The sequence below is a fragment of the Sparus aurata genome, chromosome 13 (assembly GCF_900880675.1).
Source record: "Sparus aurata chromosome 13, fSpaAur1.1, whole genome shotgun sequence".
Lineage (NCBI taxonomy): Eukaryota > Metazoa > Chordata > Actinopteri > Spariformes > Sparidae > Sparus > Sparus aurata.
The window spans coordinates 25,556,003-25,687,570 of record NC_044199.1 but is presented as its reverse complement, the minus strand read 5'-3'; the positions used below and the strand labels follow the sequence as shown (position 1 = coordinate 25,687,570).

General features: G+C 39.7%; 8 protein-coding genes, 1 long non-coding RNA gene and 1 pseudogene across 12 annotated transcripts; 6 read left to right on the top strand and 4 right to left on the bottom strand.

The window, feature by feature from the left end:
• Nucleotides 1–9,959: 9,959 nt before the first annotated feature.
• On the bottom strand, nucleotides 9,960–12,730 carry LOC115594293 (uncharacterized). The gene is made up of 3 exons (XR_003986450.1): nucleotides 11,972–12,730; nucleotides 11,293–11,429; nucleotides 9,960–10,504 (listed from the first exon to the last, which is right to left on the bottom strand). It is a non-coding gene; the product is annotated as an uncharacterized LOC115594293 (long non-coding RNA).
• Nucleotides 12,731–14,027: 1,297 nt separating this feature from the next.
• LOC115593820 (uncharacterized) lies at nucleotides 14,028–15,942 on the top strand (annotated as a pseudogene).
• A 5,535-nt stretch (nucleotides 15,943–21,477) lies between these two features.
• LOC115594837 (uncharacterized protein K02A2.6-like) lies at nucleotides 21,478–25,192 on the bottom strand. The gene has a single exon (XM_030439095.1). The coding sequence runs from the start codon at nucleotides 24,377–24,379 to the stop codon at nucleotides 21,947–21,949; it is 2,433 nt and encodes an 810-aa protein (XP_030294955.1). The 5' UTR covers nucleotides 24,380–25,192; the 3' UTR covers nucleotides 21,478–21,946.
• A 668-nt stretch (nucleotides 25,193–25,860) lies between these two features.
• On the top strand, nucleotides 25,861–29,972 carry LOC115594838 (GTPase IMAP family member 9-like). The gene is made up of 4 exons (XM_030439097.1): nucleotides 25,861–27,025; nucleotides 27,295–27,336; nucleotides 28,352–28,456; nucleotides 28,651–29,972. The coding sequence occupies exons 1-4, from the start codon at nucleotides 27,016–27,018 to the stop codon at nucleotides 29,412–29,414; spliced, it is 921 nt and encodes a 306-aa protein (XP_030294957.1). The 5' UTR covers nucleotides 25,861–27,015; the 3' UTR covers nucleotides 29,415–29,972.
• A 1,221-nt stretch (nucleotides 29,973–31,193) lies between these two features.
• Nucleotides 31,194–35,780, bottom strand: LOC115594839 (uncharacterized). The gene is made up of 5 exons (XM_030439098.1): nucleotides 35,664–35,780; nucleotides 33,246–33,536; nucleotides 31,923–32,069; nucleotides 31,733–31,831; nucleotides 31,194–31,649 (listed from the first exon to the last, which is right to left on the bottom strand). Exons 1-5 carry the CDS (start codon nucleotides 35,728–35,730, stop codon nucleotides 31,570–31,572), a joined length of 684 nt encoding a protein of 227 aa, XP_030294958.1. The 5' UTR covers nucleotides 35,731–35,780; the 3' UTR covers nucleotides 31,194–31,569.
• A 6,045-nt stretch (nucleotides 35,781–41,825) lies between these two features.
• Nucleotides 41,826–68,104, top strand: LOC115593487 (A disintegrin and metalloproteinase with thrombospondin motifs 2-like). 2 transcript variants are annotated; one of them, XM_030437008.1, is made up of 25 exons: nucleotides 41,826–41,981; nucleotides 43,832–44,322; nucleotides 47,790–47,991; nucleotides 51,203–51,309; nucleotides 51,398–51,481; nucleotides 51,616–51,699; nucleotides 53,933–54,086; nucleotides 54,605–54,710; nucleotides 55,544–55,687; nucleotides 55,833–55,965; nucleotides 56,664–56,777; nucleotides 58,814–58,959; nucleotides 59,597–59,686; nucleotides 60,228–60,310; nucleotides 60,826–60,959; nucleotides 61,545–61,668; nucleotides 61,958–62,038; nucleotides 62,131–62,294; nucleotides 62,398–62,557; nucleotides 62,659–62,791; nucleotides 63,105–63,324; nucleotides 64,688–64,817; nucleotides 64,919–64,993; nucleotides 66,339–66,504; nucleotides 66,669–68,104. In XM_030437008.1, the coding sequence occupies exons 1-25, from the start codon at nucleotides 41,894–41,896 to the stop codon at nucleotides 67,486–67,488; spliced, it is 4,233 nt and encodes a 1,410-aa protein (XP_030292868.1). In that variant the 5' UTR covers nucleotides 41,826–41,893; the 3' UTR covers nucleotides 67,489–68,104. The 2 variants fall into 2 exon arrangements, with proteins under 2 accessions (XP_030292868.1, XP_030292867.1); XM_030437007.1 differs by having other exon boundaries at nucleotides 66,339–66,510.
• Nucleotides 68,105–69,891: 1,787 nt separating this feature from the next.
• ndufa2 (NADH:ubiquinone oxidoreductase subunit A2) lies at nucleotides 69,892–71,670 on the top strand. Its single transcript, XM_030437217.1, has 3 exons — nucleotides 69,892–70,053; nucleotides 70,770–70,876; nucleotides 71,466–71,670. The coding sequence occupies exons 1-3, from the start codon at nucleotides 69,950–69,952 to the stop codon at nucleotides 71,555–71,557; spliced, it is 303 nt and encodes a 100-aa protein (XP_030293077.1). The 5' UTR covers nucleotides 69,892–69,949; the 3' UTR covers nucleotides 71,558–71,670.
• Nucleotides 71,671–73,758: 2,088 nt separating this feature from the next.
• ik (IK cytokine) lies at nucleotides 73,759–82,813 on the top strand. The gene is made up of 20 exons (XM_030438884.1): nucleotides 73,759–73,930; nucleotides 74,876–74,942; nucleotides 75,051–75,143; nucleotides 75,254–75,313; nucleotides 75,515–75,682; nucleotides 75,774–75,888; nucleotides 76,162–76,232; nucleotides 76,744–76,790; nucleotides 76,888–77,051; nucleotides 77,271–77,379; nucleotides 78,841–78,880; nucleotides 78,976–79,147; nucleotides 79,261–79,279; nucleotides 79,383–79,467; nucleotides 79,577–79,657; nucleotides 80,617–80,674; nucleotides 81,271–81,359; nucleotides 81,530–81,638; nucleotides 82,040–82,074; nucleotides 82,248–82,813. Exons 1-20 carry the CDS (start codon nucleotides 73,921–73,923, stop codon nucleotides 82,273–82,275), a joined length of 1,620 nt encoding a protein of 539 aa, XP_030294744.1. The 5' UTR covers nucleotides 73,759–73,920; the 3' UTR covers nucleotides 82,276–82,813.
• Nucleotides 82,814–84,632: 1,819 nt separating this feature from the next.
• Nucleotides 84,633–109,754, bottom strand: LOC115594352 (dachshund homolog 2-like). Of its 3 annotated transcripts, none has more exons than XR_003986462.1 (12): nucleotides 109,065–109,754; nucleotides 97,418–97,527; nucleotides 92,059–92,220; nucleotides 91,841–91,975; nucleotides 91,569–91,723; nucleotides 90,804–90,948; nucleotides 90,556–90,609; nucleotides 89,748–89,905; nucleotides 89,135–89,282; nucleotides 88,715–88,803; nucleotides 88,444–88,503; nucleotides 84,633–87,203 (listed from the first exon to the last, which is right to left on the bottom strand). XR_003986462.1 is itself a non-coding variant. In XM_030438388.1 (12 exons), the coding sequence occupies exons 1-12, from the start codon at nucleotides 109,562–109,564 to the stop codon at nucleotides 87,166–87,168; spliced, it is 1,791 nt and encodes a 596-aa protein (XP_030294248.1). In that variant the 5' UTR covers nucleotides 109,565–109,754; the 3' UTR covers nucleotides 84,633–87,165. The 3 variants fall into 3 exon arrangements, 2 of the variants coding, with proteins under 2 accessions (XP_030294248.1, XP_030294249.1); XM_030438388.1 differs by having other exon boundaries at nucleotides 88,678–88,803; XM_030438389.1 differs by having other exon boundaries at nucleotides 88,678–88,803; nucleotides 92,059–92,196.
• Nucleotides 109,755–114,203: 4,449 nt separating this feature from the next.
• Nucleotides 114,204–129,409, top strand: chm (CHM Rab escort protein). The gene is made up of 18 exons (XM_030438387.1): nucleotides 114,204–114,260; nucleotides 115,487–115,586; nucleotides 117,580–117,646; nucleotides 117,823–117,895; nucleotides 118,070–118,200; nucleotides 118,399–118,514; nucleotides 118,634–118,698; nucleotides 118,871–119,017; nucleotides 119,135–119,251; nucleotides 119,755–119,866; nucleotides 119,992–120,214; nucleotides 121,390–121,467; nucleotides 123,856–123,963; nucleotides 124,540–124,603; nucleotides 125,590–125,686; nucleotides 127,054–127,152; nucleotides 128,574–128,719; nucleotides 128,933–129,409. Exons 1-18 carry the CDS (start codon nucleotides 114,219–114,221, stop codon nucleotides 129,206–129,208), a joined length of 2,061 nt encoding a protein of 686 aa, XP_030294247.1. The 5' UTR covers nucleotides 114,204–114,218; the 3' UTR covers nucleotides 129,209–129,409.
• Nucleotides 129,410–131,568: the final 2,159 nt, after the last annotated feature.

Genomic DNA, 131,568 nt, shown 5'->3' with positions numbered 1-131,568 from the left:
TGTGCTTTGCCATAATTTTGGGGAATTTCTATTGGGAGAAATATTCAATAACACTAATATTAAGTGTGGTGTCACAAAAATCACCTAACCCTAACCCTACTTAACAAAAACTACTTTCTAATGTAACTTTAACTTGATTTTGGTATTAAAAAATGTTTTAATACACAATCCATGTCTTATTATAAATTAGGATGTTATGGTATCAGTCTGAAAGGTAAATCAACACATTTTACTCAGTGGCCTTTGTGCCCTGTCATGTGGCCTTGGTGGCCCTGAAAACAAAAGTGAAGGCCAAATGGACTTGCCCCTAAAATGACAAAATTCCCACCCTGACTGCATGCATTCCCACTAGTAAGCTACAGTTACTCTATGTAAGCTGAGTCCAAGTTGTCTCTAAGAGAGTCTCTAGAGTGTGAAATATTGCACATTGCCTCAGCCTGCAATAAAACGGTGGTCAATTCATGATACTTTCTCATCTCCTAATTTTTATACTTAATAATACAATGTCAATGTTGTGTTAAAAGAATCATTAATTAAATATATGAAAGTTACACAAGACAACAATATAGAAAAATTTATGGATTTGACGCTGTGATCGGTGATCGGCAATATCGAGATCGGCAGATACTGCTTTTGGTGATCGGTGATCGGTGATCGGCCCCAAAAATCCTGATCGGTGCATCCCTAGTCATAAGTATTCAGACCCTTTGCTCAGTATTGAGTAGAAGCACCCTTTTGAGCTAGTACAGCCATGAGTCTTCTTGGGAATGATGCAACAAGTTTTTCACACCTAGATTTGGGGATCCTCTGCCATTCTTCCTTGCAGATCCTCTCCAGTTCTGTCAGGTTGGATGGTGAACGTTGGTGGACAGCCATTTTCAGGTCTCTCCAGAGTAGAGATGCACCGATCAGGATTTTTGGGGCCGATCACCGATCGCCAAAAGCAGTATCTGCCGATCCCGATATTGCCAATCACCGATCACAGTGTCAAATCCATAAAGTCTTCTATATTGTTGTCTTGTGTAACTTTCATATATTTAATTAATGATTCTTCTTACACAACATTGACATTGTATTATTAAGTATAAAAATTAGGAGATGAGAAAGTATCATGAATTGACCACCGTTTTATTGCAGGCTGAGGCAATGTGCAATATTTCACACTCTAGAGACTCTCTTAGAGACAACTTGGACTCAGCTTACATAGAGTAACTGTAGCTTACTAGTGGGAATGCATGCAGTCAGGATGGGAATTTTGTTATTTTAGGGGCAAGTCCATTTGGCCTTCACTTTTTTTTTCAGGGGCACCAAGGCCACATGACAGGGCACAAAGACCACTAAGTAAAATTTGTTGATTTACCTTTCAGACTGATACCATAACATCCTAATTTATAATAAGATGGATTATGTATTAAAACATTTTTTTAATACCAAAATCAAGTTAAAGTTACATTGGAAAGTAGTTTTTGTTAAGTAGGGTTAGGGTGAGGTGATTTTTGTGACACCACACTGAATATTAGTGTTATTGAATATTTCTCCCAATAGAAATTCCCCAAAATTATGGCAAAGCACATTTTTTCCAAACCAAAAATTGTAGAATAACCAGCAGGAGACCATTGATGTGTGGAGTGATTTTGGTGGCACTACACTCTGAATAATAGTGAAGTTATTGAATTTTTTGTAGTTTCTCTTTTCGGTGTTGCACTTTGTAGACGGTCCCTGCGCCCTCGTCTCAAAGACGGCTGACCATACAGACCAGAGTTAATGTCCAGACGCTTGTTTTGATGAAAATACGGTTGTAGCTCGTTGTTTTCCTTACTACGGTAGGAAAGAGCTGTCGTTTGTGTTTTAACAAGGTTTCACTTATACGTTATTGATCCGGGAAGTTCGAATCTGTGAATATATTTCCAACTTTACCGGACTAAATCCTACCACATAAGTCATTACGTATCATGTCAAAACCGGCTGCGCTCGCTTTCGCACCTGTGCTGTAAGTTTCGTTCTTCTGTTTTGAGACGTTGCTGCTGCTGTTTGAGAGGCTTTCACGTGAGATCATCGTGATGATGAGACTCCACCTGCGCGAACCGCGGACTCACTGAAGTTACTGTGAGAGACTACTATGCACTCAGGTGGCTGTAATTAAAGGCAAGCTCGCTACGCTGTCCGGGCCAGGGGCACAGAGGCCACTGTGGCCGTACGATTAGTTTTTTTTTCGGCTGCATCAAGGCCAAAGTGCGGGGCAACAGCGGCCATGGCCACCGTGAAATTCCCAGCCTGCATGCAGTCAGTGCACTGTCTCTATATAGAAACGTCATCTGATCGGCCTGATTTGATCTATTTTGAGAACTCCGATCAAAACTGATAGGGGCATTATCGGCTGATTGCGATCGCTTGCCAATCGATCGTTGCATCTCTACTCCAGAGATGCTCAATTGGGTTTAGGTCAGGGCTCTGGCTGGGCCAGTCAAGAATGGTCACAGAGTTGTTTCGAAGCCACTCCTTTGTTATTTTAGCTGTGTGCTTAGGGTCATTGTCTTGTTGGAAGGTGAACCTTCGGCCCAGTCTGAGGTCCTGAGCACTCTGGAAGAGGTTTTCTTCCAGGATATCTCTGTACTTGGCCGCATTCATCTTTCCTTCAATTGCAACCAGTTGTACTGTCCCTGCAGCTGTAAAACACCCCCATAGCATGATGCTGCCACCACCATGTTTCACTGTTGAGATTGTATTGGGCAGGTGATGAGCAGTGCCTGGTTTTCTCCACACATACTGCTTAGAATTAACGCCAAAAAGTTCAATCTCGGTCTCATCAGACCAGAAAATCTTATTTCTCATAGTCTGGGAGTCCTTCATGTGTTTTTTGGCAAACTCTATGCGGGCTTTCATATGTCTTGCACTGAGGAGAGGCTTCCGTCGGGCCACTCTGCCATAAAGCCCCGACTGGTGGAGGGCTGCAGTGATAGTTGACTTTGTGGAACTTTCTCCCATCTCCCTACTGCATCTCTGGAGCTCAGCCACAGTGATCTTTGGGTTCTTCTTTACCTCTCTCACCAAGGCTTTTGTCCCACGATTGCTCAGTTTGGCTGGACGGCCAGGTCTAGGAAGAGTTCTGGTCATCCCAAACTTCTTCCATTTAAGGATTATGGAGGCCACTGTGCTCTTAGGAACCTTGAGTGCTGCAGAAATTCTTTTGTAACCTTGGCCAGATCTGTGCCTTGCCACAGTTCTGTCTCTGAGCTCCTTGGGCAGTTCCTTCGACCTCATGATTCTCATTTGCTCTGACATGCACTGTGAGCTGTAAGGTCTTATATAGACAGGTGTGTGCCTTTCCTAATCAAGTCCAGTCAGTTTAATTAAACACAGCTGGACTCCAATGAAGGAGCAGAACCATCTCAAGGAGGATCAGAAGAAATGGACAGCATTTGAGTTAAATATGAGTGTCACAGCAAAGGGTCTGAATACTTATGACCATGTGATATTTCAGTTTTTCTTTTTTAATAAATTTGCAAAAATTTCTACATTTCTGTTTTTTTCTGTCAAGATGGGGTGCTGAGTGTACATTAATGAGAAATAAAATGAACTTTTTTGATTTTAACAAATGGCTGCAATGAAACAAAGAGTGAAAATTTTAAAGGGGTCTGAATACTTTCCGTACCCACTGTATCTCCACTCACTGCAGCTGCACCATCTGAGTGGCGGCACACAAGGAACACCCTTCCAACATAGGAACACCCTTCACTAAATGAACACCATTCGTAAAAACAAATAGTTTTTTTTTGCTAATAGTTTTAAGCATCAGATCTTAACAGTATATACTCACTGTTGGAAAGCTGAGACTGTCGTGATTATTTTAAGCCCAAAAAAGTTATTTCCAGACCATGTAATAGCCTTCTAAACTCACCATGACACAACATTAGAAAAAGCCCTCTACCACAAGAAGCAAGAATGCCTACATACCTTCGGAGTGTTCCCTTTTTCCACAGCTACAACGCCATGCCACAATTTTTTTTTCATAGTTCGCCAAGAGTCCATAGAATGGGAATATCCATGTAATTTTACCCATAACTAGCTACAAGTGTTGAACAAGCAAGAAACCCCAGGGTCTTAGCTTTCATTTGAGACCAAGATTATGTTTCTAGGTAAAGGGGTTCTCAAGTTATAAGCCTTTGAATCTCAGTAGGTGCTCTTGGAAAGAAAGGACCCAAGCAAAACGCACAGACATGCCTTTTAAAAAATTGAGAAAAATAATTTTTTTAGTCTTTTGACTTCAAATTTTGAGTGTAGCAAGACCTGTGGCTATGGCCTAATTGTGTCTGCTGTGTCCATAGACATACCTGAGCCCTTTTATCTTAGTCAGTTTATTGACATTTGAATTGGACGGAAACCAAAACCTGTGTTCCAACCTCTGTAACTCTGTGTCAGTATGTCATAGAATCACACTTACACTTCTAGAAAACTTGAGGGTGTTACCTTTCCAATGGTACCAAGCCCATCCCTGAGTCTCAAACTATGTGGGAGCTGTCATGCTTTTAATTTTGGTAAGTCATTTTGGAAAAAGAACCTTAAAATGGGGGCGTTCATTAAGTGGTTAAAGGGATATTCTGGTGTAAGTTTAATCCATGGTCTAACACACCGTGACACCGATAAGATTCCCCCTCGTGAGATCAAGTTTGCAGACCGCTAGCTCATGTAGTTTTAGAAACCTTAGAAAAGACAGCACGATAACAATACACTGCAGTTTATGACTCCAAGAAGAAACCACCATCAAAAAGCCACAAATAATGCTCAGAACAGTGCTAAACTTCAGCAACAGTACAAATAGGGTCCCAGCGCATAGTTCGAGGCATCAAACAGCAGCTAGCTTAGCCGGATTTCAATTGTAAAGTCAACACAGCTCACTACTATCCTGCAGCAGCTTCCTGTTGTGGGGAAGCCCGACGAGTCGTTTACCGAGTGCAGTAGAGCTCTGCAGCTCAAGGATGAAAATGTATGATTATTACTCCATAGAAATGCAATCAAAGTGCATATGTGTCTTACCTACCAGTTATAACCGTTATTATTGAGAGCGGACAGGGAAAGGAACAGAATTGAGCATTTCTAACCGCACTCGACTCACAGGGCTTCCCCACAACAGGTAGCTGCTGCAGGAGAGTGGTGAGTTGTGTTCACTTTACAATAGAAATACGGCTAAGCTAGCTGCTGTTTGATGCCTCGAACTATGTGCTGTTCTGAGCATTATTTGTGGCTTTTTGATGGCGGTTTCTTATTTGAGGCACAGACTGCAAATGTATTGTTATCTTGTAGTCATTTCTGAGGTTGCTTATACAGCGTAAGCGAGCGGTCTGCAAACTCGATCTCTCGAGGGGCAGTCTTACTCTGTGTCACGGTGTGTTAGACCATGGAATACATTTTCACCGGAATATCCCTTTAAGAGGGAGACTAGAGGTGGACCCAGAAGCAGACACACAGGAGGAAGGATTGGGGGAAATAAGAGCAAGTTTTTTTTTAATCAAAGCTGAATACAAAAACCCATCAAAACCAGAAACGCCAAAAGGCAGTCACCAGGACTAAACAGAGTAATAACCAAGGCTAAAGCAAAGTACAAACAAACAGAGAAAGCCAAAAATGAAAATAAGAATCATTCCACACGGGACACAGGAGACACTGGAATAAACACGGGGTAAATCAAGGAGGACACCACAAAATGAACTGACAAGGAGTGCAGGGAGAACTATTCTGCTATTCTGCTTTAAAGCGAAACTCTCGCCGAAAAGCAACCAAGGCTTTATTTGGGATTGAATACGAGTCAAACCTTCGTGTAAAAGCATAATTATGACGAAAGAGGCACTTTTAAGATTTACCGTAGTTTCGGTTTTGGGCACGCTAATTTTGAACGGGAGTGCTAGGGGCAGGATACGCTAGCATCAAAATCGCTATTTTTAGAACACTAAGAAGGCTCGACACAACATGAAACTTTGCTCGTAGCATCACTAGGGTCTCTACTCATGAACACGAGCATTGAAAACATTGTTTGTGTACGCAGAGTTTATGAAAAAGAAGGTTTTTGAACTACTCATGTTAGCTGCTGCAACTCCTGCGCGTCGCTGTCATGGCAGACAAAAAGTGACGATACCTGAGTGCGACGTGACAGGCACGCTTGAGGAGCGGTTCACCATTACTCTCCTGCCTGTCAGGTCGCACTCGGGGATCAACACTTTTTGTCTGCCATGACGGCGACGCGCAGGAGATGCAGCAGTTAACATGAGTAATTCAAAAACCTTCTTTTTCAATTGTTTCAACCATGAACTTGGCGGAGCAGCTAAAGAAAAGGTGGTATGACGGAGCACACTTCTCAAATTGGTTAGGCGAGAAATTCACCTAACCTGTACTAGAGGAAATCTAATTTTCCAAATCTGTAAAAGTCTGCATGATGCAAATCTAAGTTTCCTATTTATATAATTTTTTTCAAGATGTTAATGAAAGTGACAGTGACAAGACGCCCATGTTGAGGACACCCAAACAGAGACTGAGATGGTTTCCATAACAGAAAGGACAGTAAAGACTCCAGCTGTGACACAGAAACAAATGGAGTCTGTACAAAGCTATGTCACCAGTACATTAAATGATGGAATGGAGAAGGAACAACAGTGCAAATCATGCAGTGATTTTTCATGCAGCTGTGTTCGTCCACTGGAATTACACAAACATCTGCGGGATCCAAGTATCCCTGACAGTGTTTTCCACTCTACCCAGGTAAACACCTGGAACAGCTGTGCCACCATGGACAGAGCAGTGCAGTGGGGAATGAGCCTGGAAGCACCTATCAGACCTTCAGGAAATCCAGGGTTTCCAATCAGCCTTCAACAGCACCCATTGGTATAGATACACACACTGCCACCAAACAAGTGAAACCCTTTTAATACAAATACATACAAGCAGGGTTTGAGATGTGTGGGAGCCAGTGGGAGTTCCCATAAGGTAGGGTATGAGCTCCCATTAAAACAGCAAAATCACGATGTGTGGGGTTCTCCAATACATTACCAACAACAGTTATTTCGATCACTATGTGCGTGCGTGCTTGTGTGCATTTTAGTGAAAGTCATGGATATGGATCACATAATGAACTGATGAGTGTCACCAGTAACAGCAATATCCAAGACTCACCAAACTGTCACCAAATTTGGTGAGTGCCATATTATGCATTGGGCTTTTTCCCAAACCAACTGACCAACCACTGGCTCCGAATCCTTGACCAAATATTTTTTACATAATCAAAATTCGATATGAACATATACTGAACCCCCTAGCCATTTTACAGGCATAGATGCTCATAATCAAATAGCAGAGAACAACCCAGTTTCTTTATGATCTCGTTAAACACTCTCATGGTAATGACAGTTGCTGCACAACTATCTATCTTACTTTAACCATGGTTTCCACAGAAATTAGGCTTGTTTGCTTAAGTCTTATCAAAGACCGCTACACTGAGCTGAGAGACACAGAATTAACTATGCACGCTCTCCTGCCCTATGTACAGAATTAGTGTAACAGAATAGGAGAAGGTTGCTAACTAAGAAGGAAAGTTTCTTCACACTAATTAGCATGACATCTACTTTTTTAAAATTGGTTTCAACCAATTGAGCTGCTTGAGCATAAAGAGTTTGAACCCGCCGAATAGTTATAATGCCACTTTATTGTTATGATTGTCATTGCTAATGCATAATAGTGTATAAGCTACATTTAAATGTTTCAAATCACTATTAAAGAGGCTTTATTATAGGCAGTATTAATGCATGTATGCATGATTGGCTGCCTCAAGTGTTTTCCAGCCATATCTCTATAATTATATGTATTACATTATTGTATATCATTGTCTTTTTCAGATCTGAGCTTTGACATTTGTCCATGAAAAAATACTGATAATCTGCTGAAATCATGTAGTCACAAACAGGGTGAAATTACTGACTTGAAAACCGTCACTGCTGCTGGAAAGTGTCCCTGCATGTGGTCTGCCCACTTCCACGTAGACCTGAAATGCTGTTGTCTAGTGGGAGTGACACAATCTTTTCAAAAGGAAAATTGTGTATTGTATAGTCTCCCACATCTGCATCTTGGTGACAAAATAATTTTAGACTACAAATGCCACTTAATTTAAGAATAATGCTTGGTGGATTATTAGAATGCTGAATTAACAGAATTTATAGATTCAGAAAATCTATTTCCTTTCAACCCATAATATTAAACTGACTGATTTATCAATACATGAAACAAAAACAAAATGAACCATATGAAGATCTTTGCACATTTTCCAATATTGAAAAGCCCTGAAAAGTCATAAGCCAACTGTATGATCATTTACACACACAAATATAAAAACAAAAATGACTGAAACTGATTCAATATATGATGAAAAGAAATGTGTTATTTGTGTAATTGGTTTTAAAGGCCTCTAAAAACTAATATCAATAATAAAGAAAAAAAACATCTTTTAGGTATATTTATCTTTTTCCTATGTTTTAAATGGATTTTTCGTTAAATGTTTAAAATAAAGTATCTGATGAATACATACTTAAAAGTCCTATATTGTGAAAAACTGACTTTTTTTGGTATTTGGGGTGTTATTTTGGGTCTATGGTGCTGCCACACGCCTAGAAACTTTGAAAAAAGACTATCCATGCTTTTTTGAGTGAGATACCGATTTCTAAAGGTGTCTTGCCTGCAGTTTCCAGATACACGAGTCAAATTTGGCTGCGGCTGCCGACGTCATCTGTCTGTCATTTCAATATGTCTACCCCACTACAGCGTTGCCTTCTCGGACATCCACCATTATGTTATGAAAGCACCATGTCGGAGCCCAGTGCTCTGTTTTTGGCTGTAAAGAGAGCACACAACACTCCATCGTGTCCCAGCCGCAGAGGACAGAAGACCAGCATGGATTTATTCATATTTGAAGGCAACGTCCCAGCTACAGTTAGCAAAAACTGTTTGTGTGTGCTAAACACTTCCAGACTGACTGTTTATCCAACCTCTGTCAGTACAAGGCAGGAGTAGTTGGGAGACTTTTTCTAACTTTGCGTGGAATACCTGCAAATGAGGGGCATTTAAGTTTACAAATAATTTGCTGTGTGTTTCTGTAGATAAGGGTGAACTCGTGCATGATGTGGTGTAGGGCTGTCACTTTTTATTCGAAATTCGAATATTCGTTCGAAAGTGGGGGGAAAAGTTCTTATTCAAATGTAATGACCTATTCGAATTCAAAATGTGCGCAACATATAAGCGCAACAGACCGTTTTAAGTAGTTCACCTTGTGATCCAACAGAGGGCGCTCTAAAACTTCACTATCAGCTTGACCTACACTGTAAAAAAAATCTAATTTAACAGAATTTTCCCTGTATTTTTAATTTACATAGAAATTTAGGTAAAGTTACAAAAATAAACATGTGATTTTACATGTCTAATGTAAAATAACACGAAAAAAATGTTACTGTGAAAAAACCACAACATTCCATTTATTTAAAGAAAATTACATTTTTTCCACATAAAAAGACTGTTAAAATACACTTGCAAGCGTCTCGTATTTTTACAAATATTTATTTTTCATTTAATAGATGAAACTGTTGAATTAAAGTTTAATACTGTAAAAATATTTCCAAACTTTGATAGAATTAGTGACAATTGACGGTAAAAGAATTGGTAAAAATACAAATATTTAATGTAATTTTACAGATACTTTTCTTATAAAGTTATGCAACACTCAAAATACAGATTCATACTGTACATACCTAATTAAAAGTTGGCAAATTAAATCAACGTAGAAATGTAAAAAAAAACAAAAAAAAAACTGTTATTTTACACAACTTTACTGTTCATTATCAGGTAGCTGTATAATAGTACTTTGCACAACAAAACCCCAAAGAGGTGTATGAACTCAAAGAAACCACTTAGCTTCTTAAGATTCAAGATTCAAGATTCAAGATGTTTTATTGTCATATACACATAGTTTACACCAGGCAATGAAATTCTTAATTTGCAAGTTTCCCGACACACTAAATATAAAAAACACAAAAATATAAAATATAAAATATACAATATACTTATAAGAAGATGTATAAGTGACAGGCATGTTTGCATGTGCAAAGTTCGCATTCAGCAGAGGCACTGAAAGACATAGAGATATATAGAATATATACATTGGAACAGTGCAAATATTGTTCACAGTATTGAGTATAGTGCAAACAGTGATTATAGTGTAAGTATACAGAGTTGTCATGAGACAGAGTCATTCAGCAGCCTGATGGCCTGTGGATAAAACTGTTTTTAAGGTAGCTCATATGGTGAGCATAAATAAGGCCAAACAAAATCAACAGTACAACTGTTCAAGATCTGTGAGATGGTTGAGTATGATTGACAAGTGGTGAGGTTCAAAGGGCATTCCTGCAGTTACTTGCTTCTCAATGAGCACTGCTACCAAAGCTACTGGACCTTCCTGGCATGCTTCCAAATCATCCTGAGAAGATAATACAGATTCATTGTGTTGGTGTAATTGTACTAAACATCAAGCTATTAGAAGCTAATGATGAAAAAAAATCACAAACACAAACACAAACACACACACACACACACACACACACACCTTTGCTTCCAAAAAGGTACAAATTGTGACATCAACCAAAGTCAATCCTGTAGTCAATAGGTTTCCCTTAATAATGTTATGGTGACCAAATTCTGGAGATAAGTTAGTCCAGGCCCTCTTGACAGACTAGCCCTCTCAGCCATCGGACTGAACAGAATCAAGCTTTTGTGGCAGGCGACCCCAAATTTCTGAGCAGTACTGTATATAACAGTGACATAAACTCTTTGAATGTGCAGTGCAGATTGTACTGTGACCAGCTGAGTGCAATCTACCATCCACAACCATGAATCTCAAAACTGGGCAAAGATGTTATCTGACAAGAACAGACATCATGTATCCACCCCCACTCCACCACCACCTCGTGCAAGTGAAATACTCTTCACTTTCTTACCGGTCCCTATATCCAAAAAGGCTGAGAGCACTTGATCTACAATATAACTGCCATTAATAAATAGACACTGAAGGCATGAGAAACCCTCAAGAAACACTGCCTTTTCAAGAGTGGATAGCATTAACACTTTCAACTCGATAGGACTTACCACAACTAAAAACTACAAGTGATTAATGATATTCCAGTATCTCTGTATCTGATGTAGTTTTTGACTTTTGTCACAAATGGAGAGAAAATGAAACACCAATGTGATGCATTAAAGCATCCTTACCTGTTGCTCATCTGCCATCAAAACTTCCAGCCTCCTTCTCTTTGTAGATATTTAGTGGCTGGGTTGTATCCTTGCTGGGTGAAGCAAAGGGGGAGAGGCACATTTTTATTGGTGATCCCCTGGAATTCCATGCAGAGCTGTGTAAAAAAAATAAAAACGAGGGAAAAAAAACACAGGTTCTAATGATTATATTAAACTGTAAGCCTTTAAAGATTTCCAAAACACACATACTGTAGATCCTTAAAACTTAAACCTGCATTAAATCGTTACTTTTTACTCACTTGGCCGCTCTGTGTCACAGCGAATGATAAGTAAGACAACTTCCACTTTGCCTTATTAAACCAATATTTATCATAAGTATACAGCAGTTTACTTACAACAGTTAACACTGAATCGACAAAGCAGAGAGATTATTTACATTTTCACAATTTGAAAATAAATACTATCTAAATTTAGTCTCAGGGATCATTATGTGGCTAGTTATCGCCAGGGGCCAGTTAGCCTAACGTAGTTGGTTAGCTAGCTATTTGTGGACGTTTGTTAGCTTTAGACAGCGTCAGTTAGCCAGTTAGCTAACTATCACCAGAAAAACCAGCAGTCAGGACCTATTGAACTTATGTTGCATAACTGATACATGGTTTGAAGCGAATACTATAGATCAATCTCAAATGAAACTTACCGTCTAAACTTCGCTGCGGAGCTTCTGTCTGCCCACGGGTTGGTGGCAAGTTGGCACTTGCGGATGTTTCTCTATTTATCTATCTTCAGCAGGCCAGTATCAGACTGAGTGCACGGAAAGCCTGCGAAGGTGGCGCATTAACTTCCCTTTTTTCGTTTCAAAATAAAATTCAAATTTCAAAATAAAATGTCATTGTTTTACATGTTAGCAGTAAACACACACCTCTGCAAGAAGGCGAAATACATACAAATGTGCAATGCTTATAAAGACAAATGCAAGCACAAAAGATACTGAAATAGAGTCATCAAATTACAGTCATCATATGGCAAACTGACTGACAGCAGCCAGGTCATTTTATTTAAAGCTAAATTACTATTAATTGTTCTTCTTGGTTGGCCATGGGCCGTGGGCAGGCCTTCACAAAATAAAGAAATAAAAATTAGATACACCTTGACCAAGGGACACTTTGTACATCAAGGGACAAACAAACAAAATGTGTACAGTCACAAGCACGTGCATCTTGTCCATGAGCACCATGTGCATTCACTTGTTTGTTAGTCGCTGAAAATCAAAATAACTCTCAACATAATCATTCACAGTTGGGTCTGTGGGTTATGCTGACTAGCTGTCATGATTTCAGGAAAGAGATCAAGTCATTGTGTTATATGCTTTCAGGCACATTACAAGACATCTTCAAACCTCATCAATCACCAATTTTCACCTTTCTAACGTCCTCCAGCCCTCTTACCCAACAGCTTTTCATCGGTTTCATTCCTTTTACACCTTTTTAAGCTCTTTCGCCCTTTGACTTTTTTACATTTTCATCCTTTTTTCACCTTTTTAACGTCTTCGAGCCCTCTTACTCTACAGATTTTCATATTCTTTTCACCTTTTTAACCTCCTCCAGCCCTCTTAATCTACAGATTTTCATATTCTTTTCACGTTTTTAACCTCTTCCAACCCTCTTACTCTGCATCTTTTTACTTTTTCATCCTTTTCTCACCTATTTGAGCTCTTTCACCCATAAACTTTTTTACCTTTTGATCCTTTTTTTCACCTTTTTAACCTCTTCCAGCCCTCTTACTCTACAGATTTTCATATTCTTTTCACCATTTTAACCTCTTCCAACCTTCTTACTCTACATCTTTTTACCTTTTCATCCTTTTCTCACCTATTTGAGCTCTTTCAACCTTAAACTTTTTTACCTTTTCATCCTTTTTTCACGTTTTTAACCACTTCCAGCCCTCTTAATCTACAGCTTTTCATATGTTTTCACCTTTTTAACCTCTTCCAGCCCTGCTACTCTACAGCTTTTTAGCCTTTTTAGATATTCATGTTTCTGCCTTTTCAACTCCTTCAAACATACAACTTCATGTTCAGCTAGAGAAACTGTTCAGCTATCAAAATGTTGAACTTTGTTAGCCCATTAAACCTATTGCTTTTAAGCCTTTCTGCCTTACCAGCTTTTGGAAAATTCTGCTTTTTCTGCAAAATCCCGACCATTCAGTCTATAGTCTTATGCATTTCCGGCAGTACGTTCAGCAGATTTCGCGTCAGTCTTCAGCATTCACACTGTATTTTCGTAGGAAATGCTAATTAGTGTGAATGCTGCAAGCAGAACACTAACTATTGTTCTTCTGGAGTTTATTATTATTCTTCCGTACGTTTTTTGGCACTTTTCAACTCCTTCAAACTTTGACCGATTCAAACCATTCAAATATCAAAATGTTCAGCTCTTTAAGGACATGATGGCTATTACTTTTGGCTTTTCTAACTGTTATACTTTCGGAAATATTCAGCTTTTAATGCAAAATTTTCCCCATTCATCCTTATGGGGATTTTTTCAAATTTCATTCTGCTATAACTTTAGCATACCTTCAGCTATTGAAACCATTCAAACATCAAAATGTTCAGCTTTTTCAGCGCTTTCGACCCTCTGCTTTTCAACTTTTCAACTTTTTCAGCTATTCAGCTTTTTCCAAAAATAATTTAACATTGATTTTTTACTCCCTGGTTTACTGACGAAACCCGAGATCTCAAGCAGGCCTGCAGGAAAATGGAACGAGCGTGGCGTAAATCCAAACTGGAGGTTTTTCATCTTGCCTGGCATGATAGTGTACTAAACTATAAGCGTGCTCTAAATACTGCTAGAACTGCATATTTCTCCAGCCTAATAAACAATAATAAACACAATCCTAGATTTCTCTTTAACACTGTGGCTAAACTTACTCAAAAACCAGAGTCGGTGAGCTGTGCACCCTTTAATGCAAATTATTTCTTAGATTTCTTTTGCAATAAAATTGATGAGATCAGAATTAAAATTAACTCATCATCTCTGGCTTCCTCGTCAAACCTTGTCAAAAATTGTCCTGCTGCCGATTCTGAGTTAGTCTCAGCTCTAAACACTTTTGAAAATATCTCCCTTCAGATACTGTCTAAAATTGTCTCATCCTCTAAACCAACTACCTGCGTCCTGGACCCCTTTCCGGCAAAACTGTTTAAAGAACTATGGCCAGCACTGGGACCTACAATGTTAAATATTGTTAACTCATCTCTCATGACTGGTGTTGTCCCTTCTAGTTCTAAGTCTGCTGTGGTTAAGCCTCTACTTAAGAAACCACACCTCGACCCAGGATCACTAAACAACTATCGACCAGTATCCAACCTTCCCTTCTTCTCGAAAGTCTTAGAAAGAGTCGTGTCCCAACAACTTTCAGGCTACCTACTCAATAATAATCTCCTGGAACCTTTTCAGTCAGCGTTCAGAGCCTGTCACTCCACCGAAACCGCCCTTACTAATGTGGTAAATGACATTCTACTTACCTTAGACTCTAACTCGACCTCAGTGCTCATATTACTGGATCTCAGCGCTGCATTTGATACTATAGATCATGGCATACTGTCAGACAGACTTGAAAGTCAATTTGGCATCTCTGGCCTGGCCCTAGCCTGGCTAAAATCGTACCTGTCCGAAAGAACACAATGTGTTTCCTACAATGGTACGTCATCAATTTTTACTGCTGTGAAGTATGGAGTTCCCCAGGGCTCTGTCTTGGGCCCTTTGCTCTTCTCTTTATATATTTCACCTCTCGGCCAAATTATTCGGAGCTATGGAATACATTTCCACTGCTATGCGGACGACACTCAGCTGTATGTGCCCTTAAAAGCTGATGACAAATCGCAAATCACGAAGCTAGAGGCCTGCCTATATGCAGTGAAGAAGTGGATGTCAGAAAACTTCCTGCTCCTAAATTCGGAAAAAACTGAGATGATGGTCATCGCCCCCGCCAGACAGAGACACCATGTTGACCAGGTGACCGTAACTCTCAACAACTTTGTTATTTCTCAAAGCTCAACCGTCAAGAATCTAGGTGTTACTTTTGATTCTACACTCTCCTTTGATCAGCACATCAAAGAAATTATCAAGATCGCCTTAAACCACCTGCGCAATATAGCTAAAATTAGGTCCTTCCTGTCCACCGCGGATGCAGAGATCCTGATTCATGCCTTTGTTTGGTCTAGGCTTGATTACTGCAATGCCTTATTTTCAGGTCTTCCGCGAGAGCACCAAAAGTCTTCAAATGGTTCAGAATGCTGCAGCCAGAGTCTTAACACGTACAAGAAAATTTGATCATATTACACCAATCTTAGCATCTCTGCACTGGCTCCCAGTGCATCTAAGATCCGACTTTAAGGTGCTGCTGATGACATACAAAACTGTACACGGCCTTGCCCCGTTGTACATGTCAGATCTCATTAAACCATATATTCCAACTCGGGCATTACGCTCTCAAAATTCAGGGCTCCTGATGGTTCCCAGGATCAAAAAGAAGTCAGCTGGCTGCAGGGCTTTTTCCTATCGGGCTCCTTTCCTCTGGAATAAGCTCCCAGCTGACATCAGACAATCTGTCTCTGTTGACGCCTTTAAATCTAAACTCAAAACTCACTTCTTCGATTTAGCCTTTAATTAGCCCTGATATCAACTGTAAGCTTCTTCAGTGGGTCGGTGTCAGTCTCAATGAGTTCCTATACTACTAGAGTTACACTGTGCTGCCGACGAGAAACAATCTGTTTATTCTGATAAATACTGCATTTCTCTAACCTTTGTTTTTGTTTTCTGTTCCCACAAGCTGCAAGCTGTGTCACTCTCTATAGCTTTCTCCTCCCCTCCTCTTCTCTCTCCTCCTTCTCTTTCTCCTCCTCCCCTCTTTCTTTCAGGCTCCCTTCTGATGGACCACGGGCCCCTGGGACCATCTACCATTTCCGGGCTCCTGCTGCCTTGAAATACTGACTGATCTGGATCGTCACACCCCGGGCTCTGCTGGATCATTGCTCTCCTCTGCTTCACTATCTCATATCTTTATTTCTGTAAATCTTGATGCCTCTCTCTGTCTATTACTAATTATGTTGTGTGGCCTGCCCTCTTCCAGGTCAACATGGTGGACAGGAGGTCGTCTGGCTCGGGCTCCACTTGGTGATGCCTCATCCTGCTCGGTCGTCTCCTGGTTCCACTAACATTGCATAACTTGTATCAGATCTTCTGTTGATGTAACTTGTAAACTGTGAATTGTTGCTCTTTTCTGTACACGCAACATCTATTGCATGTCTGTCCGTCCTGGAAGAGGCATCCCTCCTCTGTGGCTCTTCCTGAGGTTTCTTCCATTGTTTTTTTTACCCTGTTAAAAGGTTTTTTTTTTTCGATCAACATGTGAAGTTTTTCCTCACTCGAATCGAGGGTCTAAGGACAGAGGATGTTGTTCACTGTACAGATTGTAAAGCCCACTGAGGCAATGTGATTGTGATTTTGGGCTATATAAATAAAATTGATTTGATTTGATTGATTCAAATGGGAAAAGCTTCAAATCCTCTTCAAAACTCATCGACTTTCAACCTCTTCTTGTTCCTCATACGTTGAGCGAGAGACACCATTCAAACTTTAAAGGTCCCATATTATGAAAAACTGACTTTTTCTGGGATTTGGGGTGTTATTTTGGGTCTACGGTGCTGCCACACACCTAGAAACTTTGAAAAAAGACTATCCGTGCTTTTTTGAGTGAGATACAGATTTCTAAAGGGGTCCTGCCTGCAGTTTCCAGATACACCAGTCAAATTTGCTGCGGCTGTCGACGTCGACGGCCACTCATTTGCATATGGCTACCCCACTGCCCCTCCCTTCACCGCACGGTGTCTCCACCCACCAGGTACAGCTACCGTCTGGGAGATCCGCCATTACGCTATTGAAATCACCATGTCCCAGCTCAAGGAGAAGTGCGCTGTTGTTGGTTGCAAGGACCAGCACAAAACACTCCATCGTCTCCCAGCTGCAGAGGACAAAAGAGCTGCATGGACTGAATTTATTTTTGAGGCCAATGTCCCAGCTGAAGTTGGCAAAAAACTGTTGGTGTGTGTGAACCACTTTGACGCTGACTGTTTCACCAACTTGGGCCAGTACAAGGCAGGAGTAGTCGGCTAACGTCTACTCAAAGGAACACTTGCAGACCAAGGACATGTAAGTATACAAATAATGTGCTGTGTGTTCCTGTAGATAAGGCTGAACTCGTGCGTGATGTACTGTGTGTTTTACCAATGAGAACAAGGTATGGTTAGCGGCTAACCGCTAACGTTAGCTTCTCTGACCACACAAGTTAGTGCTACAGCAGAATCACTCTGTGTATTACATTTCTGATCTTGCACATTATGTAATGCGCGTCCTAGGTAAATGTCTGCATGTGCAAGTGTTTAGCTGTGTTTATTTAGCAATTTTACACGAACTAACCAAGCAGTGTCACATAGTACCAGCTAATGCTAACCGCGAGCTTCCAGGCTAATGCTAACCGCGAGCTTCTAGTTCGCGATCAACACGGTCTCCACATGCAAACCCAGAGACCCGGTCGGTCAAGGTACATACACACACCCTCCGCCGGGTCTAAGTTTTCAGGATTTTGTGAAATAATGCATTTGAAAACGTTTGCTAAGTTGGAATATGTTGGCATAGGCCAGGGCAAAACCAGTGTACTGCTGAATGCTACACAGCAGGCTGGACCGGGCCCTTGACCAAGTAATCGTGACTTTTTGTTTTTAATAGCTCAAAATAATGACCATATTTCCAGCTAGAAAACGCGCATCTCTCTCCTCCCTCCATTTTTGTGTTGCTGCGTGGTGTTACACGTGAGTTATCCTCATGGTAAAAACGTGACTTGAGACGTACGTGACATCACTACCAACACGCAAGAAGAAAGCAAGAATATATATTTTTACTGAGGAAAATGATAAAAATAATTGTAATGCACAGTGACTTGAATAAATCACTTTAATCTGATCACTGGTTTGGAAATGTTAGATCACTCGTTACAGAAATAAAGAGGTCAGGTTAGAGTAACGTAACGCAATGCAGCCTTTAGTGCTTGAATTATACTGTAACAGTGCTGTCATGTGTTACTCCTAACTGTGATCACTTGAGAACATTTGCCCATTTCTTGCAATTGTTTTATGTTTTATTGTCTTTTTACTGTTCAAGACTCTACCTGGCTGCACTGCATTACAGTGAGAAGGCTGATAGAGGACAAGCCACCACATCATCAGGAGATCCTCTTTTCAAACTGAGCTTTCCAAAGTCCAGGAAGGGAGAGTGCAGAGCCAAACCTGTGAAGACAGGCATGACATTCTGTAAGTTTTACAATCTTTTATTTGAACTTCTCAAATTAAAATAAACATGGACACACAGGCATCACACAAAAGGTTGAAAACAAACACAAGCACTAAGTAATTAAGTAATAAGAGAAACTTTACAACAGTACAGCACAAGGCTTTTTGGTTCTACTGCAATTTTCCTGTAAACATACATTTTTGTTTATTGCACTGCCGACTGCGGTGATGCACTGTTGGACCTGATCTCGAGAAGGTTCTCCAGGACCCTGACCCACATGTGAACGAGGTGCTGAAACTCATAATCCCTGAAGATCTCTCAGACCATGCAGACAGGCAGCACAACTCTCACTCTCCGCCCCTGAGAGCCCCAGCACCAGCTTACAAAGCTTCTGTAGGCTATATAGGCTGAACACAATTCAATATAAAGTCAGCACTGAATGTTTACACCCATGGCAACTAGATACTTTATTTGTTATTATTTTCTTATTGATATTGAAGTTAATATATAAAGTTAAACTGTTTCACTTCAGATATTTATTTTCTTCTTCTTGTTATTATTTCATTCATGTCAACACGTTTAAAAATGTTTCTTACAATAAAACATTTTTCCTAGCTGTTCTGTGTTTTCATTGATTGCTATGTAATTTTCATGGTAATAAGTAAAAGATAAACTATAAGCAATGTAAGATAGAGGAATTAGTTATGTACTTTTCATCATAACACTTTTGCGATAAATGAATAGTATTTATGTGACTAAAAGCTTACTGCACTATTCCCCTCGGACGTAAAGGTCCATAGTCTGCCCAATAAATGTTCAGTGCATTCTGCAGTGCAGATACATTCAGGCAGACAGGTTACAGGCCAGGAGGGTCTACCATGCATGATGGTGGCTCAGGAAGCTGCTGTAGTCTTCGTGTAACCTAGAAATTATGTAAGGTAAGTGAGTGACAATAGATGACAGAAAAGATAGACTGCAAAATAACAACCATGTTTGCCCAGTGTTCACACTTCATTGTGGTATTTCCATACAGCAGATATTCTCAGGTTATGTAGACATTTGTTCACAATTGCCACAGGAACACCTGCTTTTATGCAGAATTTTTATTATTCATTGTAAACTATAATCGCTAATCACGTCGCTTTGTTTCTTTGGTGATATATCTAAAGTTTATAAACCGTTGTAACTGGTTAAAAAACAATTGTACTGGTAGAGAGGTGATGGGGGGCAACTGGCTTACTGAAAACTACAGTTGAAAATTACTGGCAGTAGCTAATTACAGGTCGTCACTGCAAATAAGAACAGGTTCTCAATCAACTTACCTGGCTACATAAAGGTAAATAATAATATGGGGTTATGCTTTTGTCTTGTAACGGCTGTTGCTAAATTGCATCCGCGTTACAACAACTGGACAGCAGTAAACACCAGCCGAGGTTTGGCTAAGCTTTATGATGTCAGGGTTCTCCCCAGAAATTCTTAGTATAGCGGCGCACCGTCTGTCTGGGGGGGGGGGGGGGGTGCGCGACCGCTCGTCAATGTCAGTCCGGGGGGGGGAGACACGGACGTACGGACAGCCGGTCATCAACTCCGTCAGCCGGGGGACGGACGGACGCTCATCGCCGTCAGCAGGGAGCTCCTAGCCGTCAACCGGGGGACAGCGGACGGACGGACGCTCGACACTGTCACGCGCGGAGTATAGCGGCGCTGACCGAGCGGTAGAGCGGCGCAGCGCCGCTGTTCCACCGTCTGGGGAGAACCCTGGATGTAAACACTTGAGGCAGGAGAAGGGGGCTGTTATTTGAAACAACGCGGGGCAGACGGCCAGTAAGCCCGTAAAACTTTACTTAGTCTGCAGTAACATAAAAGTAATGTCGAGGTAACAAATTAACTACTAACCACTGAGAAACATCAATGTTAATTATTGGCTGCTTACTTTCTTCTGGAGCCTTTTTTTCTGGGTCGGACTGCAGTCTGTTGTCCAGCGGCCATTACTTCCTGAAACTCCGCCGTTGCCATGGTCACATGATGCCGTCCTCACGTCTTCCGCAGACAGGAAGAGATGGGCGGTACCGTGGGCGGCGCGCTGCAGCTCATTAGCATTTAAAGGGAAAGGCACTGAAACAGGCCACCTGGAGCAGGGCTGTGAAACTGGTGTTTCAAGAACCCTGCTGTGCTCAATCCTTCAGCTTTTTTCGACCAAAGCATGTTACTAACATTCCATTTAGACTTCAAGGAACCATGTTAAGATGCAGAAATGACCATAATATGGGACCTTTAAATGAATCACAAAACCTTGAACTATTGACCTTGTATTCAGTTTTTAAAAATCTTGTACAGTTTTGAAATGGTCGCAGTTTTAGTTTTAAGGATTTTAAGCCCGTCTTCTGAGTTTATAATGGGTGTGTATTGCGTCAGCTAGAGTGCGTGACATCATCAACTGCCGCACCCCAGAGTGAGGAGCAGCTCCGAAAACAGGATTTTTTTTTTGCTTAAGCTTTATTTGGATACCACATCTTGTACTTGACATAGACAATATAGGCATATAAATGTAGGAAATCTTGTTGGCTTTCAGCTAATGATCTCATTTCAGCTGTAGGACTTACAGTTTTGGATTTAGAAGCCCGGGAGCGACATGCACTCCTGAAAGTTCCCCATAAGCCGCAATGTAAATTTTGATCCAAAATTTCTGGAGGATCGCAGACGGTACATGTTTTGTCTCTCGCTCCTGTGCCCTGATTATGCACTCTACAGAAATAAAAATAACATGGGTGCGTTCAGCAATGTCTCCTGTTACTCAACATATAGCATGTTTTGGCAATAACTGTCATGTTATTCTAACAAAGAGGTTCGTACAACGACGTATTCGGAGTCTGTCTTTTATTAGCCACTCGGTTACTTACAGCCGAACCCACTCGTGTTCCTGAACAACCCCCATCTGCCCCCACAAACATAACAACATCCTTCCCCCTTATTTCAAAATAAAAGCATCCCTTAGTATTATAGCATAATACCACATCTCCCTTTCTCTGAGAACAAAGGGTGGACTACCTTTGTCTCTGCAGGTCTTAAGGGGTTTATTCTGCCCTTTCGCTGGAAGACCTGTCCCTGATCTGTCCCTGTGTCAAGCATGCAAAATAGAAATAAAAAAAATAACTTACACATTACCTTACTGTGAACTCTTACTTTAACAGGCTGTGTTTTTCAAAACGTAAACTCTTAGGTGTCTGACAAATGTAAACAGTACAGCGGGACAATTTCACAATCACATTGCACTCTCTCTCTTTCTTTTTTTTTTTTTTTTTTTTTTTTTTTTAAGAGAGCGCAGTAAATCACATATCAAGTCTCTGCGGCTTTCTAACCTCTCTCCCACACCTGGTCTGCACAGTCTCTGTGGTGGGGCCCTCTCTACTGGGTGACGTTGTCATCGGTGGAGCTGGGCTTGGTGTAGGTGAATCTTCTCCCACTGGTGGCTCATCAGCGTCGACTAGCCCGCTGTTGGTCGGCAGTGGTACCAAGTGATGTCGGTTCCTCCTCATCGTGCCCTGAGGCCCCTGGATGATATAAGAGCGAGGGGTGTTGTGTGTAGATAGCACTGTGCCCTGGACACGTGCATCAGTGATCCACACATCTTCCCCAGGTATGAGTGGCTCCAGGTTTCTCGCTCTGTGTCTCTTGTCAAAGGATCTCGCGTCGTTCCTCCTCTTCTCCCTTTCCTTGGCCTCCAGCACATCGTAGTCGGGCAGAACTGGATTCAGCAGGGTTGGAAGGGCAGGAACTGTAGTACGGAGACGGCGCCCCATCAGCAGCTCGGCTGGGCTATAGCCGTTTTGTAGAGGGGCTGCTCTGTAGGCCAGCAATGCAAGATACGGGTCTGATGCCTTTGTTAGCAGATTCTTCACGGTCTGCACCGCGCGCTCTGCCTCCCCATTGCTCTGAGGAAACTTGGGGCTGCTCGTGATGTGCACAAAGCCATACTCTGTTGCAAAGGCTTTAAAGTGGCTACCTGAGAACTGGGGGCCATTGTCACTTTTAAAGAACTCACAAATTCCATGACGAGAAAACATGGATTTCAGGTGCAACACCACATCTGTGGACCTTGTGGGTGACAGCAATGCAATTTCTACATACCTTGAGTAATAATCTACAACTAGTAGATAGGTCTTGCCTTTGAGCGTGAACAGGTCAGCTCCCAAGGTTTGCCACGGCCTGCCTGGCATCTCTGTTGGTATTAGCGGCTCTTTGACGTTTCTTCTCTCCTGAATGCAGGTTCTACAGTTCAGCACCATGTCATTCAGCTGGCTGCTGAGGCCTGGCCACCATACAGTTTGTTTGGCCCGGCCCCTGCACTTTGTCACCCCCAAATGTCCCTCATGCAGTTTCTGCAGCACATCACCTTGTAGTGCTGACGGGATGACGAGCCTTGTGCCCCGCAGCAGCAGACCATCGTGCACAGTCAGCAATGCTCTATCAGCCCAGTAATGTCTCAGCTCTCCCTGCAGTTGGCTTTTGTCTGGCCAGCCGTCTGTGCAGTACTGCATCAGTGCAGTGCATGTGCTGTCTGCCTTCAGGTGCTCGCGTAGGCTGTTCAGATAATCTCCACTGACAGGAATGTTGCTGATGACCGAATCTACATAGATGTTGGTGTCCTCTAGTAGGTTTGCATCTGTGTGTGTGGCTCTCAAAGGAGCACGAGATAAGGTGTCAGCTGTCCACAGGCTTTTGCCAGGGACATGCTGGACTGTATAGTCGTACCTCAGAAGTCTCATCCGAAACCTTTGGATTCTGGGTGGGAGGTCATCCAGAGCTTTCCCTCCCAGCAGACTCACCAACGGCTTATGATCCGTTTCAAGCTCGAATGGTCGTCCCAGGATGAAGCAGCTGAACCTCTCACAGGCCCAAGTTGCAGCCAATGCCTCCTTCTCTACTTGAGCATAGCGCTGCTCAGTTGGCGTCATTGACCGGGACGCATATGCCACAGGTGACCACCCAGCATCACTCTTCTGCAGCAGGACTGCCCCCAGGCCAAATGAAGAGGCATCAGCAGAGATTTTTAGTGCACTGTTTGGGTTGTATAGTGCAAGGACTGGTGTGGATGACAGCTCTGTTTTTAACTGATCAAAGGCGGCCCGCTGCTCTGTTCCCCAGTACCAGTGGTTCTTCTTGGACAGCAAGTCTCGCAAGACTTTATCTTTTTCAGCCAGTTTAGGCAAGAAACGGCCCAGCTGATTGACCATGCCAAGGAAACTCCTGAGTTCGCTGACATTTTTGGGTGCCTCCATGTCTTGAACAGCTCTCGTCTTCTCTGGATCTGGCCTCACACCATCTGCTGAAATCACATGACCAAGGAATCTGACTGTGTGACATGTGAGCTCACATTTGTCCATGTTAAGTGTAATGCCGGCCTTTTGTGTCCTCTCTAGCACCGCATGCAGCCGCTCATCATGCTCGTCCTGCGTCTGTCCCCAGACCAAGATGTCGTCCATGTGACACAGTACCCCATCCAGGCCACCGGTCACTTCTGTCATCATCATCCTTTGAAAGTGCTCTGGGGCCGAAGCTATGCCGAAGGGTAGTCGGTTAAAATAGTAGCGCCCGAAAGGCGTGATGAAGGTGGTGTACTTGGCAGACTCTTTTGTCAATGGTATTTGCCAAAAGCCCATATTAGCATCTAACTTGCTGAATACTGTTGCACCCGCTAGCATGCCCAGAGTGTGCTCGACAGAAGGCAGGATAAACTTTTCTCTGCATACTGATTCATTCATCTTTGTGAAATCCACACAAATGCGGACAGTACCTGCTTTTTTTCGGCACCACCACCATCCCGGCGCACCAGTCAGTCGGCTCCTCAATCTTAGAGATTACGCCTATCTTCTCCATACGCTCTATTTCCGCCTTCACTTTGCCCATAAGCGGCAGAGGGACTCTGCGTGGTGTGTGAAGAGAGAACGGCACAGCCTCTGGCTTTAATTTAATAGCGTAAGGCCGCTGAACACGACCCAGGCTGCTACACAGCTTCGGATACTGCTGTTTCACCAACTCCATGGTGATGCTGTCAACCCTGCTCACAAGCTGGAGTTGTTCTATGGCAGGCCTTCCCAGCAGTGCGGTGTGCAGATCTTTTACAACATAGATGTCCTCTGTGGCTGTCTTTTTGCCTCTGCGCAGCGTTTCTTTGGCTACACCTAGGACAGAGAGGACATTACCACCTGGCCCAAACAATGGGCGCGTTGACGCTGCCAGGCGCTTCACATCAGCCCCCCCAGTAATGTCATGGTACACCTCGGCTGGCAGGGCAGTCACATCGGCTCCAGTGTCTATTTTAAAGCACACTTTCTTTTGTCTCACTTGAAGCTGCACTGTCCATGGGTCTTTCCCAGCATCCATGGTTCCCAGGAAAAAACTCTCTTCTTCCTCCTCTGTAGTGACAGCATTAAGAGCTGTAGTACTGCTTCTGCACACTTTGCCATAATGTCCCTTTTTGCCACAGTTGTGGCACACAGCATCTGTAGCAGGGCATTCAAATTTTCCATGTGAGGGCACTTTTCCGCATCTATAGCAGGCTCTTGAACCGTGCTGTGGGCGTGCATTAGCTTTGTATTTGCCTGTTGTTTGTGTCTGAGGCTGAGGCTTGGAAGGAAATCTGGAGGTTTTGTAGCTTTTAGCATGCACAGCATCAACATTGGAGCATTTGTCGGCACCGCCATTTTCTCCTCTTAAATCAGACTGCTGTCGTCTAACTTCTTCAGACTGCCTTGTCTTGGCTATTGCAGTTTCAAGAGTTAGGTCCCCGTCGAGTTGTAGCTTTTCTGACAAAGCGATGTTTCTCAGCCCAACCACTAACCTGTCGCGAATCAGCTCGCTCTGTAACTGTCCATAATTGCAATGTTCGGCTAATCCATATAGCGCTGTGATGAAGGAATCCACCGTTTCTCCCGGCAGTTGCACACGCTGATTGAACTTGGCTCTTTCGTATATTATATTCTTTTTAGGCACAAAAAATGCATCAAAACCGTCCTTGACATCCTTGTAAGTCTTCCTGGCCTCTGCAGTTAGCGTTAGCCCCTTTAGTACATCTTCTGCTTCATCGCCCATGCAATACACTAAGGTGTTCACCTGGTTTTCTTCCGACGTTGCGTTTAAGTTGCTTGCAAGCTGAAAGCGGTCGAATCTCCTAATCCAACGCTCCCATTCTTGAGGCTTGGCAAAATCGAATGGCTCTGGAGGTTGTATAGTGAATGTAGCAGTTGGTGTAGGTTGCGCCATCTCTGTCGGCTCATCTACCATTCTCCGCCAAAACAGTACACTTTCCCCGTCTTTTTTGTTCACTTTCTCCGCTTAAAAAGTCGCCCGCTTCTGACACCATGTCATGTTATTCTAACAAAGAGGTTCGTACAACGACGTATTCGGAGTCTGTCTTTTATTAGCCACTCGGTTACTTACAGCCGAACCCACTCGTGTTCCTGAACAACCCCCATCTGCCCCCACAAACATAACAACATCCTTATTTCAAAATAAAAGCATCCCTTAGTATTATAGCATTATACCACAGTAGGCAGGTAAAGTTGGGGTGTCTCTGCAGTTTGTTTCCCTTTGTTTATACTTTGCACAGCAACGTAGTTTTGTGTGAGATGGCTGCTTTTGTGTTGGTCACGTTGTGATGTGTGGCCCTAATTAATACTTGTGCGCAGTAACTTTTGTGACCTTTTGGTTGTGGAACTGGACTCCACTTTTGTAGGGTCACTTGTGGTTGCAGCTTAAGAGTAAGCTTGCAACATTTGTGTAGTGGTGACTCAGTGTGATGCCTTTTGTGTGTGGTTGTTGCAGTCCACTTTTGGTTTGGTCACGTAGGTGTTGCTGCTTTAGTGGATTAATTAGTATGATTGGCATGGTGTCACTCCCCAGATCAATGGATCTGTTGCACTCCACTGTGTTGGGCACCTGTTGCTGTTTTTGGTGTGTCTCTGTTACCACAGTTGGTGCATTTGCTTTTTGTGTTCTCTCCTCATGGTGGTGGTGGCCATTTTGTTTGTAGGAGTGGCACCCACTAATAAGGTTTTGGGTCCTGTTTTTATGTAGATTGGTTTTAAGAGGGAACAGACTTGTGATTGCTCAACACCCGATTGCAATAACTTGAACATTTCTTTATGGGAGAAATGTTCAGTTTTAAGGGGGGAGGTGTTACAACCCTAGAGGTCGTGAATGTTTCTATTTGTCTGTTTTTTAATTTTTTCCTCTTTTACCTGAGTGAGAGTATGAGTGTGTGTGAGATTGGTTGCAGGTGTGTTTGATTGCAGGCTGTCCCTGGGAGCTGATTGGTTCCTGCCTGACAGACAAGGGTTTAAAGGCCAGCTCTTCCCAGTTCCTGAGGGCTCTCCTCTGCTGTCCCAGACTGCCAGCAATGCATAATTGTGAAAAATGTGTTTTCTTTTGAATAAACTATGTTAAAAATGCTTGCTGCTGGTGGTGTTTGGAGGATGGGAAGAGGGGAGTCTCTTTTTCTATTTTTGTAATTGTTAGTAATTTATTTTATTGCATCCATTATAACACTGGTTAGGTCTGTTGCTATTTTCTGCTTTTTATTGTGTTTTATTGTAATTTGAGTGTTTTATAAGTTACCCTCCTGTTGCTTAGTAAAGTGAATTAACAAAAGTACATTTCTTCTCTCCTTTCATAACAGCGCCACAGAGAAGAAGAAGAGACAGTAAAGATGAACCTCCAAGTGAGAAACCTTCCATCACTTCTAAGAAGTCATACACTATAAACACTTTTGGGTTACATTACATATTTAGGATTTTAGTGTTTTGTCACTAATAAGTGGGACAGCAATTTAAAATCTCCTGCTTGATTTGTATTATATAATGATTCTGTGTGGGGTGAGGGAGTTCAACCTGAGGTGTGGGGGTGAGGACGGAGGAGAGGTAATGCAGAGATGCAAACTCCTCACCTTTTCGGCAACATTTGCAGTTTTGTTTTCAAAATACGTCTCTTACAAGATTCGCATGATCCAAAAGTCGTCATGTTGTAAATTTGATATTTGGAAGTCTAATTCACTTGTCCTCGAATATAATACAAGCCCCATTTTCCAACATCATTTTAAGAAACAAAAAATTCTTCTTATATGTTGGGCAATATGGAATTAGCAGAAATTTCTTGAGTAATTTTTATATTTTGATATATATATATATGTATATATGTTATATAAATATATTTTATATATATTTAGCATTTTTATAGCGCTTTTCCAGTCTAACGACAGCTCAAAGCGCTGTACAATACATGCCACATTCACCCATTCATACACTGAAGATGGAGGCTGCCATGCAAGGCGCCAACTGCTCATCAGGAGCAATTTGGGGTTCAGTATCTTGCTCAAGGACACTTCGACATGCAACTAGGGGAGCCCTGACACTACAAATAAAACAGGTTTTTCTTAAAACAATGTTGATATCATTAAGATTTTACAGCTATTACAAGAGCAAATGCCATCATTTCAGTTCCATAGATCATGGTACGTCTGTCTTGGATGGCTATTGGATGACATTATGGCTTATAATTATCATCCTGTATTCAGAACATGACAGTGATTTTCACCTGTTGAACTTCACTGATACCTTCCAAAGTTTACTCCCTCTTGTAATACATCATCTTTGACTTCATGATCACTGGATACTTGACTTCACCACTGCAGCTGTACATTATCAGTGTTTTATACTTTTTTTGTTTTCCTCTGTCAGACTTAAGGCTGGTTCTTGTTGGGAAAACTGGAGCTGGAAAAAGCGCGACTGGAAACACCATACTGGGAAGAGACGCCTTTGGTGCAGCTGTCAGTCACTTCTCAGGTAACACCCTTAATCACACGCAAGGTGGATATTGGTCAATGGTTAAATTGCTTAACCTAAACAGGTCTGTGACAGAGGCACCTGATACTGACTTCTCTTACATGTTATTTGAACAGTTGTGTCTCTGTGTGATCATCTTCATCCTGTGTCGTTAAGTTGTTTCAGATTAAACATCCTGTGTGTTCTCTCCTCAGTGACCAGTGAGTGCTGTAAGCAGAGAGATGAGCTGTTCAACAGGCAGGTGACCGTCGTAGACACTCCCGGCCTCTTTGACACCTCGTTACCTGAGCGCACAGTAAAGAGAGAGATCTCAAAATGCATCAACATGTCGGCCCCAGGGCCCCACGCCATCCTGCTGGTCATCAAGCTAGGGACATTTACAGCAGAGGAAAGAAACGCTGTCAGGCAGGTGGAGGAGATTTTTGGAGAGGAAGCCTGGAAGTACACCATCATCCTCTTCACATATGGAGACAGAGTGAAGTCAGACTTTGAACAAATGGTAAACAGTGTTGGACCTGAGCTGCAGGAGATCCTCAGGAAGGCAGGAAACCGATATCATATCTTCAATAATCTCAAAGTCAATGATCGAGGACAGGTCCTTGGCCTGCTGGAGAAAGTGGAGAAAATGCTGGCTGACAACGGAGGACAGTTTTACTCCAACAAAACCTACATGGAGGTGGTGGAGATGTTGAATCAGAGAGAGGCAGAGCTCAGAGAGTTGTACCAGCAGAAACTGGCGGAGGAAATACAATCTGTGGAGTTAAAGCACAAGAAGATGCTGAGTGAAGTTCAAGAGGAGCATGAGAAGGTGGAGAAACGCCTTCAGTCCGAGCTGCAGGAAGTGAAGCGGTACTATCATGTTTTAGAGAGCGGAGTCCGTCATGTTGTAGAGCAGACGGTGCCGACTGACTCCATGGAAGACATCCTTAAGTTTCATGAGACCCTGAAGTTGAACTAAACCTCATAAACTCATAAACTCATAAACCTCATAAACTCTTTTTAGTGTCATTGTTCTCATATCTACATGGTATACTTTCAAGTGCAGTAGTAACTTACCCTGGTAATATCATGGGATCCTCGGTTTAGTTTAGCCAGCTTATGATGCATCACCTGTGGTGGTTTTACAGCACACTAAAATATGGGAAGTTCAACTGATCACTGACATGTATTGTAGTTCATGGTAAGATCTGACAATGTTACACCATTCATTCGTGCAAATACAGTAGCCCATGGGCAATCCATTAAGTTAGCATTCTAACAAACTGCCTAATACAGTCTCTGTGCTAAAGTATCACCTGTGCCTAGCAGCTACTTTTCACAACTGTCAATGTACTAAACTGCAAATGATACATGGCATCACTCAATTACCAACATTCATATTGTCATTCTTCATATTTCTTGAATAGTCTATAGTCTACAGTTGTTTATGCCATGTATACGAATTCTTCATAGTGTTGATTTTGCAAACTTTAAATCAGAGATGTATGTTTAATAAAACTTTTTAAACACCTTCAAATGTGTTATGATGATCAGCAGAATCTGTGTGTGGTTTGAGCTGCTGCCAGAGGGAGTTTCTTTTACTGCCAAGAATTTTAACAGATAAAGTCTCTGTCCTTCCTGGAGAGTGAAACATGTTTAATCAAGTCAGCAGTCAGTGAGCGCTACCAGGTTTCATGTTCTGCTGTAAAGGTTGACACCACTATCCACTCTGCCGGAGCCAATGTTGGCAGTGTAAACGGAGTTATGATTTCAGCTCTCAGGTAACTCATTTTAAAGCTGAGGTTGGTAAAATAGGGTGAGAACAAGCTAAATGGTGAAAGTATATCTACCTGAAAAACATCCCACTCCCATCCTGCTACACCTTTCTCCAGAGTTTTTTTTTGTTTGTTTGTTTTTTTCATCATGTGCCTTTGCTTGCTCTCAGCAGTTCTCATTGATTCCTAAGCTTTCATGAGTCTAAGCAGCGGCAAGTGTTTACATAACGAGGCTGATGAATTTGCAAGAATCCATCCTGCCAGGCTTCATGTTATTTTTATTTATTTATTTATTTTTTGTTGCTGTGTAACGTCCAGCCAGACAAGCGATTGTTTGTTTGCAAAAAACAAGTGTTGGCTCCTGAAGAGGTTAGCTTAGTTGTTATAACATCAATTATAACAGAACTGGAACGTTTATTTCATTAAAGAAGAACAAAGAAGGACTTTCTGGATGATTAACATGTTTTCGCTCTTCATTTGACTGACTTCGGACTGAGTTTGATTTACCACCTGGCTCAGCTGGTGGCAGAGCTCTCTTGCCTTTGATCTGATTGGTTGAAGTTACCCTGAGATAGCCCGTGATAGACCAGACGGGTTCGTTCAATCACCTGCCAAGTATTTTTTATTTTTTTTAAAGGGCCTGCCCCTTTTCAGACAGTTTCTGGTAATGCCTTTCCAGATTGTTCTGTGTAACACTTTCCAGATTGTTCTGTGTAACAAACCATCTGGCTAACAAAGTTTCACCTTTCATTGGGGTTTTTAAGTACAGACAGAAGCAGAGCTTTGACTGCTGAGTGGTGAGAGGACGGTCACCTTCAATGGGCCAGCAGCTCAGGAAGTTTCAACCTTTAAAAAGTGGAAGAAATGTGAACTGTAAATATGTATTTCTTTCTCCTTGTTCCTTGTTTATCTTTGTGGCCATTTCATGCTTTTTATACTGTTCCTGTGACACCTTCTGTATTAATCAACAACCAGAGACAAGATAGGCTTTGAGAGATGTCTGTTTTAATTAGAGCAGGACACTAATACAACAGCTGTTAAGAGTATGGTACTGTATTCAGCACAAAAGTTAGACACTGATTTAGATAGATAATAAATGTCAAACATTCAATAGCAAATAGAGTTGTTTTTTTATTATCTGAGTGGAGTTATAATTGTTTTTTATTCTCACTCCAAAAACAGAAATAACCAAATGAATCACAAATCCTATACACAAGTTTACTATGTTTTTTTATAAAAAAAAAAAGAAGAAGAAGAAGAACAGCACAACAGGTGAGACGCAGTGGACAGCACAATAAAGGTGTGCAGTCTACAGGCAAGGCACAGCACACTGCAGTCAAGGTGAGCTCTGATTGGTCGTCACACGTAAATGTCCTCTTCATCTACAGACATCTGTTGTGTGACTGGTGTTTTCATCGAAACGACACGATTACAGTCAACTGTAGAGAGAAGAAAAAGTTAAACAATTTAGTGGCTGATATATGAGTGTGTGTGTGTGTGTGTGTGTGTGTGTGCCTGTTACCATAATGAGAGTCCTCCTCTTTCTCCTCCTTCTCTGCATCTTTTGTCTCCTTGCCGTGGTTACCGTGCATCACCACATAAACATTTTCCTCCAGATGACCTGAAGCAGGAGAGCACATACAGTCCAATGATTTTATATTAAAGTGAATATGTTGAGATTTTCAGATTTTTTTTCTGATTGGCTGTGGTACCTGTGTTCGTCTTTGTCGTCTGGCTCCTCCTCCTCCTCCTCATGAGGATGAAGAAGATGATAGGGAACAGCAGCAGAAGGAGGCAGCAGATCAGCACAGGCACCACCACACTGCTACTGCTGCTGCTGCTGCTGCTGCTGCTGCCATCTGCTGACAGACAGACAGTGTTTCTGATTCTCAGCACTGTATGTGAAAGGTTTGATATCTTTCAAAAGCATCAGTGAGGAAACATCAGAGCTGAATCCAACTTTATTTGTAAAAAGCATCTTATATATTTATAGTATATAAAAGTGAAATACAACAACAATGTGGTTACTTTGGTAAACATTTGAACTGTTAACTAGTTGCTTACTAGCATGTTCATTGCTATGTCTGTTGGCTCTTTATTAGTCATTATAATGCACTTCTTGCCTTATTCGGCATGACCATATTCTACAACCACCAGGTTAATAACTTTGAATTACTTACTTCTAATTAATGGTAATGAAGTTGTTATACATAAATTACAATCTCAATATTCTTTGCTCAGTGTGGATATCATTATTGTAATTCGCGTTCAAAAACATCCATACTTACTATCAAGAAGCAGATAATTAGAAGGTTAGAGAGGAAAAATTCCCAGTTTAAGGAACAGTTCCCCCGAGGAGGCTAGCAAAGCTTGATTTTATGCTTCTGTGTTAAATCCAGCCGTACCTGCGACGTAACCTCTTCTCCACTAACCCTGACAAGTTTTTAGGTCCTTTTGTACTTAAGTAGTTCAAGTTTGAGTAGTTCGAGTAGCATTCATCCCCATGCCGATATAAAGTCAAGACAGGGCGCATAGTCCACAAGCCATTTCTGGAGCTTCAAAGCAAAACAGTATTGCAGCATTCTCCTAAACAACTGTAGCTTTCCAAGTTTCCCAAATTGATTTGAAAAGACATTATTTACATCCTTTATTGAGTTGAAATCTTCACTGCAGATGCTAAGCTAAAAAAGTTAGCATGCATGCACCCACTTCAGACGGCTACTTCAAGTTGTTCGGAAGAATGCTGAAAAACTGATTTGCTGTGAACATTTTATGGAAGACAGAACTTCCCCGGACTTTTAATAGGCATGACAGAGAGTAGTCAAGGAGAATGAGTGCTGTATCATGAATAATAAAGGTCCAATATGCTACTGATATACATGATAATAAGCAACTAGTTAGTGGTTTATATGTTCCCTCATCTAAAGTGTTAACACAGCCTGAAGCAATAGCAGAACTGTATGTAAAAACTATATTGTGGGAGAAAAATGGAAATGGGATGTGTGTGGGTTGATATTCCTCAGTCCTGGACTCACCCTCCACTCTGAGCTGGAAGACTTTCGTGCTTTGTAGAATACCACTTTTACTGAACACCTGCAGGCTGTAGTTTCCTGAGTCTGCAGGCTGAACTCGGCTTAACCTCAGTGAGCCATTTTTTAGCAGCTCGCAGTGTTTTTGGTGACATGTGACATCGTTCTTCTTAGAGACCAACAGGTGGGGGTGAGTCCACCTGAAGTCCTGTCCAGCCTCCAACTCAGTCTCCTGCAGGTCTGAGGACAGCAGGACGGCTTCACCGCTGCGTGCAGTGATGATCTTTGCAGAAGCAGCTGGGGTCAAAGGTCAGACAACAACAGATCAGCTCATTCATCACATGGCTGCACTAATGTCAAGTCAAAAATGTATTAAATGTATTCAAGATTGCCAAGCAGGCGGCGGCAATTTGACCAAAATGTAAAGCAGCAACATAAAGAAAAATTCGGTTTTAAGTTATCTGTGGTAGAAAATGTTCTTAACATTTATTCTGGCGATTGGGTTGCAAAAGCTAGTAGACTTTATCAAAACAGGAATTACTGAACAGTTAAGTGGTGAGTTGACTTTTTGCAATTATATGTAGGTATATTATATGTATATATGTAGGTTAAGAAGCGGTTTACTAATCGCAGTTTTTAACCTTTTCTTATTACTGGAAATGTATATAAAATTTTACTAAAACGCCTATCCTAGTCCAGCCAATAGTAAATTAAAAGCTGTTGTTGAACCATTTAAAGTACAGATATGATTTTGACTCTTCTGAAAGGTTCTAAGCTCAATTTTTCCCCAAGCAGTCTTAAGCTCTGAAAGTGCTTCTGGCATTGACCTATAGGAGTTTGAACACATGTATTTTTTTTTACTTTGATTGATTGATGTTGACATTTAAATGGCTCAGGAGAGAGGAGAAAGAAGAGAGACTGATCATGTCTACATGATCACTCATTGGCTGTTGTAGGCTCTAGGGTGGGCATAGACACTAATTTCTGTGCAAATAAGCTGTCAATCAAATGGCTGCTATCTCTGGATCTCAGGTGTAGAGGGATGATGGAGCAGATGATATAATGGAACTTTTTTCAACTGATAAAAGCATGAAGATACCATTTTGCCGCTATGTTTTCCAGGAATACCGTGTTTTGGACTAAACAAGTTACTGAAATGGATCTACCGGACATTTGGACATATGAGAAGACAGTTTTTTGTTGAGCTGAAAATTTGTACATGCTAGTTTGTTTCTTTTTAGTACCTTGTGGAGCCAGTTTTGTCTTCAAATGGTTTGCATGAACAGAATCACGAGAATGTATGCTTTTTATCCATGCATTGAGTGTACACTTACATTGAAGTGTTTGTCCTTTTTGCTGAGTTGTGTTTGTGGTTTGATGAACTAGCTGGTCTGACTATTGATAGGTTTAAGTGCTGGTTGCACAATGATAGCATCAAGTGACTCGTTAGATCACAGGAAGTTGTATAACTAGGAGGAGTTGTACTAAGACTTCCGCAGGTACAGGATCTGGGAAACAGCTGATCATTTGGGACCACGAGAAGTGAAATAAGGGTCTAAAGTCAGACGGCCACAGGAAGTGCCTGCCTCATGTGACTGACTCATTTTGTGGTGTGCATGTCTACCAGATCATGTGGTCAAGAACATGTGGTCGTCTGAGGGGGATTAGTTCCTGATACTGAGGTGCTACTGGCCTCACTTCCTGACTGGCATCCAGAAGAGCCGTCCAGCCCAGTACAGGCGATGCAAGTTATATAAAAGCGGCCTGTTTCTCATGATTTGATTGTGTCTGATAGATGTTACCTACTGTTCAGAATTACATAGTCAGGCTAGATTCCCAATACAGTCAGTCAGTGCGTTTATATGACACTCAAGAAAACTGAATTACAGGGTTAGTCCGACTATGATCGGATTTTTAAGATGCATGTATACACCTTAATCTGACTAAAATCGGACCGGATCGGATTTCTCATAGGCGAATTAAAACACCTAGATTATTTGATTGATTGTCGCATAACTCCTGCATGTATACGTTCTATCAGATCGGATCGGATTTTGCGTTCTGCGCAGGCGCGAGATTTGTTTCTCTGGGCCGTGTAGAGGGACAGCAGCGTCTTTCCTCCGAAATCACCGTAAGAAATAGCGCCGTTATTTACATATAGTTTTACCTTTGGTTAGACTGTTTGAATTCTCAAAAGTTCTCATTTACTAGTTCTCTTTCAGTTATTTTTAATTATCTATTTTAATAGTCGTAAACACAGACCCTATTCCTTTTGTATTTCAACTGTTCTATTTCAGACCATGACTTTTTTCTTTTTTTCATTTGTAAATCTGAGTTGTTTGACCAAATTATCCGATTAAATGTTTCTTCCCTGACTTGATTGCCAGAGAGACAACCTTAAAATCTCAGATAAAACCCACTGACCATAACTACTCCTCATCATCATCATCATCAGGCTTGATAACCAGACCAGAACCAACATGGCTGCCATTTGAGGTCGACGCAGGACTCTGATGGCTCTTCCCTGTCAGTTGTCAATCACTGTGAGGTGGAAACACACACACTTTCAGTGGTGGGCGTGTGGGTGTATGTTTGTGAGTCATGGGTCAGACCAAATAGCTGTCGTCGGTCTGTCTCTTCGTCTTCGTGTAGTAACAATTCACACACAGAGATGAAACAGTCTAAAAGTAAAAGCTCTGACAGCTGGTTCCAGCTTCCAACAAGGGTTGTTGGAAGCTGAGAGGGAAAATCATTAAAATGACTGAGTTCTACAAGAGCAACCAGAAAACTGCACTGACATGATGTTAGCCAGCTATCGTTAGCAATGTTAATGTTAGCTAGAGCAAAAAACTAGCAACCTATTGAGTGAGCAGATGATTTGAATCACAGCGGTGTTTTACGTAAAGTTGAGTTGAGTTACATGTATCTTAGTTTTTTCTTTACTTTACATGACATTTTCTACTTCTACTCCGCAACATCTCAGAGGGACATATTAAACGTTTTCTTTATGTACATCGACAGTTTTAAAGAGGATCTGTCAAACTGGGTTGTGGTAGAGCATAGTGCTTACTTTCTGTTAGCGGACTAATTTTTCACGTCACATGACAATCTGCTCACATGGCCAACAAAAAAGGGATAAACAAATAAATTGTTACATAGAGCCCCTTTAATTACAATATTTTATATGAAAACCTGATTGTAATACCATAAAATAATCCAACTGAAACAATATAAAATGAGTAAAATAAACTATTTTGGTGCTTCAGCTTTAATGCATCAATAATGATTATAGAATGTTGAATACAATGTAATTGAGTACTTTTAAACGGAAGCACATTTTGCTGATAATGCGTACATACTTTCACTTAAGGCTTTCAATGCAGGACTTTTACTTGTAACTAATTATTTTTAAATCTGAGTATATCTACTTTTACTTAAATTAAAAAAAATCTGAATTTGTCCATCTCAGATTAACTCAGAACTTAGATATATCATTTTTAAAAGAGGTTAATAAGTTTGGTCCCACCTGTCTGAGCGCTGAAGCCGACTCACACTGAAGCAGGAAACGAGATTAGAAACTTTGAACGCGACCTCAGACCACGCTGTGTTTGTTCACATGGAGCTAAATTAAGCGCAAAGACATTTATTCTGACTGACAGTCGATACAAAACAGAATCTTTTATTCAAATTCAGTCAAGCTTCACTGGAGTCACAAACATGGTGAACAATTGTACATCTCATTTACATTTCTTAGTTCCTTCGCAGTCTGACACCAAATTTCAATTCTAATTAATTATAACTGACCTCAGAGTTTAAGTACAAGATTTTTCTTAACACTTTCTCTTCTATCTGCGTGGCTAGTTTCAGTATTTCCTCTGCACTCTGTGCAGGTGTCTCACCATCCACAACAGTGAAATACATGAGACAATAAAGTAAGAGAAGGCCACACAAAAAAGAAATGTCATAAATGTCATAAAATATTAACCAGTTTAATTAATAAAGAAAATAAAACTAAATGTAAAAGAAGAGGAAGAGATCCACACCTGTGATTGTCGTCCTACATATTTTGACATATATGCCACATATATCATTATCAACATAAATGTACAAACTCTACATATATGCAGAGATTATTATTGATATGTACAGTGTATAAAGACTGCATCATATTTTCACAGGTATGGGTTTCTTATGGCAAAACATCATACAGAGAGTGATGAAGTCGGCCTGTAAAGACAGACTAGTGAGAAAATGATTCTCCCCATTCAGTGTGATGATGTTTAATGTCCGAAACAATGTCTTTCGTGTCATTTAACTGAAAAAAAGCCAAACGAGCTAATGGAAAATTATGGTTTTTGAAACGTGAGAACTGGATGTGCAAAAATGCAAACTGATTTCTAGGTCATAGGACCCCAGACTACACCACTCTGTACTAACAGGCCACAACTGTACCCACACAGGGAGGATGTCACCAACCTTGTGGATGACTCACGGTGTAAAAATGTTTTCAACCACATCAATAACTGTAATCTAAACAGGTAACATTTGTCAGGATTTATAACACATTTAAACATAATGAATGGTGTGAATGGAAGGAAACAAATAATTGTTTGTTCCCATTTGAATTGTGTCATGAATCACACGTATGATGTTTGCCAATTTATAAAAAAATGTTTAAATGTCGTAGTTTGTCATAAAACAAATGAAATAGTAAGACAGTGAAAATATGTAATTATAAAGACTACACAACCAACAGTTACGCTAGTGATGTCATCTCGATGAACAGTGACCAAAACCCTTAACTTAAACATTGTAGAGCCGGTTCTGTAAATTAGGAGCTTGCTGAACTGATAAACGACACTGTCACATGATTGCAGATTTATTGTGATTTTCACCACGGCCATGTTTGTGACAGGGACGTGCACATTATTATAGAGGGGCAGGGGCTCAAAGTCAGAAAAGGGCAGTATGTGCCCCAAGTTTTTTTCAGGACAAAGCAATGCCAAAATGCTTTGCCCTCTGCTCTATCAGAACTCCTATCAGCCTTTGCTCTCAGAAGATCTACCAAGTGCCACCCCCTGTTCTTCCTGTGAGGGCCTTTTTTAGAGTCCCTTCTCAAGGACACCCACTTCTTCTGATTGGTTCCCTTGCCAAATTATCCAGTGGACTAAAAGAGGAGTTTGACCTGTGTTAGGCATCTCTCACTATTTGGCATGCAGGTCAAACTTAGCTAAGCCCTTTATCGTCTGGCCCCTCACAGTTGGAAGCCAACTCCTGGACCTTCATTCACACAATGAAAATCAATTGGTCATGATTGAATTCAAACTAAGTAGATCAGTCATGACTGAATCTAACCTAAGTAGTACAGAATGTGTTGTCCTCCAGATACCTCATACGCAATTGCCATTTCTTTTGTGTCAGTAAATTATTGTCAACATGATTTTATTCACATTATAATAATGCTGAGGTTTGGAAGACATGCAGTTCAGCTGCAGTTCTTAAAAAGCAATACAACGCTGGTTTATTATCTGGCTATTTATAAGAGGGCAAGTGCAAACTAGAAATACATGCTATGCTACACATCTAAAAATGTGACAAACCCAAGAAATGACTTCTGTGAGTGTGACTGTAAGTAGGAACAGCAATGTTTACAACAGCAAAGTCACAGTAAACTGAATATCTGGAAGAAGTTTTAGATTGGAGGCAGATAAACAGCCAACACAGACAGCTGTAATATTTGATTATTCTTCTATCTCTCATTAACAAGCAATTAGCTTAACAAGCACAAATGGGTGCTTTTCTTAAATATGACTCATATTTAAGCACGTTGAATAAGTGGAAGGTGACTTGTTAGCCCCCACAAGGAAGTTATGTTAATGGATTTATAATTCACAAAGGTTCAAGTCGCTCCACTGTCACGTCTCATCTATGCATCACTATGCACAACAGAAATGTATTTATTCATTAAAAAAACCACACAAAAAGGGCACTTTTTAATACAAGGCAAAAAGGGCAGGGGCTCAAGCACTCAACGCTCACAAGTGTCCTTAATAACTCTGTAAGGACACTCACATGCAGGGTTTAAAAGCCTGCAACTTTTTACCAGTTAATTAGAACTAGAATTAGAAGGCCAGTTTGCTGTGATGCAGCACTTAGAATTACTATGACTTGGATGACTGAGAACCTTCATCAACATAATTGTTTATTTATTATCTTTATGATAAACAGTGACTTCATTGACTTGAAAAGTAATTGACAAACAGCATATCTGTGATTCATCACATTATGGAATTAAAGAAGTGATTTATCTCTCCTCTGTTGTATACTACACACATTTTTTCTGAAATTTGTCCCATGAGGTCCACCGGCCCTCTTGGATTTCCTGACATTTGCCATCGGTCAGTTTCCCTTTATTACACCTGCCTTTGTTTGTGTTTGTATTTGAGTCCCCTTCTTCTGTGTCCTGAATTCACCAATCATGACACTTTAAAGTGAGTTTCAAAAAAAAAAAAAAATGAACAGTGATAGACTTCAGCTTGCCACAGTTGCCAGAATTTTAACAAGAGTTTCTTAATGTGAAGGATTTGAATATTTCTCACTTCACTAACTGTAACTCAGGATTTTCTCCAGGCGGTGGTGCTGCTGCTGCATGCTTGAGTAGACCCCATCTACCCTGAGCCTGCAAACAGGATGTTAGCTTTGGAGAAGCATGGATGCATGTTGTTTATTCCTTTAATTAATGAATGAACTGGATATATATATGTTTTTTTCAGAGACAGGAAGAAGAAAGTCTAAACTTGGCTGTTAGTGAACAGCAACACAGCAGAGAAAAACAATGACAGATTCCATCATCAGACATCAGACTTTACAACAATATAAAAGTTTTAATAGCAACATTATGTTTCCGGCTGAGTTCTGCTATAATATAACAGTTCAACACAAAGACTGCAGTCGTGGCAGAAAACTCCCACATGGTCCACAAAAACATCCAGGTCTACTGCTGACCTGTCAGCGACTGGCTCCAGCTGAGGATCCAATCAATCAATATCAATCAAAGAAATTCAAGTCAAATGAATGAAATGTCAAACGAGTCAAAAGCAGACTGACAGTGTTCTGCTTACGTTGTCTGTAAAATGTGATTATAACTGAACTAAAATTAAGAAAACTGTAAAGTTGTTTTAAAAGATTTGTGTGACCTGACAGTTTCAGGCAGACAGACCACAACCGTGTTGAGCAGCAGCAACCATTTGCGGTCTTTTTCTGCTCTAAACAATATCTCAGTTGTATAATTAGACACTTAAACACATGTTTACATCTGCTGTCTGTTTACTGTGTTACTGACTTCAGCAATGCAAACAGAAGAAAACACTGAGCGCAGCAGGAAAAGCAGAGCGATGACGGTTACATTATTGTCCTGTGAAAAATCTGAAATTGTTTCGAGGCCAGAAGGGGAAAAAATGTAATCACCAAATGTTCAGGCTCAGAGGAGCTGGATAATGGAGGTTCAGGCCAGAGGAGCTTGACAATGAAGGTTCAGGCCCAGACAAACTATACGATAAAGTTTCAGGCTTAGACAAACTAGAAGATGAAATTTTCAGGCTCAGAGGAGCTGGACGATGAAGGTTCAGGCTCAGAGGAGCTGGACGATGAAGGTTCAGGCTCAGAGGAGCTGGACGATGAAGGTTCAGGCTCAGAGGAGCTGGATGATGAAGGTTCAGGCTCAGACAAACTGGATGATGAAGGTTCAGGCTCAGACAAACTGGACGATGAAGGTTCAGGCTCAGAGGAGCTGGTTGATGAAGGTTCAGGCTCAGAGAAACTGGTTGATGAAGGTTCAGGCTCAGACAAACTGGATGATGAAGGTTCAGGCTCAGAGGAGCTGGATGATGAAGGTTCAGGCTCAGAGGAGCTGGATGATGAAGGTTCAGGCTCAGAGGAGCTGGATGATGAAGGTTCAGGCTCAGAGGAGCTGGTTGATGAAGGTTCAGGCTCAGAGGAGCTGGTTGATGAAGGTTCAGGCTCAGAGGAGCTGGATGATGAAGGTTCAGGCTCAGACAAACTGGACGATGATGGATCAGGCTCAGACGAGGTTGACGATGAAGGTTCAGGCTCAGACGAATGCACGTTACTACTATTGCCATTACTGCTACCATTAGACTCATGACTGGAACAATTAGACTTTGTTGTCTGGTGATCAGATGTTGACCACAGCAGGTAAACTCACCTGGAGGTCAGGTGTGGTACAGTCGGGTTTAGAAACACAGACAGAAAACATTTGATTTAATATAATTTGCAACTCCATCTTGTGGACAATGAGAGATACTACAACTGAACCATGTGTTTGTGCACATGGCTGTGTTTGTTGCCTGTTCATTTGAAACAACTGACCGACAAATTAGAGTTGTGTTACTGCAGAGTACTTCTTTAGGCATACTACTGCAGTATTAATATACTGTTGCTAAGAAAGAGACAGGACAGTGAGTGGGTGGAGAGACAGACAAACACATGCAGGCAGACAGAGGGAGGAGATAATGAGACAGAGTGGAGGAGTGTCTGTTAGAGTGCTCAGTCTGCACACAGCAGCTCTCACTTAGTCCGTCTTGCTACCTTTCTGTCTCTGTATCTCTGTCGGTCAGCCTGTCTCTCTGGTCAAAATGGACCAGTTTCATTATGGATTAATGATCATTGTGTTTCTTCTGCCGATGAATGGTTTACACTCAGTTTACATCACTGACAACACAGGTGAGACACACTGCTGCTGCAACCACACAAATAACTACTGCAACTACTACTGATATTACCGATACCACAACTACTACTACTACTACTACTACTACTACTACTACTACCACTGATGCAGATACTGTTGGTAGCGCTGTTAATGCTGTAGTTAGTACCACAACTGTTACTGTTAGTAATACATCACTGATAACTCAATTGGGACACACTGCTGCTGCAATGTTACTACTAACTACTGCAACAATACTATTACTGCTGCTACTTGTACTACTACTGCTGTACTGCTACTGTTTTTACTACTAATACTTCTTCTACTACTAGCACTGGTATCATTACTACTACTACTACTACTACTACTACTATTACTACTACTACTACTGCCACTACTGTTGCTACTGCCACTACATTTACTCTGCTAAAAGTGAAAGTCACCCATATGAATAGTACTTGAGTAAAAATCTTTAAGTATCTGCTATTTAATGTACTTAAGTATCAATTCAGCATTTATCCAGTAATTGGAACCAGTGTTCTTTTTATATCTGACTGCTGATGAAATACATTGATTTAAGAATGCACCACTGTGGCTCCGATGAAAGAGAAAATAGAAATAGTCAACATTGTCCTTGAGCACAGTACTTGAGTAAATGTACTTTGTTACATTTCATCACTATGTGTTACATGTGCCATGTTGTAATGTTCAGAGGATGATGCACTAAAGGAATTAACTCAGTGGTGTAAATAAGATATTCATTTTTTTTATTTTTGTTTTAATTCCTAATGTTGAGGTTGTTGCAGTCAAGAACTATTTGATAACCAATGGCCAATCAGAATTGAGTATTTACCTCGACCATGGTTTAATGTATCGTACTTCCACTGCTTTACTACATGATCTCCTACATGATCTCCTCCTGTATGTACCTCCAGCCCTGCTGTTAATCTAAATGACAGTAACACCTACTGCACTTTGTTTTATTCTTCTGTGGTTGTTGTTAAGTCCTCCCGGCTGTGACCTCTGACCTCCGCAGTGACTTTGAAACACTTGATTAACACAGACTGACCCATCACTGAGCACCTGACATTCTCCCAGTTCTCCCAGCGTACCCAGTTCAGCTCTCATAGTTGCAGCAGCAGATGGAAACTGGACGAAGGAACGTTCCTCTGTTCTATCTCTGAGTCACGGAACTTTCCTCTCCACGTTTTTCCCATAAATCTCTGTGTTTATGTGTCTCTGGCGTTTGGGGAATGTGGACGATTCAGATCATATTTCATCATATCCTGAGTGTATGATCTGTGTGTGTGTGTGTGTGTGTGTGTGTGAGAGAGAGAGAGAGGGTGTGTGTGTCTGTATAGGTGTGACTTTTGACCTCCATGACCTTAGACAGAATGAGAACAGACTCCTTTCTTCTAAATCATCTGAGATACTGTTCACACACACGCGCGCGCGCGCGTTTGATCTGAGATCAGCCTTAGCTGATGTCACTTTGCAGAAGGAGGCTTGGTTCTGATTGGCTCTCAGTTCCAGATGTTACAGGCTTTCTCTCTGTTTTTCTGGTTTTAACATTTTGCACAACATGTGGTGCATTTATTAATCCCTCCCACCAACTGCAGTCACAATTTTAGACCTTTAAGCAAGTGTTTGCGGACTGTGTTTTTTAGTACTTGTTGAGATTGAAAGTGAAAACAGAACTTTGAGATCCTTTTTCATAAAAAGAAAAAGAAGAAAGCCTCATTGAAAATATATCACTGACATTTATAAAAGCTAAAATAAGATCCAGTGAGATCACAGTGTCATCACTGCAAAGAAGTCTGGCGAGTGGGGAAACACAAAACTTACTTTAATTGTTCTTTCTCAGATTCTCTCAAACAGGTCCTGTCAGAGTTCAATATCGTTCGTCCAATCAGGACCAACTCAAAAGGGCATTTCCTGTCAGTGTCAGTCTCCGCCAACCACCTGCACCAACGCAAAAGACACGCCCACTCTACACAGGACATGCTCACTGATATAAAAAATATCAGAAGCAAAAGACAGACTCAAACAGACATCTTAGACCAGACCCCGCCCATAGATGTGTCAACACCCAGCCAGAACGGACACAGTGAGAGGGGGCAGGGCTACAGGGATGAGGAGGCGGAGCTTTTCTACAATGTGACAGTGTTCGGACAGGAGCTCCACCTGCAGCTGCGTCCCAACTCACGTCTCGTTGCCCCCAGCGCCACCATGGAGTGGTGGGAGGAGTCAGGACAGAAATACTCTCAGCCAATACAAGCCACGGACTGCTTTTACACAGGAGAGGTGTTGAACATGGAGGACACGTCCGTCGCCATCAGCAACTGTGACGGACTGGTAGGTGTCATCTGATGACGGTTGATTTTTCTCTCTTTCACTCACCTTCATGAATCCCTCCTCGTACTCTCCCTTGATCACTCCCTCCTCATCATCCCCTTCTCTCACTCCCTCCTGGTCACTCTCCTCTGGTCACTCCCTTCAATTACTCCCTCCTGATCAAGCCATCCTCATCACTTCCTTTTCTCACTCTGCCCTGGTCTCTCCCTACTGGTGACTCCGTCCTCATCACTAGCCCCATTCACACTCCTTCCTGGTCACTCCCTACTCATCACCCTCTCCCCTCACTGCTTCCTGGTCACTCCTTGCTACTCACTACACCCTGATAACTCCCTCCTCACACTCTCTCCTTTCAACTCGCTCCTTATTACTCCCTCCTGATCATTCCCTTCTCTAACCCCCTCCTGGTCACTCCCTCCTTACATTCACTCCATCCAATCTCTTCTCTGACTCTCTTTTGACCCCCTCGTTATCACTCCCTCCTTGTCAATCCCCAACTCACTCCCTCCTCATCACGCACTTCTCTCACTGCCTCCTGGTCACTTCCTCCTCGTACTCTCTTCCCTCACTCCTCCACTGGTCACTCCCTCCTTATCACTCCTTACTACTCACTACATCCGGGTCACTCTCTCCTCACTATGTCCTGGTCACTCCCTCCTCACACTCTCTCCTCTCAACTCCCTCCTGATCATATAACAATGTCTTAAATGTAAATTGAAAGGTAAAACACAGTGTTATTCATCTCTCAAATAAACTTAAATTAAGTTTATAAATGATCCTCTCATTTTCGCAATGCTGTATAGCCTGCAAAATAATAGAATCAGTAAATTCAGCAAACAATATATAAATTTACATCCCTTAATTCCATCATCAGTTCACCTGCAGATATCTTAAGAAAGCCGTGTGCACGCTGCTCTGAAGTGAGTTCTTTACGAATGCCAGTTTAAGTATTGTATTTGTATTATTATTATTTCTTTATAATTTACAAAACAAAAATTGTGTACTATTATAAAGATATAAACATGCTAGAGCGGAAACATTCTCAAATCTTTACATTATCATCAGCATCATCCTCTTTTAGGAAGCTGCTGATGGAGCAGATGTTTTGACAACTGCTGGTAATTTTTGAGCCTTTTGACTTTCCATATAAGCTGACATATGAGCAGCTGAAACCACAGAGGGAGTTGAACACTCAAAAAAAGTGCAGCATAATGAGAATATTTTTACTGAGCTCAAAGCCACACATGAAAAATCTTGGGGTTAAAACAGCAAGTGTCGCTGCTGCAGCTTTCATTCACTTTAGTTGGTGATAAATGTCTCATCACACAAAAATCTTAAACAAACATTTGTATGTTAAAGAATCAACAACAACATTAATATCACAATAAAACTAGCTTGTTAAACAAAACACATAAGAGAGATATTATTTTCAGAAGTATATTTAAAGTCAGCAGGAAGTAGGAGGGAAACAAGTCGATGTCAGACTGAAAAGATTTCAGGCTGCAGACATAGAAAAAACACTGTTTAACATGAAGACCTGAGCCTGCTTTAACTCACTGAACTCTGTCTGACTGTGTCTCAGTTTTTCGTTACTTCTTACAGCGTGAGCTGAGCCGCTTGATTGAAGCCAGATGTGAAGGAAAGAAGAGCGGCATTTAAAGGGAGAAAGACGAGAAGGAAAGAAATGGAAAGAGGGAAAGAAAAGAGAGGAATATTTTCCTGCTGCAACCGCTGATGTAACTTAAAGCAGAACCAACTGATGGTGGACAAAATAACAGTATTGTCAAGGCACACTGAACAGAATTAATCTGTTTGTGTTGAAATGGTGATGTTGGGTCATTAATGATGCTGCAGGATTATCATGTAGAGATTTTCAATTGAAGAGGGAAACTGCAGACTCACATTGAAATAATGCTGATGCACAATGAAATAATTCTGACTCACACTGAAACAATGCTGACTCACACTGAAATAACGCTGACTCACAATGAAATAATGCTGACAATGAAATAATTCTGACTCACACTGAAACAATGCTGACTCACAATGAAATAATGCTGACTCACATGAAATAATGCTGACTCACACTGAAACAATGCTGACTCACACTGAAATAACGCTGACTCACAATGAAATAATGCTGACTCACAATGAAATAATGCCAATTCACACTTGAATTACGCTGACTCACAATGAAATAACGCTGACTCACAATGAAATAATGCTGACTCACAATGAAATAATTCTGACTCACACTGAAACAATCCTGACACACACTGAAATAACGCTGACTCACAATGAAATAATGCTGACTCACAATGAAATAATGCCAATTCACACTTGAATTACGCTGACTCACAATGAAATAACGCTGACTCAAATTTAAAATAATGCTGACGCACTGAAATAACGCCAATTTACAATTAAATAATGCTGACTTACCTTCCTTGTTGTGGGGAAGCCCTGTGAGTTGATAACCGAGTGCAGTAGAGTCCCGCAGTAATGATCATCATTGAGCTGCGGAACTCTATTGCACTCGGTAATCGACTCACAGGGCTTCCCCACAACAAGGAAGGCTTCTCGGGTGGTGAGTTTTTTTTATCTTTTCCGACAAATCCGGCAACAATATCAAATGTTTGATGCCTCGAAATATGTACTGGGACCCTATTTCTAATGTTGCTTAAGTTTGGTGCTGTTCTGAACATTATTTGTGGCTTTTTGATGGTGGTTGGTGGTGATTTACTGCAATGTAATGTTGTCGTGCGGTCGTTTCTGAGGATGCTAAAACTACGTTAGCTAGCGGTCTACGAACTTTATCTCTCGAGAGGGAGTCTAACACAGTTTTACGTTGTGTTAGACCATGGATTAAACTTACATCACAATATCCCTTTAAATAATGCTTACTTACACGTAAATAATGCTTTCACACAGAAATAATGCTGACTCACTTAAATAATGCTGACTTACATTTCAAATAATACTGACTTACATTTCAAATAATGCTGACACACACTTAAATACTGCTGACTCAGGGCACTGTTTAGTTCAGTTGGTAGAGCGGACGTCCCATGTACAGAGGCTTTGTCCTTGCTACAGCAGCCCTGGGTTCGAATCTTGGCCTGAGGCCCTTTGCTGCTTGTCATTCCCCCTTTCTCTCTCATTTTGTTTCCTGTCTAGTCTTCAGCTGTACTATCAATAAAGCCTTACAAAGGCACTAACACTGACTCATGCTCAACAGTTGTTAACTCAGACTTCAATACACTTAAACACATTTAAATCTGAATAACAGTAAATTAAACACTAGATTATAGTTGATAAAACAAGTGATGAAATAATACATTCACAGTAGATTATACAGTAGATTAAACACTAGAATTATGGAAAATGAAATAGTAAATGAAACAGTAGATGAAACATTAGATCACACATAAGATTAAACAGTAGCTAACAGCTCTCTGTGTCTCCAGGCTGGGATGATCCGAATGGGTCAGGAGGATTTTTTTATCGAGCCGTGGGATCGACCGAGGTCAGGAAGTGAAGAAGAAGAAGAAGAGGAGGAGGAAGGAGGAAGACAACACATTGTTTATCGCTCTTCAGCCATCATCAGGAAACAACAGGCTGTCAATCAATCTGAAGCTGTCAATCAAACTGCAGATGACTTCCTCCGTGGTAAGAAAACAAGTGATGGAACATAACAGAGTACATTTACTTAATACAATTTTAAGGCAGTTGTGTTTACTTGAGTATTTCCATTTTTCCATTTTCATATTCCCACTCCACTACATTTACACTGCAAATAGCGTACTTATCTCTACATTTATTTATAACTTTAGTTTGTAAATTTGCTTCAAATTTGTTGATTGGTAATCCGATGAAAAAAAAACACTGACTCCCATAATCAGAAAACTGCTGAAAATGGGATCCCATAATCGCGCAGAGTGACCAAATAGTATACAGTATACACAATCACATGAATATATGAATAATTTAATTACATGTACTTTTTATACTTGAGTACTATCAAATACTTTTACTCAAGTATAACTTTTGGCTACTTTTTACAACGCTGTCATCATGGTTTTCACAATCAATTCTTCAGCAATCACACACACACTATCTTCAGGGACTACTTCTCTATCTAAATGCTTTAGAACAATATAAAATATGAATTTGTGTTTAGTTATATGAATTAAATGTGGTTTTGTAGGTCAGTCCCTCACATGACATTATAAAGAGGTGAAATCATGTGATAAACAAAAGCAGAAACAGTTTTTAGCTCCTGCTATGTTGTTTCTGCAGAAGGAAAGAATCAAACTGAAAACAGAGAAATTGTTCCAGGAAGCTTGGCAGGCGCAATGGGAGCTTCACAACACACACACACACACACACACACACACAAACACTCAGCCAGCTGCGACGTGGCAGTGCGAGGTTCAGAGTTTTGGAGGTTTCGGAGGTTTTGGACTCAGAGTTGACAGATAGTTCAGCTCCTGATTCGCTCGTCCTCTCAGTCACTAACTACTCAAATCTTTTTGTCTTCAAAGCAGCACCAGTCAATGAGGAGCAAGTTTTTGTTCACCTCAGTTAAACCCATCCTGAGCCTCCGGCAGAACAGCGTGACCTAAGAGTGTCTGTTACTGATCGCTTATGTCATTTCCTTCACAACAGATTCAGCAGATGTTTTTATGAACATTTAAAGTAACCAGTATTTATGTTTCAAACACAAAACACAGACAGTTACAACTACATTTTTACATGAGTTTTGTAACAAAAAAAAGGATGATAATGTCAACGTGTAAAACATGTTTGTTATTAGACTTTAATTATCCTGTAGAGAACATGCACAAACCTCAAGAGTTGAATGTCAGGACTTCTTTGTTTCTAATGAAAAAAAGGGACAATAACTTTAAAAGGAGCATGATCCAGAGTGTTATGATCACTTAACCTACTTATTTTCTTTTTGAAAGGACAATGTGGTATATATTTGTATTTTTTTTTAAGAATACAATAAAACATGGTTATTCGTCTCACAATGTCAGATAAAATTCAAGTACCTCTTAAAAATTTTTCCGATTATGAAAATATGACAACAATATTAAATATTGACTGTCTTTGTTCCTTTCTGTTTTGCATACAAATACAAATAAACCTGCTGGGGCTACCATTTTGTAAATCATTGTTTAATTTTTTATATTTACAATTCAGTGGACATTGGATGTTAAACCTCAGATCAGTTTACTTACTTGTGTTGTTTACAGAATAAAGCAACATTGCATGGTGAGCAATGATCACATGTATATGAAAATCTGACTCAGAAAAACAGAAACAGCATTCTTGTTCTTGTTTGTATTCAGGAGGTTTACTAGACAACATTACATTGACCTGCATGTTTAATCTCAGTAAAAACATCTTCAACATCTGACGGTCTGTTCTGGCCTGTGTTAAAGTAAACAGTCAATCCTGCAGCCACAATATTCATGTTTAGCCTCACAGGACGAGTTTCTCCGTCAAGGCTGTAGAGCTAGACACTTTCTTAGTTACTCTCTCACAGACAACAGGGGTCGTGATGGATCGAAAAATGGATTTCCTTCAAAAATCTCAAATCAAGCCATTAAAGGTCTGTTTTTTTAAGGTCATTTTTGGAATAAAACAGAACAAAACTAATGGGGAAATAATAAGTTCAAACTTAAAGTTGAACATTTGAATTATTTATAATGTTATTTCTCTTTCAACAGTTTCATACTGAGGCTGTGATAAACACTGCATCCTTTAGGCGATGTTAGCATGAGTAGTTTCATTTTGTTTCCTTAACTGGCCATTGAAAACCCAGATTTTCTCCAACATCTGGCAACACAGCATGACCTCGACTCTGGTAGCACTTACATCTAAAATTACTTTGACGCATAGATTTGTTCTGGTTCATGCTCACTGGCACACCTACATCTGGTCCTGTCTATCCTCGGATCAGCGACGATTTAGCTAGTTTTAAATAGGTAAGGACACACAAGGATAGTGGTTGCTAGAGAATGTAACACTTTTTCCAAAAGTTATTTTTTGGAGAATCATAGTTGTTGATAACACCTACGACACGAGTCATGTGAAAGTTATTTAAATCACTTGAGTGTCATTTAGGTCACCTGAAGGTCATTAGAGTTACCTCAGAGTCTTAAGAGTCATTACAGTCACCTGACAATCATTTGCATCACTTGCTAGTTGTTGATGCCATCTTATAGTCTATAAGGCCATCTTAGAGTCTTTAGAGTCATCTTAGAGTTGTAAAAGTCGCCTGAGAATCTCTAAGGTCACCTGAAAGTCATTCAAGTCACCTGAGATTCTTTGAGGTCACCTGATTGTTGTTGAGGTCAAATAAGAGTCGTTTTGGTCATTTGACGTTCTCTAAGGTCATCCAAGTGTTGTTAGAGTCGGTAAAATCACCTATGAGTCTTTGTGGTCATGCAACAGTCGTTGGAGTCACTCTAAAGTCTTTGAGCTCACATAAGAGTCGGTACAGTCACCTGAGAGTCATTAAGTTCACCTGAGTGTTTGTGAGGTCATCTGAGCGACATCGAGGCCATCCAAGAGTTGTTGGCATCACCTGAAAGTCTTTGAGGTCACCTGAGAATAGTTGAGGTCATCTGAGAGTCATTAAAATCACCTGAGTATCTTTGAGCTCACCTGAGAGTCCTCAGAGTCACATGAGAATTTTTAAGTCACCTGTTGTTGGAGTCACCTTAGAGTCACTGAGGTTACCCAAGAATATGTTTTGACATGTACAAATACATCAATGTCAAACAAGCTTAAAAAAACTTCACTTCACTAGAGACCTGTGCATCTGAATGGCTTTCATGATTACTGAGACGTTTCTTTTGGTTGTCTCCAGGTCCTCTTTTGGGCTCCCTGAACTTGAACCAGAATGAGCTGTTGTCAAGATCAGGCTCAGGTCGACGACGGCGTTACATTGAGGAGGCTGAGCTCTTTAACATTGAGGTGAAGGAAATAATTTGATGAGCTGTGATCCACATAGAGTTTACTTAACTTTTTAACTTATCTCAAAGTTCTGTTTTTCTTCCTGCAGGTTCTGTTAGCTGTGGATTATTCTGTTCTTCTTTTCCATGGCCGAGACCACATTCAGAAATATCTACTGACACTCATGAACATTGTAAGTGGAAACACATATTTTTATTTCAGTGGCAGATGGATTTACCAGAATTTAGAATGGATGGTCAGATAGGCAGATTAATTGATTGTTTTATTAGGAATATTTCAGCACTTTTCTCTCTTTGTCTGTTCCAGGTTAATGAGATCTATCAAGATCATTCTCTTGGTGCTAACATCAACGTAGTTCTGGTCAGAATCATCATGTTGTCTCCATCAAAGGTACTAAACCCTCTTTCAAAGCTATAAATGAACATCGGTTGTCTAGTTGTTTTAATGAGTTACTCAGGAAGGACACAAAGACAAGTTCTATGTGTTGTCAGGGTAGAAGTTTTCAGTAAATGCAATGGAAACTTAAAGCGAAACTCTCGCCAAAAAGCAACCAAGGCTTTATTTGGGATTGAATATGAGTCAAACCTTCGTGTAAAAGCATAATTGCGACAAAAGAGGCACTTTTAAGATTTACCGTAGTTTCGGTTTTGGGCACGTTAATTTTAAACGGGAGTGCTAGGGGCACGACAGGCTAGCATTAAAATTGCTATTTTTAGAACACTAAGAAGGCTCGACACAACATGAAACTTTGCTCGTAGCATCACTAGGGTCTCTACTCATGAACAAGAGCATTGAGAACATTGTTTGTGTACTCAGAGTTTATGAAAAAGAAGGTTTTTGAACTACTCACGTTAGCTGCTGCAGCTCCTGTGCATCACCGTCAAGGCAGACAAAAAGTGTCGATCCCCGAGTGCGGCCTGACAGGCAGGAGAATGATGGTGAACCACTCCTCAAACGTGCCTGTCAGGTCGCACTCAGGGATCGACACTTTTTGTCTGCCTTGACGGTGACGCACAGGAGCTGCAGCAGCTAACGTGAGTAGTTCAAAAACCTTCTTTTTCATAAACTCTGAGTACACAAACAATGTTCTCAATGCTCTTGTTCTTGACCCTAGTGATGCTACATGCAAAGTTTCATGTTGTGTCGAGCCTTCTTAGTGTTCTAAAAATAGCGATTTCGATGCTAGCGTGTCGTGCCCCTAGCTCTCTCGTTCAAAATTAACGTGCCCAAAACCGAAACTACGATAAATCTTAAAAGTGCCTCTTTTGTCGTAATTATGCTTTTACACGAAAGTTTGACTCATTTTCAATCCCAAATGCTTCTTGGCGAGAGTTTCACTTTGAGCTTGTCTCATCCACTGCTGTTTGGGGCCCTCCTGCTACAGGCCAACAAAGTCAGTGTTGTTTGACCTTTAGCTTTTGTTTTTCAGTATAAACTAATTAACCAAAAATTGTTCAGCTTCGTGTACCTTTTGACAGAACTCCCACAGCAAACAAGATCACATTGTTAATCCTGATTTCATAACTAGCTCTGTCAGGGAAAAAAACTCATGCACACTAGTCACTTCACTTTCAGTTAAATTCAATGACATCACTTAGACATTCATCCGGTTATCTTGATAATGTAATGAAAGTGTGCAGGAGTTTATTACAGATTTTTTTCAGCCCCTCCTATGCACCTGTCGATCCTCACTTGTCAAGTGGTGTTGCAGATGTTTAACAAGAGAACCACCATTTCTATTTCCCACATTGCTTTTAATTTATCTGGCTCCACCACTTTGGTGAGCTCTATTATCTAATCTCCCTGGGTTCATAATTACTTACTTTTCAGAGTTGTATTCCAAAAATAGTACTTGTATTGTTTTTGTGGTAAGTTTATGTACTTTAGGATGTCCATCCCGTATGGTACTTTTGCATGCTTAACACAACAAAAGAATAAATGCCAAAAGAAAAAGTGCAACTTTGCATACTTTTACTGATATCAAACAATAGGGCTGGGTATCACCAGGTACCTTGCGATACGATACTATCACGATATTTTGCCCGCGACAACGATAATATCACGATACAGCGATTCTGCGATAATCGATATATTGCAAGAAATTTCATCCACGATACATCACGATATCTGTGTCACTGAAGAAATTCAGAATTTATTGACTGCACTGAATCCATTTCACAGGAATGACAAAACATTGTCAATCAATTTCACATGAATGACAGCCAAGTAAACAAAGAGTATATTGCACAGTGTCTCTTCCAAACACACACACTGACTACAACTATCATTAAATATCTATATGTGTGGGTTTCAGAGCTACTTAAACCATTTTTTAAATTTTATTTGGTTGTATACCTATGTTTGAATAAAGATAAAGCTGTCCTCCGAAGAGGTGTGGTGGTGATGGTGGGCCAAAAAAAATAAAAATATTTTTTTTGTTTTGTTTTGTTTTGTTTTGTATGTTTTTTTTTTTTACATTTTTTAATATCGATATTTGGCACCAGTGTATCGATAACGTACCACAAGATGAAATATCGCGATATATCGTAGTATCGATATTTTGGTACACCCCTATCAAACAATGCCTTAACTAACAATAAATGCAAAATGGTCTCTCCACCAGTCCTTGGAGATGGTCTCTGTGGGGAATCCCCAGAAGAGTTTGGAGAATGTTTGTGGATGGTCGTATCTCCAGCAGAGGGAGCAGAGTCATGCCGAGCAGCACGACCACACCATCTACCTGACCAGGCAGGAGTTCGGTCCCTCCGGCATGCAGGGTACTACTGCTAATACCTCCACTAATACTGCAAGCACTACTAGTAACATCATTTACCTGACTGGGCAAGATTCTGGCCCCCTCGGCATGCAGGGTACTACTGCGAATAGCTCCACTAATACTACAAGTACTAATAGTAACACCATCTACCTGACCAAGCTAGGATTTTGTCCCTCCAAAATGCAAGGTACTACTGCTAATCCTTCCACTAATCCTACAAGTATTAGAAGTAACAATATCTACCTGGCCATCTTGAAGTTTAGTCTCTCTGGTCACACCATTTACACAATCAGGCTAGAGTTTGGCCCCTCTGCCATTCAAGGCACTAATTTTACCGCTAAAACTGAAGGGACTACTAGTAACACTGCCTACCTGAGACGGCGTGAGTTTTCCCTCTCTGGCAGGCAGGGTACTGCCACTATTTGCCACTAATACTACAAGTACTGCTTCTAATACCATCTCCCTGACATGCCCAGACCTCTTACACCTGACTGAAGAACTTTTGATTTTTTTCCGCAGGTTATGCTCCTGTTACAGGAATGTGCCACCTGCATCGGAGTTGTGTTCTCGTCTTTGAGGACGGTTTTTCCTCAGCCTTCGTAGCTGCCCATGAAACAGGACACGTGTGAGACACACAGACACTACAACTAAATGCAAATTTGTTGGCAGTCCTTGGAATTAAGAAACAATTTCACATTTCTACAAAATGCACGTTATGAATAAAAAACAACAATAATTAAAACAACATCAAAATGAAAAGATGTCAAGATGATAACAGAATGTAGAGCCATTAGTGACTCCCAGGTGTCCAGGTAGACCCAATATGACTCCCAGAAGTGCACATAGAGACCATAATGACTCCCAGGGGTCCACATAGAGATGGTCAAGATACCCAGGTGTCTATGTAAAAATGATGATAATTGACTCCTTGGTGTCCATGTAGAAGATGATGACTTCCAGGTGTTAACGTAGAGATGACAGTTGACTCCCAAGCGTCCACATAGAGAGCGTAATGACTCCCAGGTGTCCCAGTAGAGACATTAATGACTCTACATCCACATAGAGATGATAATGACTGACTCCCAAGTGTCTGAGTAGAGAGGATAGAGATAGTACTGACATTCATTTGTCCATATAGACACAAACAAATCCTAGGTGTTCAGACAAAGACAATAATTACTCCTGGGTGTCCACTCAGACACGATAATGGCCCCCAGGTGTCCAAGTAGAAAAGGAAACAGGCTCACATGTGCCCACACAATACTGAACTGCAGGTTTCCACGTAAAGACGATAAAGGTCATCCAATTGTCCACATGGGTACAATATCAGACTCACCTTTATCAATACAACAATGCATAGATATCCTCCAAGATTTAATACTGTATTACCCTCTCTAGGTGCTGTAGCTGACTGGAATTTGCTGTTGTTTCTCTTTATTATCTTTCTGTCTGTCTCAGGTTAGGGATGGAGCATGATGGTGAGGCTAATGACTGTGAGGACGATGTGCCATTGGGCAGCATCATGTCTCCCCGAGTTCAGGCCACCTTCCATCGATACCATTGGTCTCGGTGCAGCTGGATGGAGCTGCACAAGTATCTGCAGTGAGTACTTCTTGCACTACTACTAGTATACTTTAAACATCAGAAACACTGAACTGTGTCTGACTGTAACATGAATTTCTTTTGCCCTAATTTCACATCAGGCATCACCTGAACCAATCACCTGTCTGCCTCTGTCTCTCTTTAGTACCTATGACTGTCTCCGTGATGACCCATTCAACCATGATTGGCCGGCCCTGCCTCAGTTGCCAGGGTTTCAGTACTCCATGGACCAACAGTGTCGCTTTGACTTTGGACCAGGATACAGTCTCTGTACTGCAGTATGTCCATCAGTTTTTTTTATTTTTACCCATATTACAAAGTACCTTTTGAAATAGGACTGCAAGTTATACAAATAAACCTTACAAGGATGTCAGAAAACGATGTAAATGTCAGTTTGAGGATGAATAGACCTCCAAAGGAACACTTCAAGCAGGAGCTAAATGTTTGACCTTTTTAGATGTGTTTTAGTGAGACTGATGTGTGCTGATGTGACCTGCTGATGTGTTTTTTGGGTTGGAGGCCAACACCACATCTGTTCAGGATGTTAACTGAGAACCGTTTGATGACATCACACAGAAAACCTCCCCAGGAGGACTATTTAAACTAACACATTAGATCAAATATAGTCAGTCTTTAATCAGATGAAGTCTGTTCTGGGAATTTCCAACATTGCAACATGATGATGAAATTTTATTGTTTTCTCTCCCAGTTCTGATTATCATGTTTGGTTTGAATGTATCTATTTTTCACAGTTTCTTTCAGTTTGGCCCTGATTTTGTAGCCTCTGGCTCAGATTTAAGAAGTCAGGCTCTGATGTTTTATGAAGATTTAAAACACATTTGTACTTTCTGTTTCTGCTGTTTGAATGAGCATTAGTTTTTCTTATTGCTTGTCTGTGTTTTGGGCTGATATTTTTGATTTATTTTTGTATTTTGAGATATTCTGTGTAGCTTTATTTATTTGTGTTTGTCTCTAGTACGCAACCATTGACCCTTGTAAACAGCTGTGGTGCAGTGACTATAACAACCCGTTCTACTGTAAGACCAAGAAAGGTCCGCCACTGGACGGGACAAAGTGTGGACCGGGGAAGGTGAGGACACATTTGGGTCATCGCTCTAATTTAATTGTCTAATTTATCCCAGACAGGTTTTTGGGGTCAGACATCAGCAGGTTGATGTCAACAAAAACATTTCTGATGTTGTCAATATGTGAAAGAGAAAAATGTTTCTTTAGCCAAACAAAACATATACATAACATTTTATTAGTGAGTGGAGGTCAGTCAATTAATTGGATGCCATGCAAGCTGCTTCTCTCTGAGGACAAATGTGAATCCACCATTTTGGCTCAAACTGAAATGTGTCAATAACTATGTATGTCAGCAATTATTAACTTCCTTTGGTTTATGGTCAAATATCTGCAGAGCTAATACCATTCCTATTAGCCTCAGCTGTATTTTTTGGTTACTGCTAATGTGCTAATGTTAGCATGCTAACATACTAGACTAAGCATGTTAGCATTGTCACTGTGAACATAATAATAATAATAATACATTTTATTCATAAGCGCCTTCAGGTCACTCAAGGAGACTTTACAAAAACAAACAGCAGTCAAGCAGCAAAATGAAGTATACAAATGAAGTATACATAAAACAAAAACATTACAAATCATCAGGGAAAGCAATTTTAAAAAGGTGAGTCTTCAGTTGTGATTTAAAAGTAGTAATAGATGGGCACTGTCGCAAACTAATGGGGGAGAGCATTCCACAGTGTGGGGCCGGCCACACTGAAGGCCCTGTCACCCATAGAGCGAAGTCTAAAGGGGGGAATGGAGAGGAGATGGGAATCAGAGGAACGTAGTAAACGGGGTGGCGAATAGGGATGGAGAAGACGGGATAGATAGGGAGGTGCCAGGCCATGAAGACATTTAAAAACCAGAAGAAGCGTTTTAAAAGAGATTCCGTATTGGACTGGGAGCCAATGCAGGTGCTGAAGGGTGATGTGTTCCCAGGACCATGTGTGAGTTAGGACTCTGGCAGCTGAGTTTTGGACATATTGAAGTTTTTTTAGTCTTTGGTTGGGCAATCCGAAGAGAAGGCTATTGCAGTAATCCAGTCTGGATGTAACAAAGGCATGAATGAGTGTTTCTGTGACAGGGTGAGATAGAGAGGGGCGGAGTCTGGAGATGTTCTTAAGATGGAAGAAGGCTGTTTTTGTGATGTTTCTAACTTCAGCAACAGTGGATGTGATGAAACCAGGGATGGAGAAGCTCAGATGGGAGGTTTTGCTGGGCATAGCAGTGAAAGTTGAGTCCATGCCGGCGGATGATGTGACCAAGAGGGAGAATGTAAATGATGAAAAGTAATGGGCCAAGAACTGAGCCCTGTGGAACACCATGAGAAAGGAGAGATGTGGGCGACTTAAAGCTGCTAATTGACACAAACTGTTGTCTGGCTGTGAGGTAGGACTTGAACCATGAAAGAGGGGTGCCAGTGATGCCAAGCAATGTTTCTAGCCGGTTCAGCAGAAGGGTGTGACAGACAGTTTCAAAGGCAGCAGTGAGATCCAGGATGATGATTATGTTAAGGTGACCAGAGTCAGCAGCTAAAAGCAGGTCATTGATGACTTTAGTTAGTGCAGTTTCTGTGCTACGTTTTTCCCTAAAACCAGATTGAAACTCTTCCCATAGGTTGTTGTCTGACATATGGACCTGTAGCTGACTAACAACGGTGCGTTCAAGGAGTTTGACGAGAAAAGGGAGATTGGAGATTGGTCAGTAGTTGTTGAAGTCCTCCTGGTCAGTTCCAGGTTTTTTCAGTATTGGGGTGACAGCAGGAGTTTTAAGACATGTGGGAACTGAACCAGACAGGAGAGATGTATTATTGATTTTTGTCGTTAGCATGCTGATGTTAGCATTTAGCTCATAGCACTGCTCTGCTATGATGTTAGCATTTAGCTCATAGCACTGCTGTGCAAAGCAGAGTCGCTAGCATGGCTGTACACTGCTAGTCTGGGTCACAGCTATTTTCCCCTTCTACCAGTCTTTATGCTAAGCTAGGCTAACAAGTGCTGAATCCAGCTCTTGTCTCATCTTCCTTTACATCTCCATGATAGCTGTCTCTCATTGCAGCACTGTTTCAAAGGTTTCTGCATGAAGTTGACCCCTGACATGCTGAGACAAGATGGCAGCTGGGGAACATGGAGTCCATATGGCAGCTGTTCCAGGACCTGCGGGGGAGGGGTCAGGTTTCGGGCCAGGCACTGTGACAATCCAGCGTGAGTAAGCTGTAAATCATCAGAAGCCCCATTCACACTGCCGTTTCAATGCAGGGATCCTGCGACAATTCTCTGCTTCCTCTTTTGTGTGAAAGTCTCAGAGGCGGCGCTGATGCGTCTCTGGAGGTTGTATCAGAGGCGCAGCATTGGCAAGCCGAAGCAGTGTGAATAGATAAGCCGGTGGCGTGGTGGCATGTCGGTCTGACAGTCTGATAACTACACAGGTCCTTCACTCAACTAAATAAAGAGAAATGTCCCACAAAGCAAAGTTACATGACCAAACAAAACAAACATAGTGACTGTATCCGTCTTTGGCAACTTATTTGAGGAAAAATATACCACAGTTATACGTGGAGAAGTGTCTGTCCTCCCACCCATCCTACCTACTTTTCGTCACATTTCTGCCTGAAAAACAGCATCCGAATGATATAAACTGTCAACGGGTATATGTTTAGACAAACAGGAGGACACCGGGAAAACAACTTAAATAAGACACACAGATGTCATCATCATAACATGTACTGCCACGCCTCTTCAGGAGCCGCTGCGACGATAATGCGGCATCTGTGTGAAAAGGGCTAATGATGTCACACATGAGACGCACCAGTCAAAGAGACTAACCTGTTGTTTTTCTCAGTCCAGCCAACGGTGGGCGCACTTGCTTCGGAAACAGTTATGAGTTCCAGCTGTGCAGCAAAGAGGAGTGTCCACCACTGACTGACTTCAGGTCAGTAGATCTACTGTCAAATCCTTTCAACTGGACTCAACCGGACTCAGTTCCATTTCACTCCAATCTCCATCTGACTTAACGCCCTCCATTTACAGGCCCAGTGTGTACATTCCAGGCAAATTAGGGAGATGTATTGTCATAAATGTGTCGTTGTGTGTTGTGTTGTGTTATGTTTAGTTGTGCTGAGTTTTATTCTGTTAGGTTGTGTTGTGTTGGGTTGTGTTTGTACTTTTGTTGTTATGCGTCATGTTGAGGTGAGTAATGTTGAGTTGTGTTGTGCTGTTTTGTGTTGTGTTGTCTTGTGTTGTGTTATTGTTGTGCCGAGTTGTGTTGTGTCATTTTATGTTATGTTGAAGTTTCTTGTGTTGAGTTATGTTATGTTTAATTCTGTTGTGTCGTGTTGAGCTGTGCTTACTTGTGTCAGGTCATATTGTTCTTTGATGTGTTGTGTTATCCAAGTTGTGTTGAGTTGTAGCGTGTTCTGTTGTGTCGTTATGTGCCTTTCTGTTGGTTTATATATGCTGTTTTTCTTTTTCAGGGAGGATCAGTGTAAAGTTTGGAATCCATTTTATGAACATGAAGGAAGAAAACATCACTGGCTGCCATACCAACACCCTGACCGTAAATACACACATTTAAATACACACATAAAACACACGAATAAGCTTATCAAGAATACACACATTCTAATACACACATAATTTGTAAAACACAAATTTTAACACATATTTAATTTTTTTTACATATCATACACATTAAGCACACACGCACACACAGAAACCCTGTGCATTACACACACAGAGCAGAGAGGGAACTTTAATCTAATCTGTAAGTTTGGAAAAAATGTGTGTTCGGTTTTAATGTGCATTTGTGTGTGTGTAGGTGTGTGTGTGTGTGTGTGTGTGTGTGTGTGTGTGTATGTGTGTGTGTGTGTGTGTGTGCATATGTTAAACTCATCAGTCAGGAATCTGTTATTGGAAGGAAACTTGTGGCCTCTCCTCTCTCTTTAACTCTTTAACGTCTGAAAATATTTTGATTTCCATTTCTTTAAACTCTTAATGTTCCACTTTAAATGTTCCACCTTAGGTAGCTTTGACAATGCTGTCTTGGATCATTACATGTCTGTGTGTTTGCAGCTGATGAACGCTGTCGTCTGTACTGTCAGTCAAACGAAACAGCCGTGGTGGTTTCCATGAACAGAATGGTGCATGATGGGACGCCCTGTTCCTACAGTGACGGCCACAGTGTCTGCGTCCGAGGAGAGTGTGAGGTCTTTATTTAGTTTCTCAACTTCTTAAACCTATGTTATTGTATTAATGTCATTTTATTGCATAAAATATGTTTTGTAACACCTAAATTACATTACACATAAACCTTAAAGTAACATTCAAACAAAAATGAAAACTCATTTCTTATTTCTGTTGGTATATTCTCACTCTCATGTTGGTGGAAAGGCGGGTAAAGTTTTGTGGTCCACAAAAAAATTCTGGAGCTTCACAGCAAAACAGCGTTCCAAGATTCTCCTCGAACACAAGAAGGGAATGGGGACTTGTTTTGAATTGTAAAACAACAACCTTAAAAAGAACACAAGATGACTCCGTGTCACTTGAGACTGGAGAGTGCAGAGATCCCAGACTAATAAGAAAGGTGCAAATGTTATTTACACACTGTTTCAGAGCGGAAATCTTTCCTGGAGCTGCTTAGCTAAAAGAGTTAGAGCATCCTGTCCGAAATGGGAGCAGAAGCCAGTTTTTAGAGTTTTACCAAGTGAATGTTAGGAAGAGTTGCACCAGCACACTTAACCTGATCTTCAAACAAAAATGTTCTTCTCCCTGTTTGCTCTCTCCCATTGCAGCATGTAGGTTGTGATGGACAGATTGCTTCAGACATGCAGGAGGATCGATGTGGTGTCTGTGGAGGAGATAACTCCAGCTGTAAAATCATCAAAGGAAACTTCACCCGCAGCACCAAGAAACAAGGTCTCTGAAAAACATCTCATCAGAGGAGATACTTCAGGTTCCTGAAGTTTTGTGTCGGACTGAAACATGTTCCATTCAAATATTGGAGCTTTTTTTAGCTCATTGAGTATGAAACCGTTGAACATAAAGTTGATGTTCGGTGAATGAAAAAATGAATATTGGTTCCCCGAAATTATTATTACACAGGTATTGCCTGCCATGCAATAGACAGTGGCGGGGACTGGTAGTATTCATTACTGACCGAATAATGGTCAACAAACAACTAACGATTACTCTTCCCATGACCTAGGTTACCTGAAGATCCTGGAGATCCCCAAAGGAGCCCGACACTTGCTGATCCAGGAATTCAAAGGGACTCCTCACATCCTGGGTAAGAGAAGGGAGGAGTACCTTGTTTTGTCCAACTTGAAGAACTCTGCAGCCCACCATTAAAAATCCAATTTTCATTGTTTCCTGCTCCAGCGGTGAAGAACCAGGACACAGGTCACCTCTTCCTCAATGATGAAGACGAGCTCCCAGAAACCCGAGTGGTGATTGAGAAGGGTGTGATGTGGCAGTACAGCAACACTGAGGAGAAGGAGTCTGTCCAGACCACAGGTCCACTGAAGTACGGAGTCCTGCTCATGGTCAGTCTGTCAACAAGACAAACTAAATCCAACATGCTGACATTGCACCTCAATAGAGTCCAAATTGGAGAAACAACTGCCTACCTGTGTTTCTGCCTGTTAGGTGCATTCCCATGGCGACTCAAAGGTGACTGTGTCTTACAAGTACATCATCCAGGATGGTCTCAGGTCCTCGCTTGAGTCCAACCTGTTGCATGAGGACGGCATCTTCTACGAATGGGCACTGAAGAAGTGGTCCCACTGCTCGAAACCCTGCGGAGGAGGTCTGAACTCTCTTGCGTGTTATCAGCATGGTAGTTTGCTGTGTTATGTGATTTCCAGGGTAACAGCTGCTTGGTGTTTAACACTGTTTTCTGGTTGCCAGGGAAACAGTACACACGGTTCGGCTGCAGGAGGAAGGCTGATGGTAAAATGGTTCACAGGATGTTCTGCTCCAGCATTAATAAACCGAGAGCTATCAGCCGCAGCTGCAACTCCAACGCTTGCAGTTCCCCACGGTAACGAACTACAGGTTGCCAGGCTAACACACTACAGTTTGCCATATTAATGCGAATTTTGGCAAAGGTTATGTTCTGACATCAAATTTAATACATTTTAAACTTCTTTCAATTGGAATGGTTCACATGACAAAATGGCAAGATATATATACAGATATGCATTTAAATGACTCACACAAGATTACACTCCTGTTAAAGGGAAACCCTAAAAGCTACAATGAAATGGTTATAGGGAAGTACAATGTCAGTGTACCTCATTTCCAATAAGAAAGCATGGTTTATTGCATGAAAACCTGCTGTTCTACTGCCTTAGCTGGGTGACCGGGGAGTGGGAGGACTGCAGCGCCTCCTGTGGTCAGACTGGGTGGCAGCGTCGCTGGGTGAGCTGCCAACAGACTGCACAGCGGACGGGGCAGCAACAACAGAAGCGTTCGGTGCACAGCAAACTCTGTGGCGAGGACCGTCCAGATGGGAAACAAACCTGCAACCGCTTCCCCTGTCCTGCTTCCTGGCGAGCTGGGCCCTGGACCCCGGTATGAACAGTGAAACCAGGAGACTATTCACAAAGTCACAAAGTTATCCTACCACTAAGCTCTAAATTCATTGGATACCCTCTAACTTACTTTCAGTAACAATTACTTATCTTAAGGACTAGCTGTGACCTCCTTCTTTTTGGACTACCTTTGACTTTCTCTTTTAGTACTGCCCCCACCTTCCCTCTTTCTGGGCTACTACCTACTTCCCTTTTTCGGATCACCTCCAATTTCTCTCTGGACTACTGCCACTTCCTTTTCTCTGGACTATCTACTCAATTCTTTTCGGACTACCTCTAACTTCCCTCATTCTTGACTATCTCTTCATTCCTTCTGGACAACTCCTAGCTTCTTTCTTTGTGGACGTCACGTCTGTAACGTCATTCTTCCTGGACTACTTTTCCCTTCTTCTTTCAAGATTACCTCTACATTTCTCTTTCTAGTTATCTCAAACTTCCTTCGATCTTGACTACCTATACAATCATTCCTTTTAGAATACATTTAACTTCCTTCTTTCTGGGCTGCCTCTTCTTTCTTTCTGGACTACCTCTAACTTGCTTCCTTTTGGACTACCTCTTCTGTTTTTCTGGATCATCTCTATTTACTTCTTTCTGGACTATTTTCCCTGCTTTTTTCCAGACTACCTCGAGATTTCTCTTTCTAGTTACCTTGAACTTCCTTCTTTCTGACAACCACTTCTTTATGCGACGTCCAAATTCTGTCATGCCAAACTACCTATAAACTCTTTCTTTCTGGACTACCTGTGACTTCCTTCTTACTGGACTAGTTTTCCCTTCCTCCTCTTCCTCCTCTCCTACTTCTAAATTTCTCTCTGTAGTAACCTTGAACTTCCTATTTTCTGACTAACTTTTCAGTATTTACTACTTCTAGTAACTTTCTTTCTGGACTACCCCTATCGTCTATTTTTCTGGACAACCTCTAACTTCTTTTTCTCTGAACTGTCTTTTTGAATTATGTATAACTGTAATTTCTGTCTTTTTTTTTACTTTCTTCTGGACTACCTTTACTTCTCTCTTTCTGTATTACCTCTAATGTCCTTGTTTTCGGATTAGCTGTTACTTTCTTCTTTTTGGACTATCTGTAACTTTCTCCTTTCTGGACTAACTCTAATTTCTCTCTCTCTAGACTACTTCTTGCTTTATTTTTCTTTTCTATCTATTATCTCTAACTTCTTTCTTTCTGGACTACCTGACCCTTTTCTTTTTTTACATCCTCTTTCTTCTGTCTGGACCGCAACCTGTCACGGCCAGCTACAAATTACTCCTAGTCTTACAATGTTTGTTAAGTGTAACACTAGATCACTAACTGATCAAAATCTGATTGACATGGTTATGTTTTTTAGTGTTCAGTGTCATGTGGAAATGGGACTCAGGAGCGCCAAGTTGCATGTTCAAGTTCTGGGGGTTCAGCTCAAAACTGCAGTGAGCCTCAACCAATCACAACCCGGACCTGCCAGGCCCCGCCCTGTAGTGGTAGGCATTGACAAATCACTGTTATACCTTTATGAAAATAAGGGAGGGATGTTGAGAGTCATAGTTTGTGTGTAGCTAACTGTGTTTGTCTCTCCCTGCAGGTGACCCAAAGAACTCCATCATTCAGTGGCTGTCCAGGTCCAACACAGACTTCCCAGCTCCAAAGATCCCCTCCAGTAAAACACACAGTCTTCCTACTCCTCTCTTTTTGCCTGATTGTCCTGATTCCCCTACATGCTTCTTTTCTTTCTCGTTCTGCTGTTTCTGCAAATTTGTTTGCTCTTACTCTTCTTCCTTTACTTATCGCTCCTCTTCCTCCTCAGCTCCCACCTTTCCTATCTGAAAGCAAAACTCTAGCCAAAATGCAACTTAAGCTTTTTTTGTGAAAGTACCCGAGTCAAACCTTGTGCAAAATAATTACAACGAAAGAGTCACTTTTAAGATTTACCGTATTTTCGTTTTCGGGTCAAACTCATTTCAATGGGAGTGCTACAGGCACTACTATGATAGCATCAAAAACACAATTTGTAAGACACTTAGAAGGCTCGACACAACAGGAAACTTTGCTCGTAGTATCACCAGGGTCTCTACACATTAACACGAGCATTGAGAACATTGTTTGTGTACACAGAGTTTACTAAAAAGAAAGTTTTTGAACAACTCACGTTAGGAGATACCTGTTCCACACGCTGCCTTCCTGCCAGCCAGAAGTATCGATCTTCGAATGTGACGTAACAGGGAGAAGAGTTAAGGTGGACCGCTCCTGAAGCTTAGCTCCATATAAATGCACGGACAATTTGTTGTTTTGACGTTAGCGAAAAACTATATTGACCTTGAAGTTGAAAAAGGAGCCTCATATAAGAAACAATACTAAAATCAAAAGCCAGAAAAATCACATGAGATATCGCGTCATGTTGTTGCCGGAAGACCACCTTAAGTCAACTCCATGTTTAGTCGCATTCGGAGATTAATACTTCTTGCTGGCAGGAAGGCAGCGTGTGGAACAGGCATCTGCTAACGTGAGTTGTTCAAAAACTTTCTTTTTAGTAAAATCTATGTACAAACAATGTTCTCAATGCTCGTGTTCATGTGTAGAGACCCTGGTGATACTGCGAGCAAAGTTTCATGTTGTGTTGAGTCTTCTTAGTGTTTTAAAAAAAGCTATTTGATGCTATCGTAAAAGTGCCCGTAGCACTCCCATTGAAAATGAGTTTGACCCGAAATCGAGAATACAGTAAATCTTAAAAGTGCCTGTTTAGTCGTAATTATGCTTTTACACGAAGGTTTGACTCAGGTACATTCACAAAAAAAGCCTAGGTAGCATTTTGGCAAGAGTTTTGATTTAACTGATGATTTGATTTTTTTTTTCATCTAGGATGACAGCAGATGGTTTAAAGATTGATTATATTTTTCTGTAATGGACTATGATCATTACTGGTTCTGCAGTTCTGCTGAACACACTGATCACCTATTCCCCCTGGTGGTTGAACTTCATTGACTGAACCATTGCTCTGTCTCCAGGGCAGCGTTGTCGTGCTGACCGCTCAGTGTTCTGCCGGATGGAGGTGTTGAGTCGGTACTGCTCCATTCCTGGATTCCGCCAGATGTGCTGCAAGTCCTGCAGCGAGGGAAACGTCAGCAGCTTCAGCAACTTTAGCAGCACAAATCCCCCGACCTCCAGTAGCAGGTCAGAGTAAGTGCATCCTGAAATATTTTATTTACAGCTAACCCTTTCAGCATTTAGATATATGAGGCATTTAGAGAACCAATGTCAGATCTGCTACCAAGGCTTTAGGGGTATTAAACTCTCCTTATCTGATGTCACTGATCTTTACTCTTTTTGTTTCATAGTTCATGGAGTTCAACCACAGAGACGATGACTTTATTATCCACCTTCTCTTCATCTGGAATCAGTGAAATAATGACTACTTCACCACCAAGCTTCACTGTAACTCCGGCCCCCACCAGCAGGAGCCCTACCGACTTTGTATACGTGGAGTATGACGATTATGATGATTATTCATCATACGAGGATCCTTCTATTCACTCTGCAACTCCTGATATCATTCCAACAACAACTACTACAACAACTACAACTCCTACTACTACTACTACTACTACTACTAGTACTACTACAAGACGTGCAAGGAGAACTGCTCCATCTCATTTATTCAAGAGGAAAACTACCACTACTCCAATGCCCCCTGCTACGGTTCCCATAGCATATGCTGAGGGTCAAGGTCCCACATTGACGCCGGTTATGACGTCTGCTGTTCCAGAGTTCCCCACCTCTCCGTCAGCTGATCCTGATGAAGACTTCATCGCCACAACATCACCAAACAGAACATCAGAAAGGGGGAACCTTCAAACTAAAATTAATCTGACAGGAACTGAACCAACACCACCAGCAACTTCATCATCGCTCTTCTTCCCTCTCCCTAAAAAGGAAAACAACTCAGTGGACGAGGTCCCGTATCGGATTGTGGGATTGGACAGTGATATCACCAGGGGACATCAGAACTACTTTGTGCCGCGGATGCCGCCATTCCGCGAGCGAACACAAAACAAACGCATCCAGCAGCTTCTTAATGAGAAACGACGTCAGGATCTTCTAAAGAGATCCGCCAGGAGCAGAGAGGGCAGGACTGAAAGGAAACATGTTGGATTATAAAGATTACTCTGCAATCGTTTAAGTTTTATTGTTCACTCATGATGCCGCATGTGCAGCTTGCTCACTTTGTGCTAATGCTTACGAACTCTTAAAGAGAAACAGAAACAGACTGCAGAGCCAACTGCCAAAACGAATGACTTGTGAGGATGTTCTACCAACTTCTCAACTTTCAACTTCATGTTTTTTTAAAGTTTACAATCATGTTTTCCATGCAGCAAAATTAGCTGTGCTTGAATCTAGAATAAAGTATCCTGAATTCTTGACTTGATTCTTAAAGGTGCTATTTATAAGAAAATTTGATTTTTGGGTGTAATTCCCAATTCATCAAAAAGTGCCTCTTTGGGATTCTAGGACAGGTCGGCTGTCATCTCAAAATGTCAGTTTTTGATGAGTTGGGAAACCCAGAGCGGCATTATTTGACAAGTTCGGAATGAGACTCAAAAATCAACTTTTCTTACAAATGGTGTCTATAAAGGTTAACAATGCGAGATCAAACGTGGAAACGTTTGCTTCATTCTTAATTTTTTCTGGTTTTCAGTTGTTGGTTTTTATATTCATGAATTTTGTACAAAAGAATCCTGTTTCTAAATAAAGTCTCATTCAGCTGCTGACGTCATCAAGAGTCATGAACACTTGTTAACCCTGAAAGCAACAACTCAACATTTAGTGAAATCCTCTTCTGCTCTTTCTTTATTTGAAAATAAAAGTTCAGCTTGATATGGCTCTCATTAGGCTAAAGCTGTTTAGCTTAGTCTGGCACTAATGATAGAAACGGGGGAAATGGTTAGCCTGTAACAAAATCCACTTCCAAACAGCTCTTAACTTCTCTGATTGATATATCATATCTTGTTTGTTTCATCTAGCCTATGCAAAAAATTAGGGGTAAAAATTAAAATTCCATCTTCTAACAGGTAATAGTTGAATAAAAACAGAGTATAAACAGGTAGGCTAATACTAAAATACTTTTCCTTTTAACACAAAACACAGGCCAGCAGAAACAGTCCATTCTGTCCAATTTCTTTTTATCTATTTAAATCCTCATGTCCAAGCTGTTGATGTTTTCATTCTCACATTCAAAGCAGTTTCTGGATCAGTTTGTTCCCTGTGATGTTTTATTTTTCAGGAACTGATTCAGTGATTGTTAGATTCTCTCTGTGTGTATCATGAAGAGCAGCTGCTCGCTGTTAAACATCAAACTGAATTCAGATCAGATGAATCACCACAGGCTCACATATTAATGTCTGCAGTTTTAGTTGGATCAGTGGAAACAGCTGACCGGTTTAAACATGTTTGTTTTCTTTCCTCCATCACATCCAGATGACAGAAGAGTCAGTTTGTCGCATCAAACTGAGAGAAATGTTTTGAATGGTTTGTTTTTATTTTGTAATCACATGAAATTACAAGAAAAGTAACACAGAACAATAACAAGCACAAACATTTAAGATTATTTATTTTCTGATTTTATTTTGGACAAACAAAAACAATAATGACAATTTAAAAAATCCAAAAAGAAAAGGTAAGAATTACACAAGTATTTAATGTGTTGTGCCCAGAGGCTAATCAGATTCCTGATGGCTTTCTAATTTATTCATTATTGATTGAAAAATATACCAAATAAGTTTGTGAGTTAGTTTTGGTTCGCGTTTTTGAGTAGATTCAAAGTTTTGGTGGGAAGAACATTATCTAGATAGATCAACTATTTATTAAGGAGGCAGGTTTGGTTTGAAGTCAGCTACTTCCATTCTATTTTATTTTTTAAATGTTAAATTCAACCTCCGCCATACAACCTCTTTGTCCATACCAGTAATCCCATTTTGAATATTTATAAATTATATTAATTAATCTAGGCATTATGTTCTTGTCCAATTTAGTTTTAAAAAATATTGTCAATATAGTTTGTCAAAGAACAAACAAGAGAAAAAAATGGTACTAACCTAAAAGACGACTAAAACGTTTAATAGATTAATTTTCTGTAAAAAGACGGGTGGTTGTAGTTCTTGAATATTTTTTATGTGAAATCACTGGTGAAAGTAGTTCTTAAAAACAAATTAATTTTTTTGCCTTTTTATTATATAGATATATCTGTATAGATAGATTGGAAGATGTTATCAGCATTTTAATGTTTTGACTGGAGTATTTTTATTTTATACACGTTTTTCATCCATAACAATTAATTATATTTCCTAAGATGAAATGTTATGTATGATTTGATAATAGTGTAAATTAACCACTAACACTGGCTGTTAGATAAATGTGTTCCAGTAGCCTATAGTAACAGAAAAAAATAAAGTAGAAATACCAGTATTTTACTCAGTTACAGTGGGCTACTTTTGCATGCAGACTGTGGCAGAGAATCGTTGCCTGTGAGGACAAACTCGGGGATCCAATCTAAAACCCTGGCAGTATAAACTCCGGGCTGATTAACACCACGCCTGTCCTTGACAGACACCAGGAAGCTAAGATGGCGGCTGCCGCAGTGAGGAGCCTGGGCTCCAGTTTGGGTAGAAACCTCCGTGAAATCCGCGTCCACCTCTGCCAGACCTCCGCGGCCAGTAAGGGGGCCAGGTGAGCTCTGAGACGGCTTCATGCAGCAGGAACAGCTGCTTTTAATTACACCGAAATATCAATAAAAAGGATCCAAGTTCTGCTGCTTGCTAGCCTAGCATCATAGAGAATGACCTGAACAATGCTAACAGCTAACGGCTACACCTAAATGACCTGAGAGCATCAAGCTAGCAGCTAGCAGTTAGCATGAAATCGTAAACAGAGCAGATTAAATTCAATGTACCGATTGTATTCCATTAATAACAGAAAATATCTTATCGCATGCTTATATATTTATTAGCTAACGTTAGTGTAATATTGTTATTTGGTTATGATAAACGTCCTGATAGTGAGCTGAAATGAAAATGGATGACAGAAAATAATATGAGAAGTTTCATGTTTATTTTAATGTCAGATCAGTAATAACCCGTACAGTTGTGTGTTATTAAAGAAAATGTAACAAGCACTTTAACAGAAAATATATTAAGAAGGAAAAGAGACGAACGTAATATCTGTTTTCATCATCTGAACACATTGTCGTATTAAAAAACTATTGTTTTGAGGTCCTAAAAGAAAGGTTAGGATTCAATTATTACACAGAAATGTTCAAATGTGATTGTCTCAGCAATGTTTTTTGTAGTGATGTCATCACAGATATAGGACAGGTGTTGTCTGTCAGTGTAACCCTTCCTCCTCTTATTTTGTCAGTACTGACTGTGATTCTGTGTGTTGTATAGAGATTTTGTGGAGCAGCACTATGTGAGTTTGAAGAAGTCCAACCCAGACTTCCCGATCCTGATCAGAGAATGTTCTGGTGTTCAGGCACGAGTCTGGGCCAGATATGGTGAGTCTACACAATAGTGATCACCTAAATGTGTATATCACTCTCGAAGCATTATTATATCAAGTCAACAAACAAACTAACGGGCAGTGATGATGTGTAAATAGACTCTGCACTTGAAAGATGTAACTCTGTAAGTCTAAAAGTTTATTTTTTAACTTTAGATTCTTACAGTGTTCAAACTTCAAACTGAAGTTTTGCGTTTTTAATTATTACACTTCAAATAACATCTTAAAATATTACTGCCTCAGTGCTTTGATTTATTTAAACTACTACTTTCATAAGTTTCATGACAGCCATTAACATTTTAACTTGTTTACATAATTTAACATGTAGATTTATTTCAGATAGTAAACCTATTTTACCTCTCAAAATGAATTTAACCGATTCTACTTTTAATAAGATGTTTTATTAAATTGATACATGGATGATCAGACCTTATGATGTTTTGCTGAATTCCTTTTGATTTTTTAGTGAGCTGCCATTAAATCAAGTTTTTGTTTTGGGAAATGCCTGTACTAATATCCTTATTACTGGTTAATATCTATATTAATGTCCTGATAATAACATTATTGTTTGTGTTTTGTGTTAGATTTTGGTAAAGAGAGCAGTGTCATGGTGGACAACATGTCAGCTGACCAGGTGGCCACAGCTCTACAGACTCTGGCTCAGTCCAAACCCTAAACCCCTCTCTGTCTGCTTGAAGTGGTTCAGTCCAGGATCGACTCACCTGCTTCGTTTGTTCACTTTGTATGTAAATGTGTTGATATGAATAAACCTCAATATTATTAATGGCACTCTGTTTCCTGATGGTTTATCCTTTTTACTGATTCCTCTGGATCATAGAGATTTTGCTGACTTTTTAAGCAGGTGTTAAAGCTGTTTACAGAGTTGGAATGTTTTTTCAAGGCATTTTACAGAGGATTTACAAGGTGGTGCTGTTTGTTAAACATAATTTAATTGCTGGATTTTAAGCAGGTTTGACTTGGTTTTAATGAGTCATAAGCAGGCATGGCAGGATCACTGTGGATTTTAGTCTTTTTAAGGCACAAAATCATCTGGTTTTATCAGAATCAGAATTCCTTTAATAGTCCTACAAATGGGGAAATTTGTGCGTCACAGCGGCCAAAGGACAGTAGCACAATAAGCAATGATAGTAAAAAATAAACAATATAATAAAAATGTAAAATTGAATCAGACTTGTATATACATAGTACATACAAAATATAAACAGTTTAATTATAAACAGTGTGGCAGTGTATTGTTATTAATAAATAATAAATATGGGTATGGAAATTGCCCAGTTAGTGCAAACCTAAATGAGAAATTAGTATATATGTTTGTATATATGTATAGAGTTTGTAGGGAAAAGAGGTCGCATTTGAAGGGGCTGCCCAGTGCTGTGATAGTGACCTGCAGGGGGTGGGACCACTTCAGCAGCAGCGATAACAACTTATCCATCATCCTGCTCTCTCCCACCACCTGCACTGGTTTAAGAGGACATCCCAGGATGGAGCTGGCCTTCTTGATAAGTTTGTCAAGTCTCCTCCTGTCTGCTGCCAAGATGCTGCTACTCCAGCAGGCTACTCCATAGAAAATGGCTGATGCCAACCCCAGAGTCATAGAAAGTTGTCAGGAGTGCTCCCTATACCCCAAAGGACCTGAGCTTCCTCAGCAGATGCAGTCTGCTCTGACCTTTCTTATAGGTTGCTGCAGTGTAATCAGTCCAGTCCAGCTTATTGTTCCGGTGAGCTCCCAGGAACTTGTGAGATGTCACCATCTCAGTGTCTGTTCCCTTGATGTTCACCTGTGTGCAGGATTGTCTGTGCCTGTGGAAATCCACCTTTGGTCTTCCCAACGTTGAGCTGGAGGTGGTTCCACTGGCACCAGTCCACAAAGTACTGAATAAGTTCTCTGTAGGCCCTGTGGTCCCTGTTCCTAATGAGGCGGACAATCGCTGAGTCGTCAGAGAATTTTTGTAGATGGCGGTGGTGTGATTGTTGGGAGAAGTTTGCAGTGTACAGGGTGAACAGGAAAGGGGCCAGGACTGTTCCTGTGGGGCCCCCTTACTCCAGACAACTGTGTCTGACACAGTCGTGAGTCCTCACATACTGTGGCCCGATTGGTGAGGTAGTCGAGCATTTTCACTGCTGTGAGAGGGCATATACTGAGATATGAGAAGTTTTTTAAGGCGTTTCAAATGTTTCTTTGAGATTTAAGGGGAATTCCCTGAGGTTTGGAGGACTTTAACAGGACAAAAATGATTCTGAAACAGCTGCCAGTATAAACAAGATGACACATTGTTTACTGTCTTATTCAGATACCAGAATAATTAACCTTAACTGTGAGGGTTAGATCATTTTTTTTCCCGTTTTTCTTTCCTTCTCTGATTATAAGTAATTAAGAATTAATACTTTCAAAGAAGAAACAGTCAGTTCAGATGTTATTACATTGACTTTTTATGAAATATAAAATCATTCCTCTATCTAAGACTGAAGTGTTTAATTAATACCTATATCTGTTTATAAATCTGATGAATAAATCAGAAAATAAACCCCTAATGCAGCAGAATCACCAGCTGGTCCTGGAGAACCTTCAGCGTTGACTCTGCTGTCCTGAAGGGGGCAGCACTGCAATGCAAGGTAACTGACAGTATTTACATGACAGTATTTAATCTACTGATGAAAAAATAGGGGAAAATAATGAAATTGTATGAATGAAAATCACTGAAACTAATATCGAATCGCACTGCGGACCTTTTTGTTTGATTTTATTGACTTTCTAAAGAACAAAGATCTGAATAACTGAAACAAGTCATGTCGGCTCTCAGTGCGGCCTGTAGAGGGCGCTGTGAGCTGACCCTGTTTCTACAAGCGACATCTGAACAGGAAGTACCGCAACATCACAACAGAGAGTGTAGAGCCGCCGAAGAAGCAAACTGACTAGCATCGCAGATAAACAGAAATAAACATTGTGAGGTTGAGTTTTCATTTTCTCACGGGTACAAACTCGCATTCTCGGTAAGGGAGAAGACTGAAACTGCTGAGATGCCTGAAAGTAAGTTTGGAGCTCCAGAGATCTGCTAGCTTATGATTTATTAGCAGTCTAGTAACGTTAGACCGTTAGCCTGCGTTAGCCTGCGTTAGCACCAAGCTAGCCCACCTGATAGCCCAAGCGATATGGAACGTACATATGATTTTAATCATGGTAAAGCACAGACAAAACTTTAACTTAAGAGTGTCAGGAATGTCTTACCGAACAGTGTCAACGTTCAAATCATCAGGCATAATTACTCAAGTTAAGCTTTACTGTATTGGAGTCCGATAACATCAGACCAAACTTCATTCACATTCGATCGAATTTAATTGATAGTGAAAATAATTGTCCGTAAGTGGCCGATAACTGTATATCAGCTACACAACTGTCTTATATTTAGTCTTTGTGTAGAGTTTACACGCAAACAAACTTTAAACATTGTCAAGCTACGTTCAAGTTATTCCCATCATGAAAAACGTATTATAAAAAAGATATAAACAACTAGAACATAAATAATGAGATACAAATGAAGCGAGACACTAGAAGGAATACATGATGATTAGGTGGAATAAGAACCAGAACAAGAACTATTCATACATTATTTGATACTAAATTCAGTACATTGAAGGAAAACAACACTGTGTGTATTTTCTGCTGACATGAAACCAGCCTGTAGACTTACCAGGGACAGAATCAAAGCCATATTGGTGGAGCTATGAAAGTGATGTGGCTGTCCGTCTCTACTGGCTTATAGTTCAGTGGAAGTGAACGTGTGTCGAGTAGTTTTCTGGGAATTTTTACTGTATTTGCAGAATGCAAACTTGTGTTTTGAGGCTTTTCTTTGGCCTACAAAGAAGACGTTTCACTATGGTACAAAAACTTAAGTACTGGGAAGATTGCAGAAAACCTCTGTGTACTGCAGTGTCCCCTGCAGTCACTCACTAATATGTTTGTTTCTTCATGTAGCTGAGAGTTACTCCAACCCTCTGGCTCCTGATGGCCACGAGGTGGAAGACCACAGAGCTGCTGCTCAGTGAGTATCAATACACTGTGTGTGTGTGTGTGTGTGTGTGTGTGTGTGTGTGTGTGTTACTATGTATGTGTCTTTGTATGTGTGTGTTAACCATGCATGTCTTTTCAGGTCCAAACTCACCAACGATGACTTCAGGAAGCTGCTCATGACGCCTCGGGCTACGCCTTCCTCAGCCCCGCCCTCCAAGTCCAGACACCATGAGTGAGTGACGAAGGATAGAAACACACCTGCAATCAGGACAGAGTATCTCTGACCAGTAATGATGATAATGATGATGAAGAAGGAAGTAACGGATTGTTTTGTTTTCCCAGAATGCCAAGAGACTATAATGAAGATGAGGATCCTGCAGCGAGAAGGAGGAAGAAGAAGAGGTGAGAGTGTTGATTGCATAATAATTATTCTTACTGACCTCTGTGGCGTTTCTGCTGTTTGTTTACTGAATGAGAAACTACTCCTCAATCCGACCCAGACACAACTCTATGGACCGATGATTTCTCTAGCAGCTTGTGTGCTAATGTTATGCTAGTTTATATGATAATATAACTGATTATTATTATTTCTTTTATTTGCAGCTACTATGCTAAGCTACGTCAGCAAGAGATGGAACGTGAGAGAGAGTTGGCCGAGAAATACAGGGACCGAGCTCGAGAGAGAAGAGATGGAGTCAACAAAGACTATGAAGAGACTGAGCTGATTAGCACCACAGCAAACTACAGAGCTGTGGGACCCACTGCTGAGGCGTAAGTAACGTTAATGCCAACACTATTAGTTGTTATGATGTCCTGTGTTATTAGATTATGTTTGTATTTATATCTGTCGTGTATCTTTCAGAGATAAATCTGCAGCAGAGAAACGTCGTCAGTTGATCCAGGAGTCCAAGTTCTTGGGAGGTGACATGGAGCATACTCACTTGGTGAAAGGTCTGGACTTTGCGCTGTTGCAGAAGGTGAGAGACGAGGTTACATGGCGGTAAAACAGGAAGAACATTATTTTGACTCTGCAGTGATTACACATTATTGCAGGCGGCTAGCCTTAATGCCAACCTGGTAGCTGTACCAGATCAGCCTCTTAGATTAGATACTGCTGAAATGAGATAGATAGACGTAACTGACAGCAGTTTGTTGACACTTCTGTAGGATTTGATAGATATGTGATTATTCTTGGAGAATCTTTCTACCTTGCAGGCTTGTGTGACTAAAATGAAGTGTGTGTGTTACAGGTGAGAGCTGAAATCACCAGTAAAGAAAAAGAAGAAGAGGATATGATGGAGAAAGTCCAGAAAGAGGCAAAGTATGACCCTACATTTAAACCACCTGATAAAATGGTTCAGTTCTTATTTAAATCAAAGGGCTGTTGGTGTTTTCCATAATATTAAATAGGACCCTTTTTAAGCAATCACAATGTTTTATTTCTACATTAATAATCAGATAAAATGATTTTTGAAGCTTCAATGAGAAAGCCAGTGGTCAGCAGAAGAAGCTTAACTGATGAAACTGCCTCACATTTATTCAGATATTAGATGTTATAACTTATTAATATTTGATTAGAATTAGAATAAAGTTACTAGATCTGAATGAATCTCTTCCTGTTGCTTGATGTCAGTTACTATATTACTCAGCTCTTTCAAAATGTGGTTTTGCTGTCAAAGGATAAATCTTTAATCAAACAGCTCACCCTGAACCGTGGATCTTCTCAGCAACTGATTGGTTCAATCACAAGTCAACTGGACTTACTGAGAGCAACACCTTCTATCTCACCTTTGACCTGTCTGTCTGTCTGTCTGTCTGTCTGTCTGTTACAGGAAAGACATTGAGCCGGAGGAGAAGATCGAGTTTAAGACTCGTCTTGGTGAGACAGATCACTTGTTTATTTGAGTTTGAGAGTTAGGCTGTCACAACTGAAATAGTAAAAGAATATTAAACCCTCCTTCTGTCTCCCTCCTCAGGTAGGAATATCTACCGTATGGTGTTCAGGACGGGCCAGGTGGAGAGGAACGAGCTCTTCCTGCCAGGCAGGATGGCATATGTGGTCGACTTGGACGATGAGTTCACTGACACCGACATCCCGACAACTCTGATCCGCAGCAAAGCTGACTGTCCAAGCATGGAGGTACTGAAACATCTGGATCTCCATCGCAGTAAACATCTGTTTCACAGTTGAACAGTCTTGCCAGACTCAGTTTGTTAAAGTTTACAGTCCCTCCACTGATGGTACAGATGGTTAATGTTCAGGGAGCAGCCCTACTTTAGTGTCCCAGTTCTGATCCTGATTCGGGTCGTTTCTCAGGCTCCATGTTGTTAATTATAATACTATCTATGTTTCTTTCAGGCTCAAACGACTCTGACTACCAACGACATTGTGATCTCGAAGCTGACTCAGATCCTGTCTTACCTCAGACAGGGAACAAGACACAAGAAGATCAAGAAGAAGGACAAAGGTAACTTCATTTACATCTGTTAATGTTTACAGATGACTCATTGGGACCACATTTCATTTGAATAGTTGGTGAAGGCTACATGGTTGCTGACATTATTTTTAATGTGAGGCAGTGACTCTAGAGTAAGTTCAGTCTCGCATAGTTATTTGGCTGATTGCATAAAAATTTATAAGAAAAGGACTTTTTCCTCGTCTTTATGTGAAATTAAAAAAACAAACAACAAAGAAAAACTCGGGTGCGCCCTAATAGCTCAGTTGGCTGAGGCTGCGTCCTCACTGCAGTGGCTCAGGGTTTGAATCTGACATCTTGCCCTTTGCTACATGTCATCTGATTTCTTTAAACCATTCTGTCAAAGGCATTAAAAAGCCACAAAATGTAAAAAAATAAATAATAAATTTAAAGTGTGAAACTTTGCCACCTGCTGGACAAAGTAAACAAGGCAGCTGTATTACTGAGCATCATACAAAGGCTGCTCCCTGCAATCCTGGACCTCCTATATGTACAAAATAAAAGAAATCAATATCCGCATGACCCTAAAAAACGTAGTTCAATTCCCAAAATGAGTAACATCTAGTATTACTGTATTACCACTCCATCATCCATCATCAGAGCAAAGCTGGATTATGAGTAGCTCAAGAAACCCAACAGGGGCAATTTAAAACTGAAAATCAAACTACAGTAAAGATCCATTTGTTACTGTGTTGTTGGGAAGAACTGTGTGTTTGCTGTGTTTACAGAAGAGTATCATGTATCATAATAGCGGCAGCAATAGCTCAGTCCGTGGGGACTTGAAGGTCGCCCGTTCAAGTCAAAAAAGAATGAAGTGGACTGGCAGTTGGAGAGTGCTGGTTCACATCCTGGGCATTGCCAAGGTGCCCTTGAGCAAGGCACCAACCCCTAACACTGCTCATTGGGAGCCGTAGCATGTGTGGCTGCCACTTCGCTCATCTCCTCTACACTGCATGTGTGTGTTTGTGTGTGCGCACCTGTGTGTTATTTGTTCTAATAATAGATTTTTTATTATAACATTTATCATTTCTTTCAATATTAAATTTCAAAACATGATTCAACACTGACAGCTATGCTATTTGCCATGTTCAGGTTATATCCACCAAAAATAAAGATTCCAGAGTTCAACAAAAAAACACCAGCCTTCGGTGATTCACAATAAACAACAAAAGATAGAAATTAAGTTTGTCACAAAGTTTGGTGTCTCAAATCTCTCCGGAGTAAACCATCTTCTCGAAAAAATTAATCAAGGATCTCTGGTTGTTATCCGTTCAGGTGAGTTCAGAGTTTCCTCTATGAACCATCGGTTTTTAACCAGTTATTATCTATAAAAATGTCTGAGGGCTAAAAAGTGAAGACCTGCTTCAGCTTATCTCAAAATGAGGATTCATGTTTGATCATCGATAAAGAAACAAAGGGTAATTTGATGCTAATAACTCAACTGTGTTTCAGGTAAACTGGATGAGAAGAGGGCTCCTGAGGCTGATCTGAGGTCAGTTCACAACAACACAACATGAAGCTGCAACTCGTTTTTTTTAAGTTAACAGTCAGAAAGAGTGTTTCCAACTGCGTCTCTGCTTGTTTCAGTATCTTTGACGATGTAGGGGACTACATCCTGTCCACCACCTCCTCCTCAAAACCTCCCAAAGAGAAAGAGAGACACCGAGACAGAGAGCGTGAGAGAGAAAGAGAGCGAGAGGACGACAGCAAGAGCAGGAGACACAGCTACTTTGAGAAACCACGAGGAGACGATCACCAGGTGATAAGACCAACACAGACACACTGGTGTTTATTTATTTATTTATTATTATTATTAATGGCTGAATCTTACCGTCTGTCTGTCTGTCGGTCTCTTTATGTGCCTGTCTGCAGGTGATGGAGGTGGATACAGGTAAATCATTTAATTTATTTTTTGAAGTTGTGATCAGAATAAAGATGTCGTCACAGTAGACACGACAACTGCCTCATTAAGTGCCTGTGTTTCTGTCCTCCAGGTCCTGGATCAGTCAGAGAGCAGATCAAGATGATCAACGAGAAGTTTGCAGGAGCGGCAGGCAGCCAATGGCCGGGCCAGGAACCATATCCTTCTGTAACATAAAGGTGTAGCTTGAGTGTTGTACGTGTACAAAGGGGAGCAGTACTGTGTGTAGTATTACTGTGCAGTTCTGTTCCTTAACCCAGGCTGAACGGGTTCTCAGAGGGGCAGCAAAGAACAGCTGGGAGATTTCTTCGGAGGATCAAACTCTTACGCAGAGTGTTACCCTGCTACGTAAGAAACACACACACACACACACACACTCAGATGTGTCTTCAGTATGTTTATTTCATAGAAATTATTTCAAAGCTAGCTACATGTGTAGTGTTTCTTTTTTGGTGTTGTAAAAATTACTCACAGTCTTACTTGTGTAAATGTAAAGATATCATGTTAGAATATTACTTTGGTAAAAGTGAAAGTCTCCCAGACAAATAGTATTTGAGTAAAAGTCTTGTAGTATTTGATATTAAATGTGCTTGAGTATCAAAAGTAATTTTCTGTACTGTAACTGTATAATATGATATACATAATGGTAAATATTATAACCTCAAAATTACTCAAGTCCAATTGAGTAGATGTGCTTCATTACATTCCATTACTGCTGTTCTGCTACAATGCAGGCTAATTGTACTAACTAGCTAAAATATTGCTACTGCTCAGTCTTGACAAAGATCTGTGTTGATCTACCGTTAAGAACAAAACATGATATAATAATGGAATTAAAGGTGCACTATGTAGTTTTTATGCTTAAACAAACTTAATAAAGAAACTTATTTTCAGGACTGAATAAATAAATTGATCTTAAAGGACAACACAATGTCACAGTGTTTAACTTTGTTTATATTTGTCAGTCTCTGCCACCTCTCTAGCTTTAAACAGCGTTCTGGGGATCTTATTTTCCTCTGAGAACAGCTTGTTTATTCACTGTCTGCAGTCTACATTTCTGAGTTTGTAGTATTACCTCATTAATGTCATAAAGAAAATGTACCGTTTGAATTTGTTCGCCGAACCAGTTAACTAATACATTTCACTGACGTGGTAAGATCTGCAGTAAATCATTTAGCATCTCCTACCTCTCCACATTCAAGGCTCCAATGTGTTTGCAAAAGAAGTCAAAACGAACACACAAAACACACACACAGATAAACATATAGTTAATCGTGTGTTACTATCTTTCCTCTGTGTGTGAGCAGGATGGATGACCTGGCTGTTGACAGTGATGAGGAGGTGGACTACAGTAAGATGGACCAGGTAACTACAACTCCATGCATGCATTACTGCTTTGTTCAGTTTCTCATTAGGACTAATTTATTGTTAACAGCTAGTCTTAGCTTCAGTGCTTCAGATGCCAAACTTGCATTCAAAAACACTCCTAAACAATGAACGACAAATCTGTCAATAATAATAAGTGTGTCAGATGTGACCACACAGACATGAAACAAGTCGATATCGTTCTATTCATTCATCATTTACACTTCCTGGGGATATCTTTATCTCTGATATCCAACCAGAATAACCATCCATAAATTAACTTGGATACTAAGAAGAAGAAGAAGAAGAGGAACAAATTTTTTCTGCCTGATAAAATGCCTTGTATTTTATAATGATATTGATAATACTTCTCCTGCTTTATGAACAAGTTTTAATGTGTTTGAGTGATGCTGCAGTAGGGGGCACTGCTGCATTGCCGCTCACTCTGTTACAGCAGATTGTACCTTTTGATAATCCCAAAGCCTTTATATTGTTTTATTTTTGATGAGTGTTGTGTGATTGAACCTGAGCTTTAATATGAAGGAGATCAGTCAGTTCAGAGAGAACAGGAAGATAATGTTGTTTTTCCGTTTCAGGGTAATAAAAAGGGCCCATTGGGTCGGTGGGACTTCGACACTCAGGAGGAATATTCAGACTACATGAACAACAAGGAGGCGCTGCCAAAGTATGTGATTTTTCCCTCAGCTCTGGCTGACAGGCTCTGTCATTCTACTTTTTCCTCTTTTATCTCTTAACTCCCTGGGCAGGCAGAAAGTTCAAAAACAAAATGGTTGTTGATCTGTGCATACCATAGTGTACTGTACAGTGGGTTGATGATGAAGTTTGTCCCTGCAGGGCTGCCTTCCAGTACGGCATCAAGATGTCTGAAGGCAGAAAGACTAGGCGCTTCAAAGAGACCAATGAGAAGGCAGAACTGGACCGACAGTGGAAGAAGATCAGCGCGGTGAGACGAACATGTTGAAAGCTCCTTGTGTTGAAACAGCCTGTAAACAGGCATTAAACCATGAACAGACAGTCAACAGCTGGTAAACTCGGTTTTCATGTTTAAACGTCTGTCAGTCCAAACAGTCTGTGAACCAAAATTAATTAGACAGTAAACTAAATGGACACAAAACAGCATTAAACAGTCAGCAAACTGTTTACAGACCATTTTCTATTTACTGCTGACTGATAAACATTAGACAGTCAGTAAATGGTCTGTAAATAAATGGTGAACTGTCAGGAAGTGGACGGTAAACAGGCAGGAGACAGTAGATAGTAAACCGACTGTAAACTGTCTGTAAACAGTCAGTAAACTTTACACAGTCAGTAAAGTGTTGAGGTCTAACTGTCTTTTTGTTTCAGATTATTGAGAAGAGGAAGAAGATGGAGGCTGACGGGTGAGTGGTTCCTGTTTTCTGTAGCTCATCATCATCTGCGCAGCCAATCAGAAGAGAGCAGGCAGTCCTTTACTCTTGTGTATTTGTTACATTTGTAAACATGACGATGAGATCAGCCAAGCAGTTCTGTGGATGTACAGGAAACAGTGTGTAAACGTGTGTTTGTGTTACAGGGTGGACGTGAAGAGGCCCAAATACTGAAGAATGCTACTCTCCATCAGGATGAATATTTATATCTATTATTGACACAAACACACAATTGTCATGTATTGATCTGTGATGTGATCATCAGTTTTTATTGAAAACAAAGTGTAAAGAAACTGGAATCAACAATCAGTGATGATCAGCATCAGACTTTAACCCCTTTTACACAAAGCTACAATAATGAAGATACTATGTCATGTTGTCCTGCCTGGTCACTTTATACATGGACATTGCTTTGGCTGGTTTTATTGGTTGATTTCACTTCCTACGTTGCTGTCTCAGAGTGGGAACAACAATGTTTTCTATTCTGAGTCCATATGTTTTACACAGAACAGTTAGGCAGAAGAACACAGCAACATTCCTGCTTTGAACATGTTAAAATTCCAAATAATTTAAAGTTCAGTATCTTGATAAGTCTGTTAGTAACCTGATATGTGATGTTATTGATTAATTAGTGTTGTGTTAATTGATTAGTTAGTGATTTTGTTTCCTGAGAGTTTTGAAACTTTAATAAACATCAAAACAAGTCAATAAATGGAAGTTTGACTAGTTTCTGGACTCGAACTGGGGCCTTTCATATTTTAACATGACCATAATGAGAAGAGTTGCTGTGTAAGTAATTTAAGAAACATCAGATTCAGACTTACAGTTTTTCTTCATTCAGACTTTGTTTACTTTGCTTATCGTCAGATCAACTCGTTAATTAAAAGGCGTGTTCCGTCTAATTAAACTGCAAATAATCAGTGCAGTAAGATTGTGAGGTGAATGTGTGTTTGTGTGTGTCCTAACACTGTTTGTACTAATTAGTGTTTGTTGATCTCGTTAAGGGGCTGCTGTTGTTACAGGAGTCTTTGAGCTCGTTAAGACGCAGCAGCTCATTAAGAGATCAAACTGTCTATGTTTGTTGTTGTTGATGATAGAAACATGTTCAACACTTTGACGGACAACTGGACTTATTAGCCCTCTAAATTAGCATCAACAACGCTAACGAGTGTTTGGTAATTAGCCCAAGCGACTCTGTGTGTGTGTGTGTGTGTGTGTGTGTTGACGGACAGCTGGACTGATGAATATGTATCTGGATGTTTCTGAAGATGTTAACGAGCGGCTAACGAGGCCTCAGAGCTCCGCCCACCAGCAGCTCCAACAGGAAGTGGATTTATCAGCCGGACGAACATCAAAGACAAAGTTTGTTTTGTTTTTCGTCTTTAATGTGATGATGTTTTTATTTACAACCTGATTTATTCCATTATTTATTTTGTACTGAATATTTAACATTCAGCAAACTCAAGACTTTTAGTTTGAACTCGAAAGTTTATTAAGAATATAAAACAAGTCTTGAGAGTAGAATTATCCTCTAAAGATCAGACAAGCTCCTACTTAACCCTGTAAATGCAGCACAGAGTTTGATAAACCAGGGAGGTAAATACACACAGTAGCTGGCATAGAATTAATTCATAAAACACTATACTTATAGTATATATCTATCACATACATAAGTGTGTCTATAAATGTCTTTGTATATATTGACATATACATATAAATATAGTGTGTATCAAAATATGTATATATTTATATGTATTTAAATATATTTATATGTATTTAAATATTTTGGAGATATATTATATATGATTTATATATCTATATCTAGATATAGATATAGATAGATATAGATATAGATATAGAGATATCTCTATATCTATATATCTATATATATATATCTATATCTATAAATATCTATATATATCTATATCTATATATATCTATATCTATATATCTATATATCTATATATAGATAGATAGATAGATAGATAGATAGATAGATAGATAGATATATATATTGTGTACCCAACTGAATTTTTCTTTTGTTCTCTGAAGAACTGAACTCTCTCTCTGATTGGTCGACTTTACTGCCGTCCTGCTCCGTTGGTCTCATTCATCACAGTGACAGACTGAGCTGACCAATCAGATTGAACCGCACACACACACACACACACACAAAACTGCCTTGTGTGTGTGTGTGTGTGTGTGTGTGTATGTTTCAAAGAGGCGATGAAGCCAAAAGGTGACCCAATGTTCTCATTTACTTAACTGGGTCGCCGTGGGAACAAGGTGTCTGTGTGTTTGATAGAGTGAAAACTGGGCTAAAACGCAGCGGGTTAATGTCATGACACAATTCACACCCCCATCCATCACACACACTAAACTGTGTGTTGTACGGAGGTGAACCTTCCTACAAAGTGAAGGACTCAGTTCCAGTTCTTTGTTTGTGTGTGTGTGTGTGAGAGAGGGAGAGAGAGATTGAGTGGGAACGCAGACATGTGAGTCTAAGTCTAAGATTTAATGATGAACAACAGTTTCTGCTTCTGTTTCAGGTTAAGATCTGATGGTTTTATTGATGGTCAAGAAAACATGAAAATAATTTTTGTTTCCAATGTAAACAGATTATAGTAAAAGGGCACTCAGAGAGCTCAGACCTCTAAAGACCAACAATACACTTTTCTAAGATATGCAAACCTATATCTGGATATATTTCCAAATCTATTACTTTTAAACTGGAAATATTTCACATACTTAACAGACATCTGTGAAAACAAGAAAACACTTTTATCACCATGTACATATGTACAAATATCAAATACTAAGACTGAAATAACATCATGAACATGGCCGCTTGTTATCAAAAACAGCTGTTATGAAAAACGGATCCGAATGACCAGTGGTCAGAATATATAAATGGTCTGTAATGGTCTATTATTTTACTTAAATAATAGATTAATTGCTGACAGTTCTTATTTGGATGTGAGAAAGAGCTAATATGCTGCATAATCTGTATTCTTGTTTTCACAGCCACACCTCAAATTGACAAAAACAGAATTGTTAGAATACTGCCCCACAAGGCTAACTGTAGTAACTGCCCTAAATATAACAGAATAAAATTGCTTTTTTTGTTCAGTCAAAAGGGTACAAGGTAGAGCAGAGGTTATGTCCTTATCAAATGTGGATTTTTTCCAACCATGACCAATTATTTGATCTATGACCCTGAAAATGCAGATACAGAACAGAGCAGTGACCACTTACTGCGCTCTGCTTTGTCTTTTCTGTTGGATGGGAGAAACATTTTTTTAACCAAAATGGTAATAACTGCGCTTCGGCATTATGGGGCAGAATAATACATGTTCTCCAAAGACTTGAGTCTTTGGAAAGACTCAAGAAATGTTTTCACAAGGTATAATATATATTTAAAAGTATAATTTCAGTCGTAAATCAATTTTGACCAAAACTGAGCCACTGCTCTTTGGCATTGTGGGGCAGAATAGTACTGGTTCTCCAGATTCACTGGGCTGTTCTTTGGCCACGCTACAACCTCCTACCATGTTTTATAAATAGCTCTCATAAATGACGACTACAAAGTCATCCTGGTCATAATTTTTAATAGTTTGTTCTGAAACGTTTGTATAACACAAAGGTTCAGGTTACAGGTTTAAGTTCCTGCAGGGGAAAACAGCCACCTACTCTGACTCAAACATCTTCTGTTCACTATTTACATTCTAAAAACTTAGAATAATGATAATAAAACACTGTACAGTTTATTGAGCTGTAAAATAAAACTGGAAAAACATAGTAAATAAATCAGCTGTAAGAGGGCATGACGCTGATTTTCTGTCAAACTGTCCGAGAATATAACATGACATCACTTGTGTGGTTTTAGATTTTAACCTCTAAATGGCAGCAACAGGAGGATTTTAGGTTTAAAACTCATTAAGGATGAGAAATCGTTATGGCCTGGAGTCTCTTAAGCATCTTACTGCCTTGACCACATCTAACGTGTGTTGTCACATTACACTACAGTACATGGTGACATCAAACAGCAGGTTTCTCAGGCTGTAATGTATTCACATGTTAAAACTCAGAGCTAATGCTAATGACCACAACACCACAGCCACTTGTGTGATGTCACACTGCTCTACAGGTAAGAGAGATGTCACTCCTGAGGTCATTTTCGGGCTGAGATTCGAAACCTGTTAGACATGTTGCTTCCTTGACCTCTATAGGCACATCCACACTGTGACATCATACTGCACTGTAGTCACAGGTGACATCACTAATGATGAGGTCTGAGAAGTTTAACCTTGAGATGGAATCAAGATTTTCAGACTGGGACCCTTTAATCATTTAAATTGTTAAACCACAGAACTCATTAAGGGCCAGGTTACTTGTTACATCAAGAACCCTGACAAATGAACAGTAACAGTACTTCTACTACTACAACACGTACTACAGCAGGTAGTATCAGTACCACAACCCCAATCAGTTTCTAACTAACAAACACTAAATTAAGCTTTTACAGCAGGAAAGAAACATTAAATACATGTTCAGATTTGAATCAACCCATGACAGGTGGGCACTGTCGACACCTTTTTATAGCAGATTCCAGTTTATAAAACCAGTTTAGATCCAACAGGGGCGTGGGGGTGAGGATTCTGGGCCCCTGATAGAAAACTGTTTGGGCCCCTGAATTTTTTTTTCAAAAGATACATTATCCTACAAACGTCAGTCCTCTCCAGCATCAAAGTGTTTCACCTGATGATATCACAGGTCGCCATTAGATAGTGACATTTTAACGCCTCCCCCCACAAGGTGACCACACAACGCTGTCCTCTTTGATAATAATGACAGTAATAATAATATTAGTTGTAATAGTATGAAATCTTCATTAAAAACAGGAAGCAAAAAGAAGTGGCTGATGGGATATTGAGTATTTATATCTTGTTATTGTTCTTTATTTGTCCATCATCTGTCTTTCCTTTTTTCCTGCTTGAGTCCATTACATCTCTTCCTCCTCTTCATCAGTTCATCCCTCCAGCTGGTCTGACAGATGGGGGGGTCTCAGAAGAGGAGTGGAGGTTTGATGAACGGTCGGTTCTCTGTAAAAACAGACAGAATGCTTCATTAAGTTAGTTCTGCTACCTCCTCCCGTCAAACTAGTAAAGCATATATTAAATACAGATTTCACAATGTATTCTGTTAAATAAAATATACGTATAAAACCAACAAGACAATGTACCAACACATCAACATACCAAAACGCCAACATAGCAACACACCATAAACCCTCAATAAACTAATTTATCAACAAACCAACACACAAACAAATCAAATAAATCAATCAATTAACAAACTAACACACAGACAAACCAAATACATAAATCAATTAACAATCCAACACAAAGACAGACCACAAAAACAACAAACCAACACACAAACAAACCAAATAAATAAATAAATTAAAAAATCAAAACACAAACAAACCAACAAAACAATAAACAAACAAACAAACAAACCAAATAAATCAATCAACTAACAAACCAACACAAAGACCAACAAAATGAACCAACACAAAAACAAACCAATACACAAACAGACCAATCAACCAACACACTAACAACACCAACACGTCAGTGCTCTGATAAATGAATCTCATTATCATGTCAGAGTGGAGGAAACGCACACACAGTGTTGTAACACTGTTTATAAGTGTGTGTGTTTAGTTCTGCTGTGTAGTTTGTGATTGTTTTTCCCAGTTCAATTTCACAGTCAACACACACACACACACACACACACACACACACACAGACACACACACAGACACACACACACACACACACACACACACACACAGACACACACAGCAGAAAGAATGACACATTATTTAAAGTGACAGAAACTCTTCTGTGTGTGTGTGTGTTTTAAGCCTTAGTTTTATCATTTGTAACAGATTTAAGGATTAATCTGATGATTGTCATCTCTGCCAAGGAGGTTATGTTTATGTTTTTGCCCATGTCTGTTTGTTGGTTAGTTTGTTGTTTGGAACAGGATTACATAGAAACTACCACTCAGATTTCAATGTCACTTGGATGGAGGACGGTTCTGAGCCCAGAATAGACCCCATTAACTTTTGATGAGGGTCCAGATAAAAGGACAGATATAGGATTTGTTTCTTACTTGTATTACATTCCGAAATAGAGTTTTATCCAACAAATCTCATTAATTGACTTCTAGATAAATATAGAAGAGAAGACACGTATAGGTTAAAAAAAAAAAAGAAGTTGGATTATTATTCAAGAAAAAGTGAATATATATATATATTTATAAGAAAAAAGTGACCTTGAGCTGCAGAGTTTTCTTGCTGTTTGTTCTCCAGCTCGCTCTCAGGAATCACTGCATCTGCAAAATCAACAGAAACACATGAATATATTATTAGTTTTGATTATATAGGTTTGCTTCCTATGCTATTAGCTGATATAAAAAAGCTGAACAAACGGCAGTAAATCATGTAATTGCAGTGAAGGAGGAGAAGAGGAGCACAGAAGAAGAAAGAGGAGTGTTATGAGTGGTCACCTGTGAGGGAGTCCGAGTGTTTGATCGCTCTCTCTACCTGCTCTCTTCTCCTTGACTCAAAATCCAGCGCCTCCTGCAGCTTCCTCTTCGCCTTCTTCTCCTTCTTCAGCCTCCTCTGGATCGACACTGATGATAAGAAACAGAGACTTTACAGTATAACCTGTCTCACCGCTCGTCCATAGTTTCACAATGTAACCTGTCTCACCTCTGGTCCATAGTTTCACAGTTTATCCTGTCTCACCCTTGGTCCTTAGTTTCACAATGTAACCTGTCTCATCTCTGGTCTGTAGTCTCACAAAGTAACCTGTCTCACCTCTGGTACGTAGTTTCACAGTGTAACCTGTCTCACCCCTGGTCCATAGTTTCACAATGTAAACTGACTCCCCTCTGGTCTGCATTCTCATGGTGTAACCTGCCTTACCCCTGGTCCGTAGTTTCACAGTGTAACCTGTATTACCTCTGGTCTGTAGTTCGGAGCTCAGCTGTCTCTGTAGTGTCTGCCGGGCGCCTCTCTCTCTCTCCAGCTCGAGCTTTAACTCTTTCCTTTCCATCTGGTTTTGTTTGTCCTGAGATCGAGCGCTCTGCACCGCCACTTTCAGGAGACCCTGAGAACAAACGGTCAAAGATGATGAAGTGAGGATTCACTGAGCCGTCCTGATAAAACAACAACAAACTGCATTATCGTCTCTATGTTATTTTTTCTACATTTTGTATCTACGTGATGGTCTCTACTTTATTGTCTGTAAGTTGCAGACTGTACATTATCATCTCTACATGACTTTTTCTACATTATCACATATACACGATTGTCTCTGCATTATGGTCCCTATGACATGATCTCTGTAACTGTGTCTGCATTACCATTTCTACGTTATTGTGTCCACATTACCATCTCTGCATTAATGTCATTGTGTAATTCTATCTAAGTTACCGCCTTTATATTATCTTCCCTGCATTATTTCCGTAACTGTCTCTACTTTATTGTCTCTATTGTTTCAGCTCTATTATGTCTTTGTTATTGTCCTTACATTATCACATCTGTTCTGTTTTCTCTATATTGACTCCGTCACCTGTATGTTAGTCAGTAGTGTCTCCATGGACGACAGACCCTCAGCAAATAGGAACGGAGTGAAGGCGGGGTTTGCGTGGTTGATGGACAGCGGCTGAGAGGTTAGTGGCAGCTTCTCATAGGTTGTTTTGAGGAGGGGGAGGGGCAACATGCTGTCATCTGCAGGGAAAAACAAAGTAAAGACATGAGGGTGATATAAAACCAAAGTGACACGTAGAATTCATGTTTGTTGATGCATCTTTTTTTTTGTTTTGGCTCAAGGAACAATTGACCCCTTAAATATTTGAAACAGTGGGAAAAAGCTTCCTGTTTGCATTATTCATAATCTCTATCTGTGTATGTGTGCACAAGTACAAGCAAGTGTACACAATATTGGTCACCAAATGCCCAACTCCTGGACTAACTGCAAGTGCGTTTCCATTATTTATGGTGTCTGTTGTTCCTTTAGTCTCTTTCCGTTCTCTTGAAATGAAGAAAGTTGAATTGATGGTGAATCAGAATCAAAAAGCAAAATCTAAAACTTAAAAGTCTGATTCTAATCACAGACAGGTGTGTCATCCTTAAAAAAAACTTCAACGAAGGTTCATCTCATGTTTCTCTGACATCACTCCTTGATCCACCAAACAGGAGTAAGATCACCGGATCACATGAGAGAGAGTGATGAAAGAGGCGATATGAATAAGGAATGTTAACCCAGAGACAGTCAGCGTGTGTTCATAAATTAAAAATCAGAAAACTGGAGTCCAAACGCCTCCGGATATGTAACTGTTACTGTGAAACCATCTGCTATCAAACACACTCTCTTTTACCTTTTTCTTTCAACACCTTTTTCACGTTGTTTTCTTGTTCTGTGATATCACAGTCTGTGGAGTTCATAAAAAACAAGTTAGTTCACTTTCCATAAAAAAACACTCCGATAATAGTATTTGACCTGAAGTGGCTGCCCACTTGGAAAATGTTATTTAATTTGGGCTATTTTTCTTACTTGTTGAGCATTTTTATTAAGGAAACCTCAAAATGTTCAATATCGATTAATTAAAAAAACTCTTTAGCGAACCCAGCTCTGGCGTATGTGCTGGAGGAGGAGGTGAGGATGAGGATGATGAAGATGCTCTAGAAGGTGACTGGCTGGTTAGTTCTTGAGGCTGGAGTTCATCGTCACTGGGGGAGGGGCAGGGGGAGGGGCTTCCTGGAGGAGACTCCTAACCAAAGAAGAGACTGAGCATTAGCATAAGCACTATTACCATAAGTATTGATTGCACTCACTAGACTGATTTATTTATTTATTTTTTACCAGAAGCTCTTTTTTACCAGTAGGATTTATGTGTGAAAGTGATTATTACTGTTTGCATTAGCACTGTTTGCACTTTTATCATGACCTCTATCAGTACTGGTGCCTTTAAAGCTATTAGCTATTAGCTATTTTTCATTAGTTGAACTTGTGTTATACTGTTAGAATAAGCAATGGTATTGCTAACATGATTAACATAAGAGCAAGTATGATTAGCACTTAACTTAGCATTAGCACAGTTAACATTGACATTGTTAGGAATAGCATGTTTTTATATTAGCTCTTTTTGCATTGCATTGCATTAGCATTTTTAACCTTAATATTGTTAATATTATTACTCTCAGCATTAGCACCACCAGCATATTTCTTAGCATTTACAATGTAAGCATTAGAGCTGTTAGCATTGGCACTGTTAGTCTTGTAGTTCCTATGGCACTAACTCTTCAATGTTAGGATTAGACTCTTTTAACATAGACTCTGTTGTGATTCATACTATTAGCATCTTCTTTAGCGGTGTTTGCTTGCAGTCACCTTGCTCTCTTCTCTTTGAACCTGTGACACTGCAGCCATGTTTGCCAAACCGCTCAGCTGACTCATCTGGTTCATTGCCATGGCAACGCTAGCAGGAGGGAGGCCCACAGGAAGGAGGGGGTGTGGCATGACCATAAAAGGAAGGTCTGACAGACCTGAGGGGGCGAAATCACAGACAGAAGGATAATATGAAATACAGAGTTGCTATGATGCTAAGCTAATGATGAAGAAAAGTCACTGAGTCATCCAATCATAGAAAAGCTGTGACTCACGGTTGGCCAATAGTGTGCTGTGTTGTTGCAGAGTGTTGAGGTGGAGAGACGCAGAACCATGAGGGGGCGCTAAAACCGAGGAGGGAGGAGGAGAGAGGAGGCGCTGCTCCTTCTCCCAGGATCCTTCGCTGCCTCCTGCATGAGGAGAGGAGGAGACACAGTTAACTTCATGATGTCACTCAGGTTGAAGCGGGAATGACGATTATGTAATTTCCTACCTGTGTCGTCGTTCTCCAATGGTGACATCGTCCTCTCCCCATTGTGATGGCGCTGCTGATCGCTGTTGCCATGGAAACCCATCATCATCCTCATCTTTTGCAGCTTCAGAGCCTCGGCCATCGCAGCTGCCGTCAGACCTGTGGAGAAGAGACACAGGACACCTGACACAGGTGAGACGCTGACAGATCATCTGAACACAGTTCTCAACATACATAAAAATCTGTGCCATTCATGTGTTTTACCTAAGATAAACATTTGAGTGAATCTAATTATCATGATAAAGAAAATTGTTGTTAATTAGCCTGTTATGTGGTATTAACAGGCATTGACTTCAGAACTTTAAATTAGCCAAAAATGGACACAATTTAGGATTTTCTGAATCTTCAAAGGGAAGGAGTCTCCTGCATTTTTCCATCTCTTTTGCTTACCATGCCGGCAAACCTGAACAAATTATTCGTCGGTTCTCCTGGTGTGACAGCTTTAAGTGATACTACTGAAATTACTTTTGGAGCTTTTTACCTCCAACACTGCTTACTACATATCTAAAACTGCGACATTAGAGATACACAGACTATATACACTATCCTTGAGCTTTGCTTATGTAAGTATGTAAATTTGCCATACAGGCAGTACACAAATTAGCGATACATGCTCCCATTGACTTAGAATCAGGAAAGGTAAATACATTTGCACTTTAGCATAATGCCTTTTTTCAGCATATACAAAGAAAAAATGCACAGACAACAAACACACAATCTCATTATTTGGTATACTATAATAAACCTAAATTACCAAGTGATATAGAAACTACATCCTGATGAGTTATCTGTTCTTGGCGTCTGAATAGTCGCGGAATGTTTACAGTTTACAGTTTTTCCTGGCGCAAGAATAAAGATAATGTAGTTATAAAATCTGAAGAGTTCGTTCTCTGGAGAGCAGGAAGTTTAATCTGATGAGCCAGTTTTCATATTTATAATAGTTCATTTGATTAATTCTTCCCACATTTCACTTTTGTACATTTTCATGCTGCACATGTTTTTATCTTTGGAGATGAAGATGAAGGTAAAGGTTCCAAATGCTTTTTCAGAAGTTGGTGATTGATCAATAATTAATAACACTGGCAGCCTGAAATTCTCCAGTGACTGTCGCTGTCTCTCGACCACCTCTCTCTCCCTGCAGCCACTTGGCCCAATTAATCGCCTCCTCTAATTAATTCAATTAGTATTAACGAGGGACTCCTGCTAACGAATGGACAGCGACCCCCCCACCGTCACCCGCAACCCTCCGGCTCGTTAAAAAAAACCTCCTGATGAACGAAAACACAGAAAGACAAAGCAACTTTTTTATCTTTCTGTTCTCAGTGTTTCCCTGCAGGAGATTCTGTTTTCATTCTTTTAATATTTCAGCTTCTGAAACTAGAACATTTAATGTCTAGAGACTTTGAAACTGGCTTCAGATCAGCCGCGTGTTTCATGTCTGTCTGTCCGGTACTGATAAATCCGGGACACGTTTAGCTTAACATAAAGACTGGACGCAGGGGGACTGTGAGCACCATCAGAGGGGACAAAAATACACCTTCCAACATCTCCAAACTCGCTCAACACTTTGATTTTCACTCTGAAACTACTGTATATGAAACACTTTGCTAAAATGTTACAATACAGTCTGTGATATTCTAGTGAAATCATCATTCTATGGATCAGATTCCAATAAAATACTGACTGTTCTTAGATATAAGTTCAGTGGAAGAAAATGTTTATAGGGAACAAAAAAGAAACAACTGGTCTTCTACAGGAAAGAAAAAGAACAGAAATAAAACAAATAAATCTACAATTATGTCTCTATATTGTCTGTTTTCTAGATGAGGTCTTTGTTTCCTTTTATTTTATCTTTTTTATGTATCATAATAATTTCTCTCAGCAGAGAGTCGATTACAGAAATCTTTCAGGTGGGGAAAACAGGAAACACTGAGATGCACCAGAGTGATTTTATAATAAACACACACACACACACACAGTAAATAAACACATGTCAGTTTGATAAATTCATCTTGTTTTCTGTCTAAATTGTCTCGACTGTCACTGAACATGGCTGAAAACAAACGTAAGGAACAGAGCTGTTTGCTGTTTCCTTTCTGATCAAAGAAGGAAAACAGTTTCATTTTTTTCAGAGTTCACAGAGACACATCTATCAAAGAAAATAAGTTCAGAGATGTTTTGTTATCGCCGTGACTTCCATTTCATACATGATGTTTCCTGATGGTGGAGAAGCTTTAACCTGAACGGGAAGCTGTAGAGTGTTGATGATACAGCAATCAGTCACTGTGATAGAACATTTATTTATAGTCATTCTTTACATCATTTATATATGACTGAATGGACACGTCAGATATGATTTAGAGGAATATATTTTATTCAGCAAATATTGTTTCTGCAAAACATGAGATTACATTAACAGCAGAACTCAGCTAGTGATTGGTGTTGAACTCCGATTAAATCCTTGAACCCTATCTTAGGAACAGCTTTGTTCCTTTCTCTTATTTCTAATTCAGTCATTTGGATGGATTAAAAGGAAACCTAAAAGCTGCTGTCATACACAAGAAGTGTGATAGTTTGGGACACTGGATAACTGTTTTCTCCAGCTGAGGAAATGTGACATTGTTGTACTGTAAATTGAAGTCAGAGGTAAGGTTGATAGTTGGATGTCCAATGTTTAATACTCAGACACCAGAATCTAGAGTTCACTCAGTGATTCTCCATCTGAGGTTGCATTGTATGCAAATGGAAGGATTGGATTGGATTCCGACTTTGGTGTGTCCATGTGTGTCATGTCGGGAAGTGGGAGCAACGTGAGTGTCAAAAATAAGTTGTTTTTCATTTAATCGCTCAGAGCATTTAAGCTGTTTCCCATATTTGACAAGGAAGAGCAAAGGAAACAATAAAATATCTGTGCAGTACATGACTTTGGTAACCTTTTTGTAACCATCAACCCAATGTTTAATCAGCCATGTTTCAGCGTTATATGACTTCATCTCTGCAACTCGTGTACCAAAGTATTCTCTTGGTATATCTTATTATATTTCACATTATTAAAACAAAGAACAAGCAATGGTCAAGTGGCTCCCAACGTAGGGGGTGGGTCCTTTTAAAGGGTTATTAAGGAAAAAAGGAAAAAGAGTTCTGAATACATTTCTATAAATATTCTGGACCTTTCTCTGGTCTTTAGCTTTTGTTGAAATATTGGGTTATTTGATCTCTCTTTTTCAATTTCCAGTTATTTATGAAACCATCCGAAAGTCAACATCTGAGACATATCTAACAAACGATTATGGATTTCAAAGATGATCATACGTTTGTTTTTAATGTAAAATCCTGATTTGTAAAGTAATCAGTAACTCAAGCAGTAAAATAAAATGGAAATATTTCAGTAAAGTACAAGTACTTCAAAATTGTACTTGCGTTGTGACTCTGAGAACAACGAGACTTTATCTTCACTGTAGACGCAACCTTTACAACATTTTAATTAACTCTCCCTGTGTGTGTGTGTGTGTGTGTGCGCGCGTGTGTGTGCCTGTGTGCACAGAGTTAATAATATTCTTGTTCCTTTGATCTCTCTGTCTCTGACCTCGGTCAAAAAACGTGGCAGTTTGAGTATTTTTAATCAAATCCTAAGTGTGTGTCAGTGTGTGTGTGTGGTGTTTTCATTAAGCTGTCAGATCTGTCAGGCAGGTGACGGAGGTGAAAGGTTCGGTATGTGGTTCCTCCTCTCTGTGACCACCGGAGCGTCTCTGTTGGATTAAAACTCTGCTGTACAGAAAGATGAAAAGACTTCACTGTTCTCGTCTGTTTTCAGAGTTTAAAACGTCCAAACGGGCCTTCATCAGAGGACACAGCAAGTTCACAGGTGACACGCTCAGGTGGATTTAAACTACCGGCTAATGAGACACAGACAGTGTAGACCTATATAGAGACTATCCTGAAGTCTCATCACTTCATCATGTTAGAGGGTCTCTGAGTCCATTTGACCTGGAGTAACAACAGCTCCAGTGGGGTCCTTCAAGCCTAACACCACTTAAAAGACTCTCGTGAATTTACAAGGACGAGAAAAAGTCATCTAGTCATCACTTCATCACTGAATCTTTATTAAAGTCTAATGGCAGAGACACACCAAACCAACGTCGAGGAACTAGCAGAGGTGAAGGCTGACTGTTGGGTCACCTCACATCGCTTGTGTCTCCAAGCCAAAAAAGCTGCACTCGAACACACAGCAAAGATTACAGCCGGCCACCAGCAAGCTTGTGCATTCTGCACCTGCGTCAGAGGAAACTGACGGAAACTCTCCAGGTGGCAGTGATAAGGCTGCATTTTTCTGACACCACTCTTGCTAATGAAGCCACTTCAAATCAAGAATATGTTTAAATCACCTGAAAAAAAAACATGCCCCCATAGATAAAACACTGTGGTACAGAAACTGTAAAATAATTGGAGGAAGTTGGCTGCTACAAGTCTTAAGTTTGTATATTGTAGCATTTATCTTATCTATTTTTTATTTATGTGATGTCACTGTGACTCTTCATCTATCTGAAGCTTCAACAACAACAAGAAGTATCAGTATCGTCTTACAAACACTCACATGCATTTATATGATCTGCTTAATGAGCTTTTCTTTATGGCTTTTTTCAAGATGAGATGAAATTCTTGACACTTGTCGCCCAGAGGAACACACACACACACACGCATGCACACACACACATACACACACACACACACATACGCGTGTGTGCTTCGGGTGAGACACTAATCTGTCAGTCATTTTGACATCTGCTAATTAAGCATGCTAATTATAGCTCTAATCACACACACACGCAGTTACACAGTGTGTACAGTACGTGTGATGACACACAGGCAGAAATCTGCAGCTCTGTAGAATTCAATAATATAGATATTATTGCTTCACTAATTATACAGGCTTGCCAGGACTCAGTCCTGCCTGACAGGCAGAATTCAGGGTAAGGACTCTTGTCTTAGGTCTCATCTTCCTGCAGCAGAATGAACAAAGGCACATTCTTTATAATCCTCTATTCTAAACCTGTATACTTATGGTTAACGTAAAACACATAAAAACATCTGGATCTTATTGCTGTGAGATTTGGTTGTGATCCCACACACAGATTTCATACAAATAGCAAGAAAGGGGCGATTTTTGGCCCATTCGAAATAAAAGGACATAATTGTCCATCACTCAAAACACAGCTTCCCTCTTTTATAAAATATGTTGTTTTTTTTCACAATTTCATTTCACATTGTGGCACAAAATTCACAAAAACACCTAGAGGAGGGGGTCAATTGTTTGACTCACCTGTTTGTGACAGTAGGGCAGGGTTTAACAAGCTATGTGGGAGGAGTCTAGAGCCGTCAGTCATCGTGGCCACGCCCAGTGTCCGTTTCGGAGGACGGCCTGGTCGAGAGCTGGAGAACAGACGGAACAAATATTAAAAACACAGCGGGATGGCCCTTTAAATAAACCTGCTGACCACCTTAAAGGACCACAGAGGAAGTCGTTAAATGGGATTCCACCTCAAATCGACAGCCATGAATAATTAATCAATACTGGCCTTTCCTCTCTGCTCAGTATTAATATTCCAGGTTAATCTCATGTTTTATCTTCATGAATTAATCCGTTTCATCTCTTCTCTCTTTCTCTTTCTCCTAAAGGCCTTTTATATTCAATGTTGTGGTCCCTGGGGAGGATTTTAAGAGACACACCGTTTGCCAGAGATGAGGATGAGTCTAAGAGAGCAGAAAACAGTAACTATCATTTGAAATATATCTGAATGCAAATGTTTTTTTCTGATGGTACTAAAAATACTGGGGATCAGTCAAAGTTAAATTTTAAGTGATAACTGTAAAATAATTGAAGATGTTGAACTGAAAAAGAAGGAAAAAGAAAAAACTAAATTCAAATCCATGAAAAAATTTCACAATATAAATTATATGGTATACAATAATATTATCACATGAAACCTTACATCAGCATATATAACATGTGCAAATAAAAACTCAAGTTTTAGGACATTTATAGTAATATTAATAAAAACAGAAATGTTGTGAACACATTTTACTAGAAAAGAGGACAGCAGTTAGTGATTGCTCATGTTAATGCTAATTCCTAATTTACTATTGTAACATTATGTAGAAATTGGCACAGTTTCACAGTTTCTGAGTGCAACTTCACTGTTGTAAAAATCCCAGGTCTCTAAAGTTTGTCAGACGTAATATAGGTAACTTATAGCCAGTGTTGTGGGTAACGCATTACAGTACTCTAATTACTTTTTTCGTGTAACGTGAAACGTAACGCGTTAGTTTCGTGCGTCAAGCAATCAGTAACTTCGTTATTCTTTTAAAAAAGTTATCCGTTATTTTAAGAATTTCTCCGGATAAGGAAAGGAAAATCCTGACTGCAGCCTGCTTTTTGTCAGACAGTACTGTGCCACCTGCGGATGTGTCAGCGGAGGCACAGCGCTGTGATGCGTCTGTGCCCTGCTGTTGACCTATGTTACCTGTGTGTGTGTGTGTGAGTGAGTGTTTTCGAACCCCCGGCAAGATGGCAGAGAGGACAGCTTTTGCATCGTGGAAGTACGCACATTATTTTCAATTCGCCAGCGAAAAGGACAAGAACAACATAACGGTAAAATGCACACTCTGCGTTGGTGAAAAGCTTCTGTCGACGGCAAAAAATCACGACTTCTCGGTGCATTTAATGGAGGCTGTGTGTGTGACAGTTAAGTTGCAGCATGTGCGAGGCGCTACAAACGGCTTTTAATTTTTGGTAATGCATGAGTACTCTAACGCTAACCAACTTCTTTTACTACACTAACATTATCAGGTTCCCTGTTACGACTGGGTTTAAATCAGAAATATTGCCAAATAGCTCCTTTTGTTTTTCACATTGACAGCAAAACTTGCACCATCATCTTGTTAATCTACACTTCTTACAATCCTTGCGTGATAAGTGAAATATGACACCTGCTACTCTGTTCTGCGACTCTGGTGCTGTCACTGCTGTACAGAGCAGACAGTTGATGATTATAGTGTCCGTCGTCCAACTAAGTATTAATTTAAAATATGCAATGTAATTAAAAACAAAAGCCAGATTCCAGGGTGTCAGAAAATGTCATCACCAGTGTTGTTTTCGTCAACGATGACGATGACGAAATTATTTTGTTGACGCCCCTTTTTTTCATGACCATAACGAGACGGTGACGAGATAAACATGGCTCTCTGATGATTAAAACATGACGAGACGTGTGTGAGTTTTCGTTGACGAGACGAGAATGGACGTAAATGTTAGTGGGTGGTCTGTCAGACGTTCAAAATGCATGGCATTTCTGCTGTCTTCGTTGTCCGCTTGTTGTTGTAGCGGCTAAGAACCCAGTTCTAAACTCCAATGGGGTGCAATGTAAAGCTCTTATTTTGAAGACAAGTTCGTTGTCACTGTTCCCTGCCCGACTTCGAGCATCACGTCACGTCACATGTTTACGCCTCCCCCCAGATATATGGACTATTTTAAATATAATCCATAAGTATTGGAGAGTGCTGTTGGACAGAAACCTTTTATCTCCATATTTCAACTTTTCAACTTTTTTTCCAACATATTTCAACAGTTTTTTTTCATGAATTGATGCCCTACTTCATCATACAAGAGTGTCACACATAAGTTGTGAAAATAGCAGATCTACAAGTTCATCACATTGCAACACATTGTGAGCTTGTAGATCTTATGTACTTATTGACCTAAATTAATTTGTTAAAAGACTATACTTCTTCTTTTGTTTTTTTTTAACAAAAAAAAATGGCTTCCCTTCACTCAACTCCAATGAAGGTGCAATTCTGTCAAAAAGGCAAAGAATATATAATTGGAAGAGATTTTAAACTCTGATTTCTGTCTACAGTAAAAACCCAAAAAGTTACATTTAAATGTAATTGCAACAGCTTAAAATACAACTCTGTGATCATCAATGATGACAGTCATCATTAGAGCTGCAAAAATGATTTGACTGACAGTTTCATGATTGTGCTTCTTGTGAGGAGTTGAAGCTTTTGTTCACAGTAAACTCAATATCATTCAGTTTTCAGCTTGGTCATATAACATTAATGCTGATTAATAATGTGTCCACTTAAGAAAAACAAGACACTCAAATACATTTCTGTTACAAATCATAAATCAGATAACTGTTTTGAAAAATGGGTATTTATTAGGGCTGTCAAAGTTAACTTCATAACGCGTTAATAACGCAACATCCTCTTAACGTCGTTAATTCTTTTAACGCGCGATTTACACTCGGTATTAAAAAAAAAAGAAACTAAGTCGGTGGCACCTGTAGTCTTGATCCAGAGGGTGGCAGAAGAATAAAAGGCAGGGTTGGCGTTTGGGAAAATCATGGTGGACTGAAAAGCGAAAGTGAAAGGAAATGGAGAAAGGACTTATGAACGGCAAATTCACTTTCAAAACACTGCCAGATGGTTCGGTCCATAGGACAAAAGTTATCTGCACGTACTGTCGACATGAAATGATCGAGTTACCACTGAAGTACGTTGAGTTTCAAATCTCATTTGCAAGCCAAACACATGGCAGATGCAGAGATCCCACCGCGCCCCCCTCGCCAAAAGCAGATATCACCATGTTTTGATCCCATTTAGGGTAAGGGGATATTTTTTGAGCCTTTCATCTTCCTGCATGATTTGAAGTGTTGAATAAACATTTTCATAAAGCAAGCATATTTGCCCTTTCTTGTGTTGTTAAAAGTATTAAGAACATAAAAAAAATAGTTAACTATGGACGAAATGCGATTAATCGCGATTAAAAAAATTAATCGTTTGAAGGCCTTAGTATTTATAAAGGTGGATTTCATCTCAGCTTTGATTTCATCTCAGCTCTCATTTCTACTTTTACATTGTACTTAACGATTATGATGTCACTAATTATATCACACAAGGCTGAGGAGTAATCAGATAACAGTAAAATGTTTACAAAAGCCTTTCATGTAACTGATCGGGATTGGTTGCCGTGGTTGCCACATCTGCCCGAAACCTGCCGCCTCAGCTTTATGAACACACGCACACACTGTGACAGTCTGAGGGGTACACGCAGGTCAGTGTTTGATTGACAGGTCTGAGACCCCCCCCCCCCCCCACACACACACACACACTCTCTCTCTCTCTCTCGAACACACACACACACACACACACACACACACACACATACTACTAAGGAATTTAATTTACTGTGTGTTTGTGTGTGTGTGTGTGTGTGTGTGTGTGTATGTGTATGCGAGTGCGTGTGTTATGGGGATTTCCACACTTAATTAAATTGGGACAAAATGTCCTTTATGTAGCATGCGTGCACACACACACACACATGCACACACACATACCCAAACACACACTCTCAGGTGAACGAATTGTGAGACTTTTCAGGAACACAGAACCCAGTTCAACCAGTGAAACCAGTTAAATGAACCAAATCAAATGCTTTGTAAAATAACATTGGTACTAAACTGAACTCAAACACACAAACATACGTGTTTGTAGATTTGTATGATCTTATATAGTGTGTGATTGAGTAGATTTAGTTTTTGCTTATTAAATATTCTCTCTTACTGTGACTTTGTTTTTGTATACTATATATGACAGCAAAAAAAGAAATGTGCGTATTTAATCTGATTACACATGTATATTGCTCTCCTGACGTGCTCAGTTTTATATATATATATATATATATATATATATATATATATATATATATATATATATAAAAGATAAATGTTGTTTCTGCTCAAGAAAAAGGAAAATGCAACTCAATTTTAGGAATTGTTTGAAAAAAGAAAACGTAGCAGGATATCAATTTACCTTGATATTGATATCAGGTTATATCACTCAGTTATCTTTTTCTTTAAATTATGATTCTGATTATTATTATTTTGTTGTTACAAAAAATTAAGCAGCAACTATTTTGTCATCAATTAATCTTTTCAGTCATTTTAAAGTGAAAATATGGTCGAGTTGCAGCATATCCAAGGACTTAGTTGTCTTTTTGTTTTGACCAAATATGATAATAAATAAACTTCTGACTGTTGTCGAATAAACTAAACTAATTAAAGACGTAAGTAGTTATAATACATATATATTTAATACACACACACATACACACACAAACACAAACATATGCACACACACATAAATGTGTGTTACTGTTACTATTAAGTGAAGTTTATTGGTAAATTGTAAAAAATCATTCCTCCACTATACACTATAAATTTGGTTCATATATGTAGACTATGTAAATAAGAATATCAGTCAATATATCAAGGACATAATGTTTTTTACTCTGGTATTGGCCCTTAAAATCCAGTCAGGCTCTAATTATAGGATATCTACATAGCTGCATAAGCATGTTAGCGGATTCACTTGATGTGTTCAGGCACAGTTCTGAGTGTATGTCATCTGTGTTTTTGCAGCACCCAGCGCCCACACACATTCTCTGTGAGAAAATAACCTTCAGGTCACATTTATGGGTGTGAAATGCAAAATTGTTCCCCAACATGAACACATTTTTACACATCAGACAGCAGGAAACACTTTGGGGGATTTCTGCATAGTAAAAATGCTCATATAAACAGGTGGCACCAGATGGAAACCCGCCTATTGTTTGCAGTGAAATCAAACAGACAGCAGAGATAATTCACTTGTCTTGTTGCTTGAAGACATTATTATACTTACACTATATGTTGCAACACACACACACACACACACATCCATACACTCACTCACAGAGTAGTCAATCACAAATTATGACTTGATCTGTACTGTGCTGTCAGACTGTGCATGTGACTGACCTCATCGAGACAAGGTCAACCACATACACACACCGATAAATTGTAAAGACAATATGGTTGTCCTTGACAACATCTGATTTACTGCATGGCTTCAGAGTCACATACAGCTGAGTGTGTGTCTTGTGTGCATGTGTGTTAAACATTTATCTCTGAGATCTATATCTAAGTTGTGGACACTCCACATACAATATTCTGGTCATGTTTTAATATGTAACATATTATGTTACATTATGCTGTGTTAGGTTAACTAGCATTACCTTTTGTAATGTTACCTTACGTGATGTTTCTTTACCTTATGTTACCTTACTCTTCTGTTACACTAGGTTGCCTTATGTTATATTACATTACACTATGCTTTGTGACATTATGTTACACCACATTATAAAACATTTTGTTAGTTACATTATTCTGGTAAATTATACTGTGTAATTCTATTCTGCATTGTGTTACATTAAGTTACATAACCTTCTATAATGTTACCTTGCATGTTGTTTATTTAAATTACATTACCTTAAGATACATAACCTTACAATTCTATTCTGCTAGGTAATGTTACGTAACATTACTTAACCTTCCCTGCCATTACTTTAAGTGGCATTACATTAGCTTACACACTGCCACCTTGCACTGTTACATTAACGTATGTTACATTACCTACCTGCCATTAAGTTAACCCCATTTACATAATATTACATGATGTTGCATTAACTTCTGTCACATTACCTTACTTCTTCTATTACGCTACGTTATGTTACATTATCTAACATTACCTTAGGTTACATTACACTTTGTAACATTATTTTACATTACATTATAATACGTTTTGCAATGTTATGTTACAGCATTCTTAAGTTATGCTATGTCGTTCTACTCTGCATTAAGTTTTATCATGCTGTGTTACATTAAAATACATAACCTTCTGTCACGTTACCTTACCTGACATTTCTTCAGCTAAATGTTAAGATGTTATCTAACACTTCCACTGAGCTAGGTAATGTGACATTACATTACTTAACCTTCCCTGATTTTACCTAACATTCCATTACCTTACATGCGGTCACCTTACTTTACATTATATCAAATTTTGTCAAATTACCTTACCTGCCATTATGCTATGTTATCTTACATAATGTTATATTATGTTAAAAAAAATCACCTTAAGTGATGTTTCTCTACCTTAGGTTATCATTTGATACATTTACTTACACTTCCATAATACTAGGTTATCTTACATTCCCTTCATATGTTATTACATTATTACATTACTTTGCTTTCCCTGCCAATACTTTACCTGACATTACATTACCTTACATGCTGTGACCTTAAATTCCGTTGTATGACCTTATGTTACATTACCTTACCCTCCGTAACACCATCTTAAGTTTAATCATGTTGAGTCATGTTATGTTGTATTATCATGTTGTTACATAAGATTATGCTTTGTTATGTTATCCCATGTAATTTATTTTTGTTTTCTGTTTTGTTATAATATTGCATCAGTCTACATGTTATGTTATTTAATTTTTTATACCTTATTGTTACATTGAGATGCATTCAGGACTTCAGAGATGCTGCTTTCAGTTTACTGCCATAATCTCTCCTAATATTCATATTTCTACACCTGTTCAATTAATAGCATACATGTCAATCACACACACACACACACACACACACACACACACTTACCATCATCAGTTTAATAATAATCAGGCGATTAAAGCTGATTAAAAACAGCCTGTTCACATTAAAGCTGTGACTTCCTCACTGTCAGTCTCATTTTACACTTGTATCACACACACACACACACGCATACACACACACACACACACACAAACACACACACAAAGCCTCTCTGTTAATTCCATAATTAGTCGAGGCTCATTTACATAATTTGATCATAAGAGAGAAAAACATTTTGATCCACATTCAGCAGTAATCTACCGAAATGTGATTAAACACTCACACAGAGTTAATACACACCTGGAGGCGACACAAACATTTCAAGTTATTTAATGTGTGTGTGTGTGTGTGTGTGTGTGTGTGTGTGCGTGTGTGTGTGTGTGAGAAGAGTTACAGTCAAGACGAGCAGACCAAGCAGAAGCTCTATAGCGCTACATTAGCCCTGCTCTGCACACATATGTTGGCTTGTCTTGACCCAGTATGACATGGATTTGCTTCTCCATCACAACAAGGCTACCTGCTTGAAGGTGTGTCTTGAACTGATTATGTAAAGGTCTTGAGTAAATTATGTTTAAAAGCAGCAAGTTCTTTAGTGCTGTGTACTATTGCACTGTGCAGTGGTTGATGGTTACCAGCTACTTATCGGCAAGTCAGGTTTAATCCAAAAATGTGTCTTGCGAGGTCACAGTGACCTTGTCCTTTGTCCTTTGACCACCAAAATCTATTATGTTCATCCTTGAGTCCAACTGAACATTTGAACCAAATCTGAAGAAATTTCCTTGAGGCTTTCACAAGAATTAGACGGACGGGCGGACAACTTGAACATGATGCCTCTGGCCACGGCTGTCAATGGCACAAAGGAACAAATATTAGTCAAAATGGATCCAAAAGAGGAGGAGGAAGAGGTAGTGGAAGCCACAAATCAACCTTGAACAATGACAAAGCCCACAACCCACTTGGAGGGCAGTCAGGGATGATTTGACCAGACTGTGAATATGGTCTACTTATGAAGTGATTCAACACAAGTTGGCATGTTTAAACTTGAAACGGAAATGCAAATCAACACAGCATCATTTGACTATGCACAGCCAAAGGTGCTAAGGGAATAGGCTGACATGTGACGCCGACCTCAGTGCATCATTTCGCTCTGCTGAGAAGGTGATTGGCTGCTTCATGTACTCCTCCAGAACCCTGAGGCCAAAGCAAATGTCTGAACTTATGTTAGAACTTACTTGCCAATAAATCTGATTGTGTCATGTGCCAAGTGAGGTTTTGTGTTATCAAACCTTTCCGGATGTGAAGCACAAAACAACACCGAGTGTTTGAGTAATTTTGAGATTCTGGTTTTAAAAAACAAAAACTCAATTGCAGGTGAGTAGAGCCTGACCAATTTATCAGTTAGCCTATTTTATTGGCCAATATTGGCCTCTCACAAATATATCAGTATTTGCAGATATTTTGTTTGATTTGAAGGCTTTTTTTTTAAAGAACATAATGCAGAAAAGATGCTTGAGGTAGTTTATAATTATCAAATTCCAAGTGAAGCATACTGTGTCAGTGATATCATTTTAGACAATAACGTTTATTGTTAAAGTGTTAATTGTCCTGCCTCCATTACATACGTATCTTTGCTTGATGAACCATCATTGCCCCCCAAAAAATATTTCTGTACATATTCTGTGTATAATATCAGCCAATATATCGATATTAAAATTTTTAACTACCTATATGGGAATCTGTTCCAAAAATCCAGTATTGGTCAGGCTTTACCGGTAAGTCATGACGGGGGTGGAGCTTCACAGGTGAGTCAGTTTACAGCACAAATTACAGAGACCACGTTTGGGTATGAACATGACAGGGATTCATGAAGAGTGTGTGTGTGTGTGTGTGAGGGTGCCTCGGGCTTTGCTGCTGGCAACATATTTGTCCATATGGCACACACTCACACAAAAAACAAAAATACACACACGGAGCTTCTTGTCTGTTCTTTCTCCATTCCACCAATCACATCAAAGAGCAAAGAGAAGCGATTTATTATATTATTGTAAATATATTTTTTTATTTCACATTTCCATACTGACAGCTATAATAGTTTTTTTTTTCATCCTGATTATAAAAACAAGTTATATTAATCAATAGTAGATCAACAGAATTCATATTAGTCTCAAGTTTCTCTGAAGTGTTTTTTATGTCACTAAACTGAATGATTTTGAACACACCCGATATATGTAGGTGTACACATTCCATAGTTTTACTGGATGACGAGGGCTAAGAAACCCATAACCGTACACTCTTGAAGGTTGAACTGCTGCATCAGTAAAACCTTGAAGAATAATGAAGCTCAAATTATTAATCAATTAACTGATATGTTGATCGACAGAAAATTAATATGCAAAATTTTTTTATTAACCAAATTTTCATGCAGATTGGTTTCAGCTCATTAAACTGAATCTCTTTTGGTTTTGGACAAAACAAGTCACTTTAGGACGTCAAGTTGTGATATATAATTTTTGACAGTTTTCTGACTCCTCCCCACTCAGTCCCCCGATAAAACAACTAATCAATTAATCAAGACATAAAAAAGTATATACACTAATAGTTATTATCTTTCTGATGTTTTTGACTTTTGAATAGCTGACTGTAGTTTCATGCTTTCATACCTGTTCTTTACTTGTTGTATTTTCACTCACTCCTGTTACAGAATGATTTCTCACAGTTTCTGTACGTTAAAATGATCGAGTCACTTTGGTTTAGTGAGGTTGCAGCTGATAAACTGTTTGTTATGAGATCATGTTCTCAAACTGTTTAAATCTTTTTAGTTAAAAATCTCACCTCAGTGAGAAATTGTGAAATTAAGTGTAAATATCCGTGACAAAATTAGCTTAATTAGGATGCAAGTAAGTAATCAGATGTGACAGGGTTGTAGTTGATGAAGTTATCAGAGAATAAAACTGTCAGTTGGATGGAGCTCTCAGATGGGGTTTAAATACAAACTGTCAAGTTTACAAGTTTTCATTTGACAGCTGTTAATGGTTAAGTTTATTTTTAGAGCTGCAGTGGTGAGTTGATTACACTGAACTGATAACTGATCATTTTCCCTTTTTTTTTAAGCAAAAATACCATTCGCTGCTTCCAAATGTCCTGTTTTCTCTGTCAGTGAACTTAATCTCTTTGTGTTTCAGAGAGTTGGTTGAACAAGAACAACATATCTGACTTGGACATTTTTTACTTAATAAGTAATTGATTCATTGAGGGAATAATGATTAGATAAATTAATGATGAAATAATCATTAGTTGCAGCCTGACAATAATATCAAACAGAAAAAAAGCAGAATCTTCACATTTAATGATACATTTTTCATATTTGTGATCACATATTGCACATATCATAAAAATACTTTTGTGTTTTCTGCACCTATACTGTATAGCTTCTGTACTTAATAGTCATATCGTTAACTATATAGATACAAATACCTACATATTTATAGATGAAGCATCATGTTATACTTCTTGACTTCTTATACACAATTATTTGCACTATTCTCTTCTATAGGTTTTATAATCTATCACACTGTATTGTCATGATTTAGGTGAGTAACTTCATAATGTCACCCTTTCTTATTTTATAATAGATTTGTTTTATGTTTCTTCCCTCTAAATGTGTTTCTCTGCTGCTGTATCTGAATTTACCCTGAGAGTTCAGTGAAGGCTGGAAGATCGATTAGTGATTATTATAATTTCTTTTCTTTTTTTCGGATCAATGAATGGCTTATATAGTCTGTAGTCAATAAAACAAACTGATCAATAATCACACGGTGGAAAGTCTTAAGTGTTTTCTTTTGGATTTTGATGGAAGTTTGGGGTTTTAGTCGCGAGTATTTTATGTTTGACAATTAAAAACACTTCTACACCTATATTTATATTTATATTTATATTTATAGGCTAATAGAAGTATTAACACACTCAGCATGTTTAACTTTGACTATATTTAAGGCCAATAATTCAATGAGAAAGTGAAGAATTCAGTATGTAGACCTTTACATTGGGAAATTATAATAAATCAAAAAATTAGGAAATCAAAAAGGAAGATCCTGATCATTTAAAATCTTACTGCTGTTGTCTGAAGTTTCTTTGACTTATGAGCTCAGTTTTTATCATTTAAATCAAATTAAATGGAAAAAAAAAAGTTTCTGATTATTTTGGAAAATGTGTTTTTAATCAGAGCAAACACAAGAGTAGACGCTAAATTAGTTAATCCTGTTAAACGCTAAATTATTTAATTTTCAGGAGTTTATAATATTTCTTGTCACTGTGACAAGCTATCTGACTTCCAGTTTATTTCAACTCCCCGTCTCCTCCACCAAACCTCCTGATAAAAAGCAGCCCATTTAAACTTTTTCCTCTGATCATGCTCTGTCTATCTTGGCCCACCTGGCGTTGGTGCAGTCCCGGTACAGCGTCTCGAAGTCGGACCTGGTGATGAGCTTGCAGCGGTTGACTCCGGGCTGGATGGCTCCGAGCCCCCGCAGGACGCGCACCTGCTCCACGGTGCACACCACCGGGCTGATGTCCAGCCGCTTCAGCTTGGTATAGACGGTGTGCAGTCCGCCCACCAGGTGCTTCAAGAACAGCTCGAACACCTGCGGCAGGCAGATCAGCTCCACGCCGTTGACCGTGAACGAAGCCACTTTCACGCCGTGAACTTCCACCATCTTACACTCGGTGTGCGGAGGAGCGGCGCCGCCTCCGCCGCTCGTCCCGTTAACACTGACCGGGACTCTGCCGCTCCCACCGCTCAGGAAAGATCCGGCAAGGCGAGCACCGGGGAGCCGCGGGGAGCTGGCCGGGTTTGGAGCGTTGTAGGGCGGGTCGGAGTGGAAGAGGGAGTCGGAGGGCGGGGTGGATGTCCGGGACAGGGGGGTGCCCGCCATGTTCGAACAGAATCGACAGAAGAACAGAAGTGAGTTTATTTTTCTTTTCTCTTGTTTTTGTTTCTTTTCATCTGTCCTCCGTCTCTCACCGTTCCCGCCACTGGGACTGACGATCCTCCGCTCTCTTTCTGACTCTATCCTTCTCTATCTGAAGGTCTCTCTACCTCTCTCTCTATGAACTGCACCCCTCTCTCTCTCTCTCTCTCTCTCTCTCTCTGTCCCATTAGAAGCTAGTCACAATATAGCCAATCAGGCCCAGGGGTCGCACACGGACAGGCCTCCCATTGGCTGAGAGGGCGGGTGAAGAAAATCATTTACAACTGATTTGGGAAGTAACCTGATACAGAAGGTGTTATACTTTTGCCTGACCGACCTTGTTAGGAGCTGGAACCAACTGTCAAAAATTTTACACAGAGAAAAACAAAACAAACAGTTTTGGCCTAGTAAAATGTTAGGCTTTTTATTATTTCAAGACAACAATCATTTTTCTAAGTGGGCAATATGTTAAAATAGTTAAAGACATTCAGAAATGTCCTTATATATTCGGCAGAGTGTGAAGGAATGACAGTTTCATGTCATGACATGCTTGTATTGTCTTACAGAGATATTTCCTGAAGTTAGCATGCTAACCAACTAGCCCTGGCCCGTCCAGGTTCAAGCTTAGCCCCCTGACTAACTGAGCTAACTAGGTGACAGCAGATAGAGTTGGCAGCAGTTAGTTGTTAATCTGGTTAAAGGCTGCCCCCTGTTTATGTGAGTATACATTCGACAGGCGGACAATTCTTACATATTGCACCTTTAAGGAACAGCAAAACTAAATGTCAAGTAAACAAATCCATTTGACATTTTAGTTTACGATTCAATGCTATGTTTAACTTCTTTCAGTATTTACACACAAAATGACATTTCCACTGCCTATGGGTCTTACACTGGATTCAAAATGTTATATTTATTTCAGGAGGTTATTTTCCACCTACACTTCAGTAGACATAGCCTATTGAATATTGTCATTTCTTCATCTTGTGTTGATGCTTACACAGCTTTCACTCCCACAGAACATTTCACAGGCAAACACTGGACATTTCAAGATATTTTGATTTGTATTTTCAGTGTAAGTACACTTCAATTATCCTCACAAAGTTTAGCATTTTGTAGCTTCTTTACTATATTTTCTGACAATCTTTGAAAAACATTATGATTCTAGTTATTTAAATTTGTTACTTTTATATAGTATTTATTTTATCAAATTTTATACTTTTTCCTTGTTTATTTTATAATTTCATTATCCCTAGTTTTTAAAGCATTTTACAGTTCTTATTTAAGTGTGTTATGGATTTAAATCACCTGATGTGTTATCTGCAGTAATCTGGTTCACATGTATTAAGAAACATCAGGTAAGCTGTTTTCCAGCGGAGATAATAAATTCATATTTTTTAATCATAGCGTGTAGGAGAGAGACTGATGGTGCTGAGAGAAACTCCACCTCATACATCAGCTGAGTTTCAAATTAAAAGCGCAGCATCAAATTAAAAGCATCAAATTAACCTTTACAGAGCAGAGCAGATTAAATGTCAGCAGAAAATACCTGAATACCATCACATCCATATCATCCATCTATCTGGCTACAGTACTGACGTATCAAACCAGTTAACATACAGTGAGAAGCTGAACAGGGATTAACTGCAGGAAGAACAACCTTTTTATTGTACAAAAAACCTTTAAATGGCAACAAGTGGATCTTTACATGATCCTGAGTCACGGAAGTCAACATTAATAAAGAAGAACCAGATTACAATTGAATTAGACAATAAACACTCCCACACAGATTCTTTAAAACATTTTGATTTTACAAAAACAAACTCATGGAAAGATCTTAACTTCCACACGAACGTTAAAGGCTCAGTCTCACTAGAAAGACTCACGTTGAAATTCACCTGTGTGAACACCTGAGCTAACCCCTCACATATGCTAGCCAGCCAGGAACATGCTAGCAGCAGTCAGTCACAACGGCTTCAGCTAAAGTAAGTGACCTCATCCCAGACAACAACTACAAATCAACAGGTTAAGTAATTTGAGGTATAGGTATCATCAATGTCTGTGATTCTCTTTACACTGGCTATGAATATGCTAGTAAAATCTGCTGAACCAGAGTGGAGAGATCAGGGGGATTGGCAACAACCAATAAGGCTCCCCTGGATTATTTAACAGTCACTACAGAGTGAGTACCGGGAACCAGATGGTTCTTGGAAGGACTGGTAAGGCTTATGGGGTAAATGGTAAATGGCAAATATTTTAGTTGCACTTTTATCCAGAAGGTTTCGGTTTTCATTCACCTGTTCACAGGCCATCCTCATAAGAAAAGCAACAATATAAGTCAATTCTTAAAGCAGCTTATTACTTTCCATATTTACATGTCAGGCAGTAGTGATTTTTACAGCAGCAAAGGAGGAAGTCAGGTGAAGAAGTATAAAGAGCGACAATGTCCGCATGGTAAGGAATTCAGGGACTTTCACTTTTCCAGAGACCACTGTTCATTTCCCACGTAAAAGCGAAAGTCAATTGTGAGTTACCTTGCCTTACTAATGTAGTGAAGTTATGTCAAGTACAATACGCAAGTCCAGTTGCCATGATTTAGTGTTAGCAGTTAACATTTCTGTAAACCACAGATATGTCCAAGGTTGAAATTTGTACCAAGCATGGCACATCACGTTCCCATTATATGCATATTGCTAACTCTTACATCAGGAGGTGGAGAGGATGGTGGCGGCGTTATAGCAGCCAAAATGGTTGCAAAATGGCCAACTGCAATTCCAGTCACACCGCTGGATATCTTATAGGACACCTGTGGACATTTCCAGCCATTTTTTTGGTGACAAAAAGTCAGACCATCTCTATCCGTGATCGTGGCTACCAAAACAGGTATTTCAAGCCAAACCATGATATTTTCCTAAATCTAACAAAGTGGTTTTTATACATTATTCTGAGCTGAACATAACCACAGCCCTGTAACTAGAGAGAAGAAGAAAATTCAACTTAAGATGTAAGTTGAAACATTAAGAAACGTCCAAATTTAAGTTATCTGTGGTTTTCACAGAAATGACAAAGTGTCATTGGTATGTTGCAGCAGTCATGTTGTTTTAAGAATGGTGGTATATCTTGGGTTTTGGAGTCAATGGTAATCCATCTCTTCAGCTGTTAGACATTAGGATGTTTTGCCCATTCACACACACACTCACTCACACACTGACGCAGGATGCTGACCTGACCATCAAGGGGTAGATTTGAGGTTCAGTTTTTTACCCAAGGACACTTCAACATGTAGACAGGAGGAGGTGGGGATCAAACCACCAAGCCAATGATCAGCGAATGACACACTCTACCTGATGAGCCACAGATCCTCCAATTGAAGACTGGCATGGTTGTGGACACATTTGGGTTCTCAGTTTTTGATACACAAATTCCAACAATCCAGGCAGTACTCTGTCTCCAAGAAGCTATCAGAACGAAGTACTTCAGAATAGACAAAACAGTTGACACTAGGTCGACAATCACCTGCTTTATCGTATTACTTTTGGTACTCACTTCAGTTTAAACACATATATGTGTCAGATTAACAATATTTGGATATTTCAAGGTGTGTAGGAAAGTAACTCAACCCGTTGTGTTTGTTTGGAGCACTAAACTCCACTCACTGTCTTCTTTGTTCAAGGTTGTTCTTTTCACCCTTTCACTCTTCTCTCTCTCTCTCTCTCTCTCTCTCTCTCTCTCTCTAGTCGTCTCTGGAGGTTTCTCTGCAGTCAGAAAACGAGCGGTAAACGTTTTGGCAGCTGATCACAGCCGTCCTATCAGCACACAGCCCTCGTTAACACCTCGCGCTAACGAGCTACAAAAGGCCTTTTAATGTCAGGAACAGAAGAGACGCCAGGAAAGATTTAACAGAAGAACACTTTCTTTTTCTTTTTAACGCTCTTCAAACGTTTTTACCAACAGATCGACAGGCTGCACACACACACACACACACACACACACACACACATAAACACACAAAGTTCTGTTTAAGATCAATTACAATGAAAATGTGATCAGATTATTGAGGAATTTTAATATCTGATAACTTGCTCTGTATGTACTCAGTGTATTTGTAGATATATAGATTTACAGATATATTAATGTATTTTTATGACATAAACGCATAAAAGTGTTTTCTTATACTTATCAGTAATTCATCCATCAACTCAGCTGACTGGTGGATTCAAACCCAGAACCTCCATATTCGTGAGGGTTTTAACCACTAACTTAATGTGCGGTAAACCTACACAAATATCCCAATTTCATCAAAGTACTTATAAACAGCTGTCCTATCAATAAAGGCATAAAAGGGCAAAAAAAAAATACTCATTGTATTTTATAGGATGAACATGTGTTTTTTTTAAGTAAGTTCTAAATAAAGCTGTTTGATATCTGTATTTTATGTTACTTTACACCTCTTAACATTTCAGAATTTTGATTTTTAAAATAATCATCTGTAATTTGTTATCCATTACCTACTTCCTGTTTCCTAGCTCCATGACCATACTGAACAGCATCATATGCATACATGTGTATGCTAAAGATGTTTTTTGTATTAATACTACAGTCCTAATATTGAGCCTTGATGGACCTGGATGTTGGACCCTCTGGCTGCTGTTACTCACATGTAAGACTTTATCCAACAAAGCCTTTCATTTCATTTGATTTTTAAAGAGTTTCAACATTCACATTTCATGATTGGCAAATTAGAAAGCCTTTCGAAAGCTGACAACACTGGCCCAAAAACACCACACATACCCAACTTTGACTGATTCATCCTTAACACAAACTGTACAGGATGAAAAACCTTAATTTGATTCAGATCAATAAGATTGTAAGATTATTAGATGTTTGTATGGAGATCTGTCAGTTCATAATTTTGCAAGACTCTGCTTCCTAATTGGTTTACCACCAATATTGTATTGATTTTGCCTTTTAAAAAAAAATAAAAAGGCCTGAAAAGGAAAAGGAGAAGACAGTTTAAAATTAATGAAAAAAGACAATTTAAGCCAAACATACCCACACAAAAATATATTCATGCATACGCTTGTATACCTATTATGAAAATATCATGAGGGAAACAAGGTGAGCAAAGGAGGAAAGGAACCAAGTGCAGAGTATTTTTAGCCATCTGGTCTGTTTTAGATGAATAAAGGAGAAACACAAGGAAACAGTCTGTGTTTTTGGCTCCATATCACTCAGCGTGTGTGTGTGTGTGTGTGTGTGTGTGTGTGTGTGTGTGTGTGTGTGTGTGTTCACGTGTGTGTGTGTGCGTGTGTTTGTGTGTGGAGGACTTGGCAGTGGCAGAAAGTACCACAGAAGAAGAGGAAGTTGTTGCCAAACCTGCAGCCACGTCTCAGTGATCAGACAGTAATCAAATGTCTGATAATCAGAATCTGATTACTTTTACTGACTTCATACTGTCCGCATTTATTCATACCGCTAATATACGCATATGAGATAGTATCTACAGAGTGTATGGATGTTTTATTATCAGTAGTAAAGAATCATGCATCTGTTTCACACTACAGCTCCAGTCTGACAGAATGAAAAGTTCAGAAATAGGACATGGACATCAAATAAGACAAAGACAAAAGAGAAAGACAAAAGCCTCCCAAGGGCAACATTGGAGAGTTGAAAGGGGAAAACAACACATGTTGTATATATGTATACATATATAGCCAGTATTTAAATATGTTTTTGTTTTAATTTAACTGTAATTTGAAGTAACTCATGTAGACCAATTCAAGGACATTTTAAAACTAAAACTAAATATAGTTAACCTAAAAAAATCTATATTCATAACATGAATTTGTACATACAATGTGTTTGATCGATAATAATTATTGACAGATCAGCTGTTACTCACTGTCACGTGACTCTGTTTTCCTGCTAACAAACATGGCTGCCGAGGATCTGCCGTCTGAATTTGACGTCGTCATTCTGGGCACAGGTAACGAAACAGCTGATTTTTATTACATTTGATTACCTGTATCATATGTTTAAATCCTTCCCTGTTCGATCGAAGGCTGTTCGGTCCCAAACACCCCGAAATCCCCTTTAAAATCGGTCCAAACTGTGGATACTGACTGGGGTTAGCCTTGGCGTTAGCTTACGGCTAACACCCAATTAACTTTAAATGATAGTGGCTAGCAGCTAACGGTGTTGGTGGTGTGTTAGCTCCTTGAAATAAGAGATGTATACAAACATTATCGCTTCAATGCAAGTGCTGATAATGTTTGTTAGCAGCGAAACTCATCGCGGTGTTTTTAACCTCCATACACTCTGTACTCTGATACTATCTCATATGCGTATATTAGCGGTATGAATAAATCTGGACAGTATGAAGTCAGTGAAACTCACCGCGGTGTTTTCACTGCTTACGTTAGTTCGTTAGTTCTATACCTGGTGTTATTGTTTCTGTAACTTACGCTAACGTTAGCCTTCTGTGCTGTTGGCTAGCAGGCTAATGAGAGCTGCTGTCAGTGCTCTGCCCGTCATGTAATGTTATGATATTAGCTATCTGTAAGCAGTCACTTTTGGCTAGCTAATTTTCTTTTAAAAACTATTTTAGTGTTCATCACCCGTCTGCTTGTTAGTTTTTCAGAGTTGACGCAGCGTTGTAAGAGCTAACCGATGTGTATACGTCAGCATCTTCTACTCCCTCATCTCAGGGCATCTGCTGAGTCAAAGTGTTGGGTGTACAATCTGCTGAGTCAGCGTAACTAAACGTAAAATCTGTAAACTGTGTAAGTGATTATTTATGTATTAAATCATAACGTGATCCTGTAACTACATTTCAAACATCCAACAGCCAACTTAGCTTTATGTTCATTTTGACATAGTTGTCATCATAAAAACAGAATCCGAATCAGAAATCCTTTAATGTCCCGCAGACTGGGAAATTCTTTTGTCGCAGCAGCGTCAGAATGTTACAAGAACAGAGCAATAGCAAAATAGACAATAGACAATATAAAAAAGACAGTATAATTAAAAAGGAAAGAAAATAGAATCAAACTGACCTAAATACATATTTACATTCACAGTAACCAATATAAATCTGTCAGTTATCTACGCAAGCACATAATATTTAAAATAAAAAAAATTAAACACCTTGTCAGTATCAAAATTACAAGTATACATCTCGTAAATACCAGGTAATATCTTGTGTGTGTGTCTAAGGGGCCACCAATACAATCTTATTTTCAGGGTAATTCCTGCTTATTAAAGCCATACAATGCCAAACCACATTCTGCATGTTACAACAGCGTGGCTTCATATTAAAAGAGTGTAGGTATTCCCAAAATGTTGAGTAACTGAAGTTGTATATAAAGCAAGCAAAATGTCATTTTCAAAACTTCAATTCGTGTCTCCAGTTAAAAAAGATGGTGCCATTAAAAAGATAGGGTGATATAACACAGTCGCAACTAGGGACCATCATGCGTTGGAATCGCGTCAGTCATGACGCCTGTCACATTACATCAGTACTTTGTGTAGTTGTGATCGCACTGACATAATCTGGCCACAGACAGACAGATGTATAAACACGTGGCAGATACTGATATCAGAGAGTCAAAAATTCCAACATCAATATAACAACCCATATACACAGTTTTGACAATAAAATGAAATGGCGGCAGGATATTTTACAGTTTAACAAAAAACTTTTTTATGTTCAATTACACCAGTGCACTGAAACTGTAAACTTCATTTATAATTTAATAATTATAGATTACTGCAAGCATCTTTTCCTGCATTATGAGAAAAATCCTAAAAATAAATGTTTAAAGCCTGTGTATATTGGACAGCATATGTGCTGTGCTTTAGCTTTTGGAAATATTTTACTCAGTGTCCTATCGTTTTTTCTAAATCAGGGTTGTATTGTCCACATTGATCCCTGTTTCCTCTCCAGCTCTTATACTTTTATGTATGGATCATGTCTTTAGGTCTTGCAGAGTCAGTGGTGGCAGCAGCCTTTTCCAGAGTGGGACAGAGAGTTCTTCATGTCGACAGGTCGGTCTTGATATCTCACATCATTGGTTAGAATCAGAAACACGTGAAACTCAACTGTTAGGGAGCTGCAGGAGTATATGTGGAGAATCAGATTACGGATGAAATATTCCAGTTTTAGTAATCTGAAATCCCAGCATAAAACCTGCCTGACAGTTGAATGTCACTGTGTGTTTCAGGAGGAGTTATTATGCGGCCAATTGGGCCAGCTTCACTTTCAACGGTCTGCTCACCTGGATACAGCAGCACCATGTGAGTATAACACTGCTCGCTGTGCATGTTCCTGTAGAAAAACTACAAACATGTAGGATTATTCTGCCTCTGAGCATGATCGAAAAGATCAAGGAAGTAGAAAAATATGTCAATACATCATCGGATTAAAAGAGTTGATTGATTAAGTACAGTAATGTGTGTGTGTGCTGGTAGGAGGAGTCTCAGCCAGAGGAGGCTCAGGATTGGTCGAGCCTGTTGGAGGAAGGGGAGGAGCTGATCTACCTGTCAAACTCAAAATCAGAATCCGACTCCATCAGTAATGTGCAGGTGTTCAGTTTCACCAGGTAAACCTCAGAGTCAGTCTGAACTCTGGTTAGAGTAAAGGTAGCTTCATTAGCCAGACACGGACACATTCTGCTCTCCTTTTTCATTTTCATTTTTATTTTTCTTAATTTCCTCATTTTTCATTTTGGTTTGCGTAAACTGTAATCCTGAGATAAAATTAATAAATTATTAATTTAGTTTATTTATGTTGATCTCAGTGAGGAAGAAGAGGAGGAGGAAGCCCCGAGTCCCGATCCTCCAAGCATCGCAGAAGAACAAACAGGTGGAGCTGAAGAAGATGCTGTAAAAGAAAACTCAGAGACAGAATCTGCAGGTTTGAAAATCTTTCAGGCTTTGATCTTCAAACTCTGCAGAAAGAATTCATCAGATTGAATCCATAATTCAGGATTCACAGGAAGGAAAAGTTTTAGAAATCTGCTTTTTAATTTCTAGATTCGAAAGAAGACGACACAAAGGAGAAATCGGAAGCAACAGCAGACGGAGACGATGAAGAACAGGTAAGAGAAGAAGATGCTCAGATTTGATCAGCTGGATTCAGCTGCAACTGAAAGTAACATAGAAGTATAACAGAATAAAATAAAAGTAGATTTTGATAAAAAAAAAAATATAACCCACTATGTCCAACATGGTGAGTAATGACCGACAGGTGTTTTTCATCCAACCACACAGGCCTCACAGACAGAGGGGGAGGAGCCAGAGGCAGACCAGCCAACCACCTCTGCTGCACAAAGCCAGTCAGAGCCAATCAAAAAGAAGATCAGCTACCCTCAGCTGTTGAAGGAAGGTCGCAGGTTCAACATCGACCTGGTCTCCAAGGTAAAACAGTGTAAATCAACAGAAAGATTTAGAATAATGAAAGTAACATAGAAGTATAACAGAACATTACACGGCATTATAACATGCCGTCAAGACTTTTTCTTCCTCTACCTCCAGCTCATGTATTCACGTGGCTCATTGGTTGATCTGCTGATCAAATCAAACGTCAGTCGCTATGCAGAGTTCAAGAACGTCACCAGGATACTCACCTATCGCCACGGAAAGGTACAACAGGTGAGTACCTTCCATCCATGTGATCACCTATTTGTCTCTCTGTTGTCCTTTTTCTCTCTTTGTTGACCTGTTTGTCTCTCTGTTAGTTTCTGTGTTGACCTGTCTGTCATTCTGTTTACTAGTGTTTCTCTTTGTGTCCCTGTCTCATTGTCAGTTTCTTTATGTACCTGTCTGTCTCTCTGCTGATCTGCCTCACACACTCTTTCTGTACCTGCCTGTCTTCGTTTTGACCTGTCTGCCTCTCTGTTGGTCTGCCTGTGTCTCTGCGTACCTGTCTGACTCTTTTTTCACCTGTCTGTCTCTCTGTTGACTTACCTGACTCTCTATCATCTGTCTGTTTCTCTATTGACCTGTCTGTTTGTCTTCTGACCTGTTTGTCTTTCTGCTGACCTGTCTGACTCTCTGCTGACCTGTTGTCTCTCTGTTGTCGTGTCGGTCTCTCTGTTGTCCTCTCTGTCTTTCTGTTGACCTGTTGTCTTTGTGACGACCTGTCTGTCTCTCAGGTACCCTGCAGCAGAGCCGATGTGTTTGCAAGTCGTCAGCTGTCGGTAGTAGAAAAGAGGAAGTTGATGCGTTTCCTCACTTCCTGTATGGAGGAGACGGAGGAGCAGCAGGGTGAGACACCTGCTGACATCATCAGTACTCACCTTTCATAGGGGACCCACCTTTGTATTAATGGAATCTATCTGCCCTTGCAGGGCATCGTTGATAATGTGGCCTTTTATCTTCTTTCCCTCCAGCCTACAACGGTCGGCCATATTTGGAGTTCCTATGTGACCAGCAGCTCGGTGACAACCTGCAGGACTTCCTGCTTCACTCCATCGCCATGGTAACAGAAGACACGCCCACAGAGGAGGGCCTCACTTCCACGCGTCACTTCCTGCGCTGTCTGGGTCGCTACGGCAACACCCCATTCCTGTTTCCTGTCTATGGCCTTGGAGAGATACCCCAGTGTTTCTGTAGGTAAGAATCTGTCTGTCTATCTGTCTATTATATTGACATTACCACCACTACTACTTCTGCTACTACTGTCACTACTTCTTTTACTACTGGCACTGCTACAACCACCACTACTACATCTACTTTTAATGGCATTGCCAGTGCTGCTAGCATTGATGTTACTATTACTACAAGTAATGATGCTCCTTTTACTGCTGTTACTACTTTTTGTACTACTACTGGGTGCAGATAAGTACAAGTCAGCTACACGCTGCACCAGCTTCAGCTCCCAGTATACTGCATGTTGTCAGTACTGCATTAGACCTCCAGCTGACAGTACTTTATTATCTGACACCACACACGTTTAGGTCTGTACAGGCAGACAAGTTAGTTGTCATGGTGACGGCTGCTGTCTCATTAGAACAGAGCATGAATATTAATGAGGAGGGTGTCGCCGAGGGCTGCACTCATTTACATATTAGATTATCCTCAGCGGATATTACTGCTCAACTGAGACACACACACACACACACACACTTTGGGGCTTTAATTTGTAATGTTTAGTTTGTCATTTTTAACGTTTTGTAATTTATAGCTGTGCTAATTAATTTTTTTAATATAATGACTGTGTGATATGTCAGTTCAAGTTGCTCTGTGTCTGCTCTGTTTGAAACTTAACTATTGTAGACACTGACAATATATCCTTTTTTTGAAGTCTTTACTTAGAATATATATATATTTTTTTTTTATGTAAAGTTAATAATGTCTGTAAATTTAGTAGTCTTATTTAGAAATGTAACATTTTGAGTCCTTTGAGTTTTTTTTGCGAATTCAACATCTTGACATAGTATTTTATCATTTGCACCTATGGAGTTACAATTTTTACAGTTGGTCTTAATTCAGTAAAAAGACAAAACAAAAAGATGTAATTTTCCCTCAAAGCTGATGTGGACAAAACACACATCCAATACACACTCTCACATACATGGTAATGTTTGGAATTAGATAGCGACAGGAGGAGGCGGTGTCGAGAAACCACAGCTGACTATGATTGGCTGAGACACCTCTCAGTCCAGGCAAGGATGCCATTAAACACCCTCCTTGTCACTCGAATCTACTGTTGGAGTGTGGCAGCTGTAAATGTCACATTTTCCTTCTTGTTGATTTGATAACATTCCTGTTGTTGTTGTATGTTTCAGGATGTGTGCTGTGTTTGGAGGAATCTACTGTCTGAGACATTCAGTCAACTGTCTTGTGATGGACAAGGAAACCAACAGGTGAAAATAATGTAATACTGATAGTACTCAGAGTACTCCTACTGCTCAAAATACTGCCCATGTTCATCGAACTGATAGATGTTGCCAGTGGTCACCTCCCAGCGGTATTGTAGCAAGAGACTCTCCAGTGATATGAAAAGCATTCTCCGCACAGAGCACAATTATAAAAGAGACATCTGCAAAACTGTCCGCATCCAGCCGAGTCCCAACAGTCATCTCACATGAGGTTCATCATCAAATCAAATCAAATCAATTTTATTTATATAGCCCAAAATCACAATCACATTGCCTCAGTGGGTTTTACAATCTGTACAGTGAACAACATCCTCTGTCCTTAGACCCTCGATTCGAGTGAGGAAAAACTTCACATGTTGATGGAAAAAAAACCTTTTAACAGGGTAAAAAAAAAAACAATGGAAGAAACCTCAGGAAGAGCCACAGAGGAGGGATCCCTCTTCCAGGACGGACAGACATGCAATAGATGTTGCGTGTACAGAAAAGAGCAACAATTCACAGTTTACAAGTTACATCAACAGAAAATCATCAGCGAGGTAGTCCTGATGTAAACCAAATGTTTGCAAACCAAATAGTAAAAAACACCAAAAAGTCAAATACAGCTTGACTTCAGCTGTTTCTGTCGTCAGTAATGTGATTTATATTGATGTTTAATGGATTTTGTAGTTTTAAAAATGAAGAAATTCAACAGACAGGTAGACAGGTGTGTGTATGTATGTATGTGTGTGTGTGTGTGTGTGCGTGTCTATGCGTGAATGACCTTCCTGTTCATAGTCATGATTGGACGATAATTTATGATCAGTAAAATATTCAATTTATGGAGAGGAAATTAACATTATAATTTAACCTCTGATCCTCTTCACCTCCTCCTCCTCCTCTTCACACCTCACTGCTCCCTCTCTCTCTCTTTCCCCCTCTCTCTCTTTGTCTGTGTCAGTGTCTCTCTATGATTATTTGCTGCCTCGTCAGCTGCCAGATTAAATGACTGATTGACTGCTGACACACACAAACATGCACACACACACACACACACACACAGGTGACCCATCGAAGGTCGCACTTGAAAAAAATGACTGTCAGATTTTGTCATGGTGACATTACCCTGTTGTTAGCATTTCTCTTTCAAGAACCATATTGAGTGTTATTCTTTGTCTTGTGCTGTTGTAATGTCAGTAAGCCTGCTTTAGCCCATATGTGTTTACATTTTGTCAAATTGTCTTCAGACAGCTATCACTGGATTACTTTGATTCTGAGGAAAACTTACAAACATGACAATTTTAAGGGAAGTTCTGGATGGTCTTTTTTTTGCCCATCTCTAAGGATGTTTTTTTCTGTATAGACGTCAGAGATAATGATATCCTAAGGAAGTGTAACTCACACTGAATGTTATCAATCATGTTTCATGTCTGTGTATTCACATTTCAATCAGTTGTGACTCTGACAAAGAGGCCAATTTGAAAACGAACTGTTGTAATTTAATTAATGTACATTAATCAACTTAATAACATTAATAACAAACCTTTGTTAACTTACTGCACGGATCTGCAGTCAGTAAAAATCCTTATGTGTAAATGCTAACCGTGCTAAATGGGTAGCAGTGAGACACACTAGGAGCTCTGACTGTGTGTGTGTTACTATCATCTGTCTATTATGTTTATGTGTGTGACCTTCTAGTGCTGCTGCTCCCCAAAGTGTGTGTGTGTGTGTGTGTGTGTGTGTGTGTGTGTGTGTGTGTGTGTGTGTGTGTGTGTGTGTGTGTGTGTGTGTGTGTGTGTGTGTCAGAGGTTATGAATGAGCTTTTGTGCGCATCATTATTCCCAATAATAGGTTTCAGTACTGTGTGTGTGTGTGTGTGTGTGTGAGTAAGTGAGACACCCTTGAAAAGGCTGCTGCCTTCAAAATCAATCATTTTTATACTGAAATCACAATTTAATAAAGTGAAATATTCAAATCACAAGAGCTGTGATTTTAATTATAAGTCACAGGTTTATTTGCCGACTGTTGGTTTAACAGACTATAAACTGAGCTGTAGTCAACATTATTTCAGTGTACCGATTAAACAATCCACAAAGTGGATTAACTGATTTGTTGATTGACAGACATTGACGAGCTGATATTTAAAAAACTGATCTAAGTAATTTTTAAAGCTACTTTGTGAAATACACTGGTTCAAGTTTATGAATGAGAATATTACTCTTGTATTCTTTTCTGTTAGTAAATTGAAACTCTTTTGGTTTTCTGTGTTGGTTGGAAATTTGACTCAGTTTGCTCAGATTGTTCTTTGGTGTAAAAAATATCTAAAGTTCTTTGTTCTGCCTGTATACAGTCCAATCAATGACGTCATGGTGCGTAATCCCCCCCACTCCCTTTCAGATGTAAGGCAGTGATTGACAGCAGAGGACAGCGAATCAGTTGCAGCCATTTTGTGGTGGAGGAAGGCTACGTGGGGGCGGACCGGAAGCAGATGGCCACGCCCACCAGGTTAGGACCCACCAAAATCAACAACCGGCCATTACCAGCCAGTTTCCTCATAAAGATTTAAAATAATTTTTATTTTATTTATTTTTTTATTTAACCAGGAAAAAGACTCATTGAGATTAAAAATCTCTTTTACAAGAGTGTCCTGGCCAAGACAGGCAGCAGCATATTCATACATACACACAAACACATGGTGGACAAAGACATTAAAAACACTTTGCATCCAAAACAGCAACATTTGAACGTCAGCTACAGTAATAACAGCCTCAGGCAAAACATCTACAACCAGATGTTTTTGCCTCCAGGTCATCCAATTTCACCTTAAAAGAGTTCAACGACACCAACTCATTATGTTTCAAAGTTTTTTGCAACATGTTCCAGGCAATTTCTAAACATAAGATAAAAATATTGGTGCATGATTTAGCTCAGGTAGGAAGTAGACCTGCTGATGTTGTTGGTAGATCTGAGCAATCTTTTGGTCTTGAAAGAAATCCAAATGTTAACCCAGTGTAAAGCTCTAACTTTAGACAAATGTGTGTCTGTCTGTCTGTCTGTCTGTCTGTCTTGCTGTCTCTTCAGGTCTCTCTCCAGAGCTGTTTTGATCACTGATGGCTCCATTCTTCCCAGTGACTCAGACCAACAGGTAAATCATGTCAATAATGAAGTTGAAATCATTCAAAACATTAATGTTGAACCTTAGTTTATAGTCAAACACCTGCAAAACTTTACTTTGTGTTTACTGCTTATTAGCTAATGCTGTTTACATGCTACTACTACAACTAAGATTGTAAACGTAGTAAATATTATACCTGCTTAACATCAGTATGTTACGCATTGTCATTGTGAGCCATGTTGCATGCTGATGACAGGTCATCATTAATAAAGAGGAACATCAGTCAACTAATTTCTGAGCCTTGTTTTAAGTTCCAAAATTACTTCTAAAAAAACCATTTCTGATATTTATTATTCTGGTTATTTTGTGAAATAAACTGCTTTTATTCTGAAGCATATGCAGGAAGTGATGAGTAACATCTTGGTGAAGCACAACTTAAGCTCAGATAAATCTTAAGTAGAGCTCAGTTGAAGCTCAGATGACACTCCAACATTTGGAGTAATTAGAAACTTTGATTTGATATTCTTTTTAAAGTTAGCTGACAGTACTAGTAATCTTAATCAGCTGGTTAGAGCATTGAAGGAGGAAGTTGATTAGACTTTTCAAAGTTTGAAACTTCAGGTCAGAGGTCACTGTGTCCTTGAGCCCAACAAATTATGGGACGGATGTTAATGAAAAAGAGGAGAGAAAAGTCAAATAAAGAGTCGCTTACTGAAGAAAATCCCCCAAATTCATCTGTCTGAACACACACACACCGACACACTCTCCTCACTAATTAGGTGTGAGTTAAATATTGAAATATTGAATTAAGTTTGGTCAGAGAATTATGATGCTTCATAGATCTTCTGCTCTGCGTGCGTGTGTGTGTGTGTGTGTGTGTGTTAGCCTGCAGTGTTCAGTAATAAGATGAAACTAATCTGGTTTTCAACACTCTGAGGAGGTTTTTCATTAAAGACTTTTGTCTGTCTGGTTAAACTCAGGTGGAACTTTTATCTGTCTGTCTGTCTGTCTGTCAGGTCTCCATGGTAACAGTTCCTCCAATAGCAGCAGGATGTCCGGCGGTGAAGATGGTGGAGCTCTGTTCATCCACTATGACCTGCATGCCTGGAACATGTGAGACACAGACACTCACTGATGTATTTCTTCTTCTCATTGTATTTCCATGACTTTATATTATCTTTCATCGTCTCATGTCTCATCTCATTTTGTATTTCATCTCAGATTGATCATTTTATTTTATCATATTGTCTCATAAATCATCTCTCATCTAGAGGTATGATATTTTATCTCCCATTTCTCATAATCTCATTTTCATAATTTCTCATCATGTCATGTCTTTTTAAAATATATATATATATATATATATATATATATATATATATATATATATATATATATATATATATATATATATATATATATATATATATATATATATATATATATCTTACAGCTTTTATTTTGTGTATTGAAGGTTCTTGGAAGTGGTTTTTGAGGTCCTTGAGGAGGTTTTAGGAGCCTTTATTTCCTTATAACTAAATCAGTATAAATACATGAAATATGTGAGAGATCTGAAGCTGGAGGTGATGATCAGTGAGACTCTGCAGCTGAAAATCCTGCAGTGTCCTTGAAGAGAAACTGATGAATCCGCCAGAGAAACACTGATTAATGACCAACAACACACGCACACACACAAAGCAGGACTGTGTGTGTGTGTGTGTGTGTGTGTGTGTGTGTGTGTGTGTGTGTGTGTGTGTTACGCCTGTCAAATCATCATCATCATCATCATCGTCTTCTTCTTCTTCTTCTTCTGCTGTGTTGTCCTGATGCTGCAGTGTGATTGGTTACTGAGTCAGTGGGCCTGAACGGCTTTAAAACAAAACACCATTTATCTACACACAGGCACACACACACACACAGAGACACTGACAGACAGGGTATGGTCATATCTGCAATAAAGTTTTATAAAAATCTTTTAAATCATATTTATAAAGAAAAAGACAATTTGTTGATTAATTGACTCGCTGATTGGCAGTGAAAACAAATTGTTCTGATTGACATTTAATCCTACTAATGTCATTTATCATGTTAAAATATTTGCTTTTCATGTTTGTCAGGGTTACAGCAGCATAATGATGATGATGATGATAATGATAATAATAATAATAAGGGGAGAAGTACATGCTTACATCAGTACCAATCAGAATAACAATACATACAATAAAAACAAATGAAAATAACACAAAAGTAAGAATAGATGAAAATAACAGGAATAAAAAAAATTAGGGAAAATAGACAACTACAAATAAACAAAATTGGAAAGGATATTACGTAATTTACACATGATATTGACAAAAACAACGGAAATGAGTCCTCTGATGCCATAGAAGCGATGGTAAGTCTGTGGCCATGGAGACTATAAACATCTGATGAAGTTGTTGTTTAATGAGATAATTAGGTTTTTTTTTTGACTCCCCTAGATTTGGTCCATCTCACCTGTCAGTCAGTTGGCTCCGCCTATGAGGACCTGTCGCCGGTGGTTACCAGGATGTTCCACACGCCAGAGTCACATGACCAAGGTAACAGACACAGACACACACACACACACACACACACACACACACACACACACAGACTGAATGATACTCTCTATCCTGTAAACTTTCTCTCCTCTCTGACCTCCTCTTCTCTTTGTCTTTAATTCATTCATCATTTCCTTCTCTGCTTTTAATTATAACATGAACAACCTGCAGGAATGAACACACACACACACACACACGCACACACTCACTCCCACACTCCAGCCTGGAGGATGGATGGATGCAGGTTTAAAGAGATTCATCAGAGGTGATGAGGGAGGAGGAGAGAAGTTTCTGCAGCTTCAGCTTCTTTATTCTGAAGCTTAACATTCACACTGCGGTGAATCTGGAGCTGCGGTTAATTATTATTATTATCAAGGTCTAATCTTCCAATCATTTATTTATTTATTTATCAACTGATCAATTGGTCAAAAAACTGTTGAAAAACGTCCATTAAAATGATGTCCACTATGGCCTCAATAAAAAATACTGGAGGATTAACAACAAAGACAAGAGAATGTTATTTTTTTGTAAAAGTGGAGAGAGCAGAGCTGTCTTTTTTTCTCATAGTAAGAGGTGAACAGGTGACTGCTGGGTGTCTGCAGGTCCTTAAAACGTCTTAAAACTTCTTATATTCAGTTCTCTAAATATCAGGCCTTAAAAGTCATGAGTCTTAAACTTCAATTACTTGCATTTCCTATATTTTCATTAATCAATCTTTTTCATTCGATCTATTTCAAAATAAATCAAGCGAGAAGTGTGTGAAAGTCCACATTTCTGATGTCAAAATCAAACCTATCACTGAAAGTAATAGTCACTTTTTCCTTTAAAGCTGCTGACAAAATGTAGATTAACCTAACTCCCTCTAACAGCCATATTCTTCCATTAAAACCTCCGTGTTTCTGTATGGAAATCTGACATTTTGTCACTTTACAGATCTCACTGACGCTGACATTTATATACTGCTGTAGACTCATAACCGAGAAACCTGCTCCTCAATCACATTTTACAACGTGAGATTGTTTAGTACCATTTCTTTTTTTTCCTTTTTGTTTTTCACAGTTATTTCTGTAACTTCATATGTGACCAAAGTTATGAATGTCTGCTACAAGTTTGTTTGTATTTTTTTATTTGGTTTATGCACAAATACTTTTGGAAATGTTAAAAACTGTTAAAAACTCTCAAGTGTTCTAACAAAATGACAAATAGCCTTCATTAGTTTTAAATATTGAATACTGCCAAACATATGTACGGCACTTTCAATTCTGTCCAAATGTGTAGTCGGTTTATCAGATGTTCAAGAAATTATTTGACAAATGATATAAAATATATAGGTACATTTATACTAAAAACAGCTTATCTTCTGTCTGATTTTTATTTGATGTTTAAATCTTGTGTGTGAAATGTCTCTCTTTCTGCAGAAAATTGTCCATCCGTCCTCTGGTGTCTCTACTTCAACATGGCTGACGGTTCGGGGCTGGAGGCTGAAGGTCACAACCTCCCCTCTAATGTTTACATGTGCTCTGGACCAGACGGGGGTCTGGGTCATGAACATGCCATTAAACAGGTGAGACAAACACAAACTAACATATAAAAACCGAAACTGTGTGAAGTTACTCCGGTATTCTGTCTCTGCTGCTTTGACCAAGTAGCGTTAGTGTGTCGTCATCTTTTGTCCAAAGTTGCCGCCAGAACTGACGAAGTTCAACTACAGGTACTTGTTGTAGCATTAGCCAAAGTTCAAAATTGTCATCTGACAGTGATTTTATTTTCTGTTCAGGCGGAGTCGATCTTCCAGAAGATTCTCCCTGAGGAGGATTTCTGTCCTCCTGCTCCGAACCCTGAAGACATTATCTACGATGGAGACAACACCTCCTCTGCCATGGGAGGAGAGGAGGAGGAGAAGGAGGAGACGGAAGATAAACAGGAGAAGGAGGAGAAGGAAGATAAACAGGAAGAGAAAGAGGAGACCGAAGATAAACAGGAGGAGGAGGAAAAAGATGGTGCAGGAGAGATGGAGAAAGAGGAGGAGCAGACCCTGCAGACTGAGGAGTAACATGCAGAGATAAAGTGTATAAACCTTCTGTTAAAGCCAAAAGCTCCTGCAGTGAATTGTGGGTTAAAGTTGCCTTCATGTCTTGTTTTAAATTTTTATTATTTTTCTATTATTTGTTCTGCTTTCTGTCTTATTTAAATACTGTTTACAGTTTGTTCTGTTCTGTGGAAACATTAAAGCTTCAACATGAACAAACTCTCAGAATGTCTCCAGGGTTTTTTCAACCACTGAATTCTCTGCTTTGATTGGCTGCCTGCAGTGTCACTCCCAGTATATAGTATACAAACTGTGATCCAGGACTGTTACTTTATACTACTGAAGACCTGAGGGGCTAGTGAGGGTTTTTTTGTACGGTGATGCAAAGGTTTTTTTTAAGTGTGAAGCAGTGAGAATGTCATGATTTTTCATGCATGGAAAAAAAAATTCGCTTCACAGGAGAATTTGTTTGCTCCTAGAAAGTAATTGGTTGTAAAGCCAAGTGAAAGACAATTCACATTTTTTTTTTTAAATAAATATACAAAATTATTCTGTTATTTTCACACATGAAATATACAAAGTGTCCTAAAATGTTTTCATTTTTGTTTCACATGTGAAATTTTTGTTTTGAATTTGTAACACACATGAAAAAAAAGTTTTTCAAATGTTGGTTTCACAACATAACAATCCTGAATTTCTTTTCACTCACACAAAAACAATACATGTGTCCTTAAACTTTTTGATTTTTGTTCCATTTGTGTTGTTTTGTGAAAAACTTTGTTTCAAGCATCGAAAAAAGTGAAAAAAAAAAAGATTCTCCTGAAACGAAGTCTTCCTCCTGAATGTTTTTTTTCACTGTCTCGCACATGAATAATACAAAATAATTCCCATTAACTGTTTTTTTTTTTTTATTATTTTATTTTACTTTGTTTCACATGAATGTGATGATGGCACATCACTCAATGGGGAAATACTGATTGTAAGATTAGTGTTGGCTGATATTTTAACTGAAAGGTGTTCATGGAATAATTATTACACTTCATTTAAGCGCAAATATGGAAGTGCAAGTATGTGAGTAACACTGCTGATTCTCTTGAAATGTTTTGGTTGTTTCACACGGTTATTTATTTTTTAATTCACCTGAAGATTTTGTTCCATTTTGTTTCAGACATGAAAAATAAGAAAAACAAGTCTTCTGAAAGGGTTTTCAGCTGATTTCTTTCTCTTTCTTTCTTTTATTTTTGTATTTGCTGTTTCACACATGGGGAAAAAAATACATCAACTCCGGTCCTGAATAAAATCTGAGCAGATTTGTGATTGGAATGTCAAATGGTGTCAAAAAAACCCACAAAGAAATGCAAGTTACCACAACCTCTCAAAACCACAAGAAACAGACTCAATACCACCAAAGAGAGAGGAAAAACTACCACAAACTCAAAAAAAAAAGACCCCAAACTACCAGAGTTTCAAAACTTCTGGATTCAAAACAAAAACAGCATTACCTCCCCATGAACTTAAAACCACCACAGACACAAAGCCACCACACACTCAGATCCACAAGAAATTGACTCAAAATCGCAGGAAAGAGAGCGAAACTACCAGACTCAAAACAACAAAACTATGAGACCTCAAAACAAAAAACACACAAACAAAAAGATATGAGAGTCAAAACAACTGTGAAGAGATGCAGAACTACCATTGCCAGACTCAAAAGCATGAGAAAGACACTCAAAACCACCACAAAGAGATGCAAAACTACCAGAGGCTCAAAACAGTCAAAACTCCAAAAAATGCTTAACCGCTACAGAACCTTAAAACACGCACACACAATACAAGACCATAGTCTGTATGGTCTTGTTGCATTGTGTGTGTGTGTGTGAAACTTGGCAGAAACACCTGAGACTAAACACTCCAAACCATCCGTCACATTTTATTTGTCAGAAACATTTCTTCAAACTGTCCTCAGCCTTCAGGTGCAGTTTCACTCTTTTCAGCTCCTGTTTCTTCAGACTTCGACCTTTAGAAACAGGAAGTGGATCTGTGGGAGCTCTGTCCTCCTGCAGCTTCTCAGGTCTCATGTTGAGCTGCTGTTCAAACCCTCGAGCAACAAACCGCTCCTACCCAAAATCCCCAGGGAGTGACACAGCTGCATGATGGGAGACTAAAGGGTAGTCGAGGCCCACAGACACACAGAAGTCTAAATGTCAGAGTGATTTAAATGTCACCAGTTCATTATTTCATCATTTAACTTCAAGGTTCCCTGTGTTCAGTCTGTGAAACCTCTAAGGCAGACTGTGTGTTGCTGCCTCCTGCTGGCAGACAGCATGAACTGCATGTACAAGCAGTGGACACAATAATGTGAACACCTGAAGTGTCAGTGTTCT

Excerpts from the sequence above, each read along its gene's own strand:
- LOC115594837 (XM_030439095.1), bottom strand. The coding sequence starts at position 24,379 with ATGAATGAATCAGTATGCAGAGAAAAGTTTATCCTGCCTTCTGTCGAG.
- LOC115594838 (XM_030439097.1), top strand. Across the intron at positions 27,337-28,351 it reads CAGTAAAGATGAACCTCCAA|ACTTAAGGCTGGTTCTTGTT; the intron begins GTGAGAAACCTT and ends TTCCTCTGTCAG. Across the intron at positions 28,457-28,650 it reads AGCTGTCAGTCACTTCTCAG|TGACCAGTGAGTGCTGTAAG; the intron begins GTAACACCCTTA and ends TTCTCTCCTCAG.
- LOC115594839 (XM_030439098.1), bottom strand. The coding sequence starts at position 35,730 with ATGGCAGCCATGTTGGTTCTGGTCTGGTTATCAAGCCTGATGATGATG. Across the intron at positions 32,070-33,245 it reads CTTCCAGCTCAGAGTGGAGG|ATGGCAGCAGCAGCAGCAGC; the intron begins GTGAGTCCAGGA and ends GTCTGTCAGCAG. Across the intron at positions 31,650-31,732 it reads AGAGGAGGACTCTCATTATG|TTGACTGTAATCGTGTCGTT; the intron begins GTAACAGGCACA and ends TTCTCTCTACAG.
- LOC115593487 (XM_030437007.1), top strand. The coding sequence starts at position 41,894 with ATGGACCAGTTTCATTATGGATTAATGATCATTGTGTTTCTTCTGCCG. Across the intron at positions 55,688-55,832 it reads GAGCTGCACAAGTATCTGCA|TACCTATGACTGTCTCCGTG; the intron begins GTGAGTACTTCT and ends GTCTCTCTTTAG. Across the intron at positions 60,311-60,825 it reads GCCATACCAACACCCTGACC|CTGATGAACGCTGTCGTCTG; the intron begins GTAAATACACAC and ends GTGTGTTTGCAG.
- ndufa2 (XM_030437217.1), top strand. The coding sequence starts at position 69,950 with ATGGCGGCTGCCGCAGTGAGGAGCCTGGGCTCCAGTTTGGGTAGAAAC. Across the intron at positions 70,054-70,769 it reads GCGGCCAGTAAGGGGGCCAG|AGATTTTGTGGAGCAGCACT; the intron begins GTGAGCTCTGAG and ends TGTGTTGTATAG. Across the intron at positions 70,877-71,465 it reads ACGAGTCTGGGCCAGATATG|ATTTTGGTAAAGAGAGCAGT; the intron begins GTGAGTCTACAC and ends GTTTTGTGTTAG.
- ik (XM_030438884.1), top strand. Across the intron at positions 80,675-81,270 it reads ACTACAGTAAGATGGACCAG|GGTAATAAAAAGGGCCCATT; the intron begins GTAACTACAACT and ends TTTCCGTTTCAG. Across the intron at positions 81,639-82,039 it reads AGTGGAAGAAGATCAGCGCG|ATTATTGAGAAGAGGAAGAA; the intron begins GTGAGACGAACA and ends TTTTTGTTTCAG.
- LOC115594352 (XM_030438388.1), bottom strand. The coding sequence starts at position 109,564 with ATGGCGGGCACCCCCCTGTCCCGGACATCCACCCCGCCCTCCGACTCC. Across the intron at positions 90,949-91,568 it reads TTCAAAGAGAAGAGAGCAAG|GAGTCTCCTCCAGGAAGCCC; the intron begins GTGACTGCAAGC and ends TTCTTTGGTTAG. Across the intron at positions 89,906-90,555 it reads AAAGGTGTTGAAAGAAAAAG|ATGACAGCATGTTGCCCCTC; the intron begins GTAAAAGAGAGT and ends TTTTCCCTGCAG.
- chm (XM_030438387.1), top strand. The coding sequence starts at position 114,219 with ATGGACCTGGATGTTGGACCCTCTGGCTGCTGTTACTCACAT. Across the intron at positions 121,468-123,855 it reads ATGGACAAGGAAACCAACAG|ATGTAAGGCAGTGATTGACA; the intron begins GTGAAAATAATG and ends ACTCCCTTTCAG. Across the intron at positions 125,687-127,053 it reads GACCTGCATGCCTGGAACAT|ATTTGGTCCATCTCACCTGT; the intron begins GTGAGACACAGA and ends TGACTCCCCTAG.